The sequence below is a fragment of the Diorhabda sublineata genome, chromosome 3 (assembly GCF_026230105.1).
Source record: "Diorhabda sublineata isolate icDioSubl1.1 chromosome 3, icDioSubl1.1, whole genome shotgun sequence".
In the NCBI taxonomy this organism is placed as follows: Eukaryota; Metazoa; Arthropoda; class Insecta; order Coleoptera; family Chrysomelidae; genus Diorhabda; species Diorhabda sublineata.
Window position 1 is genome coordinate 18,152,899 of NC_079476.1, and position 121,896 is coordinate 18,274,794.

Below are 121,896 nucleotides of genomic sequence, written 5' to 3' on the forward strand. Positions count from 1 at the left end.
AAGTACTCGAATTATAATCTAAATACAATCCTATATTTTTTCGAGTTTACTACCGATGCATCTCTGTGTTCCCAATCCTCTAAATAATTCCCAGGAGTTTACATTTCTGACAGTTATTCAGATTAATGTCAAGAGAAAATACCGTCCTGAATAGTTTAAATATTCGGCGTAAGTTTGTTAAACAGATTTCATTGGTCAAGAGACAATGAATCAGTTTATCCTTCACAATTGTCTTAAGGGCACACTTAATTGAAACAATCATGTTTTGAATACATATTAATATAATTGATTAGTCTGTGGTACAAACCTTCATAGTTGTTATTATACAGAGTGAGTTTTATGTATAGAACGCCTCAGTTATATCGGAAACGGCTTGTAGTTTATCATAAATTTTTGTGTCTTATGATACGGCCGGTATTATGGTGGTATTTACATTGTTGTCTGATCTTTCTTTTTTCCCGAATAATAATGAACTTTGTTATTTCAAATGAAGATTTTGCGCTTTTCGAAATCCTTGAAAAATACTTATTATTTTTCATCGAATATTCCCTATACGTAAATTTCAAAATTTCTAAGTTATAGCTACAAGTTCGTTATCTCCGCCGAAGTTGAAATAAAACATTTAAATGATGATTTTTTCCTGATGTTAAGCAGAACAGATACGAAATAACTGATTATTTCTGAAGTATATTTCAATAGACCCGACAGTATTGCTGAAGAAATTAATTAACGAAATTACCTCTGAAGTCGTACAAAATGTTGTACTATAATTCAAACATAGCTTCGTTTATTGTCAAGAAGTGAATGGAGAACATTTTCAACATTCAATTTAATTGTAAAGTAGGTACATTGAAAATTTATAGGGCGTCCCACAACGAGTTAAAACCATCTGAATATGGCAAAATACTCATAGAAAAATCACGAAAATTTCTACGTTTAGGTTTTCGGACACGATCTTTTTAAATAAAATGTTTTCAGAGATGATCGACTTCCGGTTCTACCTCTCTAACTTTGTTATTTTGAATAGAATACCCTGTATATATACATTTTAAAAATCTATGTAAAATTTTAATATATTTTGTCCAAAAAATTTTTTCGCAAAATGCATACTTTGTAAAAAATTTGACCGTTGCAGACCCTTATAAATTATTTTTTATGAAAATATCTTTAAAGATATGAAAATGATTTCTATTCGGTTGCTATTAGCACAGTCAGACGTATGTGAATCTATGTTGAAAAATTTTTCATTCTATACAAGGTGTGTATAAAAAGTGTTCAAAGTTTAACATAAATATCAAATTTCTCTATTTTTTTAAATAGAACTAGAAAATAGGACAAATCCAACTATTTACACCCGAGTATTATCAAGTAATCGTCTTATGCTGTACCTTTTATAAAAGATCTTACGAGAAGTAAATTATAAAATACTGCTTTGACCTGTTTTACTCTCGACAATACTTCAGAATATATTTTACTAAAACCATCGAAGTTAGTAGCGGAAAAAGGATTTTTCTCATGATTTAACAGGAAACTTTCTCATTAATTATTCTTCAGCTACAGTCACCAACGATTCCCTTGCCTTTCTTGACTATTATTCCGCTAGCAGTATGAGGTTATAACCACACAACAGAAAATGTTCAGTTAATCGAATGCATTGCAGGTTTTCAACATGTCCACCCTGTTCAATTTATTATTCATGGTTGGGACACAGTATATAAACCTAACCAAAAATTTCTAAAATAAAAGGAAAACAAAAAAAAATTAATGAAGAACATAGTTATTATCTGCATTTACATAGGAAATGTTCGATTTACGTTGAAAATGACGAATTAACTTCAATTGTCTCAACTACTTAGAAGAACCTTGAATTCCAATCTCTTGTTTTTCTAATCACGTAATTGTAGCATTCGTAATTATTAGTTTGAATATCTGAATGATTTTAAATTGAATATTACCCCTATGCATGTTGTATTCTATTTCAATTAATATATATAATCGAAATTTGAGCAATTTCATATAAATAATTGAATGTTATTATAATAAATATGACAAAAAAAGTGAAAGGAATATTTTCAGCTAAACGATTTCTGGGTTGGGTTGTGTCAGACGGCTTGCGATCCAACTAACGAACAAGACATTTTACGTAAGCTATCCTTTCATAAAATAGTTGTCGTATCTTCTCAAAATAGGCGTTAATGTGTGCAATAACGTCTTTATTTTATCCTGCAAGTGAAAATTTTGATTTAACAAACAGAATATGTCGCTGGGAGACAGATGTGGAAAAGCACTTTCTTTTTCTTCAAATCTGTTCGCAATTTTTGAAATTAGTCAATTAGTCCAACTCCTCCTCTATAATTAAAAACGGTTACTATCATTTTTATGGTTAATGAAACGTTACTTTTTTCAGAGCAGGCTAGACTTTCTCAAAACACAATTGATTCATTGTATTCAATTCAGGGGAACGTGGTGGCCATGCAAATGGACCTCCCCGACAAATCCACCTCAGGAAACATGTTATAAGTTCTGATTTTGCCAATAACTTAGAAACGAGGCGTCGGATGGGAAATTTCACATGATTATTCTCACATCATCTACTCACTCCCGAATGTTTTGCATTAAGTCCCGAAATATCCTGTATAGAGCAGTAATCTTCATCTACTATAAAGCAACAACTTGATCTCAGATTTTTGTGCATCTTTTGCATGTTTTCTTATATTTCTTGATGAGAGGGCATCAAGGAATACAAGAAAACATGCAGAAGAAGCTAAGGAATCCTAGACTAGAAATAACAGACCGACGGAATCGTTTATTCGGAGTCGTTTGGAACCATGAGATCCGCTCAATGACAAATGGAAATCGGTAAATCTGTTTTAATGTATAGAGAAAATTGAGTAGAGCCGTCAAACTTCATCTTCGTATGTCGTGACTCCCATATAAGCTATCATACTAACTATCATTGCTTCAACTACTGCTGCGTGGAATAGCTGAGCTGTTGAAACAACTTGTTCGACTTCAAGCAATATTGTAGTTCACGATCCTACCAAAAATCCAATAAGTACTAATACAACGATTGATTTCTTTGAACTCGTCAAGTGCCAATAGTACTGTAACTTCTTCTCACTTTCACACTTCAAATTAGTAATGCTCACAATTTTGCTTTAAATATTGCTATTACAAAACAAAGATTGATAAACATTTTGTTTGAAACTAGTAATTTTTGAAAGAAAGATAAATTTTGACGTTCAATCAATTCAAATCCCTTTCTGCCATTATCGTCTCATTATTTATTCCATTTATTTTTTCATTAATTCCATTGCATTTTCTTCTACTTCAATTTTAGTATTATTTTCATTTATTTTCAATTCATCTAATCTATATATTTTGATAAAGATTTAAAGAAAAGTCGAAACGTCAAAATTTACATTTCTTTTAAAAATTATTAAAAAAACTAATTTTAGTACAAAAGAGACCTAAAATTAAGAAAATTTAAATGCATTAATATATCCAAAGGTCTAAAAAATAAAAAATTAAAGAAATGAATACCTATTGTTCGAATTTAGCAATAAAGTGAAACATTAATGCCGATCGATCGCTAGAAATCGCTTTTCAATGCCTCAAAGATGTGAGATCTCAGTATATGGTTTATTCAGGATATGTGAGTAATCTTAGTCGTCTTGTTTTAGTACTGTTTTAATAAAACGAAAGGGAATTTGCAGAAGTTCTAAGAAAAAAAAATTTTCTGTATATAACTCTCGTAATACCTAACATTTCAACTCTTGAATGTACTGTACGGTATATATTATTGATTAGTAATATCAGTAAAGGAATTTGTAATTAAAATCAATACTTTCTTACCTTGTCCAGTTGTTCATTGTTGGTAGGGAAGGCAATAACGGTTGCAACCGATAAAAAGAAGATTGCAGCAGTCAATCTAAACATAACTGTAACAAAAAATTTCCAGATTTTATTGAAAAGATATCATTTTAGCAGATCTAGCAGTTTATTATTTTTAAAAGCAAAAATATGTGAGACAATCGAGTAATTCTGAATCAACCTTAAACTTAACATTGATTGACCATCCAAGAGCATTTGTTATTTGGGTCCTTAGTAATTTGACTATAAACAACACAGCCTACAGTCCAAAAAGCTGCTTTTCTGTGTTGTTAATTTTGAAAGATTGTGACCTTCACAAAACTATTGATGCGGATCTTTGTTGGATCTATTGAACCAATTTTCGAAATCGATTGTTAACAGAAAAGGCGTTATCATGCAACAGGACAATGTTAGACGAAGATTAGAAAAAAAATATCAAATTGGGATGTACTGCATCACCCAGCTCATTCGACAATATGAAGTCGACATCATTCATGGTCAACTGTAAAATGTAGAACATAGGATATAGTTTGTAAATATACGAAGGTCTTCGCTTTATGGGCGAAAGTTGGAAGGTGAATATAAATTATTGATAAGTGAAGTGAAAGAACAGAGATTATGAAAATCAGAAGGAAAACTTCCTTCTGAACAATGTGGAATATTGAAGAGATACGATTTGCTAAAATGGAAAATTAATAGCTTTAAGATATATAGTCCAGGACCAACGCTTTTAACCTTATACTGAAATTAATAGAAATTATTATCGGTTTCCGAGCAGTATTTCACAAACTACTTTAAGAAAAAATTGTTCTCCAAGCGAACGGCTACGGAAAATTGGTATTTTGTCAATAACGTGGAGGGGTTAAAAATTTCGATACAATGTCTATGACCAAACTTGTAGAACGTAAAAATCTGGACAAAAAAGAATTGAACATATTTTTCCGAAAAATGCTTCCTTTACTTGATGCTGAGCTGTAATTGGTAATATCAGATATACGTGTCAACAACTCTGAATACTGCAAGATTTGCCGACTAAAATCTCTATAACTCTCTTTTTTGGCTGAAAAGGTCTAAAGTAAACAAGATTCTGAAGGCAAAACCTTCAGCAATATATATATATATATATATATATATATATATATATATATATATATATATATATATATATATATATATATATATATATATATAACTAGCAAGTGCCGTTTAAAAAGGTTTCTATTTGTTATCCAAGGATAAAATATTTTTTATTAATAAATGATGACATTTTACTAATTTTTAAAATTTTTGTACTTTACTTCGACAAGCAGAATTTTTTCCAAGATTCAGTAGGTCAAAATTGAAAAAATGAGGTACTGAATTCATTACAACCTTGTCTTTGGCTAAATTCAGTCACATTTGTCTCAACACGTTGTTTTTTAGTTTGTTGATTTTTTTTTGATCGATGTCTTTTTGATTAACGAGAAATTATCAAAGTGTAGGTCCCTGAAAAAAGCCACTTGTCATTCTAGTCCCAATACTCTGCTCTTTCAGGATATGCGTCTAAAAACATGCCATAAGAAAGTTTTCATTCATATTGTTTTACACTTTCCGGAAATTTTCCAAATTACATGGAAAATCTTCTGAATAGGCAAGTAAATCATTCTTATTTACCATATCTTCATCAAAGTGAGTATTTCATAATCTCCTCTCTTCTCACAGTAAGCTTAATTTTTATCTTCATAATCTCAGAACATTTTTATTTTGAAATCCCAAGCGAAATTTCCCATGCTTCAACTATGATGAGAATGTTGATATCTGAATAATTAAATAAAGATAATGTACTACCGGCGATTACTTACCATCATTCAATACATTCATAAATTAATACTTTTTCATTCATTTTGGTTTGTACTAGGAATTCTTGTCTATCTTTTCCACTTATTCCTGTTCGAAAATTCCATTTTCATATTTTTCACTCGATCTATATGATTTAATAATTTTTCCACGTTCAAGAAATTTATTTCATTAAGTTATAAATAAACAATCCGATTTGTCAAATCTGTTATCAGATTTATCTTACAATGCTGGCGAGTATACCACTTGAGTTATTATGGAACTTGCTATTTTTTGGCCCAGTCTTGGAAATGATCTTAGTTGACCAAGGCATTCGCATAGTCAAAGCTCTATTGTGAAACCTAACCTAACCTAACCAAGATATTCGTATTGCGTTGTGAGAGATACGCTTCGCTCTTCATGAGATCAAGAATATTACAACAGAACACAATTTTTTTTCTTCAAAATAATCCCGTAAATCCCATTCTCTAAAGTGATACCTTGAAAAGAATGTACCTAGGGCTAATAGATTTTTTGATGTCAGTTTTGATCCTAGGTCTTGCTTCCTCTTTCGATAGGTTTAAGTAAATAATTTAATTTTGTTTGGGTTAACAGCTTCTTGTTGGAATGAATTCATTCTATGATGAATTGGCCTCACTCTCAGATTTAGCTGTAACATTGATCAAAATTTCATGTGGAGATATGAGTGAATACATCCACAATGCAATCTGAGTATTTTGCGTTACCCATAACGCAATAACCTTTGTATATGCTCGAGTTGTTACCCAAACGCGTTCTGAGTAGTATGCTAAAATCAGTGACTCTAATAATACCAAATCCACAACGCGTTTTATTAAGATATTTCATATAAAAACTATTCACGCTTGAATATCACTTCTAATCTAATTTTAATATAATTGTTGAAACTATTACATATTCACATTTCGTGGAAGTCAAAAGTGATACTATAGATATAGAAAGTTATTTATTACATAATTAGATACTCATATACTTGAATAATTGAGGACTTAACGAAATGTTTAAATGTTTCAAATCATTGGTTATGAACGTGAATTTTGAAAATTTAATAGTTATTCAAAACGTTAAGGCGAGACTACTTAACGCAAAAAACAGTTTCGCTTCGTATATTCCTGATACTTACACCGAAACTTGTTTCGCTCGTACTCGCGAGTAAAGTTTTGTCGATATCGAAAAGGCCTACGACACGCTACAATAAAAACCATATCGAAACCATTCTCGTATTCGAAAAGTTTGAAACACGGGTGCTGTTTATCACCAACATTATTTACAATATACATTCAGGAAGCTCTGAGCAGTTGGAGAACTTTAATTGCGAAAATAGAAATTGAGATAGATGTAGTGCCCAGCAACCAAGTTGTTATAGCCTGCTAAGAAAACAATGCAGTTTATATACTAGGAAAATTGGACGACGAATAAGCAACAGGGGGTTTGAATATTGAAATGTCGAAAATAGAATATGTGCCGGTAGAAAGCACAAAAGGAGACCCCGAACTGCAGATAAACAGGTTCAGACGATGTAGATAATTTGATTAACTAGGAAAACTAATTTCGGAAGATGGAACAATAAAAGAAGATATGAGAAATAGAGTGCAGCAAGGGAATGAAGCAACACAAATTCTGGACTCATTGCTTTGGACAGAAAAAATCAACCTAAACCCAAAAATGGCAATATATTGACGGATAGTCATGAGAAAACAATAAAGGCTGTGGAAATGGACTACTTGCGAACATCTTGCAGAATATCCGAACATATGATGAGGATTAAGCAGGGCAGATGGCTGACAAAAGTATTAATATCCCAACCGCAGAATAGAAGGGAGCTCAAAGGAAGGGATTGAACAGACCACGAAAACAGAGCTATCCAGGAAAACGAGTGCATAGATAGAAAAATGTGACTTACGAATGCGGGATGCGCCAAAGGAAACCGTAGGAACCACTGCTATATATCCACCCGACACGTTTCGCTCTATATGAACAGTTAGGCCGAGACAGTGACATAGTTATGTGAAACAAATTCTTAATTCCATATTTATAGTACAATTTGTCTTTAGTGTTTCATACTTTTTAAGATAGCCGATAGATATTATAACATACATATTGATACCATAACCTTTCCAGCTGACTTTGCGTCTTTCCACGCTTTGGAGTTACATGCAATCTTCTCGGCTAAATGTTGATTGGACTCGGATGTGGAATGATAGAGTTTTATTTTACTCATCGTCACATATTAACGCGAACATCGGGTTTAATACCATCGATTAGCTCCAAACACAATTTAGAATTGAAATAGAGCTGTCATATATCCAACTATCCATCCCCGATATATCCCACATGTTTCTATGATATTTTTAGGGTCTCAGCTATTTTAATCAGTTCCACTCCACGGTTATTTTCCTCAGTAACAACAACTTCGAAGCTTAATCACTCCTCACTGATTGATTTTCTTGCTGAAAATCTGAAGTGTATTGAACCAAGTTTTAGCTTATATATTTTTTGCCAAAAACCAATGCTTTATCAATATTCTAATATATTTTTTCAAAAAAACAAAAGCTGATTCACTAAAAATGTTAAATCTCACAAACTTATAGTAGAACGGCGTCAAATTTATATACGTATCTTTTGAAAGTTAGAGATGACTAAAAATCGAATGGATTCAATGCTAGTAGCTCCATCCAAGTGTTATCTACTTTTCAGCTACTAAAAGCACTGAACCAAACTACGTGAAGTGATTTTACTTTTAATAAGGGAAAGGAAAGGTCAAAGGAAAATTTGTGTCAAAAGAAATTTTTCGTGTGATAAGCCGATGGTAGTTTTGACGCAGATTTCCCGATTATCCATTCCACTCAACTATGCTAACATTATAACATCTGTCTTAATATGTCAATAAAATGTCAATGGAGGTGTTTGCTTCAATAAAGATCTTCTTTTCACACTAAAAAACATGAACCCATATGTTTCCTTCGATGATGGAAGTAGGCATGTATCACGGGGTTTCATTCTGCAACCTTTGGTGAATTTAAATGTAGTATCCCTGAGTTGAATCCCATCCTTATGAGATTTTAAATCATGAGGAACTTCGATCAATCAATCAATTGATTTACGGAGAAAAGTCTTAGGGCACCAGAAATTAATAGTAGTATATGAGAAACTACCATAACCTCTCAAAGTTGCTGTATGGTAAACGCTAGAAGCGGCGTCGAACCTTCTTCTAGGATAACGTTGATCTATAAATAACTATATTCAAGGATTCCTCTATAAAATTCGGTAGTGAGGTTAACATCACTCAATAAGTCGTGTGACTGATACATAGATAACGCTGCCATTATCAAATCCATATGACGTCTATGAAGTACCAACTTTCAAAAGGCGTAATGTGTGTTATTTCACTATATTTCGATTAGTCAGCCACTTAAGTGAAACTAATTCTGTTATTTTCAAAATAATTTCATGTATTAATTTATCATTGCTTCTTGATGAAAAAAAAATACTGTACAAACTCAGCAATAGCTTCAAAAGTGTTATCTGGAGTCTCCTACATTGAAAAGAACAATATGTGATTGGTTTGTTGAATTTAAACATGGTCGTACAGGAACTGATGATGGTAAACGTCCAGTTGAGATGGTTACTCCAGAAAACATCAAAAAAGTCCACAATTTGGTTATATCTAACCGTAAATTCAGATTGCGTGAGGTAGCTGAGGCCTTAGAGATATCAGAAGGAAGTGTGTTTACAATTATGCCACGAGAAAGGTATTTTCAAAGTGGGTGCTGCGTTTACTCACAGTCAATCAAAAATCAACAATGTGTTGAAGATACAGAGCAGTTTTTGACCGTGTCTACAAATAATAAACAAAATTTTTATCGTCGATATGAAAATGGATCCATCACTCTACTCCGGAATCAAAACGATTATCATCTGAGTCCGGAGTCCGGTCAACCACGTCCGAAGCGTCTAAAGGTACAACTGTCAGCTGGAAAGGTTATGGCTTCAGTATTTTGGGATGGGCATGGAATATTGTTCATCGACTATGAAAGGGAGAGACAATCAATATCAACTAACTACAGAGTTATTGGATCGTTTCAATTCAAAAATGAAGGAAGAACGCTTCATATGTCGAAGAAAACACCACTGTTTCGCCAAGACAATACAACGTTTCATAAGTCGCTGGCAACGATGGTTAAATTGAACGAATCACCTTTTGAATTGCTTTTTCATCCTCATAGTCCAGATCTGGTTCCCAGTGACTACTGACTATTCATTGATCTCAAAAAATAATCACCGTTAAGAAATTCAGCTCAAATGATTGAGCAATCACTGAAACTGAAGTCTACTTTCAGTAAAAAGAAAAATCCTTCTACAAGTACGGCATCGAGAAGTTAGAGCAGCGTTGGAATGATTGTATTTCTTTTCATTGATGAATAAAATCGATTGCAAAAAATATGTTTTCTTTAGTTAGTCGCACGATTTATTGATTGATGTTAATTCACTATAATCATTGATATCAATTAATCACCTGTACTAATAACTTCAGATTGTTCGTATAGCTACTGCAGTAACAAGTTATTCGAATTCTCATACTTCTGTTTCATGCTTCAATTAACAGTATCAAACGTAGAGAAATTTCTTCTAGTTTGACGCTAATATTATATGTCAACGACCTTGCAAACTGAGCTGTAGAAAGATGCCGTTATTGACAATATACTATAATATAGTAGCTAATTTGAAATTATACTAATATCAAAATTGTATATATATAACATGGAAATTTGAATATTATATTCGAGAAAATATGTATTTTCATAATAGTCCAAGTAAGTTGTATAACAGTTTTATACCTAGAAAGATAAATTATTTACTTCTATTAGAAATCACCATCAACTAGCCACTATATTTTTGCTTTCACGTTAGCTTGGACATGCATTCAATATCTTTCAAGACCTTCAAAGTCGCTTGGACATTGGACAGAATATTAATGTACTGATAAGATTTCCTCTCATTAGAAATCACCAGTAACTGATGAAAATAAAAAGTCATTAAAACGACGCAGAAGGTTTTGTGCCCCATTTATCAAAATGTAAGTACTACTTTTCGAAGGTATCCACGTTTTTCGATAAAATCGGGCATTCGAAAGGTATCTTTGGTTTTCGCGCAAAATGTAGTCGTCTCAAGGTTAACTTATCAGAAAACCAATAAACATATTGATGTCGTTATACAAAATGTTCCTCTGTCTTCCTAGATGATATTTGGTTCGTTATAGGCCTAAATTGCTTTCTTCTCCATTAAAACTTCATCTGATCCTTCAGCCATACTTTCAGTTTTTTGTAGATGTTACAACTGATGAGGCCACAGTAGGGCTCTGGTTCAAAATATGGAGTTGTTACTCCTTTACTAACTAGACTTTTTTGCCTGGAAGGCCTGTTAGCCATTACTCGTATATGTCTGCTTCCGCGTTAGCTTAGACATTCACTCGCTATCTTCCAAGACTTTCAAAGTCGCTTGGACATTGGACATTCCTGACCTCGTGAAGAGGTTCACCAATAGTGCGATGATATTAGGAGAATACTATAAAACTGGATGAATGCCACGTATAACTGAGATAGATAGAATAAATTTCGTCAGACTTATGTCCAGCAATTGACAAAGTTGATTGATGATTACTGATCTCAAGATGCTCAATCCAGATATTTTCTAGTTCTATCGATTCTGGAATCTCCAGTTTCTTTGACTTCAATTTTTCTATCTAGACCAATCTATGGACGCTACTAGAAGCCACTTCTTACACTATTAAATAAAGAGGAGGCAGGTTTAGCAATGCTATTAAGGATGTCGAAGGCATATTGATTACGGTGGTGTAACTGTCCATTCTGAACTGAATCTTATCCAATTGAAATAGAAAATAAAACATAGGTTTCATGGAATATTATAAAAATATTGTTTGACGTGATTGACAATAATGATAATGACTATGATGGAGTGCAGGATGATGCTCTGTATACGTTGTTGGAAGGTGAAGAAAGAAGAATTGGATTCACAAATCAACGAACTGACAGCAGATAATATTATGATGAAGATCTTGAGAGAATTTTGTTTCTCAACACCTTCAAAGAATTTTTCGCACTAAAAAGGCTGATCTAGACCGAACAACAATTTAAAAAGTAAGAGAATTCGAATGTCGAAAGAGCCTGAAGCAGTCCGAGCTCAACATTATGTGCCTTAATGTATTTTCTTTACTGGGAAAAGAACCTTTGAGTCTGGAATAATCTCTTCAGTATCATATTGTAATAATATTATGTGATTAATAATTCTTGTTATCACTATATCAATAAATCATTGGAAGACATTATTTTTGTTGGAATATAATTCGAAATTGAGCATTTTTTTCAAATTTTAGTTCAACTCTAACTCAAAATAAGTTTAACCTTTCACGTTCTTGCTGAAAAAAAATTCGTGATTCATTGTTTTATATAAATAATATATACAAAGTCTCATTGATGGTGTTTTTATGGTATTTCTATCAAAAAATGGAGGGCTGTCAATAGTAGTTGAGCAAACTCCTACGTTTTTTAATTGTATTTTCGAATAATGACTAACAAAACCCTAGAAGAAAAATTTTACATCAAAAGTAGATTTACGAATACTATGTTCCATTTTTTGAAAAGGAAGTAATAGTATGTTGATGAAGGTAAAAACATTGACTATTCATCTAGCTATCACCCAAGCATTTCCTACTATTTAAGCGGATATGAAAAAGCAGTCAGAAAACTAAATAGAACCGCTGTTGTTAAGATAGTGGTGAAATTGTATTAATTGCTTTTTATCGAGTACCAACAATAGGAAATGATAAAAAAAACTAGAGAAAGGACAAAATACTTTCAGAAAAGTAGTCATATAATTGTCAGCTCATTAATATCAAAGAATATACCGAAAAACACAGAAGTATTAAACATTATGTAAATCCAAAGAAATGTACAAAAACGGTATAAGATATGTCAAAAATATTATTTCATGCGTTAGATTCGTAAAAAGTTTTTATTAGATGTAGGATATTTAATTTTCATATTTCTACTAAATTTCAACACAATTTTGAATTACTTATAGCAAAATCGTTACCTGTTGATAAAAGTTCACTCTACACTTTAACAGAATGCGGAATAAATTTTCGCAGTCGCCTCACTCAACTGTCTGAAATAGAGAGTTACTGACTTAACCGACCGTTGAGGTCCCCTACCAAATGACCTGTGGTAACTATTTATTGGTAACGTTAACACGGGTGCTGAAACTAAAATAATGAACCAGATCTAAGGTCACGGAAACGTTCGATATTTCTTTGTACTATTACGACTGTATTTGGAAATATTTATTTTTTTAATGAAATATGTAGAATGCAATGAAAAGTGTGAGTCATTCGGCTTAAAACATATACGGAAAATTTGAGGTTTTTATAGAATATAAATGTTTTATTGTTTGATAATTGAAACAGGTAAAAAACTATGACTTTCACTATAAGAAATTTAAATTTAAAATGCAAAGCAAGTAGATTAATTTTTATCCATATAATTTTTTTCAACTATAATCCTAAGAAACTTCACCAGAGGGTGTATCTACAATCTTCTTATCTAGTTCTACAAACTATTCTCCATTCTTTTGTATCCATTACTATTTGTCTTACCCAATTCCAATCAATCTTCATCTTCTCTGATATCTCAACTTCTTCATTCCATATTTTCTTTGTTTTTCCTATTTTTTCCTATTATACTTCTAGCTGTTTCATTTTCTCTTATAACAGGCTCAAACTATTTTATTTTTTATCCTGTCTATTATCATTTTACCTTGTATCTCATTTCTCTGGCTTTGTGTTTTATACATATTTCTACCTAACGTAACGTAACCAAGCAAATAAACTGTTCCAAAAAAATTATGCTTTTATTTGGTGTCTCTGTCTTTGCCAGAAAGATATTTTTGAAAGAAACTTCCTTATATCTCCGTTCTCCAATCCTTCCATCTTTCGTAATTTTTGATCCTAGATATTAAGATCTATTTAATTGTTTAGTTTTTTTATTTAGTATATCTTTATCATTACCTACAAATGATATTTCCGAAATTTGACTTTTCTCATTCTCCAATCTTACACCTTCTAATGTGAATGCTTGTTCTTTTTTAAATTTCTATTTTATCAAAATCAACTAGGAAGAGCACTGATCTCAATATACACCTCTGTCTTACTCTTCATGGAAAAACTTAATTGTTGAAACTGTTTTTAATGAATATAAAAAAAATTAACTTTAGAGACACCATTAATGAGATTATTTCTGTTATCCTCCATTTCGATGTGTGATTTGAAACACTCCAAGTGTACCACGAATTATATTTATGAAATAGCGCAAACAAAATATTCTTAGAAATCGCAAAAATTGTGGAAATAAATTGTACTATCACAAAAATTTTTTGAAAATGGCAATTTTTACGTGTTTTGTTAACAAAATTATGTGAAACAGTTAGCTTTGATATTATAAAATACATCATCCGAAGAAAGCCTGTCAAATTATTTCCTGTAGAGACAAAAGCATGAGCAGAGTCGAAAGTTTTTTCAGGATAACTCCGGAGAAACGATGTGAGATGAACGGTAGCGAATGAAGGAAGTAGAAAAACTTACAGGCATAGCACTGAAGATGATGAAAGCTTGAAAACTCCTTTTTCAGAATTCGTTCTAAAAAACAACAATTTATGTAAAATCAAATGAAATTTTGGAGACACATGTTATTTCGCATGCTATTTAAATGACAAACTTTCACTTCATCACTAGCCGATTTCAACACCAAACTTATATTAATCTTTTTACTTCAAATAAAACAACTGATACCAGTATTGGGTACTTAACCTGTATAATAACATACAATGCGTTTTAATGATAGCTATAATCAAGATAAGGAAATAAAAGTTAATTATTATACTGGCTGTCACAATCTTAATGAGAGTATTCATCAAAATTTTCACTCTATTTTATCACAACAAATTTTGTATCCTTACAAAATTATTGTCAAAAGGTTGCAGAAGACGACAGGTTTATCAGTAGCGTGAAGAACTAGACAGAAAAGAAGTTTGGTTATGTAAAGTATCACCTGACGGGACATGGGCACTTCCGATGCTTTCTAAAGAAGATCGGAATGTCAGTAATTGAACATTGCACATCATATTCTGAGGAGGAAGATTCTGCTGAACACACCTTTTTCTGGTGGGCAAAGTGGACGCAACTTCGGTGTGATCTCGCTCAATAGATTTATTGACTCACATCTGAGATAACCATCGGGAATATTATCGCATAAAAGAACATACCTGAAGTAAGAAGCACTTTTGTAATACAGCTCAAAGAATATTGAGAAAGAGAGGGAACTATCAAGAAAGTGTGACGAAATTAAACATGACAAAGTAGCCTATACCAATGCAAGAGGTATAGTGTTGTGGTATATTTTTTTTTAAATTTAACAGTTACTAGGAAGTGAATCATACTCCTTTTGGTTTTAAGGTGATCTGTTAACTTGTTATTTGAGTCATGAATTCTTATTGCGAGCTTTTTTCTTTGGTATGGGAATAGATTCAATTTATAAAAAGTTAAATTTGAACAATTCACTGAACGATATAATGAATCATCTCGGTGATTTTACTTTGATTGTGTGCCTGTTCGTTCCAAATTCACTTGTAGAAAATATGTACGTTCAAAGCTCACACATATAGGATGTTCTTGTATTGGATTGATTAAAGTAGAAGCAAATGATGAATGGAATAGTTTTCACAAAGATTCTATTGAAATAAGTTCTATTTTATTTGTTTAATGTAATACATACATTCAATTGAATTGATACAATAAATGTATTTATACATTTTATCATTTACTAACATATTTTCCAAAATATATTCAATAGAATGATTTTTTAAATAAATGCTTAATAAAATACTAGTAGATGTATCGTTAAGTGTATTTATATCTTGAGGTTTATTTGAGTACAAGTGCCCAAGATCATTTCACCATGAGATTTGAGTTATTATTAGTGGTAGTGGTAGTTTATATAAATTTCTAAACTCTACTAACTTTACTGAATAATCTGTTAATTTTTGTACCTCCTTCAACAGAAATACACTGCCTACTGCGCGTTTCCTTAACCAAGTTATCGTCTTCGGATACTGTAAAGGTACACTAACTTCTTGGATTTACATTTTTAAGGGTCTACATGAAATTTTGAGTTCATAAAATCATAATTTAATCAGAAGAAGAATTCTGTCACTCAGTTTAGCTAATGTTGTAGGTTTTACAATATAAAATTCTTGAAGAAAATACTCTCAATTCGGATTTTTTCAATTTTTAATAGTTACTATAACCATCATGTACTTCTTTGAGCTTTAAAAAAGGCCATTATAAATAGCTCAGTTTGTTCATTACCTTAAAAGCGACGTGGAAGATGTGGCAAGGGCAAGGATAGTCAGTTTATTGATAGAGAAAATTAATACACACTGTTGGTTTGAATGTACTTTTTTTCATAAAAAAATCGGAAAACAAATTGTCAAAAGAGGTTCTTTGTAAATATTGAATTACACATTGTGAGGTTGACAAAAATGATTGTATTGCATCTTAATCTGTTACCAACCCATGTAATCCATAGTTTTTCACACTTACAGATGGGGTGGGTTTCAAATTATGGAAAAATATCGAATTATTTTGTTGTTTTGATTCATTTCGGTGAATATGAATCACTAAGAAAAGTTTTGTAATCTAATTTCGAAACCTAAAAAGTTTCCACACTAGACAGACAATTCTTGCATGGGAATGTTTACAAATACCCATGAAATTTCTAAAAAGTCTTGTCCGACTTATGGTCATGACCCCGTATTCATAGTTCATGCTCATTTTATAATCAAATTGGATACGAAATAATTTTTTTTTCTCTACAACTGACATAGACTTAGTGAGGTCATTCTTTAAAACGTCTGTTAGAAAAAAATGAAAACAAAATCAATTTTTTGTATAAACTTTGCTTTTATCATAGTTATAGTAACAATACTTATATTTTACAATCATATAGTGTCTCTTGAGTCATAAAAGATTATCAATTGTTTTGTACAAGTCTATGAAAACTTCGAAAGTCGTCGTGATAAATTTATTGAAACTCAAGATGTAAAATACGCACTATAAACATTCCAAGTTCTCTATGAAGCTTATTTCGATTGTCGTGTTCAGTACATCGTTTTTCATCTCCATTTTAGGTTAATATTAAATTAAGAGAAGAAGCATATTATTTTAATTGCCAAGGATCTAACCTAGCAGAATGCAGATACCACGTTAATAACTTTCTAACTAATAATACTTTCGTTTTTAAATCTGTGTGGAAGACGTAGAAGTGAAAATGAAAAATCTTCAAAAAATTCTGACTCGAATATTTTGGAAGTAGCTGCTCTCTACAATCGAATAAAATTAATTCAGATAATTAATTTTCATCTGTACCAGAACAATCAAAAGATCGTCTGATGACTTTACAACATTTCAACGACTTTGAGTAAGAGTAAGAGATTAACTTTAGCGAGAAAATTAAGCAGAGCTTTTAAGCTCTTGATTGAAATAGTGGAATATGCTGGATGATGTTAATATCACCGACCAGTGGACCAAGCATAAGGCGGTTTGTTTTTACAATGACATAAAAAGTATGTTTTAAAAATTGTAGACTCATTTATTTCGACAAATATCGTTCAATCGGTTTCCTTCATACAAAAGCCAAATGTTTCATGTCATATATTTTTATTTTAATTACGATTAAAAATATAATAATTTTATGTTCACAACTGTTGACCCAAGTTAAAAAATGAGGAAAAAAGACAAATATCTACTTAGAATAGGATCAATTATTGATTCATTTTCAAGGGTACATGGAATAAATGAACAAAAATAGAGTAAAAAATTTATTTATTACCTCCTACATCGGCAAAAAGCATTAACAATTTAACCATTGATGGAAATTTGTTTGGAAGCTTGAATATTTAATAAAGGTGCTGTTTTAACAGCTTCTGCTCCTAAAGAGAAGGATTTACTAAGACCTACGTTACCAACAACTACTGGTTTTGGAGGAGGTACTTCTAAATGTCCTGCGAAATTAGCTACTAATTCTTCCGCTGCATTCAACGTCGGGACAGGGACCTATAAACCAAAACAAGTCAAAAACATTTTAAATAGGCATTCATTTTAACGATTACATTGGAGGTAGTTTCCTCTTCATGACTTAGTTATTATGGAATTGTAGAAAATGGGCTAGAGTAAGAGTGAAAAAGAGCTATTGTAATAATACAAGAACACTTAAAACATTTTACTAAAATTGAATAATCACTATTTCTATATAATATGAATCATTTGAACTTTATAAAAATTGTTTATATATGAATGAAAATACATTTTCAAAAATTTCGGACCACATAATAGTGTTCGAAAGTTTGGAAAGAGATCTTAAAGGATCAATATTAACCACATGCTTAGTAAATGCTGTTTTGAAGGTTGTTATCAAATACTATAGTCCTTCTCTTATTCTGAATATCAAGGAATCTACTCGTCCACAACTACCATTTATCCTAAGAAGGTGCTAGTTAACTGTATAACATCAAAAAGCAATAATACTAAATTGAGGTATGGGGTTGGTCTACACGGACCCTCTGAGAGGCTTTGATACGATGTTATTCATGACATAGTCGCGAAGAAGAGTAAATAAAACGAGCCGTTCCAACAAAATCATCTATCGTTTCAGTATCTACATCAACTAGCTTCTTATATCTATTTATATTTCGATAGAAATTGTATGAATTATGTGAAACGTTATTAATTTAAAGTTATAAACAGACGGAAGATATTTTTTTTCAAAGACAGTTTCTAAAGATAATTGAGAGCTTGTTTTTGAAAAAGAATGTTCCTAAATGACAGTCCGTTCTTAGAAAAGACATTCTTCGGAAGTCACTTGACAGGTTGTTTCCAACAAAAACAGTCTTGGAACACAATTGAGAATTTTTGAAGAAGACAAGAAGACAATTTTGAGCTTACTGAACACACCGCTCACACTACCTCTACACAACATTCAAAATTACACTGTTTGACTCGTGTGTCGATAATCAAGTTATCATATTTATAGACTGAATGTAAATTAAAGCTTAATAACTTGCCTTACCTGTTTTATAACGAATTCTCTCACTAACAAACCTTCTCAGGCGAAAATTAATTCCAACGGAAAAACCTCCTTGTGAGAATCTTCACATTTATATTACAAAACTATAGAATGGACTGTAAGGGATTGACCCTCTGGTCCTATTTAAGCTTTTCTTACATTTATCAATTTCATTACATTGAAACAATTGTTAGGTAACCCTAGGGATGAAATACCAAATTTGGAAAAGAGTGATATGTATGAGATAATATGTGGTCATTATGACGGGAGATATATTGGGTAGACTAAGAGAGAAAAATCGAGTACTGCCGATCACGCTGCTAGTTATAATCATGATATAAATATTAATAATGCAAAATTGTTAAGAAATGTATCCAATAATAATTTTCGCATCAACCATGTTGGTTATTAGCGATGGATTCGCATCTTCATTTCCTTGTATTCCTTGATGAGAGGGCACCCTCAAAAATCTGATATCTAAATTGTTGTTTTGTATTAGATGCAATCGTTTCTTTATTTGCAGATCAAGATGGTTGTTGGTATAGATATTTTTTAAGAATATGAAGGCCTTTAATTGCCTTCTTGCCGTCTGTTATAATACAGGTTTTTGTAGGTTCCAATAATAAATTGTTGGATCCATTTGAAAGCATTTAAATTGCTTAATATGAGAAAAGCTCAAATAAGAACAAAGAGTCAATACATCATAATTCATTCTACAATTTAGTGATGTAAATGTGAAGATTCCCGTCAAGGAGTTTTTTTCCGCTGGAATTAATTTACGCGGGAGAAGGTTTACTGGTGGGAGAATTCAATATAAAACAGGTAAGTAAAGTTATTAGGTTTTAGCTTTCCTTCAGCCTCTGAAGGCGATAACTTGGTTATCTAAACGCGTCGTACAGTGTAATTGTAATTGTTAGTGTAATGGTAGTGTAAACAGTGTGTTCACTATGAATATCACAACGGTTACAGAAATTCCAACTTAATTTTGATAATGACAGATAGAGGCAAAAGACGGGTCCCAAAGACAAACGACGCTTTGTTTTCAATGAAAAGAGTCAATTGAGAGTTTGTTTTCTTTGTTTCTATAAAAACAAATCATACTATATTTTCGAAGAATACAGTCTTTAAAAATGAATGACGTTTTGTTTTCCAGGACGAAAGTCTCTAAAGATAAATATTGGCTGGGTTTTAGAGAAGATAGTCTCTAAAGACACATAACGGTTCTATTCTCCAGGGATACTCTCTAAAGACAATTAAGAGCATGTTTTTTATAAACAATCTCTAACTGAAAATGACGATTTGCTTTTGGAAGAGACAGGTCCTAAAGTCAAGTGACTTTTTATTTTTGAGAAATATATTAGATATATATCGATGGATTTTTTGATAAAAGAAAGCAGTCTCTAACGATAAATGATGTAAAAGGAACTCTTCAAGGACATCTAATAGTTTCTCTACTTGATAAAAGAGACCAAACTTGAATATCGGAATAAAGCCATTTTTTATTTTTTTCAAAGCTACATTCACATGCTTATTAGTACCGGTCAACCGCTGTTAGTTTTTCTACTTTATTTGTTATCTCAAGGTTTGTTCAACAGATATATCTATATATATTTCAAATGTGTTTATTAACACTTAGAATCGAATAAATTCATTCTGGTTGTTTCTAAAACCATTTAGTATCTACAAATAACGTCAATTGATCTTTCTTTTTGATGAAAATCAAGTGACATCTCATTTTTCTTTTAAAGAAACATTTTATTCGTTACTTGATTCAATATATCACTAGATTAATGTTGATTTTCTGATAAAATATGAGTTTTCAGGAATTTCAATCTTTATTTTCACCTGTTATTAACTTTACAAGAAAATTTTATCCATATAAGTGACAATTATTTCATTTCTGTTGAACATACATTGAATATTGTAACAAAAAATGTTGTGATGAGAAACTTCTTACATTTATCCCGTGAGTTATAGTTTTTTCCTTTACAATAACTGGAGCAGGTTCTTCTACAATATCTTCAGTATATCTGTATGCGGGGATTTCTACTGGGGGTGGTTTTACGAAAGTGTTTGTGATGATGCTATATAATTAAAATTCAACGCAGATGTTGAGAAGATTAATGACAAAAATGGAGTTTCTAGCACGTTTATCCACAATCACTATACAATTTATTTACTTTGTCTACTTTAATATGACCCATTTTAGATGTCAATATTCACATAAATGTGACAGACAGATTAATTATAATAATAATATAACAAAATATGTTTTTTTATTGGCTTATTCAACATAATTTTTTAGAATGAACGAAGCAGCAACTATCCGATCATACATAAATTCGAATGTTAAAAACTGACCCATTTCATTCTAATTTAGTTGTACTATTGAAATGAGATCATTGATATTGAATGTACAGAGTGTCCCGTATAAGAATCGACACGAAGAAAAGGTGAATAGGATTTCTTTGGAACTCAACAATTCACAAATACAAAATTTGGTACACTGTAAGACTGTGGTAAGACTGTTGAGAGTATTAATAATGGTAAGTTAAAGGCTAATCTGAGGAGTTTATTAGTGGTGATCTATCCTTAAAACTCCATTTTTTCATATGATTCGAAATATTTCTTTCTCATATCATAAATGATTTAGTTCTACTTTTTCTACTGTTTTTCATGAAACTTTGTAATTTTTAAGCAAACAAACAAAACTATGTTTTCAACAATGTAATTTAGAAAATTCCAAAAAAGGGGCTATAAATTATTATATTAAATTTGACAATTAGTGATTCAGCTCGTCTGCTAATGAATTTTTTTTTATTTTTCTCAGTTAGTGGAACATTTTCATTCCCTCCACACAATCCTACCACCAAAAACATATCGGTAAATGTACTGAAAAATGAAATTTTGAGTTTAGGTCTTCACAATGGTTCTACATAACTTAATGCTCTCAGCAGTCCCATACAATGTACAAAATTTGGTATTTCCATGTTAAGAGATTGCAAAGACATTTTTTAGCCCTGTTTAGGGACCATATAATTCTTCAGGCTCCTATTGTTCCACAATAGGAATCTGAAGCCACAATAGGATAATAGATATTCATAATTTTCATATTTCGAGATAAAGAATTATTGTTGAAAAAACATTTTTTTGAAAAAAAAATCAAAATATATCCAATATATCCTATTAGTATGATTGTGGATAACGCGTTTTAATATTTTGAATTTTTTTTTCATAAAACTCGCTTACAATATCTAATTTTCGTTTGAAAGTTTGTTTCGATTATATGGAAATAAATTAATTTAAATTTTGATTTACAAAATATCAAACAAATATGGCTTACAACCAAAACCAGCATATACTTTTAAATATATTCTGAATCTAGATTACAATTTCCAGCTTCTTTTTATAGAATCTATCAGCTACAAACTAAATTATTCATTAGTTATGGTTATAAAAACCACACATTAGGGGAATTATCAATTTATCTGCCTTTATGGTCTAATACTGAAACCATTGGGCTTTCTTACGATCACCCATCGAGCTTAGATTACACAAAAAATCCCACCCATATTAAATTAGAGTTAATAGAGTTGGCTATCTTCGAAGATAGCAATTCGACTAAAATATGAGGTTGCATCTATATCTATGATGAAAATTGAGAATTCTCAATGGAAAATAGGTTTTCCAACAGGCGCTCCAAACAACAAGGTCACGGCCTATGTTGTTTTATATTTTTTTGAGCTAGTTTTTTCTGTAGAACCACTGTAGATTCCAGATTTTACAAAAGAAAGGACTTCCGTGTTCATTATGAGTGATGTTTGGTTCACCAGATTTTAGAAAAGAAAGGACGTCCGTCTTCATTATGAGTATTGTTTGGTTCACCAGATTCTAGAAAAGAAAGGACTTCAGTCTTCATTATGAATATTATTTGGTCACCAGATTTTATCAATTATCACTTTTTACTTAGACTTTAATGATTTAAACCGCTATATAGGTTTCTTTATCGTACCTCGTATATTTTTTTTAACATCTAGACATTTCCAGTATCAAATTAAAGTCTAAACGAAGCAGTCAGTTCCGGGTTAGCTGCGAAATAAATTATCCTGTCAAATGAAAAAAGAAAAATATGTGGATCGGTGCATTTTCCCTATAATAAATCAGGAACTTTTAGATGCATACTGGGATGGGATATTCTAAATAACAATAAATTCTCTTCCACGTACACTAACGAACATGTTGCGGTTACATGTGAATAAGACGGTTTTGTTTAGATATTCAGTAGTATAATTGATCAGATGCGGTCAGATTTGTAATAGTGTCAATAATAAATATATTTGGTGCGTTATCTTAACCGAAAAGTTGTATTATAAGGTGAAAAATCAAATGAGGAAGACCACAGGTAACCTCATAATCAATATTGTCAATCCTGTTCCCACACTGTTCTTGTTGATACCTCTGTAATCGATTTATTGGTTGTTCTAAAATGAAATGTAACATCAACTAATATGTATTCAATTTACATTCCAAGAAAAATCCACGTTCTATAAACAACAGATTCTATGCTTGTCTTGTTGAAGAGATATAATGTCTTGAAGTTGATTCTATGTTGTCCCTTGTGCTGTAATTCCAGCCTTATTTGTGTTATGATAACAGATATATTTAATAATGAACATGCAAATCAATATTTTTGAAATTATATTTAATGAATGTATATCCATGCTTCTATATCTCTAGATATTTTATTAAATAGTTTGTTTCTCTATTTATATATCTTTCATTAAGCATTTGATTGATGGGTAGAAAAAAAGTTTTTAGAAATTAATATCCTATTACAACATTTGTAGAAATAATTTTTGTTTAAGTTCAGATTAAGGAATTGAAAAGAATTTCCTTTACCAATGTTTAATTGTATGCACCTACGAATAGTTCATTGTCGATGAAATTTTTCAAGAAATCTGAAAAATCTTATGTTGTTTCAAGGATATTTCCTTTTCAAGAAAAAAATGTCATGGCTTGATTATGGAAGATACTGAATTTTGTTTTGTTTTTGAATGTACTTTTTATCAAAGTGATACAAAATATGATATACAATGCGAAACATTCTTGAAAATTGTAATAACCCAGAAACGTATGTGCAAAGACGAAACTTCGAATTATTGTGGGAAATTTTTTGAAAAAAATTGAAATTAAGCTAAATGAATACCCCTATCATTTCTAGAAAACAAATGCTAGAAACTTTATTTTCCTCCTTCTAGTTTTCTTAAAAACCGATTTCTTACTATACTCGTAAATATATTTTTATTGACTTTTTTGTCCACTCTGAATGTTGACTATTCTTTAACAAATTTATAGTGTACAATTTTTTTCAATCTCTTAACTATCTAATTATAACCAAAAACAACCCTAACGAACATAAACAATTTAAAATTCCAGGAAAAAAAGAAGGCATGATATTTTTTAGAATCTTAATGAAAAATGTTTTGCAAAGGTTTTTTTTTGGTATCGTTCAAGATTAGATATTAAAAAATCAAACAGTTTTATTTTGTAATTTACTCTACTCAAAAAATCTCTCAGCAAAAATTATAAATTGCTGCGTGTTCTACGGCATTTTGGTAAATGTCTTGTTTTTAAATAAATTTTGGAATTTAAACCTGGCCGTTAAATCAATGTCCTAAGCATACATACTGTTTTCTTCCTTACATTCTGGATCCGTTGTTGAAATTAAGCCTTCTAACTATTTCCAGTAACCTACAAAAATTTCATATTCATCTTATTTTAGAATCAAACATTTTTGCCTCCGGGAATAATTAACTTCATTCCAGTCGCGCGCTGTTGAATACTTTTGGTATAAAATCTCGACTGAGAAGAGAAGTTCGTTGTTTTGATAATAAATATAAATGAAACATAGCCTCTTAGTAATTGTTTTCATTACAATTCCTTCAACTTCTCAGAAACCAAACTTCTGATATGAATACTAATTTTTCACTTATTTTACATCCTCGTTTTGTTTGGACATTTACAATATTTTTTCGACAACCAAGTTATCATCTTCAGAAATTGATGATAATATAAGACCTATTAACTGGATTCACCCATTTGATACTCAAATTATTCACCATTCTTCACTATTCACTATTCTCTCACGAAAAATACTTCAAAAAACTCTTAGACGAAAACCTTCATATTTATTTTTTAATTACTAAATTATAGAGTGGGCTGTAAGAAATAGGCCCTTCGTCCCTATTTAAACTGTTCTCACATCCCACTACCAACGGTTCTAGAAATTTCAGCTTAGATGTAGTATAATGGATCTCAATTAATAATTTAACATAGTTATCAATTTTTATTTATGCAATAATTTTGTGTCAGCTCGCTTGCATATACATAGATGACACTAGGTACTAACTTCAGAAGACAGGTGCGACAGAAGAGTCAAGCAATTTTAGTTAATTTGAATTGAATAAAATAAGTTCGTGTGAAAGTGAAGTGAACCGGATTAAGATATCTGATATTCTAAAAATATCCAAGGAACGTGTTGGAAATATCCTGAATGAATATTTCTGTAAACGGAAACTCTATTAAAAGTAAATGCCACGTGATTATACAATTGATGATTCTGAGCAGAAAGTCAATCAGTGGACTGCACGTTATAAATCGACTCCAGAGTGTGTAAGTACATAAAAGCCGGCTGACAAGGTGATGGTATCCGTATATTCAATGATTATCTTAAAAATCAAGAAATCAACAATACCTATTATTACGTAGCATTATTGGAGCATTTGATAAATGAAATCTTGGAAAAACGGCTTCTATTGAAGGAGAAAGAAGAGTTATTCAATGAAGATATTGCGTCGCGTTACAAATGATGTGAATATTGTATGAGCTTTGCTTAAACTTGCTTCCGCATCTACCTTATCCTCCAGATTTGACCCCCAACGACTTTCTATGCCCAAACCTCAAAAAGATGGTTGCTGGATAGCCATTTTTTGCTTATGAAGAAGTTAGCGAAGAAACTGGATTCTATTAAGAAAGTTTTTATTTATACCAACCTACAATATTTTCAGTCCTCCTGGTATAACAACACAAAGAGTTGTAAACACTACTTAATTTTACAAAATAATGGTGTTCATTTTAAGTCCATAGGATTAGTTTAAACAAACTTACAGTTTAAAAGTCTGGATAGGTTTTATACCCCCCGAGAACCGTTTCAAATAGGTACTACGTCATCAGCGCCGATTATGTGAAGGAGCGGCCGGCCGGTATCACAAAATTCCACTAACTAGAGTAACTAGACGCTATTTTGAAGACGAGGAGTTATTTTGCGAGTTACTTAGAGTATTGATATATTATAAAAATGGAGCAGGAGTTTCTTCGTAGTCAATAAGTCAACTTGCTCCAAATATATTCACTTGCATTGGTTAGTTATGCACAGTAAAAGCCTGAATTACATCGATAAATTGATTTCGTACGAGAAATCATCACGTTACTCCAATTCGTAGTGATAACACATCTGTAGTTCAAAGTGTCCAATGTCACAATTGTGCTACTGTAACGGAGGCTGCATTCTCGCTGTTACATTCTTACCTTAGATGCATCGACGAAGCGAAGAAACAGCTTTTACTCTTGTAAAGTGCTATTGGTCGAAATCAACATTGTCTTTAGTAGGTATTTAAAGATCACAGTTCCTTGTGGAACACTAATGAAAACTTTATTTGGTGTAGTTATTTGGACAGACTAATTATCTATTCTGACGATCGGCGCTGATGACGTAGCAGTCGAGCCGTTACGCCACGAATTTTGATTAATTATTAAGTAATTATAAATGCTAAAGAAACCAAATAAATTTCTAAATTCAAGTTTCAAAGTGCCATATTGTATAACATAATAATCCAAATGTCGTTTCGAAGCTCATTGTTGTCATTCATGACTGGAACGCGGACTATTTTATATTAACAACCGTTATTTTCTTTCACACACATAAAAATACATCAATCAATTACGACGTGTTTGATTACCTCTCTCATATTTACGAAAAAATAAGTATTACTTAACTCTGACGGTAAACTCTAAACAATAATTTGGTTGCCGTAACGCGCGTCAGACAGTGTGAGTGTTCAGTATGAATATTACTAAAGTTTCCATAAATTTCCAACTTATACATCAGAGTTAATTATTTAATTAGTTTTTATTTATGGTTTTGAACGTTTTTAAAAGCTGGTTATGATTGTAAACCATAGTTATTGATTAGAAGTAATTTTGACTTACACTTGTTTGCGATGATGGGGGCGTCTACGTAGTTTGTATTTTCTTTTTTCTACGTAGACGGGTAACTGTACTGGTGGTGGTTGCTGTGCAACAATACCTTGTGCTCTGAAACATGTGATATTAGTAATGTTATAATGATCTCAACTGATTCTATAAGCAAATAAATGAAACAAACAGCCCACGTAGATGTTATTGGAATACTTCATTGAAAATTATAGACGTCGCAAGTTCTCACAATTTGAAAAACAATATTTTACCTTACGTCCAAATTCAGAGCAGCTTGAGGTTCATCAATATCCTGCTCAACAACAGTTTTTTGTATGTTCTTCACTTTTTCTTTCTTGGCAATAACTTGAACATTAGATGTATCCACTAAAATTAGAATCAAAAATAGTTTTACAAAAATTTTCAACGTTTCTTGAAGATTATTTAAATACAGAAATTGCAGGAAGCTATTGATATTGACTGAGGTAATGAAGCACTACTGATGAATTGTAAAGTATATTAAATTATTTCGATCACTGAATAGTTTGTAAAAGGCTTTTATAATATTAATACCAACCACAAAAGTCAATAATTTCACCAGGTATGTAAACTTAATAAAAGAGTGCTTCTGAAAGTTTTTAGATAAAAAGCTGTCTGATTATTAATATATGATAAAAAAACGTTATTTGCAGAGCATCAATATGCTAATTTTTTTTTTATTTTTCTGTTTTCTCAGGGCTTCGGCCCACAACTCCGCACCATACGAAAGGATCTACTGGAGTGTGCTCATCAGTAACTGCTTCTTACTCGTCGCTGGTGCACAGCAGTGCTACAAATTTCGTCAACCGATAGTTATTTTGATATGATTGGCTGTGCTTTTGATATCAAGTTGTTCATCTTTTACTTGAGTAGGAACAATCAATGACAATTTCGGTCTTGTTTAGAACCAACGACAGTCCATGGTCTTCCATCTGCATCCTTAGAAGTTAGCTTGTATTGTGGAATTTGCCGAATTGATCGCCACTCTCCTCTATACCTCATGTACCACTGTCTTTGGTGTATCAACCAAATAAAAGATCTAGTTTGGCTTTGACTGCAGATAGTGGCGCATGTTAAAATTATTCCAGTTTTTTTTTTCCTTTTTACTTTAATTTTCGATTTTTGTCTATAATTTTAATTCATCCATTCGTTTACTCTCAATAATATCAACTAATTAAATTAAATGGAGGTAATGGCTTGTTGGTGATCATTCTAATAGTGAAAATAGTGTTAATATGGAAGCAAGTCGAAAGTATACAACATGTACAAATCCAATGTCATAGAGTTATTTGAAATAAGAGTACCTAAGACGAGAATATGGAGATCAGCTAGAAAATACAAGTATCAAACAGATTGCACAAATAACTTCTATTCTATTTTGTACCCTGTCATAAAATACTTAAAATTGAGAGTATAAAGTGGTATTTAAAAGACCTCCGTATTGTCTTCGGAACTATTATATATAAATAAAAATATTAAGGGTTGTTGAGTGAAAAAATACATTATAAGAAAATCTAGAAAATCCTGAAATTGATTGATAAATATGTTTATCAATTGAATTTATCCTGTAAATGAAATAAAGGTTAAGTTATTCACTTTAGAGGTCCCGGTCATAAAGCAAAAAAGTTTGATATGTTCAAAATGTAGACCATGAGCCGGCAAAGATGAAAATGTGACACGTGATTTCTCCATTAGAAGTCATCATGGTGACGAACTCTTCGTAATTGTCTTGAACCTCGCCGTCGATGTCGACCTCCCTGATCATTTAGTCGATTTCTTCGTCCATCAATTTTTCTTGTGTCTTTCATTTTATCATCGTTCAAAAATCATCAACAGCAGCTACTTCATTAAACACATCTTGTAATTCGGCTTGAAGTCCATGAGTCCATGAAGTAAGGAATTTATTTACGGAATATTGAAGTACATAAACAAATAGCTTCTGAGAAATTAATTTGTGAAACTGTGTGTTTTTTAGTTTCATTTGAAGCGAAACGTAAACTCATTTTAGACGCCATTGTCTATGTATGCAATGTTGCCATTAATCATTTAGGGGTCGCATTATGTTTTTATTAATGGAATTTTTTCAACAGTACTATCACTATTTGGAAGCCATATCTCAATTTAGTTGATATTTCAATTTTTTTCACAAATTCAACTAACTCGCTTTTTCTTAAAACGCACATTTTCAATCATCATTTATTCTTCTAATAATTGGAAGAGTTAGGTTAGGTTAGACTAGGCTAGGTTGTTATTTTATTGTTATTATGTTATGTTATTTATAACTTCAAGCAATTATAAAGTTAACAATCTATGAGTACTATGTAGTCGGTGCTAATATACATCCATTATAACCTCAGTTTTAAATTACTTCAAAAAAGACTCCTTTCACGTTGGGGTCTTGCAGTTCTTATCAGGGGGAGTGGGCACCTCTCACAGCTCTCTCCGGAAGCGCAGAGAACTCCTTAATATGTTTGCAAATTATAGTAGTCGGTACCGATTTACACTCAACAAAACCTCAAACTTTATCTTATAATAGAAAAACGGAGGGTGCTCCGTAATAGCCCTTCACAGAGGGCCTTCCTCCGTTGCCTCGTTCCTACCACCACCAGCAAATAACTATCAAACGACGCGACGCTCCATAATTTGATTTCACCCTGTTCTCACAATTTACTGCTTGTCTTTCAATTCTCCATTCTGTTTTATTATAGTTTTGATTAATTGCTCCCAAAAGTCCTAGGATATGCGTTCAATGATATTATTCACTTTTTTTCTGTTTCTGAACCAGATAACTTTCGTATTGGTTGGCACATTCATGAATATTTGTGTCTTATAACATGAAAAAAATTAAAATGTGTACATTTATGTCAAAAACACGTCATATTTGGGAAATATGTCATCTAGAACGACTAGTAGGAATTATTACAACCCTTAATATTCAGTTTACAAATTTTATTAGTTCATGAATGAGTAAAGGAATATAATTATGATATTCATCGATGGCACCACAATCCCAATGAAATTTCTTGTTATCAAATTAATTTTTACCAGGACTGTCCTCTTCAACAAATTCTTGTTGGAACTGTTTCACTTTATACCCTCCAGCTGTATTATAATTCGCTTGAGAATTCACATTCGCACCTAAACCAACATGGAAATCGAGACTCCCTCCTGCTCCTACATCTCCAACAGCTATTTGATAAATGAATGAATATAAAAAACAATAACATCGATAAATATTAACAAAAGATGAATATTATCGTTATATTTTGAGAATATTAGTTTTTTATAAAAAAATATTGGCTTTAAGTAACTCTTTTAAGAAAACATAGATAAATTAGATATCATCAATGTATTGAATTTAAAAATAATATATAAAGGAATGATAACATCCCATATACGTTTTCCATGTTCAATGAAACCCTAATACAACATTTTATACCTCATGATTTCTTTTTCCTATTATTGTAATTACTATATTTTAAGATAAATACCTGCTGCAACGTTTTCTTTCCTCTCAGATATATTAATCGCTGGTTGGCCGATACTTTTAACTCTTCCTTTATATAGTCCACCAGCAGAAGCTCCTGCGTAGGATGTACCGAAAGAACCTTCGGAACCAGCAGTTCCTCCTATACCAGCTTTTGCACCAACTCCTCCTCCTGCCGTTGCTCCGGCATATAGACCTCCGGCTGATCTACCTAAACGAAAACAAATTCATCATTATTATAGAATAGGAAACTACTATTTACGAAATAAATTGAGTACCTGCTCCATTTACTCCTCCTCCTAAACCAGCCCATGCTTTTTGTCCGAAAGGTGTACCTGCTTCAGCTTGTAAACCCCCGTCGGCTTCGTTTCCTGTTAAAATTCCACCAAGACCTGCGGCGGCGTGGAAACCCAAGAAGTTAACTCCGATTTTACCGTTTTCGAAAGTTATTGGAAACTTGAATGTCTGAGAACACACAAAAATGAAATAAGAATATTAGATTCATCCTATTTCCCAACCACACGAAAATTTCAAGTGGTGAAATGATAATTTATTCATGTTTTGTGAGAATGAAACCGATTATGAACAGAAAAATATTGATGTGAGAGGGTTTCTACTCAAGTTTCAAGATAGACAAACAAAAATTAATGTTTATAATTGGATATGAGTTGATGATTTTTCAAAATATTCTCCAATAAGATCAATACGCTTTTTCAGGCGTTTGAACTAATTGTCGAAGTATTTTTTCCATGTACATTGAGGTAAGTCCAAAACTGTGATGAGCACATCAACCGCTTCTTAAGGTGTAGAAAAACTTTAACGTTCCAATTTATTTTTGATTTACATGAATAAGAAGAAATAATTGGATTGTACGTTGGACGACCCATCAATTCTATGCTTTGACTGTTCCAAAACGATTTTGTTTGAACTTTTGTGTGAGTGCTCGCATCGTCGTGGTAAAAAATATATCTTCCATGATTGGTTTCCCTGATGTTTTCGAATACTTCTGGCAAACAAATGTTTGTGTAGGTACACTTTCAGAATTGACTTGTCCTGTCCTGTCCTATACGAACAACTTGGATTTTGCTCATCTTGGAAGACCCATACGTGGATTGTTGTTTCGTTTCGGGTTGATATGAAAATATGTCGGATTAATCCACGCTGAAAGTCATAGAAAATCATCGGACGATTTAACTCCATTTTTTTCACAAAGATGAATTCTTCAAGTATCTGTAAGCAATTCAGCACTTATATGACTATAGGTTCTGAGTACTTTATCATTGAAAATGTCAAACTTCATGATTGAAAAATCAGAGTTGCCAAATCTCAAAACTTGAGTAGCAACCCTCTTTCTCAATTCCAATTTCAAAACAATCAATGAATAAACAGTTTTCTTCAGAATAAAGGTCATGAAATGCATTTTCATGAGCAGATTAATAATATTAGGAACTGTAGTATGGATTAATCTGCACCCCAATTAAATGAAAGTTGTAGAAAGGTATAGGCATTGCAATTAGCTTATTCAATATATTTTATTTCGCCTATATTCATCAAGCAATTCATCATTACATTTGGAACAGTTTACGTGACCTTTGCCCATATTTCAAATCATTTACAATGCACCAAGTTTCCTTAGATGTGTTTGTAACTAACGACATGCACTTCTTAGATGATTTTGGTCAACTGTTATCGTAACGTACGACGTATAAAATTCAAAACTTGGAGTATTTTTATTTGAAACGCTATTAATTTGCTTGGAAATTCCGAAAATTTAATTTAACTCAGTAGTGAAGTCAGTCACAAATTAAACGAAATTTTGATAACTTATGATGGTCAAAAACTGCCATATGGTCTAATAAATTTGAAATAATTAGTAAATATTTCACATGTAATTGAGCGAATTGTTTCTTTCATGGCTGCAAGTAGAATTCTATCAAAAATGATAATCGACTACGAGTTTAGTTGAATGTCACTTACTGAATCGTCTGTATTAGATGTGGGTGCTGCTCTAATGACGTTTAAGGCAGCTATAATAACAACACCTATCATTGTGAGCATTTTCATCGTTTCTGGAAAAGAAATAATGAAAATAATAAGTAAAATAAACATTATAAATCAAATTTTGAATCTTTTAGAGCTTTTGAGTTGGTTCAATCTTGCTAACACAGCTCATCTAATATTTCTGTTTGATAAAGAACAAATTGCAGGAAATCACTTTAAAAATGCAATAAAAGCAAATCCTAGTGATTAATTTACTTTCTGGTTGTGTAGGCAGTAGCCCTGGGCGGCAAATTTCAAGCGACAGCAAATTTTGTACAACAGTTATTCCAATCCACAAAATTTGGAAAAAAATTATGTTCATACAATGAAGATAAGTTTTGAATTAGTACGTAACTTTAAAATAACTCAACAACAAAATTTTAATTAACTAATTCGAAGGAATGTCGATGTGAATAAGCGTATAGAAAAAATAAACTAGAGAAATGAGAAAAAAACAAAAAGGCAATTGGAATTTCTGCTATTGATAACTTTATATTTAATACGTTTTTTCGTTGTCAGACTCTTAGTTCAGTCAGCAAAACGGCAAGTTCTTTAACCATTGTGAAGAAGTGAGCAGCTATTTACTATCGACTTCACGTCAAGAAATGCCTAAGATTTCAGTTCTTTTATGCATAGGGTCAAACCTAATGATATAGTTTTGTTCTTTTATTGCGAACTCAGCCCTTTCCATTGTCACATATATTGAAAAATTTAAAGAAAATATCTCAAGTGTAGGAAATTAGATGAAATGGAACTTAGACATTTTTGAATCGATATGAGCCTTAGAGGCACTTAATTTTTTGTTAAATAACAGGGTTGTTTGTAAAGTTTTCGCCTATGATAAGAAACTCTGCATACCCAGTGTTACATTAGTGTTACCCACAAATTTTTTGGAATCAGACCGTCATTGAAACCTACCATTTTGATCTTTTGAATCAAATTGATTCAAAGTAAACACGAAATTGATCAACCCATGAGGAGAATCTTCATCACGACAACGTCAGGCTTCACACAGCGGTTGCAACTGCAAGAAATGAACTGAAAAATATTTGATAATCCATCTTTTCACATGTTTCTTCATTTCTCAATTGGTTATATATCAGCCCAATGTCATTTTATAAGAATCTTTCACATTATTGCGATTTTTCGATGTAATTTCTTGTCTTTGTAACATCTAATTAACAATATTCTGTTACTGAATACTTATCAAAAATGCCATTTAGGTCGAATCTGTTTATTAGATTGATAATTATAATCATCTCCTGTGAAACTCAATTAAGTTTCCGCAGAGAAATTATGAAATCCGATAGAATTTTCATCTAATGATTGAGCTTCATATTATCAAACGTATTTTTTCATAATAATATTGATTACAGTCATAAATAACCGATAATAAGGTTCATAACTTCAAATTTCAAACTTGCAGTCTAAATTTACCTCATCTAAATTTAATGAGACTCTAAAGGATAACAGTGTACAGTGCGGTTCAGTATTCATTGTCCAAACATTATTGGAAAAAAAATCAATGAGCAAGGCTATATTCCTACCGAACTAATTGAATCAGGAACAGAGACACTATACGAACATATGAAAAAACTGTTCCAGAATTGTATGTACGGCGTGCAAATGTACTACAGGAATGGAAAATTCCCATAAGGTTGACAATCTATAAACTGCAAACCAAAATCGAAAGAGGCGAAAGAGCAGGCTAGATGATCTCCTATACTGTGTCACATACAAATCCATTTATGATATGTGGATCTGTAGAAGACATGTAACAGGCAAACAAGGCTAGAACTAACTTCACATGTAGGTTATAAAGGTTAATAAATGCAGTGCAATGAACATAAAAGAAGTGCTAATATTCTAAAGGGATAATTCACTGAAGGAAATTTATTTGCGATTATAATAATGCCCTTATTCAATAAGTTGATGTGGAAAGCAGATTTTCCATTTGTAAATTTATATATTGAGACAGGAGACAAAATTTTTTGATTAGGAATTTCTGAACACATTTAGTTTAGTACCTATGTGTAAAAATAGAAATGTTCATTTATTTTACAGTGAATCAATAAATTGATGTTTGATATTCTTACTAAATTATTTGTATACTTTTGTGCATATTTTGGGTTTTCGTTTCTTCACTTGTCAGTTTCTAAAGTGAGTTTATACGATCAAATCGATTTATTTTTCTCTCTTTAGAATTCCTTTGGAATTTATACTATACATTCGGTTCGAACGACAAATCTCGTTAGAAATTTAATAAAATATGAACGCCATCGCTTTGGAAGGTTTTTTCATTATATTCGATTTACTGTTAAAGTTTGATGAATTTCTCTGATGTATAACGTAAAAATGAAGCTTCTAACGTTATTAGAATCTCAACTTCTTTTTCAATCAATTTTAAAATAACTTAATTACATTGTCAAAATATTATTCGCTTCCATAATTTTCACAATAAAACAGAATCTTTTCCTTTCTCTTTTTTTATAATATAAAAAATTGGAAGCAGTAAGAATTTCTTCTTATTTATCATAATTTATGTTGAATACAGAATCCATTTCCAGCTCTATTCAACATATAATCTCAAAAGACCACTTTAGATTTAAAATTACATTTTAACTGTTTCCACAAGTTAAACGTTTATCAAATTTTCATTTAAATGGAAAACGTTAAGTTTTTTTATGATTATAAAGTAGAAAAGGACGTAACGACAAATTTTTGTTATACAAATAAGAAACCTTAATGTAGAAAATATGAAATTGAACTCAATTTTCATGACAAAAGACAATTTGAAACAATAGAAAATTGTACAAACATGCAAACTCCATTTGTAAATGCTCATATTCATAATGTCTAATAATTTACGTACAGGTGAGACTGTGCAAAAATTGAACATTTATAAAATCATTTAAAATCAAAAATTAGCAGATTTTGAACCAATCGTCTTTTTGTGATACAGTGCAAAGTGTCTCAAGCATTCTATTTGAAGGAGGGGCCTAGTTGAGAAAAAAACCCAAAGAGGACAAAACTTAACAATTTCTGAGCAGTAAGATAAATCAAGAAGCAACAAAATACATTCGATTCGAAAAAGTCTCATCAAACGTTGTGAACAAAATTATGGTTAAGAATGAAAATTGCATTTGAGCAGCGGAAAATTCATTTTGAAAAGTGCACACGTGCCCGCGGTAGCCATATAAGCGAAGTCCATTCATAAATGTTTTGAATGTACTTCAACCCGATAATAAAGTTTTAAAATATCTCAAATGGTTTTCATTTTATTTTGAAAAAAAGTTGTCAAGTCCTCATTGGAAAACCCCATAGTTTACATTTTTCCGATATAAAGAGTCTGGGTTATTTTGGTGGAAAATTTAATATTCTTCTTCATATTCATTTTCAAATTGCTCTTCAGTATCTATTATGTCATTATCAGATGTAGTATTAATTCTCATTACTCGATATTTTCTTATTTTTATTTAATTCCTTCATATTTTTGTTGTTAAGTGTAGTCTTTAGTATATGTTTTTTTGCTATTTCTTTACGGGATGGCATCTAGGTGAAGGTTTTGTTTCTCTTGAGGTTTTGTATGAACAAGTCCAAACATCAATCATGCAAGTCTTGGTTCGGGAGCTGCATCTGGAGTACGCTCTTATTCATTATTGGGAGTACATGTAGTCCTGATATCAGAAAACAAATTGTTGTTGAAGTGATATATGCCAGTTTCAAGAAATAACTATAAGTAAACTGGACTGAATTGTAAATAAGCTACCTTTAGTCTCAGGTTATCGTGAAAATAACGTTTGTTTCTTAATAAGAGGCACAGCTATTGAATAATGAGGTTGGTAATATAAAATATTCTATTCCTCTTTCTCTACATCCCTCTTTTCTGTAGCAGCGGTGTTTCATCACTTCAAACCACACCCTGTTTATAAGACAAAATAAAAGATTGTTTTACTATCAAGAATTTCAACTTTCGATTATACTAATTTCTGTAGTATTTCACTTTTCATAGTATAAAGATATTAGAGAAGTGTAATTTTCAATTAAAATTCTTCCGAATTCCCCATAAAAATATCTATAAAAATAAAAATAACAAAATTATTATGTGTAGTAAACAAATTCCACATATGTTCTCGAAGAAGTCTAAGCAGGTTTCACTTTTTTTATTCCTTTCATCAAATAATAACTTCATAATAATAGTCCAAAGTTGAAGGAAACAAACATTAAAAAAATTGATTACGTTCTTTAATTATTGAACATGTTTATTACTAGGTATTTAATTCGAAATTAATTTATTTAACTCTATCTTGAAAATATTGTGAAGCAGCGATATTTTTCAATATTTCCTTGTTATATTTACACTACTTCTTTCACTTCTTTGTTAACTTCGATCACAACATTATTTAAGTCCAATTCAAGGTCTACTTAGTTTTTTATATTCATGACGGTTCATCCAACCACATGATCATCATTTTAAATAAACGATTGAAGATTCAATTATTCTATAAAGTTGATAGGAATTGACAAAGATGTAAATTAGTGTTAAACAATGGAAGAAGAAGGAATACCACCAACATTTGAAGAAATGAAACTGAAACGAGAAATCTAGTAAAAACTAAGCAGTTTTTTCAAATTTAGAGAAGCAAATAAATTTTACTGGTACTTTTAGTGAGAATGCAAACACAAAATGTTGTAATTACATAAAAAATCCAACATTTCATCAAATTAACGACTCAACCCTTTCACTCCCAATGTGTCATATATATTCCGGCAGATGTTTAAGTATCCCTCAAGAAATTTTCCGCTCAGTTGAGAAATCTAATATAGGTCTGTTCCATTAAGGTCTTTTTTTATGGAATGCTGGAAAAACCAAAGATATGTGATTTCAGAATCGTAAAAGGAAAAATCCTATGGATAGATTTCAACTTCTTTCTTCCAAACTTTACTTAAATTCCTCTAAAACACCAAAAAGCCCATCAATGGAGGCGTAAAATGATAGGTTAGATGGCTACACATTTGCCTTAAACATTTATTCCGGAAAAGATGCAGATAGAAATCAAAGTGAAACTCTAAGAGAAGATGTTCCCCTAAAGTTAGCAGGAGCTACTCGAGAGATTGATACCAGCTTATGTTTTGATAGAGTCATCACAAAACTTATTGATGAATTACTCTTCGTAGAAATTGGTACATCAATAATCGCCAAAAAAATGTATAAGGTCGTTACATACAAAAAAAGATAACGAGGTGAATCTCAATTTTTGTGCAATCAGTACGTGTACTGTACATAGACACTAAAGATGTTATAGTACTTTCTAATTGTCATAGAGATAAAATGACTGAAAAGAAAGGCCAAAGATTGTAGCTAAGTGAATATTTCTCGCTTAAAGATGGTGGAGTTTTGTAATAAATATATAAGAAGTGATGTTATTTTAGATCCATTCATTGGCCTTCAAGATATTGAAAAAAAGACAACCAAGCAATGGAACAGGATTTTTAATCTACTTTTAATGACAGCTACGGATAACTCTTGAATCATATTTACGGAAGGACCGACGATAATATGGTAGGCCATCATCTTCGAGACCCAGGTTTATGTATATAGAGGATCACTTACATATCGAAGAAAAAAGAATTGAAACAATTCTTCGTGCGGCTTGAAATGTACCACTATGCAAAAACTGTTTAACTGCTTATCTTACTTAGTTTATATTAAAAAAATGTTTTCCCATATAAATTATTTGCGTTATTACAATAATAAAAACGAAAGATATGTATATGTCGAATACCCAATGGGACAAATATGTTCCTGGTTCTCAAAGGACTCCAATATCTCTTAAACGAAATAATATGGTGCTGAGAGGGGTTAAATATCAGTAATCTGCAAAATTTGTGGGTGATGTCGCATACATTTCAATTGCCTGTATTTTTGAAAAAATTACTCTAAAGAAAATAGATCCTGTGATCAACAAACTGTCACAATGTTGTAGTGTTGGATCCTATTGTAGTTGGTTCCCTAAACTAGTATCATAATGTTCCAATTTGTTAGTAATTATGGGATCGATAAAATAATTGAAATAAGTAGTTATATTGAGATTTTCTTATACAAATAGTGGTACCGTCTTCGTAGAAACAATTATTGTACAATAGATGGGGACGAAATGTCATTAAATTGTTAAAAAAATTGAAGCAACGATCAGGTTAAACTCATATACCCAATAATAATGTTTTTCCGGATGCTCATACTCTAGATACTCATACTTCAGTTGCTCAAAATGTTGTCATTAGGTATTTAATGTTGTAAGATGGTACTTGATGAGAAAACCAATTTAATGTGGTTTCTGGACATATCAAGAACATAACATGAGGTCATAGTGAGCTCTGGTTTACAACATGGATTGGTTGGCTTTTTTTCTGCTTTCCCATTGCCTGCTATATCCTAGTGACCTGATATCCACATTAGGTTCACTTCATTTGTGTTAGTTTCCGCTAGCTTCAGCCTACACTAAATATTCTTCGGGACCTTTGAAGTTGCTCCACTAACAGAGAGGTCCGATAAAGGCTACTTAATTCTATTGATTCATACTTTATTCTTGCTGAACAATTCTTCCAAATATAATGATTTTTTGTAACTTCACTATCTCACAACAATATTGTGTGAAGCCACCTTGTAATCCAAAGGGGATAGCATTGATTTTCAGATTACAATTATATTTTTGGTGACTGATTGTTTTCAAAGTAAAGTCCATACTATCATCTGTTTTTCTTATAACTTTACTTTTCCGACAGGAGACTCTTCCTCAGGAACTGGTATGCGGTCTCAGATGGAGTAAACGTCTGATATTAAATTGGACACCACCAGCTTTTTGGCTAATGACGTTAAAAATTAATAAAATAGATGGGAAAGCTGGAAACATCTTATGAATTGAATTAGTTATTAAAACTTATCAAACTAAAACTATCCATATTAATATTTATTGCTTAGATAAGGCTGTGACTTATCTACGAAAATCCGGGATGGTTGGTTGAGTTGAATTTGTAGTTTGCTGGTTGGATCCTTTGTGGTTGAAACTATCAACCTGGCAGTTATATAACAGCGAAAATAAAGAATAGAATCACCACAAATCTACTAAAATTCACTTTGATTCGGAGTGTAGATAGGTAGAGGAAGAATTCGATTCAATTTCTTAAAATACTCTAATGTTAGAATAAATAAATCCGAAGTGACTTTTGTGCCATAATACGTGAACAAACAAAATATTTGAGTAAAAACGTGACAAGCTGTTACATTCTATGATATGAGCTATTATAATAAAGGGTATTTTGCAGTACCTGCAATAGAAGATTTCATTCTTGAAACCCAAATGCCTTTTTTGATAAATGTAAATCTTCAACTAAAACATGTAGTTCGCATTGATTTGAAAGGTGTTGTATTACTTCCAAGAGCTAGGTTTCCAAGTATCTGTGTTAAAGGTAGAAGTTAAGCTCTCTTTTTGATTTAGAATTTTAGTTGTTAGCAAATTTGAATATTTTATTTTATAGTTTTCTAGTTATTTTATGCTTTGCAGGTATTTTCTTTGTTCACATTTTATTCTCTTAGGATTTCTCATCGAACAAAAAATATAGAATTGTACGTTAATAATGGCTTTTACTAGATCTTTTCATAACCAAAACCGTAAGTTATTAAATAGTATTAAGGTCGGCAAAATTTTTTTGTTGTCCCGATAATCCAAAATTACTTTCCAAGCAAACTTCGTTTTTACCACATTTTTTGTTAAACTATTCGTTATAAAACTCTTCAACATATTATTTACCAACAATTAAACGGGTTTATAATGCGACAAGGTAATTAAGACAACTACGCACATAGCTTTAACGAAAAATATATGGTAATGATTTTTAATTTACATCACCTTGGACTATACTCGATTTATATTTTCAATTTCTCATTTCCCTGATGTTTATATTGATGAGTTATTTCTTGTTAATATATTTTTCTTTATCACTGAATCTCATCAGTCACAATTTGATGTTGTCTCTGTATAAAATAATGTAATGATATTTAAAAAAAGGTGATTGCAAAAGGTTGATGTTTAGTGAACTTTATACAAAAACTTGTTCTTTTTAGACATAAGAAGACTCTGTTCCAATTGAAATCAATAATTTGTCATTTTTCTATAAGAGGATAGTATTAAATATTAAATATTGAATTAAATTAATTAAAATATAATAATAATAATCTACGAGGATGGTCCAAGAAGTACCTGCTGCAAAAATACCATTGTATCAGAAAGTACACAATCTATATAGCATATATTTCAAGTTTAGTTTTTGTTTGGCAGCAATGGACGTTTCCAGTGAATGAATTTGTAAACATGGAAAAAATCATCGTAATGTGATACAATATATTTATTTCAAAGGCCTTAGCCCAACCAATATAAAAGCTGAGCTAGGTTCTACTCTGCGTGAGATTGCTCCTCCGTTATCAATAGTAAAATATAAAAGATAAAGCTGTGCGCAGGCTGGGTGTAGCTTTTGCTCACAATGGAACAAAAACAGTGCTTTACGTCACTGTTTTTGTTTTTTGTTCCCATTGAATGTTTGGCAATGTTACACAGAAATAAAGCCGAATTTTTGGCCGCTTTATAACTATGTATGAAACGTGAGTTCATCACTTCACACCCGAAACAAAAGAATAATCAAAACAATGGACTGAAAAGAGAAAACCTGCTCCGAAAAAGGCAAAGACCGTTCCATCTGCAGGTATTTGGGTTTTTTGGTATGCGAGTGAGATAAATTTCTCAGACTATCTTGAAAAAGAAGAAACTATCAACGGTGAGTATTATGCGAACTTACAGCAATGTTGGAGCGAAGAAAACAAGCAACAACAACGGCATTTGGCTAAAAAGGAAGTTATTGCAATGGTCAAAATTAATGAATTGAAGTTTGAATGGCTACCTCGTGCACCCTATTCGTCAGATTTATCCCCCACGTATTATGTTTTCTTCCCAGACTTGGAAAAATGCCTCGGTGGTCAAACATTTTCCAGCAACGAAGAGGTGATACTGGTAGTTGACGGCTATTATGAGGATCTTGACGATTCTTATTATAACATTTATTGTCTCATCTTGTTAGTTTTTGCCATGATTATAGTCATATTGAGAAAACGGATTTGGCTACTGCGCAAATATGGTTAAAAAATTTACAAAATAATTTATGTTACGTGAAAAAAACATGAAAAAATCAGGAAAAGTTGATGTGAATATTATTCCGAAGATACTACCTATCTTACTTCAAATCGTGCACGCGAAAAATATCTGCTGTAGGTGTGATGATCGTTCTATGCTAATCAAAAAGTCGCTAGCATTTAAATAAATTTTACAGCGTAATCTGAGTAAATTTTTATCTATGAGTCCAAGTAGATACAATAGGGAAGTCTTTGAATGCTGGTCAAATGCAGTTTGTGAATTTTTGACAACAGTTACATGCCGAACACTGTCATACAGAGCAAAATAGAGGGGAACAGGGGCATAGGAATGAAACAAATCTCCTGGTTGAGTAACATCCGGAAATTGACAGCCATACATTACATCGAACAATTATTTAGATTGGTTAAAAACAAGAATCACTTCGCCATTGTGATTACTAAACTCAAGGGGACCTGACAAAGCGCAATAAGAAGAAGAAAAAGATCTATTGGTTTTAAGGTACTGTACCAAGCATGTGGAATTGGAAGGAAATATTGTTAAGATTTGAAAAAAATTACATTGCTGTTTCATTGACCTTTTGTCATACATAATATCAATAGAACAATAGTGGATCATACATATCCGTTATGGTAAACGATTAATTTTTTTTACTGTATAGTGAAGTTGTAAGTGCCCGTATCCTCAATTATTGTGTCCGCGTTATTACGCGACATAATAAAAAGTGAAAATATTTCTAAATCATATACACAACGCAACAATTATACTGTTGTTGATATTTTTATATGTTGTGCAAGGTTTCTTTTGTTAACGAATTACTTTATACTCAATGTTTTGTGAAAAAAAGTAGACAAAAATAATGGTCAAATAAATGAATTTGGACAACTGTTTAGAAATCAGACCTATTTTATTTGTTTTTCTTGAAAATCGTCTTTAATATAGGTCTCTTTCACTAGAAGATTGGTTAAAAAAATTGATTTTCCGACGTATTAGATATTTATAAAGACCTATTTAGATCGAAACATCAATTTTCTCAATCAATTGCCATTAAAAAAGACTTACCATCAAGCAGATTCATTACAAAATACAAAAGAAATTTCTAACAGAATTGATGGGAAAACTGTTACTAAATGGAAATATAACATTCACAACTGTTAATTGACAAACAACTGCATTTCGTTTAATTTCGTTTGATATTTACTTAGGATAGACCCAAACTGAAATAACGCTTAAAAATTATTGAAATTGGTGTCTGTAATCGTCCTTCAAAATAATGAATTACTGATAATATGCATCTTATGTGATGCGCACTTAAGAGCTTGTAGCTCTAGAATAGAAAAGCATTGAGGAAGATCTGCATAAATGAAATCTCGCGTTCATCAACTGGAATTGTGTCCTTCCTCTTTATCCAAGATTTTAAGTAGGATTAGTACATTTTTGCATGCGTTTGAACCAATTATCGGAACATTTTTTCTATATTCATTGGGATTCAGTGGGTACCAAACAAAGATTGTTTGACAGATAACCCATCACTTTAATGTTTTGCCTGTTTTTTTTAACTAATGTGTCGGTCACATTTACGTTGATCTAATGGAACGGTGAGAACATGTGCAGTTATTTCGAAAAAACAGGCGACCATTTGTTGAATTTGAACGACATCTACAGTCGATGTTGTTTAGCTTCGGATTCATAAGCATAGATTCATGATTCATCGCCTATTACGTTCTTATAAAAGTCTTGTGAAGCATCACAAATGAAAATTATGCGGTATACAGCTCGAACAAATCTTTTTGACAGCCAAATGCTCATGCAATATTGAATAAATGCAAGTGGAATGAATGCCCATGTATCAGCATCGATGTTTTCTAGCACATCATATTTTGAACGACCTTCACGAAATTCATCATGTAGCGAGTACGTTCACCATTAAAAATGTCAAGCTTCATTATGGCAATGTCAGATTCGACATATTCACATCATATAAAATTTTTCAACAGTTTCGTTTCACTTTAATAGATTTTGTATGGATTTTTTGTTGTGATGCAAATCCGAAGAAGTAATTTAAAATAACAATGTTAAAATTTTCGACCCACTACGATCTTTATCCTAGATTTTTGATCAAATTTCAACCTGTTCTTTGCGACTGATTTTCATAGGAACGTAAAAATCAAAACAAATCATCACGAAAATCATATTAAAAGTTCCAAGAAGTGAAAAGTTGAAGGAGATTAATTTTTATGCATTCTTCTCTTTCAAGTTCAATAAATTGAATTCGCCTAAAATAAAATTAATAATAAATCTATGATATATATTAAGCATCAAATGTAGAAGTCGTTATATTTAGCCTCACTTAATATTAAGCCTCAAAAGTATGTATTTGTGGAAAAAATATAATTTTCCACTTGGAAATTGAAGTGCAAATTATAATTATTATAATGATAATTATTATGAGTGTAGCTTTTTTAATCAAAATAGAATATTAAGAACATTATGTTCATCTATTTTGGGTGATTGTTCCAAATATGAGAAAGATTTGGTATGTTTGACTACTTCAAATATCAAATTGAAATTGTGCCGCGGAATTACGAACATAATTTCCAACATAACAAAGATCTCATTAATTTATCAGTTCTCTCTATTTTAAATGTTGATTAACCACAATATTCTTTTGGTGCTAAAAATTGCAAACGATACTTGGAACTTCATTAGAAATGGAAGCTGGAAAGTCTTTATCCAAATCAAGCTAAATGTTTAAAAATGCGTATGAATAATTACATAATACAATGTCTTAACAAGAAACGTTAATTGACTTTATTGGATTATTATAAAATTAGAACGAAAATCCTGCAAGTATGATACAAACTTATTTATACAGAAAATGAATTATTACTTCCTTGATGCGAGTAGGTCAATTGTGTCAGTCAATTCATTAAGAACTAAACGAAAATGTACTTTTTTCACATTTTAATGTCAATTAATTATTCCAAGTTCCTATATTACCCAATATAAAGCTTAGGTAAGAAACTCGTTGAGATGGTGTCAAACGCATTGATATTAAAATAAACATTTTACTTTCATAAGTCTTAAGCCGAACATTGCATGCTGGAAATTTGAATTACAACATCAAATATCATCAAGAAAATTACATAACTAATTGATCTTTTTATATATTTATATTTCTTAGGTTTCGTTAGAAAATATAGTGAATGAAGTTTTATAGCAGCAATTACTTATGTTGCATTCACACTATCGCACTTAATTCAAGATTAATTCCCGTAGCCTCAACTATCTAAGATTAAACAGATTTCGAATTATATGAAGCACCATCTCGAGACATCGTGTTAAGTTGGTTTTCCAAACTCAATAGTGTTCGCACTTAGCTACAGGATGAATTTCGTAAAGGTCTTCCAAAAACGGTGTTGGTGCGTGAACTGATATTGCAAGATCGTCATGTGACATACTGTCAGATTAAAGCATACTTGAGCATTAGTTCCTCTCGTATGAATATAATATTACATTAACATTTAGTCGTCGATTTATTCGAAATTGGTTACCGTATTATTTGATAATCACTCGAAAAAATGCTCGTGTCAATTGGTACAAAGAAATGCCGAAAACATTCAATCGCGGTGCTTCAAAACAACATTAAAAATGTCAAACTTTATGATGATAGTGATTTATGACAGACTTCACATATTGCTAGAAGTTTTTTCAAATTCTACAAAATAATACCACGACGATTTCAGGCTTATTTTAGTTCAGTTACAGTAATAATTATGGACAATAAAATTCCCCATTCAATTTAAAAGATACATTACTCAACACTTAATGGTTGAATTATGTGAATAATGTGACATTAATTCTCTGAGAATTGAGGAGACATATGCAGCTTCGAAAAAAACTATTGAGACCCAATCGAAGAAGCGGAAAAAAATTCTGCTCCAAAAATAGATTCCATGGACATATGCTTTTTCTGTACTATATGAACTAACTTGAGGAAACTGTTTATTAACCTATAAATTCCATATGAATGTGTTTTTTTCATACTTTATACCCAAATTCCACGTGAACGTGAACTTCAAATTGTCCGAAATTCACTTAGGTCGTCTTTATACCAAGACCTTATGTTGAAAGGGCTCACCTCATGATTTAGTCAAAACTAAAATGATAGATGAAGTAGCTTTAACAAAGCAACTGTTACTTTGGGGTTATGTAAGTAAAATGTCAAATCATCTCAATCAAGTTAAGCCCCTCAGGTTCTATTATTACAACATTGTCAATTATTAAGTTTATTGGATTTGAAAAAAAATTGTATCAATATCCTAATCCCTAACATTCGTTTCACATTATTTTTCTGAAGAAATAATTTTGAAATAATCGTTGATACTTTATCATTTTGAAATTATTGGCAATACTACAGAATGTTTTGTGTAGTGTTGTGTTATCCTAAAAATACTATGAATTTTTTATTTAAATAAATAATAGTCAAAAATCATAATTTCTATTACTATGGAAATATCGTGAAAATACAAACACAAAAGGTTTCAAAGCAGGAACTACCACTTTGCAGAGGGTATTCCACATCACCAGAATCTAACGGGTTTTGCTGCTCCCACCAAATGGTTACATTCCATGACTAACTTTACCGTTCAAATCGCTAAATTGGATCCTGATAGTTTTAAGATAATATGGAGATAAGTCATCGTGTTGGGAAAAGTTATTTCTTGAGTACATGTTTTGATTTCTAATTATATATTCCGACTAAATACCTTTTTAATAATGTGCCACACGTAGCATATTCCCTATTTAAAAATAATTCATTGCTGTATATTTTACATATAAAATTATTAGCATACTATGATGAGTATAAGGGCATAATTCATGATAAATAAAATACGGTGTTTTAAGTCTACGCTCGTATAACTTCCCTTCTTATTTTCCCAATTGATGTATATGAAATATGCTGATATAAAAAATTGCGCTCGACTTTAATTGGGTTAAAAAATACAGACAATTTTTTCTGGGTTGAATCTTCTTTGAAATATGTGAGCAAAAGCTTTATATTGGAGCTACATTTACTTTTTCAAAATTACTTTTTATATATATAAATTCGAAAAAGTTCGAAACAACTCACCTGAAAAGGACTTCGCACTTATGTAGATTCGCACAGACTATGTTCACTCTTACAAACGATCGCGGATAGTACTGCAACGTATATGTTGTGGCTGCGAACTGTCTGCAATCGCTAACCAGAGATGGTGGCTTCTGTACCAAGGTTAAGATTTAATTAGATGCTGAAGGTACCGTGGATGTTTGTGCTAAGATTTCAAGAAATTGATTAACGTCAGCGCGTTTTTTTTATATTATTTTTTATATTTTTCGGTGATACAGTGGCGATAATGAAAAGAAAATAATTACAGGTGTAGACACGTTCAATAAATTTGCTTATAATTTCTTGGTTTTTCCATGTTTTTAATTTCGAATACCACTGACGCGGTGCTCGTACAGAGGGTGTTTTATAAATGATTTGCTTTTTTCTAAGCCTCAGTTTAAACATATATATATTGCTTCAATTTCTTTCAATCATTCTCTCTTTATTTATTGACGATGCATTACGTTTTTATAATAAATAATATAGAGTGCGATGAATATGATTCATTATTGTGGATAAAAGTTTGCAGTACATATGGGCTATGATGATAGAGCCCAAATCTACAGCTTAAATATCTCATTAGAGGATTCAAAAAAAGTTAACCTGTTACAAAATAAAAGAAAGATGCATGGCTCCAGTTACATATCTGGAAACAAATCAAAATCTTCATAGGTGTGAAGAACCCCTGTTTTAGCTGTAAACACGAATCTAAGTATTTTGAGTTAGTTTAGAGAGCGTTGATAGGCTAGGACGAGGGCTGACACATTACTGATATTAGTTAGCAAAGCTTAGTTCATCTATGTTGGAATAGTCTATTGATATGATTTTTTAATGTGAAGAGAAAGAGCGAGAGAGTAAATCCTATTACTCTTGAGTAGTGTCTGCCCTATGGAGATACCTGTGAGTATTGATCTTAAAATTTTGTATGTTCTAGAGTGTTCTAGAGAAAGACGTATCTTAGTAGTTAATTCCAAAGAAAATAGTCCCGATAAATTCACTTGGTGCTCATGAGCCCATCTGCCTTTCGAATAGGTCTTCTAAAAACTGCTCTAGTTGTTGGATAGCTCAAAAGAGCATCTGCCGTGGTAGTATCGGCAAAACAGAGTCAGGTAAAGGATTTTTCTTCTATGCTCTAAACTGTCCAGTTTTCTGGTCAAATTTGGATCGCGTATATGTCGAATTGCTTTTTTCTGTTCTGATTTAAGCATCCTCATCTATAACCCTGGAAATCGAGCTCCAAATAAAATAGCAATACTTAAAATTTGGACGAATCTGAGCCTTATAGAGGATAAGAAACTGTTGTGGAGTATATAGCTCGGCCAGGACATCTTCCTCCCAATCTTAATACGCAACAAGTGAATTCGTGGTGATGATGATATTTTGTGTCAAGATAAGAACAAATCCTGAGCTGCAAAGCTAGATTTCTTTGTAAATATTTCAACCTGTTTTTTTGCTAATTTTGCTAATTAAACTCAATCAGATTGCTTCCACCCCATTCCAGAATGTTTTCAAGATCGGTATCGATGGTGGTGATTTGTGCCTTCGGATTTGGATTTCAGCCGAGCTTATTGAGGCGGTTTATATGAGCGATGACATCAGTGTGCTGTCGTGCCGGCAAATCTCTAAATCGAAATCGCAATTTTGTCGTATAGATCGTTGATATAAAAGAGGAAGAAAGTAGGTGACAAGATGTATCCCTAAGGAACACCAGCGTTGACCTCAAGCTTTTCTGAGATGTGTCCATCGATAGCGACCTGGATAGATCTTTGAGAAAGGTACTAACTCAGATAAGCGAGGACAACAAAACGTACGATCTCGAATTTATTTAGGTTAGCATACTAAACCCCGTAAAAAGCCTTCGTTATGTCTGGTGCGATTACTCGGGATTTCTCATATTTCTCGATAGCTTCAATCTATACGTTGATAACATAGTCAAGGGGATCCTGGGATGATCTGTGCTTACAATAGTCGTATTGATGGTCATTGATGATGTTAGCAGACTCAAACTATTTTAAGTATTGCTGGTTAACGACTTTCACTATGACGTTGGAAATAACTGTGACTGAAGCGTCTCTTCTATTATGACCTGAACTCGAGCATATTTCCAAATTTACAGCTAAGAGACCTCTTTCATGAGATAGGAGAAAGAGATTGTACAGCAGCACACTTGTTAGTTCAGCTGCGGATGTATTTCAATACGATTGGTAGTATTCTATCAGGGCCAGTGACTTCATGGATTTCAAGCCATTGAGAAGTTTTGCCACATATTGGTGTCGAAATTTTTCTGCGAACCAAGGGTTGAATTTGGAGCAGACATATGACGCAACAAATTTTGTCTCTCTTTTGAGGTCACTGTGAATGAAACATTTTCTTCAGTCAATGGTAGAATTTCCAACTTACAAAAGCCTTTGCTGACCGGTTTTGTTGCGAAAGAACTTGTTTTACACTCTCTAATTATATTGTTTCTTGCAATATATGTCTGCTTGCAGGTATTTCTCTACACAACAAAATTTTTACGATTTTCGATACCAGGATTTTTGTTATTGTTATTCCTTACGAAACCCTTGAGGATTGAGGAATAAAGGCTCTAATACCTATCAAGACTACTACCGATATCTCGTTTGCATCCATTGAAGGGTTATCGTCTTTGAAGCAAATATAATTCCAACGAAACATAAAAAGGAAATCCCTTAAATATTTCCATTTTGTAGATCTATAAAGCCAAAAATGGATCCTCACATTCACACGTCGCTCTAATTAGTTTGTGATCTAATGTTCCGAGTGGTGCAGGTATGGTCCCGTTGTACAAATCAGAGTCTGTTGTTAGAAATGGGTCTAAGAAGCTAGCAAAGTCACCATCTCGATAGGGGACTCTGGTTGGGTCAATCCGTGATTGTTGGCAAAATCTTGAGCTTTCCACCTCTCATAGTCAACTCGTGATGAACTTTAAAGTCACTAGCGATAACGGATCGAGTGTGTGAGTCGTATCTAGGGTATACAAGGTGAACCTCAGATATTTCTGTTAGAGCTAGAATATGTGGTTTCTTTGATTGAAGATGTAGAAATATAAAATGTGAGTGGTAATGAGAATTTAAAGATGAATTTAGTGAACTAACTGATCACAAAGGTAATGGTTATGAATTATTTCAATTTCTTATCAATACTCTTTGACTAAACACATTGAGAACAGAATATTCCTTGGTAGCAGAAATGAAATAATTCTTCACCTATTTCTTGAAATGAAAACAACCATTTCATATAAAAATATCGTATATTTAAAAATAGTTTATAATATTATTAAGAGAAATATGTTAAACATCAGTCTAAATATAAGAATAACTGATACAGTCACTTCCTATATCAAATAAATGATTAGTAAAGTCCTAAAGTAATTCACACATTATGAATATTACTTCTTGAATATGAATTTTGGTTCATTTTAATATATAATATGTTTTTATAGACATTATTTCTGACCTAATTTTATGAAAATAGTTTCTATTGAAACGACTCAAAGGAAGACAGAAAGTTCTCGATTTTATTTTTCTTTTTTTAGAATCCAGCTCTGCTTGGTGAGAGAATAATTCCTAATTTAATTTTAGTTTAAAAAATTTGGGTCCTCTACAATATAGTGGCAAATACGACTAAAAGTAATCGAGAAGTTGTTCAGAATCAATATCATTTCATCAACTTTGATTTAAAATTCTTACTTCAAAATAACTTCATTCTTTTAAAGTAACTGTATAAGTATAACTGATAAACATTAAATATGAAGAAGTTAAAAGCCTTAGACAGATAATTCTCTTCTCTGGCTTTGCTCCGCGTAAAAACTTCGATTATATTTCGTCATAATTGAATTATTTATTCTAGAGCTTTGAGTATATCTTGGTCTATTCTTGCGCGTAAATGAGTTTGAACTATTTTTAGAGTCTTGTTCCTGAAAAATTAGTAGCCGGTGTACTTAAAAAAATATGGAGAGCAATTTCCACATTCGGTTAAGCATCTCGAAGACTCCATCTTCCGTTTTTCACTAGGAATCTCTGAGTTGATGATGGCAATGAATACATGTCTTTTTCAAATCGTCAGGGTACTTACTGACTAGTTTATTGGCATGATTTTTTGTATATATTTCAGATAAATTGTCAAAAAATTTAAATTTTTCACAAGCACTTTCACGACCCGCTAATTTCACCCTCAGAATATCTAGAAGAGGTGTTTCAGTTTCAGTCATCTGACTGAACTTTTCTGTTCTACATTATCTGTCTCTCATGTCTTGGCTTGAGATTCTTGAAACTTCTTAGTAGCAGCATAGAAACGATATGAAATTACATTCCAAATAATGACTAGGATCCGATCGCGTAGTCAATTTTTTATCTCTGCTTTCGATTATAAATTCCAGTGCATCAATAATTGCATGTTGTACAAACCTACAAGTTTGAGAAAGACTCTTGAATTGGTACTCTCATCAAGATCTCCTAACGTTGTGTGGATATAGTGAGGAAATGATGTATAGTTTTTGTAAAGTAGAGAAAAAATCGACTGATTCTGTTATCTATCAAACTGCACATGATCCAATAAAAAACATGAAGATAAAGGCTATATATGAATGAAGAAAACTATTTTGAAAAAATTTACTCAAACTCTTGAGACGAGTTAACTTTTTTTCAATTTCAATAATTGAAATGGATTGTCCATACTTTTTTCCTCGCTCAAATTCTTGCATTTACCTAGGCGTAAATCCGTCACTCTATGTTTGTCTTTTCAAGTGTTGATTGAGAGATTTCTCACAACAAATCATACGCCAATTTATGATCTCATCTGGATACGTAAGTAGTGAGATTCCAAAAAAAATTTTCCGAAAAGATCACGATAATAATAAAATGAGGGCCTCAAAGTATAAATTATTTGACGTAAGCTCCGAAATTAAGACCTCTAATCTACTTCAATGAGCCTGGAGTTCCTTCAAAAAATTACACAAACATGCAAAAGACACCACAGTTTCTATTTATAATGAGTAGTTCGGTTTATAAAGAGGTAAAAGCCTAAATCGAAATGAAAATTAATCTTTGGTTATCACGAAAATGCAATAATCGTTCAAAACAAGTCATAGTAACCAGCTGAGAATAGGTCTCACTAAAATTACCAACCAATATTTATTATACAATTATATACAAAATCCTAATAGAAAAAATTGCGACGTGTATAATATTTATAAGTATCTCTTTACTTATCAAGTTTTTATTATTTTATTATATCCATCACCAAGAACCTACATGATTGGAAGAAATTGTGTCATCACATGGATATTGTATAATTGCTTCAGTAAATATTCAATTTGTATTATAGTAAACTACAGTTCAGACTCATTATTGATGAATTAATAAAGATTCTTTCTTTCACATCTCAAATTGAAAATAAGGATATAAAAATTTTAGGAAAATTCCTATAGAATCCAAAATCAGAACAATTGATGAAATTAGAAATAAATTGCACTTAAATTTCCTAAAATATATAGAGCTGGACCTAAAACTAGCTTTAGAATATTGTGGGAATAAATCGTGATCAGTTACAATATAAATTTTCCCTTCTAATTCAAAATTAACAACATCAAAACCCATATTTACACTGTTTTCGAAAGAAAATTAATTTAAATTCAGTGCCTGAAGACGATAACTTAGTTAACGTAACGTGCGTCAGTGTAATTTTGAGTTGTGGTGTAGTATTCAGTACGAATATCAGATATAAAAACTCCAAATTTACGAAATATACAATCGTCAATAATATTAGAAAAATTTGCTAGAAGTAGTTATCACTTTTCATTCATTATTTCCTAAACGCTGATCAGATATTTTGGGCCGATTCGTGCACTCAGCTTGAATAATCTGAAAAAGAAAAAAGAATTATTTTATTACAAATATTGAGGCTATAAGTGTCTTTTGAAACTGATTTTCTTTCAGAAGGGATCTAAAATCAAGACGTTTCATCAAGAAAAACAAATAAAAAGATCTAAGAAATGATGTTTGAAAAACTGATGAAATACAGTAGTTGAGTAATAAATACAGGGTGCTTTAATAGAAGGCGATCAAGTCTCTAGGATAGATAGAAAACTGGGAAATATTTGCTCAGTGAAAAATGTTCGTAACGCCATCCATATTCAAGATAAAGGGCGTTGAACATTGGATTGAAATTTCATACGAATATGTTTTGGAAGCTGATACATCTAATGGATTAAATTTTTTTTGCCTGACTCTCATAGAGGATACTAGTTACACGGTTCGTAATAAATAGTATTGAGCATAACTTTTTCAGTATTAGATTTTCTATTTATCCTAGAAACGGGATCATCTTTTTTTGAAACTCCCTGTATATTATCCCCTTTGTAGCCTCCTCAATATTGGAGTGGTCGTATAGACAAGTTAAATGTACAAGTACTTCTTTTATAAAAATTCTGACTACAAAATAGATGAGGTGTAGATAATTATTCCACTAGAGGCAGTTAATTTGCAAGGAGGTTAATGCAAATAAAAAAAATCCAATCCAAAACAGAATGTTCTCAAAATAGATGTCTGATTTTTTTATAAACGCCTTATTATACTGAAATTTAATGAAAAAAACAATATAATCACTTATAAACTAAGAGAAAGTGAGATCTTATAACTTTCCCTTGACTTTCACTTTAACGCTCTTATTAATTTGAAGCGGCTTTTTTCGAATTAATTTTCTTTTACTTCCAGACGTTGAAAATGTTTCGTGTTGATAAAATGATGACAATATGAACCCTGGAATTAAATTATCTTCAATAAGAAGTTTTTGAAATTTGGTATGATATTTATAATTATATATTATAAAGAGAATATGTTAAGCATGAAATTTAAACAACTTTCTGTTATCTCTCATGTATTTTCAATGGAAAATAACTTCAATATGCCAGATTTAATATTTGTAGTCATAACACCGATTATTTTTGAGATACATTGTTATTAATATAATCATTTCAAAATCATAATCTTCGTAGAAAAAGTAGGGATACACATTTAAATGACTTTAAATAAAATTTTAAGCGCCTTTTCTGTTTTAACCTTCCAAAACGTAAATTAAACTGTTACAAAGGGTTTGCCTATCCATCTTTATTAACCCGTTGTAGACATTTTAGTTCATTCAAATCAATGTCATAACACTCATAACATACCAGCCCGAATTCTACACAAAACAAATCATAGATGGCGTAACTTGTTGACTTTAGCGAGCTCAAATTTCGTGTGTTGATTAAAGTGACTCGTTGAAAGTTTGAATCTTATAAAAGTATAATCAAAGTGCATAAAATTGTATTCCTCTCGTCGAAACCACGTTTTGTTACCGAAGCGTATTTTCTATATTTACATTGAGTGATGATAGAAATATCAATTGTAATTATACAGTGGATATTGATGTCAAATTATGTCATATTATTTCAGAGCCAAGTCAAACTAATCGAGGGATCGTCAAATATGTGACATACTGAACCAATATGATAGCGAAGACGTATTAGAGAGAGATGATAACAGCGTTGTTCATCCAGATTTTTATTTTTATCTTATTGTGTGTGTTATGTTATTGCTCATCCCTTATCTGCAGATCCTGGTCCAATAACAAGCCACTCAAATAATGCTCTTACTAATCAAAAAAGAAAAAAGAGGCAATTACAATGGAAAAAGAAAAACCTAGTTCTAAATGACCAGCAATTACGATTTACAGAACCACTACCTAATTCATTTGAGCTTTATACACCAATTCAAATCTTATATCTTTTTCTCAAAGAGTTGATAACTCTTAACCAATACTTTCAAATTACTGATATCAATATTTAGCAGTTGATTGGTGTAACTCATATGATATTATTGATACAATTCCCAATAGTATCCATTCGTTGGTATTCCCTATGATTCAAGAAATAATGCCGAAGTCAACGTTTAAAAAAAATAGACATTATATTCATTTCAATGTAACTAGTGGTGACGGGAGTTTCAAAATAAGACTTATCGTAGAAGCGTTGAATAGAACTTTTAGTGGAGTTCCATTGAAGGCATAGTCTTGTGTGAACAAACATATTTGCTCCACTAAACCAAAAAGTAATCTAAACAGTATAACCACAAAAAACCACATAAAAGTTTTTTATACGAAGTGGAATTCCAGATTTTGCCTATGAAATTGAAGCTTTTGATAATCACTTTACTTCCTTGGTATTACTGGAGTACTTAGTTAAAAGGGGATATTGAATCTTAAGACGACCCACTTACATTCCAGATTGCAAATTACCCGCTGACAAGGAAGTGATAAAAAAGAACTCGAATTTTCCGTTAAATATGTGGTGAATACGAATGGAATTGATGTGGCAAACGTCATATGGAAAGACAACAAAGCTGTATCTCTACTGTCATATTTTGCTGGTGAATTGCTCAAGGCCCAAGTCAGACGTTACTATAAGGTCAAGCCAAGAGGTACATCAACATTGATCGCCCCCATATCGTCAGAGAATAAAATCGGCATATGGGAGACGTAGATTTGATTGACAATGTTATGAGAGATATGAAATTTTGAGAGGGAGTAAAAGATGGCAGGTTAGGTTGTTTTATTACATATTAGGCTTGATTATGGCAAATTCTTTGCTGTTATATCGAAAAGTGAGGTAGGCAAAAACCTGCAGCAATTTTCTTCAGCAAATATTTGACTTGACATCGGTAACACTAAGCTTGAAAACTACGATTAAGAAACGAAGAGCAATTGCAGCATGTTTCTCCATAAGCAGGAAGATAGGATCAAATTTTCAACTGGCCCATCTGTGTATAAAAAGAGTTCGGTGTAAGTTTATCAAATGTACTGGTGTATCACACACAATTTGTGGCGTTTTGCTACAAAATAATTGTTTTAGATCCTTCCATACCACATAAATAGATTTTCTTTCAATTTAACTCAATGTTATACTCTCTAAAAAATCAAATAAATAATAAAATATATTTTTCAATTTGTAAGCTATTGAGCTATAAAATCGATAATTCCACATTTCGATATTACAGTATTTTTGTTGACTAGTTTCTTCATTTCTTCTTCGAGGTATCCATATCTTGTAATTCTACATCACAGAATCACATAACTAACGAAAATGATGTTTCCTTCTACCAATTTGAACCCTCACAGTCCCTTTCCTATTATTTTACATGTTTAGTTTTGATGCCTGTCTGCTTGAAGTTTTTAACTTGAACTCCATATTGAAGGAGAAATTCGCTGACATTTAAGGAGTAGTTATAGTGAATGAAGTTCAACATCATCTAGTATCATCCAGGGAGATAGAAAACCTTCAGGATAAACGTAACATAACTTTCTTTCAATTTATTTGCATGATTTCCCACGTATTATTGGTCATATAACATCCAAAATTCTTTATTTTTCAATAACGAAATCAATTGTAATCTTTATTAATAATACAATTCCAGTCGAAAGTTTTTGTTTACCTTATTTTTATTATTTCTATTTTATTCAATTCGTTTTTCAGAATACTCCAAAGATGTGAAAAGGAAGTAGGACGCTGCTTTCCGACTTCCTTGTGCTATACAGAGCCGGACTTAGAGTCATCGTGGCCCCCGGGCCAAAATACTTAAGGGGCCTATGTAAGGCGGGCGTTTTACGTGAATTCTTACATCAAGATGATTTTTCGGAACTTTTAAAATGATTGCGCATAAAAAAATTTATGTTGATTCTGAACATTGGCTATGGATGTATTTTTTCGCTTGCATTCATATGTTTAAAAATCAATCATATGGCTCGTCGCGAGGCCCCCCCGCAGCGGGGGCCCCCGGCGCACGCCCGGGTTGGCCCATGTCGGTTCTGGTGCTATACATTCTCACTTACCGACTCTTTTCATCTCTTTTCATCAAATTAACGAATGCTTGGGATCATGATGGAAGATCAAGTTCTTGCCAGAACGTAATAAATTTTTAATAACCTTTTTTTCTTCCATATCCCTTAAATTGTTACAAGATCACCAGTTGCCCTTTTTCCAAAATATCCTCAAACCATTACTGAGCTTTCGCCGTGGTTTACAGTCGAGATTACAGTCGGATCTAGCATCCGTTATTCATTTCACCTGCTCACAAACAGTCTTCTCTTAGACCAAATAACCTCAAACTCATCATTCAACAAAACTCTCTCACAATTTTTAAGTTCCTCAGCCAACGGCAATCTTTTAATTTTATTGTGACATCTCAAAGGTGATTTATTCACTATCACCCAAGATTTTTCGAAGCCGCCTTGAACTTTTCCTACTGCCAAAACTTCTGGTGGATGCACATTTTTTCATGTTGTAGTCCACGGTACGTCGAGGTATTTTCAATTCAGCAACAATGGTACATATACTTCTAACTAAACTTTCGAGACTTGCGATCAATGCACGAGTTACGCATTTCTCAGCTTACAAGTATGAATTTGCGAGAATGAAAACAATTGGTATAAAAACTTTACAAAAAGATATCTTATAAGATAAGAAAGTTAAAAAATTCCAAAACATTATAAATCATAGCGCATTCTTGCGCTTTTCAGGACTAACTGGGACTAAATTACAATCATAAACACCAAAGAAATAATTCACAGTTGAAGAAAAATAAACAAATCAGCTGGTACTCGCAAGTTTTAACTTAACGAGCAAAAACTTTTAACCGATAGTGTATAATACTTGAGCAATGAAATTAACGCTAAGCATTTCCTCAATTATAAAAAGAACTCCCAGATATTTATTTTGAACTCAAATATTATATTTTAACTAGACGTTTGACGTCAATAACTTGCTTATTAACAAGCGGAAGGTGTTGTCATGGACATTATTTGCGAATCTTGAATCAACTCTTTCTACATGATATACAAGATAATTTGAGACTGATTCGTAATTATGTGGCTGTTTTTATTGGATTGACTTGAACGACATTCTATTTATTATTGATAACTCCCATTACATATTATATTATTCTATATAAATTAATGTATTATCAAATTTGGTTTGATTATTTCAGTCTAATAAACTATATTTAAATTATTCTTTATTTATTATACCCCACAAATATCGTACTTTCCAAATGATCAACTAATTTTTATGACTGATTCATATTCTGGGAAACGTGGGAGTTCGAAATCGTCAATGAACTTCACGGAAATAATTGGAACTGAATATAATAAGGAATCTTGTTAAACTGGTACTCTATTTTGAATAATTAATGAGTTAATTAAAATCAAATTGTTCCACATCGAACTTACCTTAATTACAAAACTGCTTGAATTATTTCATTTTTATTCATAAAGTAGAAGAAGTCACCTTGGAGAAATTGTTTCTAAAAAAGAAATGTAATAGTTAGTTAGAGATATTTTTGGGGTTACATTTTGGTGTTTTATTCATAATTACTTTTATTGTAGAAATTGATTTGGACGGTTATTGAAGTTGTAGTATATTTTCGTTCAGAAAAACATTTGATTTAGAAGAAAATAATTGAAAGTGATTTTTTCATCAAACTCGAAAAAAAAATCAAATTTCACAACAAATTGGAGGGAAAAACTTATTTTTAATCCAAATCATAGCGAGAAGATAAATTTCCAGTCAAATTGAAGTAAAAAAGCAAATTTATAAAAAATTTGGAACAGGCAAAACAGATTTTTGTCTAAATTTCACAAAAAAATTAATTGTTGACGAAATCTAAGTGATAGAATAAATTTTTGGTCAAATTAAATTGAAAAATTTGGCCCCAAATTGATGTGCAAAATGAATTTTAACTAAACTGTACGTGGAGTTAAGAAGAATTTGAAATGGTAAATATTTTTTCATCTTAAACTCAAGCAAAGAAAAGTAAGTTTTAGACCAAATAAATTATGGAAAAGCAAATTTTTCAAAAGTCTGATCATAGAAAATTGGATTTCTGCTCAAGTTGAAATGACATGATTGATTCTTGACATACTTAAGCTGAAAAGAAAAATTGATCCGAAATTGTGATGAAATAAGATTTTCAACCAAACTGAACTAAGAGAAAAACGATTTTGTCACCAAATTCGAGTAGAAAAGTTATGTTCTTAATCAAACTCAAATCAAATTTGAGTCTAAAGTCAATTATTGAAACAATCCAAGTAGAGCTAACGAATTTTTTATCACATTGAAATGAGAAAATCTATTCTTGAGATACTTGAGATATAAATAACAAGTTTTTACCCCAAATTACAGTGGAAAATGATTTTTAACGAAACTGAACTAAGAAAAAAACTATTTTGTGGCCAGATTCAAGTGTAAAAGCTTTTCATCAAACTTAAATTAAAGTTTGAGTTTAAAAGTTAATTATTGATAGAATCCAAGTAGGAGTAACGAATTTTTAATCACATTGAAATGAAAAATTTTATTCTTGACATACTCGAAATATAAACAACAATGTTTTGCCCCAAATTAAAGTGGAAAATGAATTTTAACAAAACTGAACTAAGAAAAGCGATTTTTGGCCAAATTCACGTTGTAAATTTTTTTTTATATAAAACTTAAAGTTTAGACCAAATGAAGTGTGGGAAAGCTAATTTTTCAAGAATCTGAACAGAGAAAATTCTTAACATACTAAAGCTGAGAAAAAATAAATTTTCGCTAAAAACCGTAGTGAAAAATAATTTTAATCAAACCGAACTAAAAAAGAAAAACGATTTTTCAGCCAAATTCAAGAAAGAATAAATTCTTGACATACTTGGAATACTAAAATCAAATTGTGGCCCCAAGTTGAAGTGGAAAATGAATTTTAACCAAATTGAACTATGAAAAGCGATTTTTGGCAAAATTCAAATATGGAAAAGCTAATTTTTTGAGAGTCTGGACAGAGAAAATTGGATTTTTGATTAAGTTCAAATGAAATAATCAATTTTTAACATTCTTAAGCAAAAAAAACAAATTTTAGCCTTAAATTAGAGAGAAAATCGATTTTGTAGTCAAATTCAATTGGAAACGTGATGTTCTTTATAAAAGTCAAACCGAATTTGAATATAAAAGTCGATTTTTGACGAAATCAAAGTGGAGAAAGCAAATTTATGAACACTTTGATTTGTGAAAATTAATTCTTGACAAACCGAGAAAATCCATTTTTGGTGTGAAAAATAAATTTTGTGGTCAAATAAGAGGAATGAATCAAATTTTCAAAGAAAGAAAAGTAAAAAAATCTTATTCGTGGACAACTTTAACTGAGAAAAAAAGTTTTTGCCGAAATTTTGGTTAAACTCAATTTTGACTAAATCAAAGTAAGAAAAATAAATTTCAAACTTTCCGTCAAATTGATTTTTTGACTGAAGTACAATAGAAAGCAAATTTTTGACAAAATCAGAAAACTAATTTTGACCAAATCACACTAACAAACAAATTGTCTAGTCAAAGTTAAGAGAAAAAACAATCTTTGCGATATAATTTAACTAAAAAATAAGTATTTAGTCATATTTATTGATAAAATCAAATTTCAGATTAAATTAAACTTGAAAGACCAGATTCTTTTATCGAATTTATTTTATAGTAGCAAATTTCTGACTTCATTATTCTCACAAAAGCTTAAATTTGACAAAATTCAATTTAGAATATAATTATTTCAAAAAACAAATCGCATTTCTCATTCACGAGTTATATTTTACATTCATTATACTTACATGGAAGGAACTATCAATTAATTCAGATCTCTCCACTATTCCACAGTTTTTCCTCACATCATATCCAACAGAGAGTTGAATGTTGCATTCGTTACTCTGAATAAATGAATAAAAAATAAATTATTTATTATCACAACTAGGGCATTTTATTAGATATTTATATAGATTCCTTCATTTCCAATGACCTATTTTTGATACAAAAATATATTCAAGATATAATTCATTCATAAAAATCAATTTTTATTCTGTGATTCGTAATTCAGGCTTTTACTGTAAACACACGTTGACAGGTTTGGACAGTTTCTTGAATCTATATAATATATAATAAAATGTAAAGTAATTTGTAAATAGAACAGGGCACAAACAAAATTATTAGTTCATCATTGAATAAAAAATTTTGACGCTCAATCTTGGTAGAGTAATGAAATGATTTGCTTCAAAAAGTATTCATTATAGTAGAAAGGAGTTGGGAGGTTTGGAAATCTCGGGGAGATAAAGTAGAACCATAAAAATATAGGGTGACTCACAAATATTCGAAGACTAGGGTATCGTATGCTATAATTTTAAAACACAGTTCTATATGGCTTCGGTGAAACCATTCTCGCGGCTTAGGTGCAAAAGATTATCGCATTGCATTTTTGCCACCTCTTTTGGCATCAAATTTTTTCATATGGATCTGCATAAATGGTAATCTAATAGGACACACCCTCTTTAGATTTTCAAAAGAAATGATCAATTTCTATAATTAGAATTTGTGTGAGACTCAATAATTCAGCATTCAACAAACAGAAGGTGATTACTCGTATGAAATTAATAGAATTTCCTCAGCCCACTCAATTCCGAGGTATTACGCTTAAAAGGTAGTGATTGAAGCTCATTTCCACATTCCAAACTCCGCTACCCCTTTTTAGGTGAACAATTTTTCAATCATAATGTATCATATCAAAAAAATGTATGCCGATCTTCAACGTGTTACACTTTTAACTATTTTTCTGTGCTTTATAAAAATATGGTCAACTGAACTTTCTCTCTAGTTTCAACCGTCGTAGTTACACTTAACTAATTTAATCGAATTATTTCTAAAAACGTTATTTGTAATAAGAAATATAAACGTGGCGCAGTCAGAAGGATCGACTCGATTTGTGTGTTGGTGTGTGTGAAAGAAAATGGCTTGGAAGCAAGTCCATCAGCCACAGAATTTGTCCACGTGATTTGTAATTTAAAGAACTGTCCATTTGTGTTGGGACTCTTCGGTAGTTTCAGAACTTCACTGTTTTAACGGTTCATATGTGTATTAAAACATTTTTTCGATTCAACGAGTAAGCAGCAACAGCACTCTTAGAGTACCAGAAGCAGCAGAAGAGTCAGGGAATTTTTGAGCAGTTGTTTCTTCAGCAAAAAGTGATTGCCAAAGAAAATACCTAACAACATAACACCCACAATTAACTGCGAATTCTTCAAACAAGAAGTTAACAATATTAATCCTTTCAATGGTGATTGTGACTTAAATTCTTCACATAATTTTATTACCTCAAGGTCCGAAATAGTTAAAATGATCAAATATTTGCATATTCCTCAATTCAAGAATTTATTAACCTATAACCAATTCCTATAAATATCAAAATCAAAATTTGCAAAAGCATAGGATCTCAAGACAACTGTACCTTACAGCTCCTCCAAGGACAAAATCTCTCACGCTACCACATCATAGAATTAAATAATAAAATAAAGTAAATTTAGATCAATCGATACATTTCAGTTACATCTCCAATCTTAACTAAAATTCCCAATTCCTGCGAAATATGTACCAATGGTTTTACCCAAATAACAAACAATGACAACTTCTTCAAGAAATTGTCAGACAACAAATATCACGAAAATTGACTTCGACGAACTTCGGAAAATTACTCATATTTCCAAACAATCAGAACCAAAATTCAGGACAACCCTTTCACCAAAAATATCCTAGGAAAGATCACCGCTTCAATTGTTGCATATATTTTCATTTTCTGCATGGTAAAACAGAAAAAAAGCGAAAAAATCCAATATAAGAAAAGAAATTTTATCTTTTCTCTCTAGAGTCCTATTATAATCAATAATTGGCCGCACAAGAAAATATGATATTTGGTAAAAATTACACTGAATAACACCCAGAATGAAGTAGCTGTCAAAGGAAACTTATCGGAAAAGTTTGATACAAAAATAGGTTCAAATCAAAGAGACCCACTATCAACAGTTCTATTTAAACTTGTATTAAAAATGATCCTGAGAAATAGTGACATCCGTACCCAGGGGATGATTTACAACAATAAAAGACAGATCCTTGCTTATGCAAAATGATGTGGTACTTATAAGTAGAGCGAAAAAAGATCTAGAAAAAATATTCCTACTCTTTGAACAGAAAGCAAAAGAATATGGGCGCATAACTAAACAAAAGACCAAATATATGGAGAGGAAAGGGATCTGAATAGGTGCAATCAATTGAAAGTGACGACAGAGCAAAACAAGGAGTACACATTTGATGGAGTCCAGTAGTTCAAATACCTCGGAGTGATAGTGACAAACGAAAAAGGCGAAGCCAGGGAAATCGACAAAAGATTGGCGAGGGGGAAAAACGTTTGGAGCTCTAGAAAAACTATTAAGATCAAAAGATATTTCAAAAGCCGCCAACGATGCTGTATGGTAGTGAGTGCTGGATCATGAACAAAAAAGACATATGGGAGAGAAAGGTACTAAGGAAGCTTTTCGGAGGAGAGCGAGAGCAAAACGAGTGAAGAAAAAGAACGAACGCATAGGTCAAAGTACTGTATTTCAAGCTGAGATAGGATATGTGGTCAGAGCAAAAAGACTGCGTTGGATGGGGCATATAGTCAGAATGGACGAAGACAGTTTGGTGAATAGATCCTTGGTAAGAGAAGAAGAAGACGAAAGAAAAGGAAAAGAGAGCGTCCGACGAAAAAATGGATATAAGCATGTAGAGAAGAAACTGGTGTGAACTAGCCATGATATATATATATATATATATATATATATATATATATATATATATATATATGTATATATATATATATATATATATATATATTATCAATTATAAGTTGAAAGTTCTGATATATAAAATTTTTTCATTCAATGGCTTTTTATGACGAGGCTTATAGCTTACTTTATTGTTTTCTTCACGTTTTGAATACTAATTAGGGTTTACCATAAAGGCAGGTGTTTAAATAACGTCACGTATAACCAATATTATTTATGCGAAATAACTAAAATTAATTTTGTCATTATACCTTAACCTTACATAAAATGAAAATTTCTAGAATGGAAACAATGTGTTTGTTTATCAAAATATCCTATATTGTTTAACTTTCAAATTTAGATTTCAATAATAACTAGCAACGGAACTTTTCATTTTTATTAGTCCATTCACAAATTGATTTATTCAATATTTGTTTTGTTTGGATTCTGGATTTCGAACTTTGAATTTATTTACGAAAATTGAAATTTACCTTTGAATATGCGAAACCTTGTGAACTTTTTGGCGTTTCTATAATACCGGCCATTTGGAGTATTTGTGTTGTCAAAACAACAATTAACACCATCCATACTATTTTATCAAGAATATAAACGAGCACCTGTAAATAAAAATAATTAGCAGCTTAATAAATTTACGAGATTAAAGTATTTTTTAACATTTCAGTATTTGGGTTCCAAATTTGAATGACAATTTTCTTTTTACCCCTCACATACCATAATTTTCCTAAGTTGTGAGATACCGTAACACTGAATTGAATATGTCAAATTTTGACATTGTCATCATAAAGCTTGACATTTTTAATAGTGAACGAACTTACAGATCTTTAATACATTCATCTTGGTCAAAAATAGGAATTCTACTCGCGAACATTCTCGTGCGATGATTTTCTATGACTTTCGGCTTGGATTAAGCCAACAGCCGTATGCCCATCAATTCACTAAGACAAGAGAATATTTTGAGGGTAACAACCCTCGTACAATAATAAATTATAAGTTATTAGTACCTTAGACCCTAGTCTAGAATACTACGTTTCACATCAAACCAAAAGATACCACGTAATGTACCTGCGGAACTCCACGTTCTTAACACTAATAGAATCTTGCAGCCTAAGCCTAAAGAAAATAAGGATTGTACTAAAAATAAGGTTTCCAATGAGGTATAGATTCGATATAAGGTGCTATAGTGCCATGCGCAGCAATCTGAGATGGAAGTGTCGATCCTCGTCAAGTGCTGTGAACCGATTCTTCGATGCAAGGAAGTTATTATCATCCGCAATTGACTGACGTTTATGCTGAGAAGCAGATGTTCGTTCAGCACGTCCGCAACTGATGCAAAATTTTTGTTAAAGGTCGCATAGAAGTTCGCAATATACAGCGGAATGGAAGGCCGCCAATATCGGATATAATCGTCCAAAATATTGATAGTAAACTGCTCCTAGATCGGAGGGTCATAGTCCGTGAACATTCCTGAAGCTTCCATATACTGACTGACCAAAACGCATTCGAATGAACATTTCAAAGAACTTATTCATGTAAAATGAGTTAAATTTGTTACATGGAAACTGTATCCACCACTATCCTTCTGAAACGAAAAATCAGTCGAGGTAAGGGATAGCTAAGGGTAAAACTGTTTTGCAAAAAGTGAGGACGGTTCATTGGCTTAAACAAATAGTCTTAGAAATATTTTCATTCACTATCTTCAAAATGAACAAAGAAAAATTACTGCTTTTGTAGGAAAAGAAAATGCTTCTACACACGAATTGCACTGTGAATTGTTTAACCACTTAACGTATTCACTAGATTTGGCTCCAAAGACTTTTCCTGTTTCCTAACCTCGAAGTTTCACTTTCAAACAAGTGATTTCTAAATTCATGCAATCAAATTGAGGTAATTGTTCGTAAGAAAAAAATCTTGTTTCTTTGTTACGGCGAATAATTTACAGATAAACCTCGTAGTTGATTTATCTCGAGAATAAACAGCGTGTATCTAATATTAGATGGAAGACAAAAGGTTCTTTGTTGATAATTTCCAAAATATATAGATACATAGTTTTATAAATGGATTTATTCGATGTACTACTCATCAAATTTGTTTTACTAATAGATTGTATTATGCCGTTGATTTGTTCCAAGCAAGCAGCTTTCGTCGAATAACGTGTATCTGAACATATATACATTTGGAAAATTTACGTGCTTTGAATTACTAATTGGGTTAGTACTTAATTTGAAAAAGTAGCGGAAGCAATTCCATTTATTTTAAATTGAAGATATCCCTATAAGTGGCACGTAAACGTTTATTATTATTTACTTTTGAAACATTTCAGAATTGATATTCAGAATAGTTTTTGTCGAAGACTTTAATAAAGAATGTTGAACTATATCTGGATAGTTTCTTTTACTGATGTAAACGAACAGACTTTTTTGATTGCCACATATTGTACCCTTTTTTAGGAGTAGCTGAAAAGTCCTAATTGGTTGTTGTTGTGGCTTAGGTAAAAATCGCTTCATTGTTGCATTGATTTCTTTTGTGCTTTCAAAACTTTTTTTACTGATTTGAGGATTTACCAATCCTTCTACAATAGACACACTGAACAAGTATATTTTCTAATGTTTCTGAGAATTTCTCTCCGAATAGAGATTTGGTTTGTGCGCCTTTAATATATAAATTCGTAAACCATAATCATTTTTGAGGTTTTGGCACATGATATACAAGCGCTGCGTTCTTAGTGGATCCAGAAATCGCAATTTCGTATCCACGATCTTTGTATAGCTGGAATTCTTGGGCTATAAATACTTTGTCCTATTTCACCGTTCCTATCAATGTGAGACCTTTTCAATTTAACATTTTTGTTCGTTCTCTGATATAGCTCTGTTTTTTTTTCAGTTCTTTACTAAAGGTGTTACATCCTTTTCCACGATAAGGAATACTGTTAAGTGGATAAAACGTTTCCAAATCACAACCTACCAAATATTTATTCAATTTCAAAAGCATATATTGTTTGAATGTATTTTCTCAAATTTGTATTTATTTGATGCTATATGTAACGAATTGGTTCTAGTTTGTCATTTTTCAGATCTAGTTTCCTTATAATCAAATTTTATGATAAGCCAGCTGTATGCGGTCTTGTGTTGTTTTGCAGCAACATCGCGCTACTGTAGGAGTTCCATGATTAATAGGGCAAGTGGCATATCATGAAGTACAACTTCTCGGCCCTTTCGGAAAGCGGAATACCATTCATACACTTGAATCTTGGAGAGTTGGAGAGGCCCCCACATCCAAATTGCTCCATTAATTTTTGATTTTTGCGGATTTTTCATTCTTTGACCAAAGATTAATAATGATACATTGCGCATATCTACAAGTACACTAAAAAGGTTATGCGGTCCCCGGCTGTTGTCTACCCTTCGTAGCAGACCATTCTAATATCTACTCTCAAGATACTGAATGTCTAGCTCGTTCAGGCAAAAATTCCCGTTCATACTTAAAATACCCTGGTAGCACATCAGATAGGTACATTGATGCATTTCATACCTCCTTAAAATATATTTTTTCAATTCTACGCATTGATATTTTCTTACTTTTTCAATAAGTGAATACTTCGACTATGATTCTAAACAAAGGCACGGAGAAATTTTTTGATACGACAAAAACAGTAGAAATTATTTTAAAAAAACTTTAATAGATGTTTTAGATTCATTTTGACCGGATAAGAGTTGAATTTAAAGAGAAATTAAAGCACCGAATAAGTTATCTGATGAAATCTGATGAAATCAAGTTAATACATTTTTTCGGTAAAATCTCCAGGGCTGTGACAGAATGATACTCTGGGTCCTCGATATACTAGACCAACACTATCTACTGTATAATTGGGAAAATTCTCTTGATAAAACTTATCATTGTTACGAACGTGTCCTCATACTAGAGCCGGTCCTGCCTATATGTAATCGAATTCTGAAATTCGGCGAAGGCGCGTGGCGCTTTTCGCCTATTTTTTATTTTATTATTTAAGTCGAAGAATCTGTTTCATGTTTGTTTTAATTATTACAGGGTGCTTATTTACATTGAATCTTTTAAATGCACTCTAAGAAGGTCTATTTATTCGTTTGTCTTTAATTTCTAGAACTTTTAGTTAGTTTATGATAGTTAGTGAATATACCGAAGTAGAAATAAATTATTATAAGTTAGTTAAGTGTGTGTATAGTGTTTAAATAAATTGGGAATGTATGACGCAGTGTTTATTAATTCAACCTACGAATAGAAAAAGTGTAGACAAATACGAAAAACATTACATTAATAAAAAAGTAGGATAAGCATGGAAATAATTATAAATTTATATTATATCTTTAAGTTTGTATATTTATGTGAAAAATATTGTGTACAAGGCTCGTACTACACCCCTGAGAACTAGAGAACTTTCTCCAATTGTTGCATAATATTACCTATTTCCAATATTGGTTCGTTTGTTACAAATAACTCATCTTTCATTAATTCATCTATTATGATAACTTGGATGGTGCAATGATTGAATATTCATCCAGAATACATTATATCAGATCAATTATTCATAATATCTCATTAAAATTAATTAACTTTAACAAGAAAACAAGATGGAAATAAGTCGTCTACTCTACAATAAATTAGATTTCTTATGAATTTTCGAGAGAAGATAAAAATAAGCACGTGTTGAATGTATCATGCTTCCTATTACGAAATACTTCTTTGAGCTACGTGCATTTTCTCACAGCACTACTGAAGTTACAAAGAACACGGCACGAACAAGATACACGGCATTTTGATCTCTATAAAGATATCCTTGATCTCGACGAATGTTACATTCATATTAGAAAAAGAGTCGATTAATAAAATGATTAATGGAATAAATTGATAGTACTAGTGACATTGATTACGAGGATTACCACTTAAGTTTTGAGATGGACAAATAGAAACAAATGTTTGTAATTGGATTTATTTTTTTTTTCAAAATATTCTCCATTAATATGAAAACAATTTTATATGTCGATGAATTTTTTACATTCCGGTTGAGGTACCTAAAAAACATGTGATTTGAGCGGATCTTCTACTTCTTCAGGTATAGAAAAATGTTGACCTTGCAATTCACTTTCGATCTGCGGCAATGAGAAGATATCGTTGAGAGCCACACAAGGACTTGTACGGTGGATGACCCATTAATTCGATGTTTTGACTCTTCAAAAATGTTTTTTATTTGAATTCATTTTTTAGACCTCGCATTTCGAACACTTCTGGCATACAAATACTGGTACACTATTCAGAATTGACCGTTCCACGTTGTTCTCATAGAACGGTGTCCAGTTATCCCGAAAAAACAGGCGACGATTCGAAGTGCTTCGTGCGCGAACTATTGTTAGCTTGTCTTGAAAGACGTCTACAGTCGATTGTTGTGAAGTTTTGGGTACAGATGCATAGCATAGATCCATGATCAGTTGCCAGTCACGATTTCATAGACGTCTTTTGAGGCACTGCGATTCAATTTTTGACAGCTAAATGCTCAAGCAAAATCGATGTATTCGACTTAACCTAATGTTCAAGTATGTTACAAGACGATTTTGCAGTTTACGCATGCTTTCTAACACAAAGCCGTTTTTGGATGACCTTCACGAAATTGATTCTGTAGCGAAGTGAATCAGTAGAAGATCCGAACCTAAATCGACCTTCATCAAGCTGATAATCACATCAAGTGAAAGTAATTGGTATCGATATACCGGTTTATATCTGACAATCTAGTAGCTTCTCGAAGTAAATAATAGAAAATCCTATGTCTGCACATTCTACATGTTTCATACTAGTATAGTCCAGTATAAAATTTTCTTATTTTCTTGATATTGCAAAACTTAGAAAGTAATTAACAATTTTCTCTCCAGGATTTTTTCAGACAACCCATTTTTGATATATTTTCTATTATACTAAATTAATTATAAAATAAATCTCTTCGTATTATCAGCTCGGTGAGGGTCGACTTAGGTTCGGGATTTAATTCTAATTTTTGATCAAGATGAATGCTTCATTCTCGTATGACAAGTTTTGATTATGTTCACAATTAAAAATTGTTCACAAATTTGACATATTCACATCAGTATTGCCATATTTCAAATTTTAAGTAGCAATCTTCGTATATATCATTAAGCAAAGTTGTCTATTGTGTCTGTATGGTCGCGAAAACTATTAAGCTTGTAATTTTTGTTCTGATATTTTTTTTATATAAATATTCCATTTTCAAGTGGCATTGTATCTATTTTTAAGTAGCCTACATTGAACATCAATGTTATCCTCTTGTTAATAGGAATTCATTTCTTAACACAAGGTATTTTTTTTCTTGTCTATTTATTTTAAAATCAAGTAAATACCAACCTTGTTTTAAAGTTTGTTATAATGTCATTCAAACTATTAAATCAATGTAAACAATAAAATTCAACAGTTTTATTTCAGGTAATTCACTTTTTAAGAGGAAGTTAACAAAACTGATTATGACAAAAACCTAAAATCAAAATTATTCACAGCTATAACGTTTGAAAAATATGGAAAGAATTGGTTAAAGTAATGCCCGTACAGCATAACGAAATTTCAAAGAAATAAAGGAAGAGAGTACATTATATAATTTCCAAATATTATTAAGGAGAAAATAAAGCAAATAGTAAATTCTGAAACATCAGGAAAAAGATATAATGTATTAAACGAAATTACATAACAAAATATAATATTTAGATAGTGAAAATATTAATGAGTGTGGCACTAAAATTTTACGTAAATATATTAAGAAATCGATTAAGGTAAATACTGAAAAGCCGGGTAAAAAAATCCCAAAGTTTTCGTAAAAAACTATGTGCGAGGGAACTTCCAAAGATTATTCTTTGAACGTTGAAAAAATAAAAGCTATTCCATTATTTTCATACTACAAACATTTTATAGTTTCGAAAAAGGAAATACAGAAGGGTTCATAGTAAAGAGGAATAATATGAAATATATTTATGATACAATGAAAATCCAATCCAAGGATGTCAATGTGAAAGAAACTTTGAAGCTAAGGGTGTACTGAATTTAGTATTATGTACAAGGATTGTAAAATATCTACTGAAACGGATATAAATGAATAAAAATAAGTTGCTTATTCTGAATTCGTTTTTATACACGATTCAGAACTTAAAATTAAAATATTAATTTGAACAATGGAAAGAAGAAACCCAGAATTTAAATAGAATAGAATGCTCAAAAAATGAAATAAAGTAATACACAAAACTGTTTCGAAAAACAACTTAGTGATAAGAGAATGTACAACAGACTGACAGAAGAAACTTAATAATGTAGAAGAGCAGGTGAAGTAAAAACTAAAAAAAAATTAGTGATAACAATGGAATTTATAAATGTTAGAGATCAAATATATGGAGGAATATAAACCTCACTTTATTGCTGTTACAAAAATTCATTGCCTGCTTTTTTATCATAACGTATGTTGCAATAGTTTTAACACAAAATTTGGGAGTTTAAAAATAGTTTTCTTGGCATTAGTTACACTACTCCTTTTTATTAAATTAAAATAATTCGGGGTTTCATAAGAAAATGAGCTCGTGAATATATCGAGGGAATCAGGAAGAAATGGTCAAAACAACTCCTTACCAATTCAAGAAGAAGGATATCCAGACTTCATGTGGAATGAGTAAGGGGGAAGGTATCGATTCTGATAGATATATTAACAACTGCTTCATTAAATTGCTTGACTTTTAATGTCAAAATTACGTTGGGAACAACTTAACGTCCTGTGGTTATGGAAAGGTAATTCAGTTTTGGTTATATAAAAAAACAGATACCTTTTGTATCAAATCAAGATAACATAACACAACAATTGAAGATTTTTTGGCAACTTTTATCTCGAAGAGTGACAATGAAAATAAGGAAAAATTAAAGTGTAAAATTGTCATAAAAATAAATAGAATAACAGAAAATTTATTAAAAATTTCTAATAATGAGAAGGATAATTTAATGTTAATAAAACGATTTAAATTTAGTTATTATTATATGAGAAGGATAATTTAATGTTAATAAAACGATTTAAATTTAGTTATTGAGATGAAATGTATGAAATAAAATTTACCTTACTCATAATGAATTTTTGTAAATTTATCTGGTTATTAAAATCCTTGATCTCGAGCACCACCTCACTATCCTATCACCTTCGAAGTAGTTCAGATTGTGGTTGAATATAAACTGAATCCGCTGGTACTACCATTGTATACTACTATAACAGTACTCGATACGTCAGTGGGTCAGATGAAATCTTGTCGAATGCCGCTTAAAAAGACAAGCAGGAAGTCAATTAAGTACTGCAATTCTCTACTTTCTTTAGCAATGGTAGTATAAATATAAAAATTCATGCGTGATATTTTTTTAATAGCTTTTCTTAGAAATAAAAACCTTAGATCGGAGATTAATTTGCAAAATTTACTCATTATTCCATTTGAAATGAATAGCAAGAAATTTAAATAAGAAAGAAAATAAATTAATTTAAGGGATTTAAGAGATACAGACCACTTATCACAATCAATTTGTTAATAACGTATCAATACTGTACCACGCGCTATTGTTAATCGAACATCGGGCCATTCAAATGAACCTGGATTGAATACAATAGATTTATTTTTTTGAGGTTATCTTGGAAGTTAGGTATATGTAACACCGGTAAAAACAAGGAACGAAATTATCGATAGACTAAACTTCCATTGGGACGTTATAAGGCAGAATCTTGGAACGTTCTTAAAAGTTCAAAGAAATGTCCTTCGTAGGGCAAACATTTATTATTTTTTTTTGGTTTCCATTTTATAAGTTGTGGGCTAACCAACTAATTTTTTCCTCATTTCACATTTTTTCTTATTCAAGTAACACGAACAGTATGATAATTTTCTTTAGAATTTCTCTTTATGGCGAACGGTTTCTATTGGCAAGTACAACGATCTGAAAATCTACATATCCCCTAAGCCATAAATTAAATAAGGAGATCCTTTTTGTTAAAAAATAAGAATTCATTTTTATTATCTTTAGATTGTATATATTGTCGTTGTGAAAGTTACGGAATATTCGAATGTATAATTTAGAAAATATACTCAAATATAAGTTCTGATTTCGCAACTTCATATGCCTATAACTCAGAAACGAGGAGTTATATGAGAAAATTGTTTCATGTCACAGCATTTTTTCACGTTATCTACTCACTCCCGAATTTTTTGCATCATTCAAATTTCAAGTTATCCATTATAATAACTGCGAATTTAATTATTCCAACTAAATAAAGACGTACATTTCTTTGAATTATAAAAATTCAATCTACATAATCACAATATTAATTCATTTTCAGAATCATGTCATATTTAACTATCTGAAGAATTTTTTATGGAAGTTGATAAAATCTCCATTTTGAAGACTTGCTCTTCTTGGAATCTTTTTTTTTTTTTCGAATGAACTCAGTTCCTTGAAGAAAAAAATTGTTTAATCGGTTCCACTTCTTGGGTACTCAATATATCACAAATAAAAAGATTCAAATTATAATGAGTTACTTCATCATTATTAAAATCCAGACCTTCCATTGAACAAGCTTTAGACCATCCTAATTAAGAATATATTGAAATTATTATTAATTCAACTAATTGATTATCATAAAATAAACCTAGAATTTGATTAAATTCTAATTTAATCACATATGTTAATAATAAGTCATTCAATATTATAGCTCGTGTGAAAATTTGTGATTTCCCACAATTTTTTACTTTCACAACAGTGTTAATCATATTTTATTTCTCCAATATTTTCAATGTGATGGATTGTTGTTTGTTTCATTATTATTATTTATATATTTTATATATATTATTACTATTAATCTTTTTTTAACCCTATCTACTAGCGATTAATGGCAAACACATACACTATTCAAAAACCTTCCCAACATCAAAAAGAACCCTGGAAAAATGGAAAAATTATTTCTAAATTTACTCAAAAATTAACATTGTTGTCGCTGAGATATATGCATATATATATATATATATATATATATATATATATATATATATATATATATATATATATATATATATATATATATATATATATATATATCAGCAGCACAGAGATAAACCGTCGCATCTCCATTATAGAGAGTTTTGAGAAATTAACGAAAACGTCTATTAAAACAATTGCCGAAAATTGAAAAATAGCAGGAATTCCTACTCTTGCACTCCGTATCAATACGCTCTGCATGACAAAAAGAAGTATTCATTGTTCCATCATCCATAACCCATACCTGAACTTGATTTTGTGGACTTACGACTATTTACTTCAACGTCAAATAGCAGGTAAAGGGTAGTTACTACTCCTCATTTAATTTAAAAAGTCATATTTTTAAACTGAAATATTATTCAAATACACAAAAAGAAACATGAACTGAATGCCAAGCTTAAAAAGACAAAACAGTTAAATTTATTCGTCATCGTCTTGCTCATCTTTTGATGCTACCGGTATATTTCTGTAGTAGTCATGAAAGGTGGTCTGGACCCACTTGAGAAGTGTAATTAAGTGATCTTTCTTCTTTTTGTTGACCCCCTTTGGTCTATTTCTTATGGCAGGTAAGTTGTCAGGTAGTTTCATCACCTGTCTAACAGATCTTGCAAAATTAACAGTTTTGAAGGTTTCTTGGTCGAATTTTGTTTAATAATAAATAATGGATGGTGACTCAACACGTGCCTCCAACCAAACAACTGCAGATATTAGAAAATTTTCTTTGTTCGTATTTTGTTTCCTGCTTGTGAAGGGTGCTCCGCGGGAGTTATACAAAACATCAAAATTTTTAAAATCTTCTATTTCCATACTGAAAACTGTTGCCCCAGAAGCTCGTTTAAGTTGCTCCCAGTCCCAAGGACTTACAATTTACATCGTGGGTTGTTTCTTTACTGTTCTCTCAATCAAACCATGGATATGGTCAGCTTCCATGTGAGTATGCCCACGTAAAAGAAATTTGTGAACAACAGTTTTCAGAGACGGACATACTTTTAAGAGCCAAAAGTAACTTGTTAACATCATAATGTTTCTATTTTGGCTAGGACAGTTGTCGGACCATATTATTAAATTTTCGGTTCCACTTTCAGCAATAACATTGTCTGCCCATTTTAACAGCTACGAAGCAACTTCATTCCCTCCTCTTCCAGCTTTGGACTCGTCCCAAGTTATACATTAGGATTTCTTACCGGTAGCATCGTATATCATGAGATTGAGTGCCTACAATTTTAGCAAATAGAAGCTTTGGCAATTCGACAGATATGGAGTAGGTAAACATTTTTGAAGGTCTAACATTATTACCTTGGTTTTTTCAAGGCCCCTACTCTTTTCTTTATCTCGCTTTTTTTCTTGGTACCGTCTTTCGGCTTCGTCAAGGTGAGCACGGTAAGCGTGTTGAGCTTCTTGCTTATCTTTTTCGTCAAGAGAGTTGTCTTTAAGTTTCAAAACAAAACTGTCACAAGTATCACAGGTGTCACTGGAAGGTTTCTTAAATCCTAGATTGAATTCATTATCAAAGACACGCTTGTAAGCCCAATGCTTCACGACTTCATTCTGTGGAACATTATCTTCTACATACTTTTGTTTGTACAATTGGTAAAGCCTCTATGTCTTTAGGTCAATTCCCAAATAGCTTTTAGCACTTTTCTCGCGGCTGTAGTGACTCTGATACAAAGGAAATGCCCTGATATGAGATCTAACTCTGTTGAGAATATTTTCCTGAAGTTTGTTTGAAGGTACGTGTCGACCTCTCATATCACGTGCAGCAAAACCCCCCAGAGTTCCCTTTTTCGATGACGTTCTTACTACAGTTTCTGAGATTCCTAATGTATTTAGGAAAAACACTTTGCAGACTTCTATTCGTGACCCATTTACATCACAGTAGTAGGAAATTGTTTGCTTCCTTTGACTACTCCTGCTGCCGTCTTTCGATCTTACTCGATTCGGGGGCTTACTGCTGACATGTGATATTATAAATTGCCGCTTTACATCCCAGTTTTTTGATGCGTCCCAGTAACTGTGGGATATTTCGTTTCGTACATCTTGTTTAATTTTTTCTGAACACTTTTTCTTGCAGGGCCCGCATGCTTGTTTCATGGATTTTGCACATATTAACTTGCCTGTTTTAGAAATATGCTCTTTTTCAGATAACGTCTTCACTGTTCTCTTGGTTGCTTTCCATTGGTCGATATTTCTTAGTTGTTTCCTAATCTCCTTTTTTGCAGTCGGGTTTGCAGCACCATGTAGATTTTCGACATTCTCTTGTTCACTTTCCAAATTTTGGATTGAGGCTTGTTCTGTTTCAGATTCTGAACTTGGAACGTAGTCAGGATCCGCGTCGCTGTCATCACCAAGATAAGCTTCCCCAATCCCATCGTAATCATCAATAGCTGTTGGAGTCGTTTTACTTGTATTTTCTTCCATTTGTTTGAGTTGTGAGTCAGTAGAACTGCTAGAAGAATGGCCTAGTTCTGCAGCTATGCTTGAGAGAGGCAAATTCTCCTCAGATTCGGTTTCGGAAATGGACATATCTTCTGGGTTGCTTAATTCTGTACAGTTATTTCTAAAGTTCGAAGCCACTGCTTCTGAATTTTTCGAAATTTCAAACTCAGTTTGAGATTCCCTTTGTTTCAAAGTACCTTCGAGGACTACTTCTCTATTTTGCGTTTGTTCTAAGGGAAAAGATTCAGGTTGTATTTCAAGGCGAGAATTAAGCATAAAATCATAATTTGCGGTTTCAGGCACAGTATCAAAAATTTCTACAATTTCCGTGACGTTTTTTACAACAGCTTCATCTGATGTGTTTTCTGAAACAAAGTTTACAGATACCTAAATTGCCGTATCTTCAAAGTACATGGTCAGTGAGAGAATCATTTCTCTTTTATACGTAAGTTTATATGAAAATTTGACTTACCGTATGTGATATTATCTTTCCTTGCATTGTCGACACTTTTTGCTATATTTTTTCCAACTGGGACAGATTCATTAGTTGTGGTTTCTGAAATGAAGCTTAGAGGTAAACAGTCGTATCTCCAAATTGATTAATTACTGAGGGCATCATTTTTTCTTGTAACAGACAATCAAAAAATGTGTTCTTGTATAATGTTCACATTTGTCACAAGCGTTTATTTAGTATTAGAATATAACAATACATTACTTTGCCCAGGATTTTTAAAATTATAACCTCAAAACGTACCATGTTTTCATGTTAATTTAAGCTATCAGTGAAAATTTTACACACCGTATCTGTCATTACCTTTTCTTACATTTTCCAAAGCCAGCTGCACAAGGTTTCTGCTTCTGCTCGTCATTATTAGTAGTTCTAAACAGGTGGAAAACACTGAAGAATGGAGATACGATCATTTACCACTACTGAAATCTAGCTTTAGATTCATGCGCAGTACCGCTCGGTGGAGTTACTATTATTTACTTCCGTGGGTACAGGAGATACTACAGTTTCTACCTCGAATATCTCATATACTAAATGCATTGATACTTACGATCTTTTGCCGTTAGAAAAAAGAATATTTTGTTTGCGGTAAAGTGTAGTGAACTCAAACGTGGAGATGCGACGGTTTACCTCTGTGCTACTGATATATATATACATATATATACATATATATACATACATATATATATATATATATATATATATATATATATATATATCATAAGATTCCCATGTTCACTTTTCTTCTCTCTAGTTAAATATTCATTAACTTTATCATTATCATTTGCTAATTCCACCTCAATTCTTCCAACTACGGTATAAACTTAGACAATCTAGAAAGAAGATACCCAATATTCCCTTTTTTTATTTCAATTCTCGCTGATTTTATCATTTCTTTTTTTTTTATAACTTATCTGTTTTCATATTTTTCTTTCCTTTTTGCAGCATAAGTTTTATAGGAAATTATAAAGATGTTCATATGCAATCTTCTTCTCTCTCATTTCTCATCAATTATTTTTCATAATTTTTATTCTAATTAAAAATCTTTCATACCTTTCTGGAATTTTTTATCATAACCAATGAAAAAGATAATCATGTTGATTTTTCATTTTCTTCATCTGTATTCTTATCAGTATTTTTCAATAATTCATCTTCTTCCATACCTTTCAGCTGAGTTTTTTATCCATTTACTTTGCTTATCTTAATTACTTTTGATTTTATTATTCTTTCAACATGAATAGCCGAATATCTATTGCAACGATGTCTTCTTTCACAACTGCTTTAATGAGTTTATCCATTGTACTCACAGACACTTATCAATTGAAATATATGATGTAGTTTGTTCTGGTTTTAAAAATATTTCCCTCTCTTGAAATTGGACCATGTCTCATTGTTTTACTGATTTTCTAGCGACACATACATTTCTATTTCTGTTTTCATTGAACTATTTGAACTATTTTCTTATATCTTTAGTTACAGAGACATAAGTTTTAATTTGATTTCATTATAAATAATGTGGATGGATATACTATGAATCCAATATCATTTCTCTATAGGGAAAATAAATTCTTTTATGAAAACACACGTCAATGACCTATGATGTGAAAAAATGATACTCCAGCGTTATTTATAAAATGATTTACATTAATTTTGTTATTGACATTTTATTTTATGGTCGAAAACGGCGAACTGTAAACATGTTTTTTTTTGTCAAGTTTCTTACCCTTTCTTGAAAATATGCAGAGCAAATACTAATATCTTAATTATCATATTTAAATCAAGCCGAAGCTTTTGTTGGTGTATCTTTTTTACCTGATTTGAAACATAAAACAAATTTTAAGAAGAAATTAATTTAGAACATCAAAATTAACGAAAATTAATGGGTAAGATATGATACATAAATCTGTCTTTAAAACAGTAATACCACATCGGAATACAATTTTTATATATCTCTGTACAGATGAAATCTGATGGACTTAAGCAGATAAAGAATCTTATGTGGATGGTTCTCAACATTTTCTAAATTCATGTGACTGACATTGTGAATGTGAGCTAGTTGCTTTGCTTGAATACCCGAATTTTCTCCAAAAAAATCTGCATATATATTTCAAAAACTTTTTCTAGAAACGTACCTTGCTTGGTACAACTCCGTTGTAATTATTGGAAAACTATTCTGAAAGAAGAAACGAGACAATGGATACCTAGTAGTGTTTGCAATATGGAAACTTGTGAAAATGTTTTTTCACTTAATAGTTGATATCTTTTATCAAAGCTGAAATATTTGATAAAATCGAGAACTAGAATGACGATAGTACAATTTTCTGTTAGCATGATTAAATTATAGTCTAAATAATTTTTTTTTGCTAATTCTATTCTTGATAAACTTGCAAATTTGAAAACTCTGTTTACTAATCTAGGAAGAAAATAGATAATAATGATAAGATATATTATCATACATCTACACTACTACACTCTTTTTTCACTTGTGTCTGCTATTTTCGAGTCATTAGTATACAATTTGGTACAATGGTATTTCTGATCATTCCTCGTATGCTCTTTTGGTCCTTTTTGCTTTTCTTACTGTTCTTAAAATATATCTTCTGAATGGAAAGAGAAAAATCTTAAATCTTACATGAATAGAAAATTGAGTAATGAATGGAAACAAAGTATAATTAAGAAATTTTTTTTCCAAAATATAGCAGAAGAAGGATATTTTCATAGTTTGAGAAGCATAAAACAATTTTCCAAACAAAGAACTAGCGTGTCGGATAATAATAATACGTTTCTTGACATTTTTTTGCTTGGATACATTTGCGACACGTTTTTTTCTGTGAGGATCAAACTCTCTAAATGATGGTTCTATTGTAATCTAATGTCTTTGAAAATTGGTTCAATTTCCCCTTAAAACAAAGCGACTCCCTCAGTTCTATGAGTGTTGTCATGTATTGTCATGTATTCCACCAGTTTCAGCCATTCTGATTGCTTCAGTTTCCCTTTGGCCATCGTCAAAATTGTTGTGAACATTTTTCTGTAAATAGAAAAATGGAATATTATTTGTTTTTGAAACGCAATACGCATATGCGAATGGAAGAGGAGCCAAACATTATGTTCGGAAATTTTGGGTAGCTAAATTTAAACGTCGCCGTACCAGCTTGACTGACAATGAGGCAGTAAACAACTGGGGAAAAACTAAGCAGATGGTTCTGAATGAACGTTTGAGAGATGGGAGATAAATTTTTATTTTCATGACAATTCCAACCGCTTGTTTGGATCATCTACTGAGAGTTTGTCAAAAAGATGAACTTTGTATGGGTACAGTTCTTTCTTCCTTACAAACTTCAATACAAACGATTAACTAATATTTTTTTAATAGGCAATTTTTATTGTAGTTGCACAGGAGGTTGTCTTCTATGTACTTACTCAATTCTTTTTTCGGTTTCTTAGCTTATATCATTTTATCTTGTTGTTAACTGAATTACTGTTTGTTATATTTCTCTTTCGACCTGTTTTAGTTATCTTCGTCAGTAAAAAATGGTCGATGCTTATCTCTGCTCCATTTTCACCTTAATATCCTTTAATGACAGGCAAATTCCTTAGAAAATAATCTATAGTCTATTTTTCTTTCTCATTTTGATCTCTGATTATTTTTTGTTTTTAAAATGCGCGATTTCTATTTTTAATTGGTTGTTCACACATAGTTCGTTTATGTGTTCTTTATTTTAGTTTCTCTTATATTCATAAATACCAGTCCATTGTTCCGTTCTCCTACTTCTTCCTTTTTATTACTTTCTTGACACTTCGTTTTGTAGTTCTGAAAAAATTAATCTTTCTTTTCTTTCTGAGCATCTTCGTTTGGTCCGTATGCTGCAAGTATCGTATAATCTTTGCAGTAGTCTTTCTTATAGTATATAAACAAAAGCTGTTCAGTTATTAACTTTTTCTTCGTTTATTAATATTGGTACCAATACTTTAGCTCTATCTATTCCTGACCAATACATGAAATATCCATTTGGTAGTGTTATTAGTCTTTCATCTTCTCTATTCATGTCTGTTATCCGAATTATATCCAGTTTTAATGTTGTCATTTCTTCTGTTAGTTTTTCTTCTTCCTGACTGATTCTAAAGATGTTATGTTTCCTTACCATTTTTCTCTTGCGTATCTTCTCACATGTTTTATCTTTATTTCTTTTCTGCACTTGGTTCATTGGTGTGTTCCTCTATGTATTTGAGTTTATTTTTATTCTTCAGTACGAGGAGATATTGAGAAATTCTCAGACTACTATAGAACCAAACAAACTTTTTTGTAGTCAAAATATTTTATTACTCAACAAATTATCTTCTTAATTGGATGCATTTATTACAGCGAATCTGCAAAGTCTCTAAACCTTTCAAATAAAAAGGTTTCTTCTTGCTCTACAAACAAGACCTCCACAGCTTTTATTACCTCCTAGTCGGAAGAAAATTTACGACCTTTTAAACATTTTTGCAGTTGAGGAAAGAGATGATAGTCGGACGGAGCCAGATCTGGTGAATAAGGGGGGTGTTCTACTAATTCAAACCCTAAATCACGAGTTTTTTGCATGGCAACAAGAGATTTGTGTGCAGGGGCGTTATCCTGCAAAAATAAAACACCTTTGGATAGCTTTCCATGTATTTTCTCTTTAATTTTTTTCCGTAGTGTGGTCAGAAATGTCGAATAGTAATCTCCAGTTATTGTTATACCTTTATCCAACAAAAAATCAATCATGATTACTCCATGGCAATCCCAAAAAACTGAAGCAAGAACTTCTCCAGCAGATTTTTGGACGCGAAGCTTCTTACGTCTTGGAGAACCAGAGTGTCGCCATTCCATTGTTGCTTTGTTTCTGGATCGTAAAAATGTACTCAAGTATCATCCATAATAACAATTCGGCTTAAGAAGTCTACATCGTTTTCAAATCGAGCACAGATCGAACGCGATGCTTCTACCCTTGCATGCTTATGGTCAACATTCAAAAATTTGGGATCCATTTTGCAGCAATTTTTCTCATGTCCAAATTGACGTGAACTATATGATGGACGCGTCCGTATGAAATATTCAGTGCCTCAGATATCCGTTTTAGCCCAATTCGACGGTATGATAATAAAATCATGTCATGAACTGCATCGATATTTTCGGGAACTGACACAGAAACTGGCCTTCCCGATCGGTCACCTCTTTGCAGCTTACAGTTCAATTTTTCACAGTCGCATACGAAGGACATTGATTACCAAGGGTACTAAGCATATCTTCGTAAATCTTCTTACATCTCAACCCTTTTAAATTCAGATACTTGATGATACTCTGATTTTTCCATTTTCACAATTTCGGTGGACATCTTTTTTCTTTTAATTTATTGCGTAACTCTAGTTTACTTTTTTGGTGTCAAACTTCACACTGACACTCCTAATAAGTTATTCTTCGTTGCTACGGTAACGCAATATTTTTTTTTAAAGAAAAAACAAATGAAATAATAGAAGTGGATTTTATATCTACAAAATACGTTTATAGGTATGAATATAACAAAGAGGAATCATTCAAGTCGGGCCAAAGATTTAATTCACTCATTATTTCTTTCATGTGAAACCTTTTGGAATTTTCTAAATGAATTTCATTAAATCAAGGCTGAATCCAATTCAGTGAAATATTTACTGAAAATAATATATTTGTTTGTACAGTTTTACCATTTTCAAATGGAAGCTGATACATAAATAAACCACGATTCCATGATGTTTATGTAATATTATGCAATGTTTTTTCCGTTTTTTCAAACGATAAATGATTTAGAAATGATTTTTGGATTACATTGTTAATTGCAGAAAAGAACAAGTGATACTATTAGAAGTACATGGGACGTTAAAAGAGTTTAATTCCGTTATTGTGGCAAGAAAATATTAGGAATATATACAAATATCCTCAAAATTCGAAGACAACTCCAGTGAAATCGATGATGATAACGAAACGAATATTTTGATGAGCATTTCACTTGAAACGATCCGAAGACGGCTCTATGAGTATAGGAAAATCGTAAATTCATAAATTAAATTATTCTGGTAATATTTGAAATAAGGGTTACATAATGAACAATGATCGTGCTTTTTTGTATGATAATATACAAATTAATGATAGATATTTGTATTATGTCTAATAATTTTTGTTGAAGATTAAATGATAAGTGAGTATGAAAAATGTAGTTTCCAATCTCTTTTTAAATGATAGTTTTCTAAAAATTTCCAAAATCTTTCATTAATGTGCCCTTATATCAGTCAACTAACATTTTTTCTTCTATATAGAGTCACTTCGTTGAATTAAATTAGACCGGCTACATTTACGTGGATTGTTACTTAAGTTTTGAGATATGGCAGCACTGATGAATATGAAGTTTGACATTTCTAATGATGAACGTGTTGCAATACGAGTGCTATTTGAATTGTTTACAGTTATATGACGCGAACGCGAAGATTTTCGTGCGATGATTTTCTATAACTTTCGACGTGGATTAAACCAACAGCAGCGTGCCGATCATATAGAACAAGCGTATTTTGCTGGTTTTTATAATTCACTCGCGGTCTCACTTCGCTACAGGTTTAAAGTCGCCTTATTCGAAAATCGCTGAGAAAAAGTTTCTATCAATTTGTGCTGAAAAATTCTGGAAAAATTAAATAACGTTTCTTTGAAAAACGACTATAAGATCGTAACATTCGACAAATCATGAATCTATGCATATGAAACCGGAACTAGCAAGTCTCTATGGGTATTTCAAGACGAGCTAAATCCAACAAAAGATTTTCGCGTATGAAGCACTTCAAATCAAATGGTTGCTTGTTTTTCGAAATAACTGGACACCGTTCCAGTAGAGCAGCATAGAATGGTCGTATCCGAATGGTACACTAGCATTTTTTTACCAGAATTGTTCGAAAAAATCAGGAAAACCAATCGCAGAAGACGAATAATTCTCTATCAGTGTAATTCGAGTGCAATCAAAAAGGTTTTTGAACAGTCAAAGCATCCAATTGATGTGTCATCCACCTTATAGTCCTTATTTGACACCCATTCATTCTTTCTTATTCCCGCAGATCTAAAATTTACCCGAGAGGTCAATGTGTGAAATGTCTTACTTCCACTTCGCAACTTTGGAATATCCTAAAAGCGAATAGAACCAAATAGACGATGATTATGTTGGGAAAAAACTTTTGACCGGTAGTCTAAATTGAAGTGTTGATCCTCAAAGTAATTTGAAAGTAAATAGGAAATAAGGTAATTATATAATGAGCTCAAGATGACAAACATAACTAGGAAATAGATAACTGTTCATCATTTTCAAGGAAGCAGATGAATCCTTTTATTTATCGATACAATCTAGCATGTCTGTGAGGCTGGATTTGAAAGCAAAAACTCTGTGTGAGAAGCAAATATGATTGACGTACATCAAATCTATATGGTTCGTAAAAATTCGATGTCCCGATGGTTTTATACCATGTTCATACAACAAGTTTCTGCTTCATTATTAAATGTTATATTTGAGATTTTTACATCTATGTAAAGATGTAGATGAAGCTTGGTAGGTTGGTATTTTGATTGCCAGAGATCTCTGTATTATCTTAGAATAAGAGAATGTAAATAATTCAAAGTGAGGGTATAACTAATTCTAATGTATGAGGAAATTATTAACGAATAAAACTATTTAATTTATAAAATATTTATTCAAATGAAATATAAAAAAATGAGTTTAAAGATCAATAATTATTTTTCAGGTCAAATTATAATAAATTAAAAAAATATTGAGCAGTATTTAAATATCACAAATGCTGTTTTTTGGTTATCAGAGGAATTTGCTGACTTCTTTTGTGACATTTTTTCTGAATTGTTGATTAGTCTTCTCAGATTGCTAGAAAAAAACAATTTGTTTAATACCTAACCAAAGCCCATATTATATAAACTAAGTAATTCAATATTATTTTGTTTCCTGTAAGGTTTACAGAGGAAAAAAGTTGAATGAAAATTATTCCATGCATAAAAAAAGACTTAGTAAATTGGTGTCACGATATTACACATTTAGCAATTCCAAACAGAGAAAAAGAGAAATTTAAGGTTAGTTGTCTCGTACATGAGAAGCTTTCTGATCATACTTCTATTGTTTTCAACTTTTAACTAGTTTATTCATAAAATATTTATTTAAATGATTCATAAAACAAGAAGACAACTTAAATTTGAGGAACTACACATCAAATTGCTTCAAAAAATATTTTTTACATTAGCTCGTGAATTAATAAATTAATGAAGATTTCTCCATTCTCATTTTTGTTGGAATAATCCCCCATCTAGCTTCTAAGGATCTATATTAACTAGCAACTAAACTCACTTTGAGTGCCTGATTCAACTCCACTTGGAAAAGTTTCTGTAGGCCTCTTAGATTCCTCAAGAGTATCCTCTGCAACTCAGTTCTTGTGATTCGATTGTCCTCTGTGGTAGAAACATTTGTACCTGGCGGAACTGTTGTTTGAGATTTCTATAAAGTAAACAGCTACTAAAGAATGTTTTAAAACCTTTTTTCAAGTGAAATATATTCAACGTATGTTCTCAAAGTTTAAAACATAAAATTTATTAATTAAAGTCCTACAATACAGAAGTTCCATGGTTTTTGCACGAATTTTTAGAATAATATTAAGCTCGATAGTCCATGGTAATTTCCTCTTGAGTTTTATTGAGATCGTCTCTATGTTGAAATAAGTAATTCCACAAAATAGTTCCCTAAGCCGGCCCTGTTCAGCTACTATGGAATTTTGAAAATTTCTTATAAATTGGAACTTGATGTATATAATTTGTATACAATTATTTATTTATTTGTGTGTTTTCTTTCTTCTAGAACTTTATAGAATTTTATTTAGGTATATAAATGATTTGTGTGAACGCAGTTAGTTAGTTTTAAATAAATAGTCAAAGAGAGAGAAAAGAAATAATTAGTGGAAATAAACGCAGAAATTATTAAGGTGATATTTATAAGTGAATTATTATAAGTTAAGTGAAGTGTATAGTGTGTAAATAAATTAAGAACCTATGAGAGAGTGTTCATTAATTCACCCCACGAATAAAAATAGTGTAAAAAATACGTAAAATGTTACAGTAGTAGAGAAGACTTTTTAGATCGTAGATAGTTTGGATTGGATAGAATGGGATTTATGAATCTCATGCGCGAAAACGAAAATCTTGTAACAAAAGTCTTCTGGGTGTTAAGGTATTCAAGGAAAATGACTCAACCTTCTTTAAAATCTATTATGTTGGATTTGGTAGACTTAATTTGGTCAAAATCTTCCCCAAGTTCTTTAATGCTCTTCTAGAAATCTCGACCCATTTTAATACATTTTTTCTCCCTAAACGATTCGATTGAATTTCATTTATTGTGATAATAAAGGGCGATCTAATTCAGTGTGATGTTTACTTAAGGACTAAAAGCGACCTTGTATTAAAATGTGTTGAATTTCTTCATTTTGAGATTTGTTTTTACTATACACCTTTAGCTTATCTAATTATGAAAATTCAGACATTAAACTTCTCTTACTTTCCAATATTGATTTCCCGTTTGGCACTAACCATTTCCATAACAAAATAATGATATTGTGAGAAATAATTTCATAATAATTTATTTTATACTCACTTCCATATTTTCTGGTAGGAAATTATCATCTATCATTTTTCTAATTGATGCTGATGTTTGTCTTGTATCATCCCATTGCTGGAAAACCAAAATCTATTCAATCACCTGTAAAAATTCTCACCTTTTAGTTAAAAGTTTTGATAATATTCATACTAAGCACGTTGCATCGTAGATTTAGACAACACTCGTTTGTACATAACGTTTCAATAACCAATTCTGCTTCTTCAGACTTGGTTACCGAAATATTCGTATTCTCTGTGCCTACTGAAATATGTTATTAGAATTTTTATCAACATTCCAACTTCTTTATTTAATAGATTCATTGTTATTTACCTCATAAATTACGGAAAACAATGTTTTGAAAAATCCAGGTCTAGATGTCGTCGCTCTGTTTTCTCTTCTTAAACCTCGCATTTTATAACCTGAGGCCTAGAAACAAAATGATTTACCTCAAATATAGTTTTTAATGAATTGAAAAAAAAATAAAATAGAAAAGTTAGAAGGAGATTTCTCGAATCATGGATGTTTTATGTCAGTCAAACGAGCTATACAAAAAAGAGAATTAAACTTCCACTATACGTAGAAGAATGACACATGGTAGAAACTACATTCAGAATATGGGATGTTCTTGAAGGACATGATTTTATACAAAGAAATTTTCACAAAAAATATTTAGGGTTAAGTGAAGGGAGGACTCAATCCAAAACATAACAATAAGAATGTGATACCAGGCCAGTTCGTTTCCCTCATACTAATAAAAAAACATACTCACGATACTTTCTTTTGATGTAGGTATAGGTTGTAGAGCCATCTCCACATAAATTACTCCAATGCATATAATGATAATTTGCGTGAAAATTATATTTTTCATTTTCTGCAAAAAATGAGAGAAATATGAAATATAAGTGAAACTAGTGGTAATGATAATTCTCTACCATTAATACTATTAAAGATGTTATCGAAAGTGCACCTGCAGATTATAATTATAACCAAATCAGTCAGTCAGACGGTTAGCAAATCAACCATTGCACATTTGCCCTAAGAAAGATAAATCGGTGATTAGAGTACATATCTATCTCCTTGATTTCATTGTATTTTTATGTACCCCTGGAGAGAAACGCATTTGAACAAAATTTGTATTGGAGTTCCTTCCTCATATCTTTTTTAAGTATCTTGTTTGATCAGCTTTAGCGGTTCTACCGTATACTAATGCCCAGTGCAGGTGTCGTTCTATATCTTGATAAAACGGAAATTACACGTGACCTAAACTAGTCTCCTCTTTCATTTCATTGGGCCCCGGACTATCTAAAGATTGTGATTTATATAGAGATAATACAAAGCTTTCTTATTATCTCCTTGTAAAAAGAATATATCTCAAAAATCTTCTATATTTAGATTATGACCGTCTTTTCTGCTGCCACAATTTTAGAATCAAATTTCAAGGTACCTTCAGTGAACCCTTAGATTGTCGAAGAGATGTCTAATTTTCTCGATCTCGATCTAGAAGGCAGTAGGTAAAATCAGATAAGTTTTCTAAAATGCACAAAATGAAAATAGAAAATTGAAACTAACGTCACTGAAATGACAATTCCACCTCAGAAGATAATTCTGCAACTAGTGCATTGATTGGACAATGTTGCTCATGAGATATTTAGATCATTTAGATTCAAAGAGGTGCAAGGAATCTAAAAAGACCAATAAGGGCCTTGGATGAATAATGATGAAAAGTGTGAAACGGTTTTTACCACATTCAGTGACACTTTACTAGAAGTTATTTCCGCTGGAAAGATTACAAGTCCAGATATTGTCAACTTGGCAATAATAGACGTATCTGTAGACAGAAGAGCAAACGATGATGACATGTCAGTAATAGTAAGAGGTGACATTTATATAGAAGGCTTCACTAACATGTTTATCAATTTAAAAGGTGATGTTCAGTACTTAGATGGGTTCAAGACAAAACTTGAGGCTGCTTTCTACAGCGACAAAGGGAGAACGGAGATAACGGAGGTCATCGCCTGTATTGATCACGTTATTAATAAAAATCAAAGAACAAACACTTTTTTAACTGTTGCGAGTCACTAGGGATTAGTACATCTAATGGTAAACGATATTCATTGGAAGATTAAACGATCAAACGAAAATTGCTACCACTAGTTACTCAAATTTCTGTTCTATGGTTCAATCAATACTCTAATGGATAGAATAGCTACATATAGGTGAACAAACTAAAAATTTTCTTCATAGGATCTTCTTATGTACTAGGAGGTAATCTCATTTGATTCTAAAGGAATCAGTTGAAGCGTATGTTTCCATAATTTGCACTGTTATGAATTTTTCCTCATAGATTTCCTCGGGTGCAATGGATGAATCACTGAACGCACCTGAATCCAATATCAATTCCTAATTCGCTTCCTATCCAAATGTGTACTTTTATATGACATAATATTCAAAATAATTGTTGGATTTTACTAGTTCGAAGAATATTGTAAAAACATAACACGATTTAGTTATACAAGTAGCAACGATTTTCATCACCCAAATCTCATCGTTTTGATTAATATTATATACCAACGAGTGGCTCAAATCATGTATACCACGTGCAGCTAAGAGCAATTAGTATGTTTATTGCACGTGTTATTGTTGACTCAAAATTCATGAGTTAATCGACTGAGAAATAACCAATTAACTTCATATGGGAGTGTGTGGTGAGGTACAAGGCAAAACAATATTGTGTTGGTTTGGTTATGTTTTGATTCTAGCTCTCAAGAAATGAATATGACGTATACTATAACGAGAATTTACTATGTAATATATAATATGAAAGTTGTTACATAATTTATATCGGTATAACTAATTCATTGATTTAGTCGTAACCTAAACTATTATAAAACAAATTTACTTGTTTAAATCAAAATATAAACTGATATAACTGGGAAAGTACATATGAGTTATTAGTTAATATATTGAACGAATTTCTTATTTAATCCAAAAATATGTCTTATCACAGTAATTCATAACTAAATACGTTTATTTCTGGGGTATTGGTATGGGTTTTTTACTATATCTTGACCGCTCAATAATTCTGTTACAATATCGTAAAAAATACGTTAACCACTATATTTGGGCAGTACAACTTGTTATTTTTAGATAGCGCATTGTTTTATTTAAAACTTTGTCGAATTATTCTGTTCTATGGAAAATAAAGGCTACATATAAAAGTAAATAGATTTCCAACACAATGAAATATTTCGAGAGTAAGTTCCCACTAAACTTTGTTCAAAAAATCAGAAAATTTTCGTCGTAAATTCAATCAACAATCATGATCGCACTTCGCTACAGAATTAATTTCGTAAAGGTCGTCATATTTGGCTGTAACAAAGATTTATTTGAATTTGACAATCCCTCAAAACATGCGAATAAATGCTGGAAAAAATTAATTGACCGTGCTTCAAAGATGTATATAAGTTAATGACAGTCGACGACTCTAAGCATATAGACCCGAAACTAAACAAAAATTAACTGTGTGGGTCTCTCAAGATGAGCCAAATCTAACAAAAGTTGTTCGCACCCTCAAATAGTCGCCTGTTGTTTCGGAATAATTGGACATGACACCACCGTTCCATTAGAGTAACGTGGAGTCGTCAATTCTGAATGGTACACACCAGCATTCGTTGAGCAGATCTGTGTGAAAAAATCAGGGAAATCAATCACATAAGACGAATAATTCTCCTCCATTACAGTGCGAGTTCTCGCACATCAGTTCAAATAAAAACGGTTTTGAACAGTCAAAACATCGATTTGATGGGTCATCCGTCGTACAGTCCTTGTGCGGAACCCAATGGTTCCTCCTTATTTATACAGATTAAAAATAAATTGCGAGGACAACATTTTTCTACACCTGAAGAAGCGGTGAAGAAGTTTTTTGTACTCATTTTTTATATCTAAACTTCAGTCCAATGATCAAAATTTGGAAGAAAAATGATTATTCCATAGAGTTTGAGACTAGGAAAAATGAAAAAGAATAGATCTGGTGAATAGCAAAATGTATATAAACAAATATCACATTGAACGATAGCTTATTCAATTGCTGGTTAAATCACCTATGAACTATATGAATATTTGGAGTTGCGACTTCATAGTAGTTCTTGAAAACAATGGAGAAGAAATTAATTTTTCATGTTTAAACTTACCCAAATCAACGAATTATAATAATACTATCACTTATAAAAAAACATATTCACGTTTTTCCGATACATGGTACTACAAACTAAGTACGTCTGTATTTTTTAAATTGATTCAGTTGCATGATGTTATGACACAGTTTCCCCTCCTGCTATTCATCACTCTCTCTTTCTATAGTACCAGCTGTTAGTCGGGTTAAACGAACATTATTTTTATTGAACATTTTCACTATTTATTTCCAAATTTTCTTGAATAATCAGTTCTTAGATTTTTATTTGGTTAGATGTAAATTTGCACAAAAATGGCCTACTAAATTCAAATTCAAATTCGAAAAATAGCTTTGTATGCTAACAGAAAAATGGTTCGCACTGCTTATTATTTTTATCAATTATCCTGTTGATATTTTCCAAAAGAATTTTTTAATTTGGCAGAAGTAAATTGGAAATTATGAAGCGTTTGTTGGATTTTGGGAAGTTACTAACAATAGGAAATTGATGATTGTTGGGAAATACGTAGAAATGATTTTTTCACAATTATTGAAACGATTATCTGTATTCTTTAAACGTACAAAGAATTTAAAACGCGTGGGTAGCATGTTGCGCAAAAAGTATACAAAAGAAAGTACATATTCTAATTAATATGAATGAAATTTTTCTTTTTGTTTATTCATATCAATGGATGGAAAGTAACACCGTTTACCTTTAGTTGATGAGTTTCTCTGTGTTTCGAATATCCCATAAGCAAAAATAGGATAGTTGATCAGTTGGCTTTAAATATTTTTCTATGAATTGTAATATTCAATATTAATGTCCCGAGTGCATGTCAAATTGTCGATAATTTAATTTGCGCACTCGAGGAAATTATGAGACAATTTGACATGCACGAGAGGGCATTTTTGCAGACTATTTCCTGAGAAAAATTCAATTTAAAATAAACTTAATTCTGTGTTTAAAATTTGTTATTCTTTAAATTATACCGTAGTTGACGATCATCATATTGGCATTGAATTGGTTATTGAAGGTTACCGGACACTCAAATCAGGCCTCGATAAAGAGTTACCTCCAAGTAAATAGTGAACACCACGAGGAAATTGTACAAAAAATGCGAAATGACAGTAGCGAAGTAACAATAAGAAGTGGTGGAAGCAGCATAGAAACACCATCGTCGGCCTCCAGTAAAGTTGTATATTCTAATTGCATTTTCAATAATTGTTCCTTTTCTTAAAATATAAAATTAAAACCAAATGATGTTTATTAATCCTACACAAAAATTTGGCACTAGTGCAAATTATTGATAATTTGAACTAGTGCAGTATTATCGCTGAAATTTGATCGTTGCTAGGTAAACATAAAATATTACAGCTTTTTGGTTGGCTTAAATTTTTCGAAGGAAATAGTCAGAGACATTTTTTGTCAAAAAATGCATTGACAGTATTAGACAATAATGGATTTTCCGACCTTGCTTCTGCAAATCCAATTTGAGCAAAAAATAATTTCCACACTTAAATTTTTCTATTTCGAGTAGAAACTAAAATCTTCCAATTTTTATGTGAATTTAAATTTATTTAATAATTAAAATCTGCACAAACATGAATTAACCAAATTTAAAGAGCGCAGAAGGATCAAAGTCACATATTCAATTTTGATTTGAAATGTCTTTTTCAAATATAGGAAGAGAAAAAAAATAGGTTTACAAATATAATTTACTTTTATAAGTGATTTGTGACAAAAAATATACTATTATTAGTAAGGAGGAGAAAATTAATTCACAAAATTTATTTTTTATAAAAATTTTATCTAGAAACAGCTCCTAATCAGTTTGTTTTGTACATACATGATTTTTTGTTTAAAATTCTGTTTTATTTGGACAAAAGTTGCTACTTTAATCATTATTTGAACACTAATTACTTTCTCAGTTTGGATTTTCTCAAAAAATGCTTTATTATATTTTTATTTGACCTAAAACCACTTGTCCAACATTAGTTTGCACAAATTTATCTTTTTTAATTATAATTCTGTCAAAAAATAGGTTTTTTGACTTTAATTTGGACAAAAACCGCTTCTGTGACAATTTTCTCTAATTGCTTTTATGATTTGAGGAATGAGAATGAATGATTGTCCAACATCAGTATACATAATAATAGTTTTCTCAATTTAGATTCTGTCAAAAAACGGCATCTTCATTTTTAATGTGTGCAGAAATTGCTTCGTTAACCATGAGTTCAAAATTACTTGCTTTTCCATTTCGTCAAAAAATGTCTTCTTATATTTATGTTTGAATAAAAACTGCTTATCTAGCTTTGATTCTGCGTTCTATATTCACTTTTTCATAATAATGGATTTTCAAAAAAACAAGCTTCGTAAAAAAATTCATCTCTTTACGTTGACTCTTATTCTTGAAGTCAAATTTGGATAAAAATGTTTTTCGTGTTCAAATTCTATCATTCTGTCCAAAATTGACTACTTCAATATGGATTGAGATAAAAGTCTCTTTCCAATTCAAAGTTGCACCAATAACTGCATTCTAATAAATTTTATAGCAAAAATTCAATGCAAAATTATGGAAAACGTCGTGTTCATACACATTTGTTAAAATAATAGTGTGTTTTAATTTGTGTAGAACAAAGACTGCTATTCAAATACAAATTTCAATGCTTTGAAAAGGCTGAACAAGATATCATTGCAAAAATTTCATTACCTAGCAGCAAAAATGATTTTCAATTAATTTGGACAAAAAATAAATTTTTTGTATCCACTTTGTACCAAAAATTAGTTTTCAATTGAAATTTCAAAAATTATAAAGTGAATAATTCACAAATTTTGCCTAATTAAGATGCATTTAAACTATGATTATCGTATTCTTCTAAAAATTCAGCGTATATTTAATTCTACAAGTTTTAATCTATCTCTTCAAATAAGAGGTGAGGAGAAGCGGGAACTTTATTATGAAAAAACGCCTGTAAGTCCAGTTCTACTTAACCTATCCATGCAAACTTAGTATTTTTGAAGAGAGCTTCTTTCTACCAATGTAAAAGTTATAATTTCGGAACAACCTAATGAGTAACGTATACGCTAGAGGACGATAGTGATTTAAATCTTTAAATATAGCTATCCTTGAAAAATGTTGATTGGAAACATGTAGTTTTAATTAAGGAATATAAAAGTAGACCAAATTAGCAAGAATAGCGAAAACCGATATCTTTTTCCTATTACGAGATATCTTAAGAAATGTATAAATTTTAAGCATTTTCCTTTCAACATAAATTACTCCAGGTTGACTGAACGAATTCTAACATTTTTACTCCTCAAAATTGTCTTTCCTTATTCTATTGATAATAGTTCCAATTATTATGTCAATATTATTCATGCTGTCACCGGAAAACTGCGTTATGGAAGTTAAAATAGAAATATAACGTAAGGTACCTCTCTAGTGACGACCTAATTGTCGCTCATCATTTTCGACACAAGTGTTTATTCTTTGAAGAGTAGATTGAACAGCAGTCTCAATTTCTGCCCTAGAAATACTCTGAATGGCGTCTAATTGAACAAACAAGTTCTTTAATCAGGCCCCAGGGATAGAAATCTAAGACAGTTAAGACTGGTAACCTGGCTGTCAAACAAAATAGGCCTCCACGTCCTATCCACCTATCAGGGTAAGAATTGTCTGAAATTTCTTCAACATGTGTGGAGAAATACGCCGGACACCCATCTCATACTTTCAAAGTCAATGCCTACCATATCAAATGCTTCTTCGTTTGTAAGAATCGTTTTTATATATTTCTATTTTAACTTCCTTTAACGCAGTTTCCCAGTGGCAGCATAAATAAAATTGACATAATAATTGGAACTATTATTAATAGAACAAAGAAAGATAATTTTGAGGAGTAAAAAATCCGTTCAGTCAACAAGTCCAGTCAACAAGAGTAATTTATGTTGAAAGGAAAAGCTTAAAATTTACACATTTCTTAAGATATCTCGTAATACGTAAAAGATATCGACATACGGTTTCCGCTATTCTCTTGCTAATTTGGTCTACTTTTATATTCCTTAATTCCTCTAGCGTATACGTTACTCATTAAGTTGTTCCGAAATTATAACTCGTACATTGGTAGAAAGGAGCTCTCTTCAAAAAGACTAAGTTTGCATGGATAGGTTAAGTAGAACTGGACTTACAGGCGCTTTTTCATAATAAAGTTTCCGTTTCTCCTCACCTCTTATTTGAAGAGATAGATTAAAACTTGTAGAATTAAATATACGCTGAATTTTTAGAAGAATACGATAATCATAGTTTAAATGCATCTTAATTGGGCAAAATTTGTGAATTATTCATTTTATAATTTTTGGTATTTAATTACGCCCTCTGGCGGTGGACCCACAGCTCTGTAAAAAATTTTCAGGTTTTTCTCGAGGTCACTTTTGTTATAAATTTGTTTTTCCCGAAGCTGTACTATAAACGGTTCCCGAGATATGGCCGAGAGCCGTTGTTATTGGGACACTCGTCTCAAATATGTGATTTGTGATATTGTGAAATATAATTTGAGCAAGAATTTATTTTTCATTTCATTTATCTTTCACATTAAAATTCTGTCAAAACTGACATTTTCAGTACACATTTGAAAGAGTTTTCAAAATTGCTTTTCTAAATTCGGGAAAAAGAAAAAATGGAGTTGGACGAAAAAATAATTTTCAAATATAAATTTTATCAAAAAATGTGTTCTCAAAATTTAATTTTCATTAAAATTGTTATTCCATTGAAATTTTTGTCAAAATAAGCCCAAATTCGATTTGTGATGAAATTGCTATTGAATTTTGTATTTGTAATCAAAACTATCTATCCAAATCTCATTTTTGGAAAGAAATGGAGATAAGATTATACAAATAGTACACGGAGATATAGAAAAAGATATCCAAAACTATATTCTATACAAATAGCAACGAACTTATTGTTTTACCTTCGTATAGCAACTAAAAGTTACAATATTACGAAAATCAAATTTTTGAACATCAAAAAAAAACATAATGGAATGTAAAGGCACAAAACATAAATTATCAAATCTTTTTTCAAACAAACCCAGAACCTACAAACCTTTCTATGCTAGAATTAGATCATATCTAAGCGAATTAAATTTATTCCTTCTTGAATGCCTTTCTAAAACACTCAATTTTTACTGAAACGCTAAAAACCAGTATACGGTTGATGCGAATTTTTTAATTAAAAAAAAACAGTTTATTATATACTGTAACATCACATCCTATTATATTTTCCTATTTCACAATAAATATTAAAATTTGTTTCAATTGAAGCAAAAATACCCATATTTTTATAATACTCGTATATAACAGCATTGCAATTAACAGTGGGAGATTTAATCGGATGATATTTTAATTATTTTTTAATTTGGTATTATTGGACTTTGTTACGATGACGTGACGAATAAATTTTTTTGTAACTTCAAATATACAGTAATTCAAACAAAATTCATCACTATTTCCAAATACTAAACAACGAAGCTTCTGTGCTGAATTAAAAACAAAAAATCAACTTACTTTAAATCTTAACCTCAAACGTATCTAAAATATTCCTACACTTACACAATTTTTTAATAGATACTGAAAATATTCATCAAATACAGCAGGTTATGTAGACTAAGATTCTACAAAATATCCACTGACTAATTCACGTTGGAAATAAAAATTGTCAATTAAGTCAAGGTTGTTGTTAAGTAACTTTCTTATATAATTGCTTACGGATATATACCTAGTGAGAAAAATAGCCTAATATTCATATATTTTAATATATTAATTCATTCTCAATAAAAGTAGAAACTTGAATATGTAGGTTGTAATTACTAGTAAATAAATTAAAAATAGGGGAAACAACATTCAATCTTATTCGTTAAAAGAGATACTTGATACGTCTAGTCACTAGATCGCTGATACTTAATATGAAATAAGGAGGTGTTTCTTGGAATGAAAGAATATTGACTTGTTGGAACATACATACATATATCCATAAGTTAGATAGATATCTCTACATCGCCTTTTATCCGAAGTTTGATGATCAATATTAATTGAGATTTTTGTTGTTTCAAAATACTGATCGTCTGAACAAAACTTTTCAAAAGTTTACTTAACTTTCATATTATATATATCAGCCCCACATACTTATCTGACCATCGGTTCTCATATCTTTCAATATTTCTTACTATTATTTTTCTAATTTTCATCACTCACTTTGCCAGTCTATCACTGTTTTAAAATCTCTTCCAACTTTCTTTAAATATTTTTTTCTTGGTCTTCTTGGTCAGTGCTTTAAATTTATGGGTCATACTTGGGTTCTTATACAATTCTAATCGTTCTCTGTATATTTTATCTGTTTTGATTTCAATGTAAATCTCATTATCCCACGTTCCTATTTTTTCATTTTTTTCCTCTTTTTTTGTTTATTGTCCAGATTTTACATGAGTTGGTAATTAACTATCTTATTATTGTTTTTACATTCTCATTTCAGCTGCTTCTGATACATATTTTGAGCCTAACATTCGTGATAACATTTTTGCTTGTTTGATGACTTTTGCATTTTACTATTTCCTTTCTACGTCTTTTTTATTGTTCATAGTGAATCCCAAACATCCAATTTCTCCCACTTTTGCACTTTTTCTAATCTCTAATTATTATTTCCATCATAATCTATGATATTATCGGTTTTTTCATCGTCTGTCTTCCAGTACTACGTATTTTTTACTCGTTAATCACTTTATTCTCCTCTCTCCTCTCTTCTCTTCCAGTAGTAAATACACTTCTTTCTATTCTTTCTATTCTCTTTTAACATTGCCTTATACATTTTTGATTGTCTTGATGGTATCTTCCTAACTGTGATAACTAAATAGCATGTGAAGTCTGAAATTTTGTATTTGGTGTCCTCTTGAAGTTGCTTCATAATAAAAATTTGGTCCGCTTTAAGGACCTCTCAATACTCCCCCATATTTTCTTTGCATTTATGCTATGTGTTTCTAGATATTTTTGTTACATCTTCGTATATAACCGCTAAAAGTGGTATTTTTTCTAACAGCAGAAAAGTATGATGCATTGGTTCAATTCTCATGGATTCCTTCTTCTCGCCCTATTTGTATCAATCGCCATACTATTTAAATATGGTTACGATCGACAGTCTTATTATTCTTCATATGCTTTGAACATTCCGTGACTTCCTCTTTTTTGGCATCATTATGGATAGATCTTTCTCTTCCGCACTACTAACATATTTGATTAGCGTTCTCCACGAGATCAGACATCAATCTACAAATTGCCATTTTTAAACCAAAGAAACCACTCGTACACATGAGTTTCTCCTATAGCTCATCTTCTCAAGCTTTTTCTAAGATAAAAATAATTTCAGAAAAATTATCTTCGAGTTGCTCTATGTAAGGTCTTGCTATTTCAGTTTTTATTAGTTCCTCTTTGTATATTTACGTAAGAGTGCCTCAATATTCTATTCAAACAGAATCAAATTCGCTTATTACTTCAAAATTTTTCTTTTTCCATGTAATAATAACCAAGGTAATGTATAATGAATAACCTCATTCATCCTAATAAATTTTCAACAAAAGTTTAGAGATTTAATATTCTGCGTGCTCAATAAGAGTTTGATTATCGTGAATTCCAATTTTCTAAAAGCTATTATTTGCCGTAAATAGGTCACATAGATATATTATTTCTTCCAAGGAAATATAAATTATTCCCCGGAGGCTGTCAATTTCGCCTACCGTCTTTATAACGATCAAATTTACTCTATAAATTCAAAGGTTAAAGTGGATTTTATTTTTTGTACTATTCCCTTCCTAGAATTTGATATGATGTAGCTTTGTAATCTTTTATTATTCTTTCCATATTATACATGGAATATCAACATTACTTTTGGAATATATGTTGTATGGAAAATATATGTTATATCAGTTCAGAGTTACATGACAGTTTTGCTCATCGTAGTCCCATGGTATTTGATTTCATGACGTAACCCACAATACCCACAACTGGAAAACAGATAAATTCCATAGCATAGACAAGGGGGTACCGAAAAAATTTACCTACTTTTTAGACAACTCAGACGACATCCCAAAGTATCTAGCACTGGACTTCACTAACATGCTCATACAGAGCTTCTAGATGGATCAAAATGTTGCAAAAAGGATCACCAAGGTACAAAAAACAAATTGTTGTGAATTCGATGGTACTTCGGCAAATACAGTAATATCGCTTCTTTCGTGGATTACAAAAAAGTAGTTAATAGTGTACTTCATCCCTGGCTTGAGAAAACCTTGCGGATTTGAAGAATCTACCCAACAATTCCAAAGGCGGATCCAGGAGGTGTTCATGGGGCTTATGGTTCCAACTGGTTCCAGGACTTAGGTGGACCACGAATTGAACATAATGATTTTATTTATATATTTTGTCGCCATACAGATTTCATGTAACTACATACCTTCAATATTTTATTAATTCAATATAATATAATAACTTTGTTAGCTGGCAAACGTTTGGGAATGAACGCATCAAAAATTCGAATTTTACCGCGCCACACTTGCGCGCGCTTGTCGACTACGTAACGTCTAGCTAGACCTAACCTCAATCGGAATCGGAACGACTAAACTTTAACATATTATAACATAGTTCTAAGTTAAGAAAACTAAAATTTCTTTCTACCTATAATGTGTTTATAAGTGTACCTTTAGAAGTATTCTTAAAAATTGTTGCATTAATCACAAGAAATGGTAAGTAATCAGTTTCTACTTATTTCAGTGCGTGTGTTTTAACTTAAATGTTATTGTTGTTACTGCTCATAAAGTACCTCATAGGTAGATATGGAGGTACCTACTTACTGAAAGACTGCTGCGTGAGTTATGTACCTACTTATATATTTTTTTGAACAAGAGAGATTGAAGGGCATTAAGCTTCCAAACTACTGGGCAGATTTTCACGAAGTTTACACCAATCGATAGAGAGATTCTAGAGGAATATTTTGGTGTATGATAAGTCAATGTTTCGTGGACATAACCTGATATTATAAAAGAAATACTAGTTGCATCCTCGATTTTGTAAATCTGTACATAAATTGAGAACTACTCGACAGATTTTTACGCAACTAGTACTTATCGATAGAGGGATTCGAGAGGAATATTTGATATATGATAATTCTAGGTTTCGTGAAGATTAGTAGACATAACCTCATATTATACAAGAAACATCTAAGTTGTGTCTGCGATTTTATATATCTGCACATAAATTGAAAACTACCGGACGGATTTTCACACAATTTGCTCCCATTGATAGAAGGATTTGAGAGAATTATTTTGATATATGATAAGTGAAGGTTTCGTGAAGATTAGTGGACATAGCCTCATACTATAAAAGAAACACTAAATTGCTTCTGCGGTTTTGTACATCTGCACATAAATTGAAAACAACTGGATGGATTTTCACGCAATTTGCACCAATCGATAGAGAAATTTGAGAGGAATATTTTGGTATATGATAAATCAAGGTTTTGTGGATATTAGTGGACATAACTAAATATGATAAAACCAATATCTATCCTGCTTTTGCGGTTTTGTATATTCGTGCTTATCTCCATGAAAATTATGAATGAATTATCATACATCAATTCCTCTTGAATCCATCTATCGATTAAGCTTACAAACCTAACCTAAAATCTAAGATAAATTCACACAATGAAATTAAGTGTTTCATCGTGTTATCGATATGTTAGGGTAGCTACAGCAGAAAGGCCTTACTCTACATTGCGCAGAATTGAATCGTGGCTAAGATCTTCAATGGTTTAAGATCGCCTAACCAGACTGGCACTTCTCCACGTTCATAAGGGATCCGGCCATGACTATTTCAAGCGATTTTTCAACAACGACGAAAGGATGACACCTTGAACCCGTTTTGGTTCTTTGGCATGAGTCTCTTATGTACGATGTTTGATTTCACCATCGAAGTAAACAAAATTACCAAATGAACCATCTCCCTTCTTTTTTACATGAATGATGTTACGCTATACGCAGCGTTAAATCAATTACATTCTTGATATAACACATCGATTCTCCTTTGATATACATATGGCGCTTGGAGTGTCCAAGTGAAAGACCCTTTACATCGAGAAAGAAATTGTCATGAACGAAAATATGCAATTACTTAACGGAGATATCGTAGACGCAATGAAAGACGGAGAAACCTTCAAATAAATGGTGTTTCAGCGAGTTAGGTTATTGGACCGAAAGCATGCAAAAACTAGTTTAAATCACATGTGAAGTCCAAATTACCTGCAGGCATCTCAGTTCAAGCAATCCATGCCATATCTCCTTCTGTTTCGGCATGCTGTTTATAGACAAAGTTCACGTTCTGGTTCTCTAAAAATTCTTGTTTGGTAGTTGTGGCTTATTAAAACAACGCTTTTCTCATGTGTGGAAAGCATTAAAACATTTACGAACCGAAATGACTGTAATGGTAATGTACCAATGGAAAACAACTAGTGGTTAGTGATATTAACATCTGATTGCTATGAAGTTAGTAAATAGCTTATAGACTGTTACTCCAATTTCTTCTTGTCGTTTATCTCGTTTCTTTGAAATAATTATTTATTTTATCAAATCTTGTCACGTGAGAATCCTTTTTGCCACAAACTCATTAAATACGAACATGATTTATCGGTATTTGTTTTTATTTTCCTTACCTTTATTTCGTACACTTCACAATAAATATTAATTTTATGATAAAAGACTGAATATATATAAATGAATACTCAAACATTTATTTGTATTTGGGAATTTTTAACGAAAAATCTATGAAAATAATATTATGAAGAATTCGAATCTGAAAAAATTGGTTTATCCGTAGGTCCTTCAATGACAAAATTTTTGGATCCAACCACTGCTCTTAGAAATGGACGCATCGATTCCAATAATCTCTGAAGTCGTATCGCTGAATTCTGAAAATATAAAAAAATTATTAATAAATGATTTTATATACATGACTTTATTCGATCAACATCACTAAGGAGGTAATAACCATTGATAAATAGTGAAAATTTAATCAGGAATACTGACAGGGCGATTTCAAAATGTGGAATATAATATGGAATTCTTGTCCTTTCTAGCCAATAACATATATTTTATCAGATATCAAAAACAACTTTACTATAAAAGAAATTAAGAAAAACTCTATAAGATCTGGACTATTTGGAAATACTATCAAAATAACAGTCAGCTATATTAAGTATATATAAATTATTAATCCCCCAGCTGGGCACGCATTTTTGTAATCAAGTTATAGTCGTCAGAGACCGTACTCGGTTGTAACAATTTCAACTAGGAACTCACCATGAAATAGTCACCCACTGATGTGGACAGATTCGTGATCAAAGTGAATGAAGAGCCGAAAAGAGTATCAGGAACTTCTAGACTCACAGGTTCGCCTGGATTGAAGCTCACAGCATCTACTGTTGTTGTGGATATTGGTCTTCTAGTTGGTTTTGGTTTGTAAACTTCCCATGAAAATCCTTTGGAAGCAGTCGAAGGCTGAAACAAAACAAAATTTTATTGCAAATGAATGTGTACAATGGAAAACTGAACAATCCACAGTTTGTGATAATTCTTTGAATATTATAACGTTATTTTGGAGAATCTTCAAGGTATCATATAACTTTCTACTGCTATTGAAACTGCAGCATCATAAAGTTAGCTGGTAAATGTTTTTGTTAACGTATAATTATATTAAAGAAAGCTTTGGAATTTTCAAGAACTTCATCAGTCCCACATAAAGTATTCCTCTTTCTATCTACTCTAATTAGATTTTAATGATTTCATTTTGGTGGGCTTCGCCGTTGTGTGATCCAGATATCCTTTATTTTCCAGGTCTGTCTCCCGACTCCACCTTTACTATCTATCCTCCCCATAGCTATTAGTTGAAGAAGTCGTAACTTTGAGCCTCTGAATATGTGACCCAAATGGGCTGTTTTTCTTCTTTTGATATTCGGGAGAATTTCTCTATCTTTTCCAATTCTTTTTAGAATTTCTTCATCTGTCACTTTTTCAGTCATGGTTCTCCTGGCATTCCACCATAGATCCATATTTCAAATGCTTATTTTTTAGCGTCTAACATCTTTTCTGTAATCTCTATGGTGGCTTTCTGAGTAGTACAGTCTTTTGTTTCCTGAACAAATTTCTGATCCTGCTTTATTCCAAGGATTTTTATGTTGAGTTAGTTTATTTTCTGTAAGACGTTTTTGAACTTACCAGCTTCAAACACACTTAATATTCCCTGCTCCTATTTAAGAAAACTTTTCATTTTTACCTACAGGGATTTTCCTTCTTAATTGTGACCGCCCTCATGGAATCAGACGTCGTTAATAGCCGCTTCTTCTAAATTTCAGACGGTTTTCATGTCGTAGTTTCAAGTTTGGATAGCACTCTTTCATGTTTTTTTAATATTTTTGAAGATGCTCTGTTAACTTAAAGGTACTATTTTGAAGTTTGGTATTCACGAAGTATTTTAATTACAGACTTTATCTTCAACTCTTTTTATTAGTCTTTCTGCACATTCTCTTTCGGGTTGAATTTCTTGGTTATCAATTTTTTGGTTAGGTCTCAAACATATATCTGTCTGACGGTATTCACTGCTCTTGTTATGTGTAAAAAATATGATGGAAAGGCACAGTTTCAAACAGCACGTACACATGGACTGGGATTCAAAATTGTGGTTGAATGTGATAAATGTGGAAATTAAAATGTTCCTTTTTTTAGAAAAATCTATGCATAAAATATCACTGGAGCAAGTTTTAGATTGTGGTAAAACCATCGGAGAAACATTGACGAAAGAAGCAGTGAACGAAGAAAAACAAGCAATGCAATGCCAACATCTGAAAATGAAGAAACGAATGATTCAACTGTATCGGGATTTCGAGTTTTTTCTATGAGTTCAAGGAATGGTATGAATTTGATTAGTGTACTGTTTATCACAAATGATCTGCAGAGAAAATGAATGTGGATGCGATGGTCGAAATATTGCAGCAGTCTAAAACAAAATATGGACTTTAATATAAAAACTACATTAGCGATGGTGACTAGAAGACCTATTCAAGAATTATCAAAACATTTCTATACAAAAATAGAACCGTAAAAAAGAAGGAATGTATAGGGTATGTTTAGAAGCGGATAGGGACTCGATTATATACATTTAAAACAAAATCAAAAGGACTTTATGGTCGAGGTAAGCTCACAGGTAAAGTCATAAACAAAAATAACTGTGTACTATAGTATCAATACGTTGATATTGTGACGCTATTGAAGATATGAGATCTGCTTTAAGTTTTTATCACTACGGTTCAAACTAAGATTCTTGGTACTCTTACCAGCAAGCACTGAAGCAAAAGGAAAGCTTGCTACTTATACTCAAAATTCTCTCTTACCTTCTGATGTTTTAGGAGCTATCAAACACATTTATGAAGATCTTAGTAATGAAAATTTATTTTCGGCGGATTCAATAAGAATAATAATGACAGCTTCAGCCAACTTGTGTGGAAAATATGTCCAAAGACGATTAATACTAATTTTATAATTGTACAAATTGCTGCTTAAGTTGCATGAATGAAGATATGAATTCAATATTGACTATAATGGACACACTGGGACCTAATTCTCATCTGTATTCCGGAGAAACCCGCTAATGATAACACTCGAGATGGCAGACAATTACAAATAGATATTTTGGAACCTTCCACATCAGCTGAAGAACTATTCTAGCCCAGGAATAGATAACTTATTGTAAGTAATTAAATAATTGGTATAACTGTACATAAATCAAGTGTAAAACTTGGAATTCGTGTTTTTTAGCTGGTGACCACTTTAACTCAAAAACCACTGGGTAGATTTTAATGAAATTCATCAGATTTTTATCTTTTATAAACAATAAACTGTGGGTTTTTTTCCGAAAAGTTTTGTTAATATTCGATCAGGAATTGAATGATTTATTAATTGAATTTTTTTGTCTGATTGCTTTTTAATGAATCTCCAAGTATTTGTGATGATCACCGTCAAGAGCTTCTGTTCATCAACATCCTTCAACAATTATCAATTTTTTTGTTTTAAATTTCATTTATTGTCGCATGAGATTCAACAGTTATTAGCGACATGTCAATTGTTCAATTTATGATACAGTTAAGTGTCTTTTGGATATTTGATTAAGTTTGTGGCATTACAATTATTATTAAATAGAGAAATTTTAATGTTTGGAAAGTTGTTAGTTAGTTTTTCATTTTTGTACTCTTGACACTTCAACGTTTAGATTCTCATTAAAAGTTTCATATATTGGTGGATTTTTTCGGATGAATAAATACGAGTGTGTAAATTTAGTGTGCCCTAACCTTAGAAGTTCGATTTTTGATTGGTTCATAGATTTTAATATAGACTACGATCTGTTCCACTCACTTTGCCACTTGCACTCAACTTCTGTTTTGATTGTCCCTTTATAGTCGTTTGCTTCGTTTACAATTGTTGCTTCGTTGTTATCTGCTGCTTCTTTGGCACATTTGTCTGCTTTTTCATTTCCTGGGATACCTGTGTATGATAGGACTCAAATAATTGATACGTTTGTTTAGGGTGTTTGGAAAAAGTTGTTGAATGGTTTGTATTGAGCTAATGGAGCTGTTCTATTGTATTGATTTCTTCTAGAGATGATTAATGCCTGTAATATGGCATAAAGTTCTCCAGTATCGACGCTATTATGTGGAGATAGTTCAAATGTGTTTATTCCGTTCTCTACTACTACTGCATCCAATAGGTGTTTTGGATGCGTCGGTGTACAGAAAATGGTAATCTTTGAAGCTCACTTTCGGAACGATTGTGCTATTATAGGTTTGCAAAACAGGATGTAATCATGCTATATTTCCACTTGTCGGAAATAAAATTATTTATTTGAGAAGAAAGGGTACCCCCAATTCCATAAATCACTAAATTTTGCCTGATGTGGAAAATCTATTGCTTAATTCATAGCAATTACTGTGTTATCTGTATTATTTTCAAAAACCATGTAAGGACTATTAGATGTTGAATATTTAGAAGAGTGTATTGGAATAAAAAGTCCATTTCTTGCGTTATCAGATATCATATTTATGGATTTATATCTATAAGGTAGGTTAATATATTTTTGAGTTTCCGAAAAAAGATTTTATTAAATTATTAGGATGAAATGTAAAAAAACAATGTATATACAACACATTTTTATTTAAACTTTATATACAAAATCTACAAAAAAATTTATTAAAAACAAACAATAATCGAATTATATACAAATTCGTATAAAAGAGAAAATGTTTACAGAAAAAAAAATAAAATAATAATAAATTAAGTAATTGATATTCTTCACGTATGTTAATTGATAAAATTATTTTAATTGCATGAGGATACGAGGGGTCATGATTAAGACATCTATCGATTACAAAAAAATTTAAATTCGAATGGAATAAACATGCTCAATGATTTTAATGGCTTTAAAATTGTTCAAAATAACCTTCGTTTATGATAATTTGATTATTGCAATACGAATATAATAGGAATTTATTATGAAAATTTAGAAAGTTTTGAATAAATTCTAAGTTATAAAGAAATATTTCGATAAATGTTTTTTATAATATAATTGTTTTACTTCGTAGTTTATTAACATTTACAACCATTGTCATCAGAAAATGATTTGAAATTCCACTTTCATAGTAAAAATAGTATTAACTCAAGCATTAACGAGGAAATATGTGGGACTTTACATTTGATAAAGAAAAACTGAGAAAGCTCAATAAGCAAACTTATAACAAATTTTATCGCTATAAAATGATAATTTTTGAAAAATTTTGAAATGCGAAATACGTAAAATACTTTTTGTTGCTTCTATAGTAAAAATATTCTGAAGCACCTGTAAATTTATATTAAACATTGGAGAAAACAGAGGGATGCATTGGAATGCATATATTTCTGAAAAAGGCAACTCCAGATTAATTACTTTGAAAATAATGGCCTAAGGCTAAGAGAAATAATAAATGATAATAAGAAAATCATAACAAACAGAATCATTTTGAAATAATCTGCAAAATAGATCAGTTGAGTTAAAAAAATGATGAATATGTGTCTAAGGGTTATTTTAGTCAAACCCTCCGAACAGAGATAAGTTTCATTGCATAAAATTCACAAAAGAAATATTTGTAAGACTTTGAAAAAATACTTGAGGAAACTCTGCAAGATACTTCACATCTTGTGAAAAAGAATTCAAATTATGATAATTTTATCTATAAAAGTAAGTTAAATATTAAAGGAAACGTGGAAGAAAGAATGAAGAAAGGAATCAACGCTATCTATTCCTGTAAAAAGATGATCAATAAAAATGTGGATAAAAACCTTTGGTGATGTATTGGTTGTGTACGGCAATTATAAGGTTCAGTAATATGGAAATAAGAACAAATCCTATAGTGTAGAAAATATTTAACCTCATAAAGCGCTCCCTGGTTAACTTTTAGAATTATTGGAATACAATTATCCTGAAAAAAATGGGCAAGTTGCGGAAAACGATTAAAGGTCTTATCTGCTCAGAATACGGACATCATAGTTACCAAAGCGGACTTTCAAGAAAAAATTGCTGTAAGAGAAAATCGGGATCAAAATTTATTTTGGAAGAAAACGAAATATCAATCTTTGAGGATGGATGGGTAATAGCATCTCGACACACTCTCCTGGATTTGTAATACTAAAGTGAAGTTTGTTGAAAGATGCAATAGACACGGAATCATAATATATGGTCAAATAAAACTGATTGCAAAACATGCAGAGCAACTCAACCAAGAATTAATGGAGAGAAAATAAAAAAGATGATTAGATAGACACAACTCAATTCAGAAGACCTTTGGAGTTATCAGTTGACTTTGTACTATCGGTAAATGATTCCAGAACGGAAAGTGACAATGAACAACTATTGTAAATAATGAAACGGGGCATCTCTTACGCCGAAATGAAACAGATTATCTTGGAAATTAGAAGAATTAGAAATAGAAAAAGTAAATGAATGGGATAGTTTTGAGGGTTTTCTGGATCCTGGCAATTAATGAACCATAAAGCACAACCTCTGAATCATGATTGAATTGGTAAATAATATGTTTCAAAGCAAGAAAATTACTACTACTTGAAAAGGTATTAAGATAATTGGAAAACATAGCAGAGATTTGTTAGAACAAGTTTATTACTAAAGAAAAATTTCAAATTAATTGTCGTTGATGTTGAAGATCACCTACGAAGAGTGGAAATAAAAATTATCAGCATAGTGAGTTCAATATGACAAAAATTCTTCACTTAGATTATCTAGTTGGAAAAAAATTATACCAATCACTTTATTTCGTATCCTACTTTATATTCTTTGTACGTCGGTCCCGATAAGGAATAATGATGTCATGTATTCAATATTACCAAATAACTTTTATCCTTAAAATCCTGACTTGGCGGTTATTTACAGAAATATTCTTAGAATAAAGCATATAAGTTATTTCATATTCACATTACTATAAAAATAGAATTTGATTTGTGAGAAATAAATTCAATTACCATTTTTGAATCAGTTAATTGAACAATCTCAAAACCTAAACTGAGCAATATGAAGGTTAATCCTAAGCTGGATTAAACAGTAATAGATTGACTTATTGAGCAAAATTGTATGGCAGTGCACTAATTAGACAATTCCCGAATAATTACGCGTCTGCTTTGTCGTGGGCTCCACCGCTACTGCCGCTGCTACTACTACCTAGACCTTTAGTCAGGAGAGCGCCTATATTGAATCCTCCACCGCCTGAGCTGAGTCCACCGAGCTTACTAGTAACTATGTTCAAAAGTGGAGCGGAAGCTTGTAATTTTTGTCCAATGGCTCCTGAAATTACTGAAGATAGGGATGTTACCGGATCAGCTGGAGGTACGATATTTGCAGCTTCGTTCTTTGCTATGTTTTGTTTATCTAATTCGGCAATCCAGTGGGTCTTCTGATCGATGAATGAGTTTAATTTCTGTGGAAGCGAAATACTGGTAAGTCCGTTTTGTTATCCAAAGGGAAAATTTCAATTTTACAGTATACTCATCATTTTCCTTAGATTTTTGAATTGGGTATTACTTTTATTATACATTTTTTAAGCATTTCATCCTAATTTAACTATGAGGTTGTTAGTATATTTCTATATTAGCTTACCCATCGCCTTCTAATTTTGTTTTTTTAAAAGAAATAACAATTACAGACTAAAGAGAAAGATTTGTTTATGAAGAAAAAGTTTCTAAAAGAAAATGTCTGAAGAAGTAATGTTCTTAAGAGCAAGTTTTCGATTATTTTGTTAGCAAATAACAGTTCGTTTATGAAGGAATAGGTTTCTAAAGACAAAAAACTGAATTCCAAAAGATAAATTCTGACTTATTTTTCGGAGAAGCAGCTTAAAAATAATTATTTGTTTTTGAATAAGAAATTTTCTAATACAAATTGCGGTTTGTTTTTAAAGAAAAGAAAAAGTATTTTTGAAGACAAATTTTGATTCATGTTTTAAAAAAGCGGCTTCTAAAGACAAAACGTTGTATTTTGTGGAAGAAGAATACTTCTAAGGACAAATGATGGATTTGATTTTTAAAAAAGAATGTTTCTAAAAATAAATTCTGATTAATTTTTCCAAAAAACATCTTCTAAAAACAAATGACCATTTATTTTAGACGAAAGAATGTGCCTCAAGGCAAATGGCGGTTTGATTTTGAGCTGTCATTTCAAATACAAATTTTAGTTTATTTCTTAAAAAAGCAGAATATAAAGACAAATAGATGTTTGTTTTTGAAGGAAATAGGTTTTCTAACGACAAATGATGGATTGATTTTAAAAAAAGAATGTTCCATAAGACAAAATGGCGGTGTATTTTTAAGAAAGAGTGTTTTTGAATACTAATTCTGATTCTTGCTTCAAAAAAGCTGCTTCTAAAATCGAAACATTTGGTTTTTGAAAGAAGTAGGTTTATAAAGACAAATGACGGACTTGCTTTTGACAAAAGAATGTTTCTAAGGACAAATTATTGCTTATTTTTCGAAGAAGAAAGAGGAAAGACAATTTGGTTTCATAAAAACAATATTTCTTAAGATAAATGGCAGCTGGTTTTAAAAAATGATAGTTTGTTTTTGAAAACAGAATGTTTCTAAAGCCAAATTGCGGTTTGTTTTTGAAGTATAATGTTTTAAAGACAATTTTCAAATCATGTTTCAAAAAAGGATGCTCCTAAAGATAAATGGCGGTTGGTTTTGGAATAAAATGGTTTCTAAATACAAAACGACGGATTTGTTTCTGAGAAAATAATGTTTCTGAAGACAAATGTTCTGCAAAGCGAATGGCAGTTTGATTTTGGAGTAAAAGTTATTTCAAAGACAATTTTAGTTAATTTCGCAAAAAAGCAGAATCTAACAACAAACGACGGTTTGTCTTCAAAGAAAGAAAATTGCTAAAGAAAAATGATGGTGTATTTTCGAATAAAGGCAGTTTCGAAAACCGAAAAAATGTTTCCAGGAGATATCACAAATAAGTAATTGTTATCTGTTCAAGCATCCAAACCTCTTAAAGCAATTTGCATTAACATAAACTTTAGTCTTGAATATAAAATATTCTAGTATCTTTTTTGGGATCATATTCCCATAAAAATTATGACTAATTGACTCAAATGGTTTGATTATGCACAAAATTCTTTTGAAACATAATTCCTATAGAAGTAAAAGTGATATAAAAAATTGTTCTATAATTAAGTGTGTTAGCTTAGGTACTATTATCATCTACATAGAGATTGCTGGTGAATATTCACGTATTTACAAAAATTCAAGTGAAAATTTGTTATTAATAAGCAGTTAAAACCCTAGTGCTCGCAAAAAACTGGTAGATGTCTAGTTCAAGTAACTACTTCATACTTAATAGTGGACTAGTAGTCGTATGGTATTCACCCTAAGTCGTTTAATCTAATAAATAAGGATTTTTAATTAACAACTATTTAAAACTGAACCAATTGACGTGAAAATTGAGAAGGTAGTGGTGAATAAGTGGAAAACCATATTGTACTATGTACTATTGTACAACGAAAGGATAAATTGTAAGATAAAGTCATATATAATTTAATGAAATTATAAGAAAATGTGAATTTATTGAAACCAATATTACCTAGAATATAAAATTATATCTATTTAATATTTTAGATACGATTAAAGTTAAAAAATTGATGTTAGGTTGTTTCTCAACTAGTGATGGTTTTTAAGGGTAGAAATATTATGAAGATATGGATTCGATGATACCATTACCACCCAGAATGTAATATCATAGAAATTATCATCCCCTAGAAAGTGAAATTATATCTATTCAATATTTTAGATAACATTAATACAAAAAAGTATCTTCTAAGTAATTTCTCAATTATAGAGATGATATAAGGGTAGAAATATGATGAGAATATAGATTTAGTGACAATGTCATAAGTCATAACCCAAAATATATATTTAATACTTTCATTATAAAGACTTTTTTGGGAAATTTCTTTATTGGGTGTCGTGAAACTCTTATTAATGGTTATCTTTGCTCACAATGTGAAAATGTACATATTTTGAACTTTTTTTATGATTTATGTGTGTGCCTCCACCAAAAACGTAGTAAATTCAAAATTTTCATGAAAATTGGTTCACTTCCAATAAATTGTTACTATAAGGCTAATGATGAGGGCAACAGGATGCAAAAATATCAAGTTCTTGTATACGTATGTGCTTTAATTCGAAATTTTTGCGTAGGATAATGAGTTAGTAGAAGCGAATTTTGCTGTGTCTTCACTTACGTTAAAAACAAATCCTAATACGGCATTTTTCACTCCAGTTACGACGTCAACTGCTCTTTTATTTCTAACATTTTTTCCTTGTGTCAAATCCTAGAAGAAGAATATTTGTAGTGTACTTACTTTTATTTCGAAAGAAGTTAATTTTTCTGCTATCTAAGTTGTTTGTGAAGCTCTATTATGTAAATTAAATATTTCCTTGTAATTGTTTTTTATATATAATATGTACCTACTGCTAGAGGAGAAAAATTTTCATTCTTCATATCATACAGTGTGTTTATAAAATAATTTATGATGAAAAATTTTTTGACGTTATACACAGTTTTATAAAAAAAAATTCTTAAAACCGGACTAATGTTGTTTGAAAGAAAAATTTAGTTACAAATGTTGGAGGAATCGAAATAATCGTAAAAGCTTGAATTAAAAATGTGTCTATTTAATTATAAGCATCAACGTTGTGAACTATCCGAAGACTAAGTCAACATCGTTTATATTGCTCTTGCCTTGAGAATTTTTTTAGAAAGTACGCAACAACGTTTCTTGTTAATATAAATTTTATAAACTTGTGGTTCAATTGAAACATAAGATTAATTACTACATCAACTTTTATCGCTGTATGCAGTTCTGTAAATTATTACATCTGATATATATATATATATACATATATATATATATATATATATATATATATATATATATATATATATATATATATATTACTTTCATATATAGTCCAGTCAAATTGAACTTATTTTAAAAGAAAAATTTGAAGATGATATAAAGCTACTATAATAAATTAAGATTATAACTTGTTTGTTTATACGAGGGTTGCTGTTTAAGTTTTGAGATGAGGCAACACTGATATGAAAATATCAAGTCTGACACTACCATCATGAAGTGTGACGTTTTTAATTATGAATGTACTCAAGACGTGTTGACGTACATGTGCTATTTCTACTTTAAACATTCATCTTTGTGAAAAATTGGAATTGAATCCGAATTCATCGGAATCGCACTTCGCTATAGGATGAATTTCGTCCAAAATCCGCGACTGTGTCAGAAAACATCGATACGGTACGTAACTGTTATTGTAAGTTCATGATTTTACATATCGTGTCTTTGAGGTATACTTGGGCATCAGTTCCACTTGCACACATTCAATACTTCATGAAAAGCTGGATGTCAAAAAAATTTGTTCGCGTTCGATACCACATATCAAATCTCATGTTTTGGAGGTATCTCAAAATATCTCAAAACTAAAGTAGCAACCCACGTAAAAAACGATATTCTTCTGAACAGGCAATTGAAGTATCAATAATTGAAAAAACTCAAAAAAAAAAATAAACTCTACTCTCATGTTGATATGACCTCCCTTTCCTGCAATAATTAATATTAATAAAAAAATGTTTTTAGTTCAAAAATATATTTTCGTAATAAATAATTACGTTAGTACAAATATCAAATACATCATTTTATTCAACTCAAAAAACCTATTGGAGTGTGCAAGTTTTAATTATTCATAACTATAATTAATTTTTTATTAAAAAACGTAAAACCTAAATTTAGCTGTTTTCATCAATTTTCGACATCAATAATTGACAAAACTCATTAAAAAACAGTTTGTTTCATGGATTTTTTCAATACCTACAACTTACATAAGATAATTAAGTTCATTACAATATTGGCGTATTGAACAAAAATATCATCTAAATATACATTTTCTTCGAAAATTATATCATATCATTTTCAAATGAATTTGACTGGACTACTAATTCTGAAGTGTATTACATCGAAAGTGAAATCCTATTTAAAACCAGTTATTTGTAATTGTTTAGAATCTGTTGATCATTTTATTCTCTCTTTATACGAGAACGAGTACATGGAAACTTCATGTGATCTATTGCATTGCAATTTCGTCGTTTTTGTTCAAAATATTGAAATAGTCTCATTTTTATTCTTTGAATAAGATAACGACATATAAGATAATGCCCGAGAGAATTAATCAAAGCTAAAGACGATGAGAAATTTCATAAATATTTGTGATTTATTGCGAAATAAAATGTGAGCTATTTTGAAATTGATTTTAAAATGCTTGAGAAGTATTAGAAGAAAAAAAACTTTGAACGTGGTCATGGTCACAATATTCTCTTATAAAATTTTACAGTTCGACAATTTCTGCAATGCTGTATTTTAATTGAGTAAAGACGACAGTTTAGTGGCTATTTAGATAAAATTTCTCAAAAAATATCGAGTGAAACAACAAATTAAACTGTAACGCTGTAAAACTGTAAAGCTATGAACAAAATTATATCTTACAGTTTTTGAAAGTAAAAACTCCATGTTTGTATCATGGAAAACCCTTAGCTATCAGGTAAATGCTTGCCGAAACTTGTTGGATAACAAACTACAAAAATTTCAGCAATTACGTGTTTTAATTCAATCAAGACGACAATTTAGTGACTACATTGATAAAGTCCTCGAGAAAAGCTACTAATTAAAATGTAAAGAAGATACTCTAACATCATTTAGTCTCATTTACTATGAAAAAAATCGTATCTCACAGTTTTTGAAAGGAAGAACTCCCTAAGCTATCAGGTAGATGTTTGGGTGAACTTATTATATGACAAACGAAAAGAAACTAGAACATATGTAATTAACTAAATTAATAATTACTTTGGACACATTCCTAAACTCAAAAATTTCTATTTTGCATTCAAATAAATTTTTGCTCAAAAAAACAGGGAAACGCTGTTTTACAAGTAATCAAATAGAAACTAAAGATAATTCTTGGCATAATAATGAAGCTCTTTATTTCGCACTCTGATGCAAAGGATAAAAATTTATAAACCCTGGAAAATTTAATCAAGATAATGAAATATTTTGTTTGACTTATTGGATTATCGTCAGCCTTTGAAAACAAAGTTTGAATTGAATTTAATCGTTCAAAGTACGGTAAAACGAGACCAATGAGTCGGTTACATACATGTAAATCAAATAAGAGCGTGTTGAAAATATGAAAATTAATTCATAAACATTGAAGTGAAAGAGCTATTTTATTGTTTTGAAAATTATTTCATTCGGTATTTCCGTCAATATATTTCATGGAATTTGCACAAATTAATTTTTTCTCCTACATTGATAAACCCGTTAGCATACAACTGTTTACTAAAAGAAAGTTGCTATCCTGATTATCTAATAGTGAAAGAAAAAGTGATGATGTAGATTATACGAGTATATTACATATTACATAAATTATTGTGGGCTGTGGTAAACGTTAAAAAAATGAAGAATTGGTTTATTTCCTCCGAACAAATATGAAAATTGGAAAGCTAAGTTGTTTTGCCTCAATAAATTCAAGAAATAAGAAAATACACTTCCACATAACATAAATTATAAATATATGAGATGTATTGGTAATATTTTTATCAACTATTACGTTTTTAGGTTAATTTTAGAAGAATAGTGAAAATAAAAAACAACCTATTAAAAAAATATTAAAAAAATGTTTTGAAGTTAAAAAAAATAATTAATCATATATTAAGTAACTGATTATGCCCTGAAAGCAATAGTCCTAGGGTTCATCCGATAGTACATATATGTTAGTACCCATGGTACAAAGTTTCACGTCCTACCAATTCGTTTTAAATAATAATTATTTCCAAATTTGCCATTTTTTGTATTATTACCTGTGACTGTATCTTGAGATTATCACTGCCATTTTTTTTGTTATTAGGGAGATGAATATTGAAATTTTCAATACTTACATCAAACTAATTCTCCACGAAATAGTAGCAAATTATGAGGAAGCAATATTATCAACACTTATACAACAAATAATATAATGATAAATTTTACAAAATGATATAGAAAACATTAACGAAACTATCCCGTTAAGGTATTTTAATATTTCATCCAATAAATCTTCCCAAAGGTCTTTGTAAGCTAAATATTCTTATTATATACGAGAGGACCCATGACTATGTGGATAATTATAGCTTCGACATAAAATCAAACATGGATGTCTGGACTTAACTCTCCTCGGGCTCAACCAATCCACTCATATCGTATCTCAAATGAAAGAGCTTAACTCAATGAGTGTTATTGGACCAAAACGAATAACTCACCTCAATTAGGACACAGGATTGAAAGTAAAAGCATATGAAAACTTGAAATGAACAGGAAAAGAATCATGATTGATTATAATTTGAGAACATAAGTGACATTGAATGCTTAACGACAAATCTAGGTATAGGATAGATAGATAGGATATTCTGGATAGAATTGCCATTAGATTTTTGATAATATATAGCTCAATATTCATGATGTTCACAAATTATGTCCGTTAAAAGCAAAAATCAAAAGAATATCAATATCCTCTGTGTTTTCTACAAAAAATTTTTTGTGACACAAGTCAAAATGGTACTAAAAATCAACAGTGTTGTCTAGAGAAAAAATCTTGAAATTTATTCATGGGACATATCAAATAAAACATGAATAAACAAGGTTTTATTAATGTATAGTGAATTTACCGAGATAGCAGCAGCAAGAAACAGTTATGTGAAAGCAGTTTTTATTGTAACAAACCAAAACAAACAAAAAAGTTCTTACTGTTGTTCATTAAGAAGATGGAGTTTTTGAAAGTTGTAAGTCACATGACTGCTAGGAAAACATAATATTTTCAACCGACAGATAAAACCCCTGTACTATACAGATTGTTGGAAAAACGCATTTGAAAAATTCTTCATATACAGCAACCCCGGAAAGTATACTGATCATTGTTTACATTAAATCATTTTGCCTAAGAATATTTAGAGGATAATATAACCTCAAATGTGGTTTTAAGAATGTGAAAGGCTTATTTTGAATTGCAAAAATGTTTTTTGCATCTTAATGTCCACGTATAAAAACATAAAAGGCTTAAAGTAATCTATTATATAGATTATAATAACATAGAAAAAAATTATATATATAGAGGCAGGAAAGCAAAAGCGATGGATAATAACTCATTGAAGATATTTTTGGAAAAAATTTATTAATGGAAGTCGCAATATACAAAGAAAGTAGAAGAAGCATAAATCTAACAACATATTTTAAGGTCGATTGCAGTTACGCACTCTTGGAAAATATAATCAATATTTTTTTAGTGTTTATATTTCACAATTGATATGAAAACATGGAAACCTTCTCATAACATCATATTTGCTTGAATTTGAATTCAATGGAAAACCAACTACAAAAGTGGAATTGAATATCTTTCAACTTTGTATGAATATCGGATTAAAGAATGGGGTACATTTTAAAATCAACATCCTTTATAAATTTTCTAGATCCTCAACTTTCAGAGCTTTCTATATACATTTTCAACAATGGTCATGATCTTGAGTTTTACTTTTTTTATTTCGGTATATATTTTCATTAAGAAAATCAATAATAGATTTGGAAAGACAAATAATAAATAAGAATGAAATTATAAATTCCTACAAGTTTGAAACTTTGAAATATTCATGTCCCTTCTATACCTTCATCAGGTAGCTACATCTCGTATCGAAAAGAGGTTAAAATTTTATTTATTGCCATTAAATGATTTTTTTTGAATTTTCCTATATAAGCAACTGTAAATATTGAAAGAAAAACTTATTTGGATCCACAGATAAACAGAAAAAAAATCATTTGTATCAATCATATAAGTGCAAAGTGAAGTTTCAAAATTATCAATAATTCGTAGCAAAAAAATAAGAAAATTCATTTTTGAACTGATATTACGCTTATGGAATTTGACCAATTTATTGCTCTTATTGGAGCTTAAGCCATTCGTAAGTAATAAATTTGTGGTAATATCAAATTTTTTATATGGAAAAAACACAGGATTTCACTTATGAAAAAGTATTATGTTTGTTGCTGATACTTCTTTGTTAAAATCTACAGTTTTGTGTAATATAATGGTTTTGAATTATGTAATGTCCATGCATAGAGTTGTGCAATGAATATAACAAATAGAATCTCAGTATAAACAAACAAAAATTTTATTATTTCAAACAAAATCCTCAAATTTAGTCTAATAATTATAAACTTTAATTTAATAACTAAATAATTTTTTAGTATTACTCTATACAACTCAAAAGGTGTATGAATTTGAGTTTCACAAAAATATGGCAATTGAAGTTGTTCTTGAGAAAAATTATATCGTAGTCACGTTTAATCACGTGAAAATATAAATTTCAATCACATACAATAACAGAAGTTCAAATTCAAGGTCATAAGGTATTATTGAGTCCCTAAATTGATTTTTTTACAAAATACACTGTATATATCATCACCTAGTAATATAGGTACACTCAAATTAAACATTTATATAGTGAGTTACATCAATTTTAACAATTTTTGATCAAATTAATAAATTTTTAATTTTGTTTTGGAAATAGTTTTACTTACTTAATATTATAAATAACTTACCTCGTAAACTTGCCTTTCAACCACTGATTTACTTTCTGCTAATTCCAATAAAGTACATAAACAGGCAAGGACGACGAAACACCAAAGTAATTTTGACATTTTGGCTGAAACGAAACAAAAACAATTGTATTAATATAAAAAAAAATTCAATTGAAATATAACTTTCAAGCTTCACAAAAAATAACAAGAATATTAAAAAATCTCTTACACTATTCTATAGCGTGACTTAACTTTGGAGTGAATGTGATAGTTGTATAAAATTCTTCTTATTTCTAAGCCTACTTCGTAGTCTCGAGAATTGGCGAGAAAGTACGAGAATGGCATCCGAGTGGTACCAAGGAGGTCAAGGAAGGTAGTGCGAATGCCGCTGAAGAAGTGCATTAATGCCAAAATTTCAAATTGATGCCGGATTTGGTTCAACAAATACATATTATGTAACTATACAGATGATGATCTACGTTTTTTTTTTATAAATGAAGAGAGAAATTTTCAATTATTTATCAGATGATGAGTTCAAAAATGATTATTCTATCATAATTATCAATTTAATAATGGAAAAATATTTAAACGTCAATCTACTATGAAATTTCATCTTCATATGAGATCTAAAGTCCTAAGAAGAAAGGTTTGAAGGATCACACACCCCTGTATAAACATTTATTCTATAATTTTCTGGTACAAAAACGGAAAGATAATATTTTTTTTTCATATAGAGTTTGCATTAGTGATAGTTGTAGTCATTTTTCAATTTCTAATTCAATATAATCTCACATTTCACTCAATTATAATTTTTAATTAATTTTAATTCATTCAAATATACCGCTAAATGTTAGTGAGGGTGTTACGTTCACATAGTACCGCTAGATGGTACTCTATTGAAGAGCAACGATCAAGTTAAAATGTCGTCAAGATGCAGATGCATTTTTTGATATGTTCAATCAATATATTGAAATTTTAAATCTAAAATACGAGCTAAAGAGATCTCACATACTCCTTGGGGCTCATGAAGCATGTTTCTCTGAGTTGTTCGGCATGAAGAAATGCCACGGGCCCAGTTATTAATTAAAGTTAATGTAGAAGATATTTGGAACGTATGCTATATTTTAGATTGGTTTCAAAGTGATAGGATCTGGCAAAAACCAAAAGACTATGTCAATGAATCCGAGTAGGAGACGTTGATATGAACATGCAAATCCTATCGAATATTCTTACCTTGAATCTTCTTCTGATTCAATTGCATATGATCTTCTACTTTTGATTAAAATAATTTTCACTTACACCAGAACAACCAAAATACTATTCAGTCGATACAAAAAATTTCAAACACATATAATTTGAAGGATTTGGGGTTGTTCAAGAACCTCAAAACTCAAATCAAACTCGTAGCATCTACTGACAAATAACAAACCAAAGTAAAGAAAATAGGGTGACAAAAACTTTCTTAAACAGAGTCCTTCCAGGTTTTTTTGATAATAAGTAAAATAATTAATAAAATGTTATGGAAACTATCACAGAAAATGAAATTTTTAGCTTAAGTCAGCCGTAATTAGCCTCCAGAATCGATCGCTTTCTACTTGCCATTAATTACTCTTGGGCAGCTTTTTTTTCGAGATTGTCCCTATACGTCTCTGATCTATGTCGGATTTTATGTGAGAGTTTCTTAAACAGAAAAAATTTGATTTTTTGTTAATATATTCACTTTCTAAGAACGAAATATTGATTGAAAATAAAAACATTACACGGAATTTATGACTAATATGTTGTAATATGAATAAGAAAAATGTGAAAATAGCTTTAACTGTCAATATAAAATATTTATTTTGCTGTTATGAAACGTGCATATTAGCATTTTTATTCTCATTATCTTCATATTTATAAGAGCTAAGATAAGCTACATAATGAATTTATAAATATAAAGATTCAAGTTATGTACCTATTTGTATTTTTCACCCTTAAATATTCTAATGGTATAGAAGGAAACTATATTCTATCCTAGTTAAATATAATTATTATCGAAATGATCTCAGAAAACTTGATAATCTGCATAAATATTAAAACTATCTATTCACCATAATATAATGAACTTTTACTCTTTTGACATTTCCTGGTACCTTTAGAAATAATATTCCTATTAAGTTGTCTTGTTTATGTATTTATAATAAGATATTTGTTAATCAATGTAAAAACCATGCTTGTATTAAGGCAATTCATGTTAAATATGACATATGTTTTCAAACAAATAACAAAAACAATAATTTGACAAAATAATTATAACTAATTCACTCAACAAATATCTTTACTTTATTCATATGTAGGTTCCCCTATCCGGTCCAGTTTGTCACTTAAAAGTTATATAGAATGAGTCATGAGGAGCTTCACGTACTTGAGGCCATTAATATGTGTCCTCTTCTTTATTAATTTACAGGGTGATTTGTCAAATTGTCTATAAACGTTAATTGGCTGTGGTATTTACACATCTTGTTTAATTTTATAAGTATTTCCATGATGCAGTATACTAAAGTCTATTTATCTAAGAAAAATAGTAAACCAAAATGATGATCAATGCGTGATCAGCACGTGAGCATTCCGGGCGAAACGTGGGGCGGCATCGTTATTTGTCCAAATCAGAGGCACCATAATATATCACAAATAAAAAGAGTGGGAGAGCGAGCGCCGCATAGCTGCAGAAGCCGCTAAATCGGATGTAGTACAAGGACGGCATCATATTATTACACTGCAGTGTATTTATCTGTTACGTATTTTCCTTAAATATGTCTGCACGAAGACTGATGATGAAGGAGAGAGCTAAAAAGCTTCATTCTAACGCTAGCGAAAAACAAATGATTGTGAATATTTATAACAATGAATGCAAGAAAATGATGACAAGACTGTTGATGACATTATTTCCAGATCGGCAAATATTAAACCAATCATTCAGTGGCCGATCCAAAAAGTAACCATCAACAAAAAAAATTCGCAATCAATTCAAAATGAGCTAACCACAATGAATAAAGTTCTGAGAGTATTTAACGAAGATAAGGACTTGGCGAATTTCAAAAGATCAATATTTTATAATTTATTAAACGAAAAAACTACGAAGGAGCAGTTTATTATTAGAAAAAGCAGAAATAACTGTGTGGAGGTGAGAATACCTTAGAAAAATTGAGAAACTTCGTGAAATGAATCCAGGAAGTAAATTTTTCTATTTACTATCTGGATGAAACATGAGTAGACGCTGGACATACTAAGGATAAGGTTTTGGTGGACTCTTGTATACAATCCCCAAGGCAAGCATTCTGGGATGGACTTTCCACCGGATCAAAAACCCATCAGGTAGGTAATGCTTCAAAAAACTATTTTACAAGCTTTTATTCAGTATCAAATGTCTGTGTATGATCGTGTTTCATCAAACCTAAGAAGTTCATTTTGATTGACTTGATAATTTGTTATATCGGTAGTGAACATGGTTTATGGGTATTAGAAACGAAGAAAATCGGGATCTATCACGAGAAAATGGACGATATCTCTTTTGAAAAATGGTTTCCGAAAACTCTACTGAAGCTGGAAGAGAACTGTGTTGTCGTATTAGACAATCCTTCGTATCACACGAGGAAACTTGGAAAAAATTCCGGCAATGGCAACAAGGAAAGCAGGTATTCAAGAATGGCTTATTTATATCGATTTTGATGAAACGATGGTTACGGTAGAACTTTTACAAATTGTCAAAGAGCACACAAATAAGTATAACTCAAGCAGTGATTAGGAAATGATCAAAAAACAAAATAAAACCATGATTACCACCCTATTACTATGAACTTCATCCCCTTGAGTTGATCTGAGTAGATGTGAAACAATATGTTG

General features: G+C 31.1%; 5 protein-coding genes across 11 annotated transcripts in view; all 5 read right to left on the reverse strand.

Moving 5' to 3' along the window:
• LOC130441325 (uncharacterized) overlaps positions 1-12,970 on the reverse strand; it is a 20,943-nt gene extending 7,973 nt beyond the window's left edge. The window contains exons 1-2 of the mRNA XM_056774948.1: positions 12,841-12,970; positions 3,856-3,941 (exon numbers count right to left, since the gene is read on the reverse strand). Coding sequence (XP_056630926.1) covers positions 3,856-3,939 — 84 coding nt within the window. The 5' untranslated portion in view covers positions 3,940-3,941; positions 12,841-12,970. The remainder of the gene's footprint in view (positions 1-3,855; positions 3,942-12,840) is intronic.
• A 4,692-nt stretch (positions 12,971-17,662) lies between these two features.
• LOC130441267 (glycine-rich protein 1) lies at positions 17,663-47,277 on the reverse strand. 3 transcript variants are annotated; one of them, XM_056774860.1, is made up of 9 exons: positions 47,077-47,277; positions 32,677-32,768; positions 30,978-31,164; positions 30,704-30,910; positions 30,258-30,401; positions 27,446-27,560; positions 27,189-27,293; positions 20,878-21,004; positions 17,663-17,911 (listed from the first exon to the last, which is right to left on the reverse strand). In XM_056774860.1, exons 2-9 carry the CDS (start codon positions 32,761-32,763, stop codon positions 17,717-17,719), a joined length of 1,167 nt encoding a protein of 388 aa, XP_056630838.1. In that variant the 5' UTR covers positions 32,764-32,768; positions 47,077-47,277; the 3' UTR covers positions 17,663-17,716. The 3 variants fall into 3 exon arrangements, with proteins under 3 accessions (XP_056630838.1, XP_056630839.1, XP_056630840.1); XM_056774861.1 differs by lacking the exon at positions 30,258-30,401 and having other exon boundaries at positions 17,664-17,911; positions 47,077-47,225; XM_056774862.1 differs by lacking the exon at positions 20,878-21,004 and having other exon boundaries at positions 17,664-17,911; positions 47,077-47,225.
• A 5,515-nt stretch (positions 47,278-52,792) lies between these two features.
• Positions 52,793-72,023, reverse strand: LOC130441622 (uncharacterized). The gene is made up of 5 exons (XM_056775382.1): positions 71,927-72,023; positions 64,275-64,400; positions 60,769-60,864; positions 58,375-58,448; positions 52,793-52,976 (listed from the first exon to the last, which is right to left on the reverse strand). The coding sequence occupies exons 1-4, from the start codon at positions 71,933-71,935 to the stop codon at positions 58,380-58,382; spliced, it is 300 nt and encodes a 99-aa protein (XP_056631360.1). The 5' UTR covers positions 71,936-72,023; the 3' UTR covers positions 52,793-52,976; positions 58,375-58,379.
• A 12,566-nt stretch (positions 72,024-84,589) lies between these two features.
• Positions 84,590-96,361, reverse strand: LOC130441538 (uncharacterized). 3 transcript variants are annotated; one of them, XM_056775260.1, is made up of 6 exons: positions 96,228-96,361; positions 87,269-87,370; positions 86,830-86,925; positions 86,497-86,574; positions 85,204-85,350; positions 84,590-84,729 (listed from the first exon to the last, which is right to left on the reverse strand). In XM_056775260.1, the coding sequence occupies exons 2-6, from the start codon at positions 87,365-87,367 to the stop codon at positions 84,664-84,666; spliced, it is 486 nt and encodes a 161-aa protein (XP_056631238.1). In that variant the 5' UTR covers positions 87,368-87,370; positions 96,228-96,361; the 3' UTR covers positions 84,590-84,663. The 3 variants fall into 3 exon arrangements, with proteins under 3 accessions (XP_056631238.1, XP_056631239.1, XP_056631240.1); XM_056775261.1 differs by having other exon boundaries at positions 96,273-96,328; XM_056775262.1 differs by lacking the exon at positions 96,228-96,361 and adding an exon at positions 90,690-90,785.
• Positions 96,362-101,386: 5,025 nt separating this feature from the next.
• LOC130441357 (uncharacterized) lies at positions 101,387-118,335 on the reverse strand. Of its 3 annotated transcripts, XM_056774995.1 has the most exons (5): positions 118,244-118,331; positions 118,036-118,139; positions 111,586-111,675; positions 102,059-102,256; positions 101,387-101,667 (listed from the first exon to the last, which is right to left on the reverse strand). In XM_056774995.1, the coding sequence occupies exons 2-5, from the start codon at positions 118,132-118,134 to the stop codon at positions 101,536-101,538; spliced, it is 519 nt and encodes a 172-aa protein (XP_056630973.1). In that variant the 5' UTR covers positions 118,135-118,139; positions 118,244-118,331; the 3' UTR covers positions 101,387-101,535. The 3 variants fall into 3 exon arrangements, with proteins under 3 accessions (XP_056630973.1, XP_056630975.1, XP_056630974.1); XM_056774997.1 differs by lacking the exon at positions 111,586-111,675 and having other exon boundaries at positions 101,393-101,667; XM_056774996.1 differs by lacking the exons at positions 101,387-101,667; positions 102,059-102,256 and adding an exon at positions 105,940-108,765 and having other exon boundaries at positions 118,244-118,335.
• Between the last annotated feature and the right edge of the window lie 3,561 nt (positions 118,336-121,896).

What these genes read in the sequence shown, in the direction of transcription:
- LOC130441267 (XM_056774860.1), bottom strand. Translation starts at nt 32,763, where the DNA reads ATGAAAATGCTCACAATGATAGGTGTTGTTATTATAGCTGCCTTAAAC. An exon ending in CATCTAATACAGACGATTCA is followed by an intron (nt 31,165 to 32,676) that starts GTAAGTGACATT and finishes GTGTGTTCTCAG; the next exon opens with ACATTCAAGTTTCCAATAAC. An exon ending in GAAAGAAAACGTTGCAGCAG is followed by an intron (nt 30,402 to 30,703) that starts GTATTTATCTTA and finishes TTTATCAAATAG; the next exon opens with CTGTTGGAGATGTAGGAGCA.
- LOC130441622 (XM_056775382.1), bottom strand. An exon ending in AAGGTTTCGCATATTCAAAG is followed by an intron (nt 60,865 to 64,274) that starts GTAAATTTCAAT and finishes TCATTTATTCAG; the next exon opens with AGTAACGAATGCAACATTCA. An exon ending in TAATTGATAGTTCCTTCCAT is followed by an intron (nt 58,449 to 60,768) that starts GTAAGTATAATG and finishes TTTCTTTTTTAG; the next exon opens with AAACAATTTCTCCAAGGTGA.
- LOC130441538 (XM_056775260.1), bottom strand. Translation starts at nt 87,367, where the DNA reads ATGAAAAATATAATTTTCACGCAAATTATCATTATATGCATTGGAGTA. An exon ending in TGTTTTCCGTAATTTATGAG is followed by an intron (nt 86,575 to 86,829) that starts GTAAATAACAAT and finishes TTGGTTTTCCAG; the next exon opens with CAATGGGATGATACAAGACA. An exon ending in AGTTGAATCAGGCACTCAAA is followed by an intron (nt 84,730 to 85,203) that starts GTGAGTTTAGTT and finishes GTTTTTTTCTAG; the next exon opens with CAATCTGAGAAGACTAATCA.
- LOC130441357 (XM_056774995.1), bottom strand. Translation starts at nt 118,134, where the DNA reads ATGTCAAAATTACTTTGGTGTTTCGTCGTCCTTGCCTGTTTATGTACT. An exon ending in TTGAAAGGCAAGTTTACGAG is followed by an intron (nt 111,676 to 118,035) that starts GTAAGTTATTTA and finishes TTCTTCTTCTAG; the next exon opens with GATTTGACACAAGGAAAAAA. An exon ending in TATTAGGATTTGTTTTTAAC is followed by an intron (nt 102,257 to 111,585) that starts GTAAGTGAAGAC and finishes GTTTTGTTTCAG; the next exon opens with CCTTCGACTGCTTCCAAAGG.